We start from the raw sequence: 105720 nt of genomic DNA, 5'->3' as shown, positions 1-105720 counted from the left end.
AAAAAAGCGTATGTGGTAGGAGTAAATGAATAAGTATCAATAAGAAAAAAGGTGCAGTAATATAGTATTTTAGGAAAATACATGATATTAAAAGGAAGCTAATTTTAAAATATTTGAATTGTCATCATTGAAAAAAGTAACAACTGTGGAACAAACTGGAAATAATTTCTTAAGTTAATAAATAATCATTCTTCCTCCCAAGCTGTTGGGCCCAAATGTCCTTATGGAGGTAGCTTGGTGTTGGGAATCAGGGTGCAGAGTATAAACAGCCCAGTCAGTACACTCTGTATTTTCACCCAATTAAATTCTATATAGTGTACAACAGCTATATAAAAGCAAAACATGAAAGAAAGCATATGATTCATTTACATAAACATTTTGAACATTTATATAAAGTTCAAAAATTAGAAAGACTATATCATTTAGAAATGAGTACATAGGCATTTATTGAAATTTATTTGGAGGCTTTACAGTTAATTTTATGAATGTTCAACATTTTTTAAAAAGTATGTGTATTTCTCTTGGTTGAAGGATTTCATATACATATATAAATGTGACATATATATGCAAATATAAATAAACATACATATCTATGCACACAATGCATCAATGTTGCTAATTTGTTTAATCTGGGAGAGATTGCCATTAAGAAAAATTCCCACCATTACAGATTTGTCAGTTTTACCTTTTAATTCTTTATTATTGCTTCAAAATTTTCCAGACCATGCAATTAGTTACATACATGTTTATGATTTAATATTTTCCTAGATTTTCCTTTGGAATGCAGTAAGATGCCCCACACATGTCCCTGTTAATGCTACTCAAAGAATACTTTTGACAATTTGCTACACAAAGTTTTTTGTTGTTTTTTAGTATCTGCCTGGTACGTCTTTTTCTATCCCTTTATTTTCTATATTTTAGTTCTTTCATTTTAACTTTTTTCATTATGCTTGCTTTTAATTGTCTTAGTAATAATGGAGTGGCCAGCAAGTGATAGGTAGCTATGTGCTTGGATTGGCTAATAGGTGCTTAAATTATAATATTATCTAGTAATCAAGTCTGGACCATCAGCAAATTTCATTTTGAGGCTGTTCCCAGGAAATCATCTCTCTGGGTCCCAAAGTATCTTCAATTAAAATCAGGATTTGTTGGTAGAAGGCAAGCTACTTTATTTTTCTATCCTTTTCACTTATCAAAATAGATTAAAGCACCAGCTTTTTATATTAGAAAATTAATCATTTTTAGATAAAAAATAGAACAGATGCTATCATGTATACTACTTTAAGTGTAATTTCTAACTTGTGAGCATTGAGTTTTTTCCCTCCATTTTCTTACGAAAAGCCTCAAGCAAAATGTTCACATTTTGTGGGCTGGTAACTTTGTAATGAAAGGGTTTAGTGGAATTGGAGAAATTAGAAGAGGGAAGTGGATTAAATTAGAGTTGTGACTGGATTCAGGGTGGCACTGGCTGAAATTAGAATTTTGATGGTATGTATAGAGCCTAATAATCGCATGATTTTTTCATTTAGAGAGTCTTACCTGAAAAGAAATCATCTTTCTGTGTCTTGGTATATCTTCACTGCAAATCTGAATTTCAGACTAGCAGAATGTTAATTATTTTTTTCCTTTAAAATATAAAAGAGATTAAGATAACTTTTACATAAAAATGTGACTTTTTCCTGTTAAAACTCATTCATTCATTCACTCATTCACTCATTTGAAAATTGCTATGGGCACCTATTGGTGCCAGGCACTGTCTCAGATGCTTGGCTTACATCACTGAGCAATACAAAGATTCTTGCATTTGTAGAATTTATATTCTGTATGGGACAGAGAAAGAAATAATAAAACAAATTTATATAGGATTGAGTAAGGATCACACTATACAGGATTATGGATGATATGTGCTACACAGAAAAGTAGAACAGGTTAAGGGAGATAAGGAGTGCAGGAGGTTGGGGACCAAGGTGGAGGGTGGCTGAAACTTTAAATAGGACTGTCATGGTTGGTTGACCTGATTTGAACAAAGACTTGAGTAAGACAGGTAAGAGTATTCTTGGCTGAAGAAACGGCTTAGTGCAAAGGCCCTAAGACAGGAGCTATGTTCAAACACCACCAAGAGAGGCACAAGTAACACAGGAAGTCAACTAGACAGGGGAGAGGGTCTTGTAGGTTAGTGTGAGTCCTTTGACTTTCACTGTAAGGGGAATGGGGAGCCAATGCCTCCCCACTGTCTGACTTTATCCCCTTTTCTCCCAATCCCTGTGGGGAGCCGGCCAATAATTAAATCATAAGACTTCTGGGAAAAAGAAACTCTTGTGTGCTTTCCTGTTACCAGCTTGGAACATATGGCGGTTAGAGCTCCTTGCCAAAATAAGCATATCTGTGTGAAAACACCCTGCTTTGATCTATCTGCAGGCTGCATATGCCTCCCTTTTGTTCCTGTGCAGCTGCATGCCCCTCCCTTTTCCTGTTTCTTACCCTATAAAACCCCACGTATCTCAAGAATAAACGAGACCTGATCAGAACACTGTCTTGTCTCCTTTTCTCGTGTCTCTTGTCCCATCCATTCCCACTCCCCTCCTCAGGTCCACGTTGACTTACCCACGGGTCGGGACAAATCCCATTCAATAATATTATTTTAAAAGAATTATTGCCAGGTTGATGCTGTAATATGGTAATTCATTGTTATTTTACTTTCATTTTCATAATAGGGAAGTTGAGTGTCTTATGTTTGTTGTCTATTTGGAATTGCTGTTTCTGGATGGCTTCTTTATATTCTTTGCCTATTTTTTTACTGGGTTGTATTTATTATATGTATTACTATTAGTAGTACTAGTAGTAGTAAAGTTTTATATGTTACAGGCATGACAGCATTTACCTGCTAATTGAATATTTATTTTTTGACTTAATTTGGGGCATCTTCTGCCATAAAATTAAATTTTTATATAGATAAAAATTTTAAGTTATTTCTCTTATGCTCTTAGGTGTCTTACCTTGATCGAAAGGTCTTTACAAACCCTAGGTTGTACAAATAGTCTCTTAAATTTCCTTTTTAAATTTTTATAGTTTTTCTTTTGGATGTTTAATTCAACTGGACATAGTGTTTGTATAAGCGTTGAACCTGCAATTCCTACATCCTGCCATAAGAATAATCAGTTTTGTAATCACAGCTATTATATAATACATCCTTTTTACATTTATTAAAATAGTAATGGTGTCATACTAAAATGAAGGAGCATTTTTTTTGACAGTTGCCTAATGATTTATTCATTCTCTTTTGTGAAGCTTACATTGTAGGCATGTTTAGGCTAAATTTTTTTTTCTTTTTTTCTTTTTGAAGGAGCATTTTTTAAGGCTAAGATATACTACAGCATATCCAAAAGCTGGTAAGAATGATCTGAAGGGGATGGATTCACAGACAATGAAAGACAGGAAATACAGCAGGACGCCAGTTACTAGGAAAGCCAGAGAACTTGGAATCCAGAGAACAGAGGAGAGGGTTTGGGGTCACCACACATGGAAAACTGAGGGTTTGGGCAAACTCAAAGGCAGCTTGGTAGATTTGCCTGGGTGAGATAAGTAGTCCTTGTTGAAGAGCTTCTTTTCCCAGAGAAGTCAGGACATCATCGACTCCCGGGAAAGAGGGTCAGGAGGGAAAAGTGGGTGGAAGAGGGGTGTGGACTTGAGCAAAGGGGAATGTGGGAAATCATGTTGCAGAGTGGGAATAAAAAATTAAGAGTATAAGAGGATTAGCAGGAGAATTAAGGGCTCAAATAGATTTTTGTATTAATGGGTTTAAAATTAGAATTCTTGGGAGGTTATATAAGATTTTTGCCAGCAAAGGCAGCTGATAGGATGAATTTTAAGTTTTTAGTAAACTTAATTTTAGTTTATTTTTTAATACTTTCAAAACATTTAAGCCACAAGCTTTGTAGTTTTCTTATTAGTACTTTAAAATCACTTACATAAACTTTTTACTTAATACTTACTAACACTTTAATATTCTTATTTTTTATTAATACTTTCAGACCATTAAGTCAAAGCTTTAAATTTCATGGACTGATGATATGTTGTTGTTAATGAAATTACAGGCGTGGTTATTTAATCATGGTTGGTTATCAAAAGGTTAGGTGGTGGGCTAGGTGTTAAATGAATCAAGGTCATGAATTCAGAGCTGATAAAGGCCACTGAAACAAAAACCAAGGGTATTTTCTGCAATGGTGTCAGAACCTTGTCATTATTACTTCATTTCTCCACATCTTAGTGCATCAGTCATTCATTCATTCAACAAATACTCAGCACCTATTATGTGCCACGCACTGTTCTATATGCGGAGGATATACACAGATGAACAAGAGACAAGGTTCCTGTTTTCTTGGAACTTATGTTCTAATACAGGAAGACGATAATAAAATAATATTAATAACAGCTAACATTTAGCAAGTATTGTTTGTTGAGACAGTTTTAAGCACATTGTAAGTATTCATTTAATTCTTACAGCATTGTAAGGTAGAGACTAGAATATTCTTCATTCTGTACATGAGGAAACTGAGGGCACAGAAAAGGAAAATAACCTGCCTAAGGTCACAGAGCTAGCAGAGGGTAGAGCTGGAATTTCAAACCGAGAGTCAGACTGTAGAACTTTCTCTTAATGACTCTGCTATGCTTCCTCTCAGACAAGTAAAATGGCAGTAAACAAACAGAGTTAAGTTCAGGATTGTTTAGTACTATAAAAAAGGGTGGTGCGACGGTATTTTTGTGTTGGAGGTGAAAATGTAGATATGAGGGAAAAACTCATGGAGGTGACATCTGAGCTGAGACCTGAAGGATGGTGATCTGTTCTCGTGGGACACAGGCAGCAGAGCAAAGACAGCACAATGGACTCTTTCCTGCTCCTGGCAGTTGGGCCCACCGTTCTGGGTGCTCCATGTCGCGTTAATAAAAGAATCTCCAATACTGACACCTGCCCTCCCACTAGAACTTAGGCTTCTTTAAAAGTAAAACTTTTAACCAACAATACAAATATAACCTTTGCTTTGAAGACTAATATTTTTGCAGGAATGGTACCTTTATAAAGATCGTGGTTGCCCCCGTATATTTGTTCTTTCTTCAAATCCAATTAAATGAAAATACTAGTTATTCCGTAGCCCAACCCTCTAGGCTCGCCAACTCTCTAGGCTCAGCAGAAACGAAGCAGGAGCCGGTGGCTCTCTGTCGCTGGCCGGGATGTGGAGTCGGCTACCCGGAGCTTTCCGTCCACGGAAGTCTAGGAGGGGGTCGGGGAAGGAAAAGACGGAAGAGACATTAGGCAATTGGTCCTCTAAGGTATGAAACCGTGCTTACAGTCTGTCTACTCTGAAGCTCTGGTTTCAAACACCCGCCCAGTCGAACGCCTAGGCTCGGCCCCCGCCGTCGTCATGCCAACGTACAGCTTGGCTTCCGCGGATTGGTGGCTGCCTCCGCTTATGACGTGCGTTCTAAGAGCCCGGGTTTGCTTCCGGGTTTTGGGCTTTGGCGCAGGGGTTTCTGGGAGTCGCGAGTCGCATGCTGTGTGTGGTGCGGTGGTCGCTGCGTGGGCAAACGTGAGCGCAGGAAGCTGGTGGATTGTCTTTTCCACGTGGAGCGGAAAGGCTGGTGGGGTCGGGGTCGGTGGCGAGGGATGCTCGGGAGCTGCGGGCAGCGGCGGAGCTCGACGGCAGCGGCGAAGGATGCTCGGGAGCTGCCGGCAGCGGCGGAGCCCGGCGGTTGTCGGGCGCAGCGCCGCGGGAAGGTAGCTGTGCGCGCGACTAAGCGGGGTTCGCCGGCCTCACCCCACAGCGGATGGGGCCTCGGGGAGGAGTAGGCGACTCCCGTGGACAGCCCGAAGGCACCCTGCCTTTAGGCGGGAGTGATGATTATTCGCCCGTGGGGCGGGGACCTGGGAGGCAGTGGTATCCCCGGGGCAGAAAATCCTGTTTCTCCCCCTCTGAATACATCCCCTTCCCTGTTCTGAAAATCTGGAGAAGTAAACCAATTCTCCCAGCTTCCCCACACACTTGCTTTTGCAACATTTGACGGGTTTGGGGAGCCATATCTGCTGGGCGGTACACTTTTGGCTGCTCAAACCCAGAGGTACCATGAAGAGTTTTGCTTAACAGAATCATTTAGGGTGAGGTTCCTGTCTTTTGGACATTAAGTAAATTATAACCTGCAAAATACAACATTTTTATTACGATGGTTGCTGTAGGAGAAAATTGCATCAACAAAAAGTTGTTGGAGAATTTTGCCTATGTAATTGTTATTGAAATTTAGCACGTTTTTCTCCAAGACAGTAACTTTGTCCAGGGATTTTCAAAGTTTTTTTTTTGTAGCCTATTTTCTGTTGTATGAGGTGCAAACTTTAGAGTCTGGTGGAGTAAGGTTGAGTTGAGAATTTTTAAAACTCAGTCATGGCTGTACTGAATTTTACAAGGCTTTGATATGTCAGGTCTAATAATTCTTACAGTAATCCCATTAGGAATATCCCCATTCCACAGGAACCTACATTGGGTAACTTGCCCAGGGCCACAGAGCCAGAAGGAGAACAAGAAACAACCTCATCCTCACGACAGAATTATTTGCACTAATTAAGAACCGCTTAAGAAGCTGTATTCCTGCATTCCTGAGACTCATTATTTGTTTTCTTGAGAGCTTTTGTTTGAGATGAAAGTAAAATTTGGAGAACGAGTTTTGGAAATGATTTCACAAGTTGGATATTTGTCAATACTTTATATAATGAAAGTTTATCATATTGGGAATAACTTGATACTATTTTCCTTCAAAGTGTAAAAGGTGACGACAGCAGCTAGGCCAACTTTTGAACCTGCAAGATTCGGAAGAGGAAAAGCAGAAGGTGATTTGAGCCACCTCTCAAAGCAGCATTCAAGCAGAGACCTGCCTTCTCATACAAAGATCAAATACAGGTAATGAAGACTTTTTTTCTTGTTCCCAAGGCAAGACCAAAAGTGTTGAATGATGTGATCGTGAAATAGTATGTTTGGGTTATATCACGTATCTGTTTTCATAGGAGTAGAATGCAATAGAGTTGTCAAACACAAAAATTATGCTCTTTGATTGTGGAATGCTACTGATGCTGGGGTTCTTGTTTGCGGAGCCGAAGAATGAGCTTCACAAACAGTCAAAGTAGGAGAGCAAGGTACAGGCTTTTATTTAGAGATACAGTGAAAGGACAGAGCTCCCGGCTCACACCAGGAGGGGACAAGAGAGTCCATGGTGGTGCGTTGTCTAGGGGTTTTATAGGCAGTTGAGGATTTTTTGCGAACATATGCTAAACTCTTTTAGCATAATAAAACATGTGCTACTCTTCTTTATCTGGGGAACATTAACTGATTTCACTGAAGAATGTTTCTAGAGCTCAATGTTTAACGTAGAGTTTTAGCAGGGCGGTTTCCTCGCATGTAGTTACATTGCTCTGACTGCAGATATCCTGCCCTGCCCCCTCCGGAGGCCCTCACCCTACTCTGACTACATCCATGGTCCCTGTCTCACTACCAGACATTCCTTATGTAGAAATTCCTATTAATTGGAAATTTCCCTGTGTGGATTTAATAATAACTAATATATTACCTCAGAGGGACTGTGCACTATTAGCACTAATCAATTAGGGATTAAAAGTATTACAGTAAAAAGCCCTGAGTTGCCATACTAACAAAAAGTAAAAATATTTTAGTCAATCTACAGCATTATTGTAGGAAAATATGTGATTCACTTGGGCTTTTTGAGATACTCGGAACCACACGGATCCTGTTAGTAACCTTCAGATTATCATAGTGATCTTGTCCAGTTCTCTCTTTTATTCTTGAGGAACTTAGGAACCAAACTCCTTTTGTGGATTGTCTTCCACTGCTACAGCCGTGTGTTTTTTTAGTAACATTTTGCCGTGGTTTGTTTGGACGTTAGACAAACCACTCAGGATGCCCCTGAAGAGGTTCGGAACCGTGACTTCAGGAGGGAGCTAGAGGAGAGAGAGCTGCTGCAGGAGAAAAAAATAGGGATCGTCCAACTCGAGGTACTGACACTACCCTAGACACTGGATTTATAAAATCACACAGCCAGTTTTTCTTTCATTTGCTAATTGGAACAGATTGACGTTTATGTTTGTTTGCTTTAAAATACTGACGTAAAACTGAAGATGTTGTTTGCCTTAAAATACTGGTAACACTTTCTTAAATGATTAGATTAGAGATGATGATGAGGTTGATTCCAGTTCTATCCTTTTATGCTTCTCTTTTTGAAGGAACAGGATGATCTGGGGATATTTAGCAGCCATTGTTTCAATTCAGATCGTTTTGACTGTTTACTTTTTAAAGCCCCGTGGTTTCTGTCTGTGAGGTTTCTCCTGCTTTTGTCAGTAGTCATTGGTGGGCTTTGTTATAGTATCTTTTCTATTTTTCCAGGATATGTAAACTATTTTCTACATTTCCTGATGGAGACTGCAGTTCCCATATCAAAATCAGTACTTTAATTCACTCAGCAAACAGTTGCCAGAGGCTTGTTTGCCAGGCATCTGGCTGTGGTCTCTGCTATCACAGTGCTTGTAATCTAAGCTCTTGGTGCCCACAAGTCCCTAAAATGTTACAAGAAATGCAGTATTTGTTTCAGTAAACTGCATAATGTTTGTGTTTTCCCGGAGCGTACAACCTCCTCTTCAGTGTCCAAGAAGCCTCGATTAGACCAGGTCCTGGCCGCCAACCTCCATGCGGATGACCCTCTAACAGATGTGTGTTTCACTTCCTCCATTCATCATCATCTTCTTTTTTTTACCATTTTTATTTTATTTATCATGCTTCCTGAAATACTTTTATTCTTTTGGCTTTAAGAAGTGATGTGTGTGTATTTTTACTTACTGTTGTTCACATGTGGCCCTGTCTTCAATGGTAAACTTTACAGCTGATTTTAAAACAAAAAGTATTATTGTGTGGTTGATGCAACTTCAGTAACAAGTTTGATCTCTGGAGAGCCAAATAGGGAAGTAAGCTCTTCAAGGGTATGTATGCTTTCCTAAAAAGTAATTCCCCATATTAAGCCCTGGAGATTGACTACTATGTTATATGCCTCCAGGGGGCATTCTTCATACTGGACTTTCTATCAACAGCATCCCTTAGAGTTGAATCCAGGGGTCTCTGCACATTAGATACCAAAGGTGTCCCTTCCAGATGTGCAGTCTACTTAATGGCTCCCTCTGTGCTTAGGGAAGGAAGTGATCTGTGTGAAAGGGTTTTTAGGATTAGCATTTCAATTAACATTAAAATTTCAATGGGACTCTATAATTAATTTGCAGTGTTCTACATACAGTGGAGAAATCTGAGTGGCCTTTCATGGGTAACATCCAACTAAGTACATACATCAAAATTAATTCTAAGGTTGACAGATTGAATTAAATACTTAACACTGTAATTAAATAAAGGGAACCCAATTTTAAGTGAAATTTAATTAGATTGTTCATTTGAAATTATTCTGAGAATTTAACACTCTTTTTTGTACTTTCATTGTCCTTACTTCCTACTTAAAATAGTTTTGAGCTACATAAAATGATTTAATTCTCGGGTGATACACTGTGTACATGTGTACTGTGTATCAGTGTGAAGTTTTCCTTTTCTGATTCTAGAAATAGGTCTGAACTGCATGGGTCCACTTCAGTGGAGTTTTATGTGGATTTTTTCAGTAAATGTGTTCGACAGTCTTTTGGACATTTGTGACAATTTGAAAAAACATTTTCCTCGAACTTTATTTTAAGAATACAGTATATAGTACACATAACGTACAAAGTATGTGTTAATCAACTGTTTATGTTACTGGTCAGGTTTCTTGTCAACAGTAAGCTGTTAGTTTTTGGGGAGTCAAAAGTTACACAGATTTTTGACCATGTGAGGGTTGGCACCTCTAATGTCCATGTTGTTTGAAGGTCAAGTGTGTTTTCATATTTAAGAGCCCTTTTGACCATGTGAATTTGAAAGATACTTTGTTATGCTATTTGCTGTTACAATCTCTCAAACACGTCAATGGTGACATTTTAGTAAGTAGTCATAGGCATGTTTGTGGGGTTTTCTTTTTTTGTTGGTTGGTGACTTTAGTCATTTTTAGATACATTTATCTTCCCCAGTGGGAAAATTAATCCTGCTGAAAGATTTGGCAAATGCAATTTTTATGGAAAAAGTGATAGTGTTCATTTCGCTCCAGTCTCCTGGTGCATTCATTGTTCTTTTTTAGGAGGAAGATGAAGATGAAGATTTTGAAGAGGAGAGTGATGATGATGGTACTGCAGCTCTACTTGCAGAACTGGAAAGAATTAAAAAAGAAAGAGCTGAAGAGCAGGCCAGGAAGGTAAAATCACAGTTAAATATTTACATCTTTCTCCATCTTCTACTAAACAAAAAAATGCTTTTTATTTCAATATCTTACATTAGAAATCATCCTTGCCATGTCTAGATACTATATCACTTACAGATCTATAAATGTGATTTTTTTTGTGACATCCTTTAAGTTTCCTGGTTTTGTTAGAAATTCCTTGCAAATACTTCAGCCATGCCTAATAATACTCATCAATTGATCTTCATTCACTTACTTGTTTATTTGCAGATATTTATCAGCAAATCTGTTTATCAGCAGATATTTAGTCAGTGTCTGTTAAGTGTCAAAAGAATCAAAGATGATTCAGGTGTAGTCATGGCCTACAAAGAACCCACTGATACAGTGAGGCCATCTTTATCTCTCCTCGTCTCTTGCTCCCAGACTCCTTTCTAGGTGCTGGGTGATACAGTCTGTCAGTACATTTTATGTAACCTAGGGCAGTTTACCTAAGTTCTGTGAGTCCCCATAGACTAAGACTTCCCTGAGTCTCCATTTATACAGTGGAAGAAAAGGATGTCTAACTCACTGATAGTTCTAAGGATTAAATAGGGTGCATAGTATATACCTTTAAACTTTGAATTTTTTCCCATAATCGTAACAATAAGGTGAAACTGGGGAGGCAAGAACAGGTCAGAGCATTAGTAGAGGTTCATAAACCAGGGCTGCAGGAGTTTGAACTCTTTTCTAAAGGATATGGGGAGCTAGTTGATTTCAGCAGGAGATGGGTAAGACTAGATGTGCATTTTAGAAAGATTTCTCTGGCAGACATGGAGGTTGGATTAGAAAGAACTTATTTTGGAGGCCGTTATATTAATCCTCACACAAAATTGTGAGAATCTTCATAATACTAGTTGGAGTTGAGAGAAGTGAACAGATGCTAATAACGCTATCAAGGAGGTAGAACTGACCAGATAAAGTGACTGATTAGATGTGGCAGCAAAGATGGGCATGTTTAGGTGGAGAGGAGAGAGATGATGAGTTCTGTTTGGAACATGTTGAATCTGACACATGAGACATTCCAGTGGGGGTGTCCGCCTCCACTTTCAGAGGGAACAGCTCAGCCTTTTTTACGGGCTTCTGTGTAAGATTTCATTTGAGCCAAGAATGCACTGTTAAAAAAGAGGGAAAAAGACGTGGGGAAAAGACTTATGTAGGTTAATGCAGGTATTCTAGGAAAGTAGAGGACTGCTAGAATTCAAATTGGAAGAAGAAAAATATTTTAATTATAATTCTCATCAGAGTTTGGCATAAGCTTAATTCCTGTACTGCTTATAATTTTTATACCTAATTTTTAAAAATCAAAGAAGTAAGAATGTTCCTGATACTGCTTTCACACTTATCTCTTCCACCTCCTTCCTCAAACCATCCTCTCTTGCTTAATGTATCTTACTTTTGAAGGTTTTAGAATATTAATACCCTTGGAAAGCATTTTCAGTTCACCAAGACCTGCTAAACTCCCCTGCTAGTTCTTCTCCTTTGATCCTGTATTTCTGTTCTTGTAGCACATGCCACCATTTATTGCATATGCTCAACGTGTGTCATCCTATTTTTCAGTGCCTGACCCCAAGTGAGTACAGCTATAAGACTTCCCACTTTTATAACCTATAAACTGAGAAAATGCCTAGAATACAATGAAGACTAAAAAAAATTGCTTGGTGAATAAATGAATCATTAGGTATTGACATCCTGCCTAGGGCTAAAGAGTCTAGGCTAAACCCTCCTGATTCTTTTGATCTAATAGGAACAGAAAATCCAAAGGGAAGTTTAAAGATAAAATACATATACTCAAACCATCATATTCCTCTTCCTTCAGGGAAGTTCTACTTTCTGATTTATTTTCCTCATACTTTCTGCAGAATTCTCAAAGATGTGATACACATCAAGAAAAGTTAAAATCAGTTTATACTACAACATCAAACAACTAAAACGAATTTGACTGAATGGCACAGATCTTACCTTCCACAAGTAAGTCTCCTGCTATTTTTAATTGTCAGTCTAGAATAATATTACTTTCTGCCAGAACTAAATATTTAGTGTTACTATGGACAGATGTTAGATTTCATAAGACATGTACACAATAAATCAAGCAGGAAAAGACAGGATTAATGGAAAGAAGGGAGTAAAAAATAATTACTGTACTAAGCCAAACATTTTGCTATTCTTTACGTTGCTTTTCAGTTCTGTGGATGAGGTATTATAACTTGTCACTTTTATTAAAATGTAATTGAATAGATAAACTGGCACATGATTACCAAGTGAGAACATATCAGATTTGTCATTTTCATGTTAATGTGGCTTGACTGACTCCAAGGCATGCGCATAATGATGTATTCTTACTGTGTGCCGTGCAGTCCGCCTCTCTAGGACCCACCCAATGTACTTTGTATTCGTTTGCTAGGGCTGTCACAGCAAATTACCATAAACTGGGTGGCTTAAAACAACAAAAATTTATTCTCTGACAATTCAGAAGTTTACAATCAAGGTATTGGTAGAGTTGGTTCCTTCTGGAAGATCCTTTTCTTGAAGGAGCTAGATAAACATATCCAGGGAGAAAATCATTATTGATGATTAACAATTTTGTTATGCTATATACACTATATAAAACTTGTTTCTCAAAGTGCTAATGTAGAAGGAAATATAGTAAACCTCAGTGAAAATGGAAGATAGTCTTAAAGTGCCTGAAGCCACAGATAGCTGGCAATCCTGGGCACCATGCACATCTGGACTTCCAACTTCACATTGCCTTCTCTGCATCTCTATGTGCCCATTCTTCCTCCTAAAATGATATTAATGGATTTAGAGCCCAATCCAGTATGATTGCATCATAATCCTTACCTGAATTAAATCCACAAATAACCTGTGAATTTGGGTGGGACACTATTCAATCCATTACACTCTTTTCAGAAAAGAATTTCTAGACCTCAACCCAAGAGGATTTTATTAGGCTAGCTGGAAGTGGGAGATACAAAATTGCATTCTAAAACAGAATTCCGTGAAATTATAACACACAGTGTAGTTTAAGATCTATTGCATTGTGATGATATACCTCAACTCAGTATCACAAATATTTTACCATGGCCTAGAAGCATTTCCAGACTTCCTCATATATTGTGAAATCAAACCATGAATAATTGAATGGAGAAGATGGGGAGAAGAAACTTCTGTCAACTAGTGATAAAGTTAGCCAAAATAAATGGTTCAAATATTAACAATAAAATTCTCCTACTAAGATGTTTGAAAAAGTCTTAACATCCTTAAAAAGTACTCCTGGGACAGGGGGAGCCAAGATGGCAGCATGAGTAGAGCAGTGGAAATCTCCCAAAACCACATATATTTTTGAAAATACAACAAAGACAACTCTTCCTAAAAAAGTACTCCTGGGAAAGGGATAACAATTGTCTACAGTTAATTATATATACAGTTAACCACTGATTATCAGATTATAGATGCAGTAGTGGCTGAAGGTTTGAAACAATGCAATAATTCTGAATTATAGAACTAATATCTCTATACCTGGTGCCTATGTTGTACTGTAGTGAATAGCGAACACATTTATGAAATTTAGTTATAATTCTGCAGCAGAAAAGATGATTTTGAGTATCAGAAATTTTAGGGTGCTGCTTTGATGAGCTATGTCTTTCAAGATCATGTCTTTCCAATCTAACATGCTAATTTAAACATTGATTTCAAACACCTGTAGATACAGTACACACATATACACAAGTGAAGATATTGCAAAAAATGTTTACATCAATCTATAAAACTGATGAAACTTCCCATTTGATCATTTCCAGACAAAGGATCTGATTCACTGTATTTATTAGTCACCCATGGCCATGTTTCTTTTTTGTTTTGTGCTTTACGATGGATACTTTCCCTTTCTAGTCCAAATTCTTATTTATCAATTTTTCTTTTCATTTCCTACAAGCATATCCCTGTGATTCCCTTTGTGATTCCCAACATGATCAGGTAGATCATCATGTGTGTAGAAGACAGTTTAGCAAGATTTTGAAAAATACCGAAATACCAATATCCTGGTTTGCCTGTTTAAACTTCCACAGTTTGGAAGTTAATTAATAACAAGACTCTAAAGCTAAATTGCCTGGATTTATGTCTTGGCTCTGCCACTTGGGTGATCTTAGTCTTGTTACATAAACATGCTGTGTTTCAGTTTCTGTTCCATTATCTATAGCTTGTCGTGGATACCAGAACCTACTTCATAGGGGGGTTCTGAAAATACATCAATTGATAAATTGAATCATGTGGAAAGTGTCTGGTACATGAATACTCAATAAAAGGATTGTTTCCTTCCTACATCAAGTAAAGTATATTAATGTCAAATAAATCTTTATAGGATCCAACTTAAAAATGATTTCTACTATGAAATCTTCAAGGTAAAATATGCAAGCAGATGTGTCTTAACATGAGCTCTGTGTTCATATTAAAACTTCAGATTTGCCTAGTATTCTATTGCATATTCATTTCTTAATTCCTGTACTTAACAGAGTAAATGCACACCTCCTTTCAGGAATTATAGTACATATTTCATGAGATCTTTTCAAATTGCTTTGATTCTCATCGATGTAATCAAATCTTGATCTTTGAAAATAATTGCCTATATTTACTAATATAAAGGATTCTGATCTTTACTCTGGAAGGAATAAGCTAAACTTTTCCAGGAGAGGATGAATTGCTATTGATGATTAACAACAATTTTATTGTACTGTATCTACAGTAGAACATGTTTACCAAAACATCAATGTATAAAGGAAATATAGGCAACTCCAGTGAAAATGAAAGACAGTCTGAAATAGCCTGAGGTCACAGAGATGATAGCCAGTAGTAAAGACTTGTTACCATCCCAATTCCAAACTTAATATTAAATTTTGAATGATACTTAATATATTCAAAATTTACATTGTTAGAAACTGGGAAAGCTGTATTTTCACTTCTTTACAAGTATATGAAAATACGATGGATTTTTAAAATACAACTGATAAATACAGTCAAATTCAGCATTTAATGGAATGTATTTTCTCTTCTAGCTCAAATTCCAGGGTTTAAAAGTGGTAATAATAAATGCTGCATATAAAACATGGCCAGATAATTGCAAAGTAATGACTAATGTAACTATAAGAAGACAGTATGTTCAGATTAGATAGAATACACCAGAAAGATAAAAAATGAACACCTGAGATTTACCAGTGTTTTGACCTCAATGATGTGAAATATTTTTGTAGCTAAAAATAGATGTTCTTAAACATTAAAATCTATATATTGTCTTTTAACTTTTATTTCATAATAGTAACAGGATTAACACAATAAATTTAGTAGTAACATAGGACAATGCAAAGAAAATAAGGAATCTGAATGAACATCTTTGGGACAGAGTATTCAATAAACCCCTTCATTACTAGTATTAAGTAAATCCAGTTTTAAGATATTCAAATCTTCCTGTACTTTCAAAATAAGTTTTGTCACTATAATTTCATATTCTTGTTTAGGTTTGTATAAAATACCTCTCTGCCTCTTTATGGTCATCTATGAGAGGAATGAAGATAAAATTGCCTGATAAAGTGAATCTCAAAGAAAAATTATTTTTTTTTTTTGTGATAGAAAATAATGGTCTCAAAGTGATAGTAGAGAACCAGGAGATACTAAACTTTGTTAGCCACAGAAGATGCAAAGAGTGTTCAAATGGCTAGTCACCACTGGAGTGGAATAAATGGACAGAATTTCATTTAAAAACAAAGAATTTTTCCTTGTCATTGTCCAGGCAGTGAGCTTTAAGTGGTGGAGTTGTACAAATCAAGCCGCTGTGTCTGTCTTCATGGAGCTTGCAAACTAGAGAGGAGGACAAACATTGATAAGGTGATACATTAATAAGTACACAAGACAAATAAGTTCTTAGAAAGGGGGGAAAAGTTATCAGATTATACAAAGAACTTGATCTGGACTGAAAAGTTAGTGTAGACCTTCCTGATAGAGTAATATTTATGGAGAGATCTGAGAAATTAATAATTTTATTAACAAGAGGGGGAAGGGATTAGGGAGATGAGAGTATTTCACAAAAGAACACAACCAATCAAGCAGCCTGTGGAAAGGTCTTGTGTTGTTGGAAGGAAGTTCAGGGTGGCTGGATCCCAGAGCTGGAGGGGGAAAATGATCTGGTACAATCCAGCGGGGGGAAGAAACTGGAAATATGGAACTCTGAAAACTGAGAAAGACCTTGACTTTTTCAGGATACTCTCAATCCTTAAACTCATCCAAATTGACATAAGGTAAATAGAAGAGAATCCACATCCTTTTATAATCACAAATAGGTTTGCAAAGCTGTCAGACGACATGGGGCCACAGACAAAACATACTAGACAAAACGAGATACCTTAGGAGTATATTTCCTCTTAAAGGAGTTTAGGAAGACAAAATTTCTATTTTATATAGTAAAATTAATAGCACAGATTTAACAAAAATTTTAATAAGCATTGTGAGAAATCCTCAATGAGACAAAGGAGACCTCATTGGTAATATAAAGCAGTGGCTCAATAGATAACATTTCTGCTTCCAGATAAAACATAGTGGTTACAGAAAAGTCAAAACAGGAAAAGAAGGATTTTTTTTAAGTTTTAAAATGCACTTTTAAGGCATCCAAAATTTATGGAGTGATTACTAAATCAGTTTAAATTCTAGGGAGCACATGTCAACAGTCTGCCACTGCCAGTTTTTATTTATTTTACTTTTTAAAATTTTTATTAAGGTATTATTAAGATACACTCTTATGAAGGTTTCACATGAAAAACAATGTGGTTACTACATTCACCCATATTATGGGGTGCCCCCTATACCCCATTGCAGTCACTGTCCATCAGTGTCATAAGATCACTGCCAGTTTTTTGTTTTTGTTTTTGTTTTTATTTGTGGATCAGTGCTTGGTCAAGGCAGAGAAAGAGAAAGACAAAGCTTTTAGTGGTTACATGGACTCGAGTGACAATACAGAGATTTGAAGGTCCTCAAATTGTCATGTTTACCACCAGCCACTTTAGAAATTCTGAGTTAAAACAACTTAGACTATGAAGCACAGTCAAAAAAGTCTGAGAAAAAAAAAAACTCTTAAAATTTTCCGGTTTTTGGCAAACAGACTAGCCAGAAGAAGGGAGTATAAATAAAAAAATGAAAAACAGTATATGAAAGCCGTGGATAGAGTAGCAAACTGACAGTGGAGATCACAGCCCAGTCATACCTGGGGGCTGTGGCTGACTCGGGGAAGAGCTAGAAGCTAAGAAACTGAGTTTGTCCCTTGGCAGAAGGCCAGGCCTTCAGGACAGAAAACTTGTTCACCAAGGGAAAAAAATGACCGAACTGGAGAATGGTGGGATCTTAAATACAGGGCTGGTACTGCCCTCAAGACATTTTCCATACTTTGATGCTGTGTGTAGTAAGATGCAATGAAAGTGGAAATAACTCAGGGAAGAACAGCATTTCTCATATTACAGGGCTGGGGTAACTTAGTGATACCAGAATTATGAATCCATCTAATTCCCTCATTGGACTGATCTCATCTACCCCCAATCCCACTTCAAAAATGACTTAAAGAGGGAACCCTTGCTGCTGGGAGATAACTTCTGTTGGACCTCTATGCTTCCTTTACATTCAATATCTGACATACAATAGAAAAAAATATTACAAGAATTTTAGAAAGGCAAGAAAATATTAATCATCAAGAACAACATGTGCACATACAGAGTTCAGGTACTCAATCTATTTATGGGGTTACCAGACCAGGACTTTCAAGTAACTATGATTCATGTGTTCAATCATCATAGAGAAACATAGACAAGATAAATGTAATTAAGATGTGTATGGGGTAAATGGCAGAATTTGCAGAATCTCCCGCCTGGCCTTAGTCAGTCCATTTGCTTATCAGTAGGTGTCTACCATCGCAGAGCCTCCCACCCATCTGGGGCAAGGGGTGGAGAGAAAACAGCCATTCTCTCCTCCCCTCCATTCCTGGTATGTAATTAGTCTGGCTGGCGTCTGCCAGTCACCAAGGACCCGCCCATGGGGTCCCTACAGGAAGGGGTGGGCAGGAAGTAGAGAGTGTGCCTGGCTTGAGTGGTGGCTGTAGAACAAAGGGTGGGGCAGGCCTGGCTCAAAAATTCAAGCAACTACAAAAGATAAAAGCCTTCCTCCCAACCGACCCTTTCCTTTAACTTATTTCAGTTTCACTGGTTTCATAGGGAACGCACCCTGGACTGGGAACAACCTTTGCCCTGGAGCTACAATGCGTCAAGAATTTCACCAGAAATTTGAGTCTCCAAAGACCACCAAATGGACATTCCAAAACAGAAAAGCTGTAATATCTGAAACTAAGAACTCAATGGGTAGGGTAATTAGGAGGTTGAAACAAAAAAAGGCAGTATTGGTGAATTCCAAGACCAGTCAGTATAAAAATACATGAACAGAAGTACACAAGACAACGCAAAGTAGAAAAATTAAAACAGATAAATGGATGAACAAAATATGTTGCATACCCAACAGGGCAAATTTATGTGGAACTGGAATGGTAGGATGAGGGCAGAGAAAGAATGGGACCACAAAAAGCCCAAACAAAACAAAATGAAAAGTGGGCAACACAGGCCAACATCAACAGAAACAAAACCATACCAAGGGATATCATTGTCAAAATACTGGAAACAAAAGTAAAGAGAAAACAGTAATAGTAGCCAGAGAAAGAGAACAGTAATAAATCAAGCAGTTAGCTTTTTTAACAGAAATAATGGATGGCAGAATTTAATGGTATTTCACTTTGAAAATGACAAGCAAAAATAACTGCCAAAATAATATTGTATGTGCAGTATATATGCAGTTGTATGCATATAGTATACATATACAAGGAGGAAGGTAGAATAAAAGTATTTAAGAAAAATGAAACTTCTGCAGGTCATCAATAGTAGCAGGCCTGATAGTAACAGAGGGAGTAAGAAATGACCATTCTGATACCTATCTATTGTACATGAACATATGCCTATCAGATTTACTGATGTAGTGGATACAGTGTGTAAGAGAAAGACTTTAAGATGATGCCATGGTTTTTGTGTTTTTTTTGGTAATTTTTTTGGTTTTTTATCTTGACATAATTTCTCATTTATAAGAGGCAGTAATAAAAAATTACTGTATATCATAATTGCTATATCCTTCTCTCTCTCCCTCTCAGTAATTATCTTTGTGGTCAAGAAATTTAGAAGGTTATTTCTCAACACTGTAAAAAGCAGCTTGAAGTTGCGTTCCTTTAGAAAGTAGTATAAAAGTCGTTAAAAGGCTGACCATTTTTCACCTTTAACTATTTTAAATAAATTTTTCAATGCAATACTTTTGGACTTCACTGTGAGGCAGGCTTTGGGCTGTACACTAAAATGGGGGCTTATTTGTGGTTATAAATGCTCAGTGGAGATTTTTATTTTCTCTTCATCTCATTAAGGCAAGACTAGAGCAGGGGTCCTTGCTACTATTTCCTGAAGTATAGGTGTTATTTGTTACCTCTAACATGAGACTGTAGACTTTAAGGGTCCCAGTTTTAGAAAGATAACTTGTGTTTAATCGTTTAGGTCAGGTGGCCCATCTTGGGTTTCCAGTGGGGCTCCTTAGCAAAGAAGACAGATTAGCAAGAGCAAAACAGTTTATTGACTCATGCAGTGCATATCACCCAGGGAAATCCTTAAATGAGATGTAACTCAGAGGCAGCTTAGAAGTGCAGCTTATAGAGCATCTTTACAAAGAACAGTACATTTGTAGAGAAGTGACAGCAAGCTTCCAGGGGTGGCAAACTGGGGGAAGGTAAATACATGGGAGGGAAGTAAGGCATAGGGTTTGTTTGCAGGTCCTTCTGATGCGCATCTCTGGGCTGATGGTGTCTCCAGCAAAAGGAGAATCTATATCCTGCCATTAGGCAGAAGGGAAGAGGAGGCTAGAGAGAACTTTTCCCGTGTTTGCTGCAGTTTTTTTTTTAAAGTGGTTTCCCCCCTCCCCTAGTTTTTGGGATATAATTGACATATAACACTATGTAAGTTTAAGGTGTACAATGTGATTTGATACACATATATATTGGGTGTGACATGATTACCACGATAATGTTATTAACACATCCATTACCTCACATAGTTACCAGTTTTTCATTGTGGTGAGAACATTCAGATTTATTCCCTGACCAACTTTCAAGCACCCAGTCCAGTGTGTTAGGTTCCTGAGTCACCATGCAGTACAGGAGATTCCCAAAACTTACTCATTTTATAACTGTAAGTTTGTACCTTGTGACCTCACCCCCATTTTCCCCACCCCTGAGCCCCTGGCAACCACCATTTGATACTATCTGTTTCTATGAATTAAGCTTTTTAAGATTCTACATAAAGTGAGATTGTATAGTATTGGTCTTACTGTGTCCAGTTTTTTTCACTTAACACAATGTCCTCCAGGTTGGTCCATGTTGTCACAAGTGGCAGGATTTCTTTCCTTCTTTTGGCTGAATAATATTTCACTCTATCTATCTATCTATCTATCTATCTATCTATCTATCTATCTATCTATCTATCTATCTATCTATCCATCCATCTATCCATCTATTATCTATCATCTATCTGTCTATTATCTATCTATCTATCTATATCTATCTATCTGTCATCTGTCATCTATCATCTCATCGATCTCTTCCCACTCATCTGCTGATGGACACTTAGGTTGTTTCAGTGTCTTGGGTTTGTGAATAATAGGCAGGGAGCATGAGGTGCAGTTACCTTAAAGATAGTTCTTTCAAGCTGCTTGTTGTCTTTAGCTCAAAGTAATTTTTCTGTCAGAGGCATATTTTGCAGTGCCATATCCTGGTTTGCTTCCCTAGCAGGGTCCTTGCTGCTATTTGCTGAAGTATAGGTTTTATTTGTTACAGCTAACATGAGACTGTGGACTTTAAGGGTCCCAGTTTTAGAAAGATAACTTGTCTTTAATCCTTTAGGTCAGGTGGCCTTCAGGCTTTACCCTTGTGTTTTCGGTGCTCTGTGACAGCAATTCAAACAGAAACCAAGGATCCCATGTTTTCTTTATAAATCCTCAGAATGAAAACCTGTTTCTGTAGTTGTTTTTTCACTTGAGATTCCCATTTCCACTGAATTCTAAGATTCTAGAGTTTTACCATCCTGTCGGTTTAGCAATGTTTTCCCTAAATGTAATATATTATACAGGAATATTAATAGCACTGTTTTTGTGACTTTCAGTGGAAACTAATATCAGACTATTGTCCGTTACTTAATTCTAGAAACAGAAGCATAGGCCAATGAATGTTGCTTTATTCTTTCAAAGCAAATATATGGGCTCTTTTGCATGCTTCTATGCCTTAAATAATTAATAATAAACTCTTATTTAAAGTTATGTGACTAAATGTTAGATTTTGTTAATTCTGGTGTTGCCTCCTACAGCTTCACACAATCATTTAAGAAGTAATTTGGGCCAGTAGATTCCTCAGCCCTTGATTGACTATGTGAAATATAAAAAAAAATTTCCTGATGGCATTTTGGATTAATTTCCCCCTAAAATTCTGTTCAGCCCAGTTCTTCATGCCCTTCATAACACACACAAATGGTGACTGTGCTTAGAATAAAATCCAGAATTATTAGTAGGTTTTGCAAAGCCTTGCATGATTTAGCTTCTGCTTGTCTCTCGGCTTCTTTTGCTGCTTGTCTTCTCTATCATTCTGCTCTGATCAAACTGGCTTTCTTTATTGTCACAGACCCTTCCAACTTCTGCACATTTGCAGGTGTTGTTCCATTTGCTGAAAATTCTGCTCTCCTACTAATTTGCCCAGAAAACTTTGAGCCACTCTACAGGTTTCAACTCAGGTGCTCTTTTTCCCCTTAGAAGCCTTGTAAGTCCTCCCCAAACTTGATTCTTTGCACGAGGACCTCGGACATATTGCAGGTTTGGCTCCAGACCACTGCAGTAGAGTGAGTCTGGCGAATTGTTTGGTTTTCCAGTGCATATGAAAGTTAAGTTTACACCATACTGTAGTCTGTTAAGTGTGGGATAGCACTATGTCTAAAAATGCAAGGTACATACCTTATTCAAAAAATTATTTTATTACTGAAACATGCTAATCACCATCTGAGCTTTCAGCAAATTGTAATCGCTGATCCCAGACCACCACAGCGAATAGAATCATGATGAAAAAGTTTGAAATATTTCTAGAATGACCAAAATGTAACACAGAAACAGTAAGTGAGCAAATGTTGTTGGAAAGACGGCATCAATAGACTCATTCAAAGCACAATTGCCACAAACATTCAATTTGTAAAAAAGCAGTAACCTGTGAAGTACAATCAGGTGAAGCACAGTAAAATCAAGTATGCCTGTATTTTTTGTTTTCTAGCAGTCAGTGCCATATTCTTATTTGAAAGGAGTAATTCAATTCCTGCCAAACCTGTCAGGTGCTATGTTAAACTGATAGTGTCATTTTGAAATTTCAAGGGTGTATTTGCTGATTTTTCAACTTTTATTTTGAAGAGTTTCAAAAATAGCAAGTTTAGTGAACCCTCATAGACCGTTCAGCCAGCCTTAAACTCCCTTAATTTTCTAAAGTTTCAAGTTTGAAAGTTTGAAAAGACTTGTAAATTTAATATTTGTGTATATGTAATAAAATTATGGTTTAAAATTTATTTCAACCCTGGGTAGCATCAGCACAGTTCTTTAAATTTAAAAATGAATCCGTTCACTACTCAAAATTTGGAAAAATTAAACCATTGTTATAAAAGATAAAGTCTCTAATTGTTGGCTTTTATTCCTTGCAAGTGTTTTTTTTTAAAGGCTGTCAATATATATATATTTTTTTGATATCATCAATCTGCAATTACATGAGAAACTTATGGTTACTAGATTCCCCCCATCACCAAGTCCCCCCCACATACCCCATTACAGTCACTGTCCATCAGCGCAGTAAGATGCTGTAGAATCACTACTTGTCTTCTCTGTGTTTTAATACAAATTAAAACAATGAGATCCTACTACATATCTGTTAGAATGGCTAAAATGTAAGAGATGCGCTGTAACAAGTGTTGACCTTCAGGGTGTGGAGCAACTAGAGGGCTCACACATTGCTAGGGGGAATGCAACAGGGTCCAACTACTTTGGATAATACTGTGGCAGGTATTCAGAAAGTTAAACATATACCTATCATTCAATTCAGTCATTCCACTCCTAGGTATTTATGTAAGGGAAAGGAAAGCCTATGTTTGTACAAAGCCTGCTGCACAAATATTCATAGCAAGTAGCTTTATTTTTAATAGTCGACAAGTGGGAACTACCCAAATGAAGATCCAAGAACAGGGGAAAGGAGAAAACAAATTGAGCTATACCCACAAGTGGAATAACTCTCAAAAGTAAAAAAAGAAATTAACTCTTTATACGTGTTAGGAGGTCCCTGAATCTCAAAATAATTGTGCTGAGTGAAAAAATCCATACATGAAAACAGTACCTACTGGAGGGCTCCATTTACATTAAATTCTGGAAATTGCAAACTAGCCTATAGTGACAGAAAGCAGGTTAGTTGCCCGGGAGCAGAAAGAGTAGGTAGGAAGCGGTGTGAAGGGTGGATTACAAAGGTACAAAGGGAAAGTTTTACAGATGACAAATATGTTAAATGTTTTGATGTTATTAGTGCTTTCGTGGCTGTATGTATTTGTCAAAATGTATCCAATTGTATGCTTTAGGAGGAATCCGGAGGAGGCTGGCGGCGAAGGCGGGAGGCGGGAGGCGCGCCTGTGCGGACCTGGGCCTGGACGGCGCCCCTCCCCCGCCGCCGGGCCCGCCGCGCCCCGCAGCCGCCTCGCCGCACCCCCTTGGCGGAGCGGTCCCCAGAGTGTCCTCGGCGACCGAGGACGAGGAACTCCCGGAGGGGCTGTGAGGCCTCCAGCAAACAAGGACCCCTCTTCTTGGCACCCGTGCACCTGCAGTTCTAGGTCCCAAAGACCTTTTTCCATATAAGGAACACAAAGGCAAGTTTGGAAAGTCAAACAAATGGCAAGGATTTAATGCAGGACTGCGGGAAATAGAGAATATCCCGGGAGTACAGTTTCCTGGATCCCAGGCCCCTCGGCACCAGAGCTCTTCAGAAACGGAGGGAGGAGGTGGAGACGGGCCGATGCAGGCGGTGAGGACGGAGGTGACAGACCAGGAGACGGAAACGGCAAGGGAAGGAACGGGGAAGCTGGTTCCGAAGGGACAGAGTCACACTACTCAAACAAGCCCTCTGACCACTCCCGGGAATCGCCCGGAGACGAAGACGACAAGGACCCCACGGAAGAGGGGAATGAGCAGCTCCGGGGGCGGAGACGCCGACACGACGCGGAGCACAGCCCTCGACCCGCGTCGGAGCGTGAAGGGGCCCGACCACCGTGATGAGCGCTGCGCGGCAAGGGGAACCCCGAGAGGGCTGCACGTTTGCTTGTCTGATGTTCTTGGACTCGGTAAGAACCAACATGGCCTTGTCATTGACAGAACCCCGGTTTGTATGTACATTATTCACATTCCTCTCTGTTGTGTTTTGGGGGAAAAAGACATTTTAGCCTTTTTTAAGGTTATTGATTTAGTTTCATGTTACTTGGTTGCATGAAGTTGCCCTTAACCAGTAAGAATTACAAAGATTTTTGCACAGGATCCTTTTATCTAGGCAGTTATGTTCTTCATTCTCCTGCCTTCACTCCACCATCACCAAACACTCAGTTAAATATAAGTTAGCATTTTTTAAGCACCCACTCATAATGCTTAAGGGACAGCCTCTCCATTACAGAACCCAGGAACCAATTCCTAGATATGTAATGTTGGCGTATTGAAGATTAAATTAAAATTGCCCTTCAGTTTGAGGCCATGTGTAGTTTGATCATACTGTAAAATACCTTCCCTATTAGAAATAGCTAGTTGGCAGCATATACTTCTCAAAACTCATGTTGTTACATACATAAACTCGGTTTCCACAGGTGAAGTTAGTGAGTTTATTGTTATTCCAAAATAAAGGCAGTGGTTTATTTTTCCACCCAGTGCCAGTACAATTTGAGCTGATCACACAAGGTGGGTTCTTTACGTTTGAAATCTGGAATCAGCATCCGCCCTATGGAAAACCACAAAAGGCATTGACTTTTAAAGTGAACAGTTGTTTTCGTTTGGAACTAGGACTAGAATAGTTAATATTCATCCACACACTATTATTATGTGTACATTGTTGCTCTTATGATAATAGAGAATTTTATTTATTTTTATGCCAGCTCATATTGTGAGAACACTTTCAGTCAGTTTGGGTTTGACCAATCCTGTTATGCTTGTTCTGGGAACATCATTTTGTGTATTCGAGGTTTGTAGTTGAAAAGTTTACTGTAAAAAAATATCAAAAACAAAAAAGTATATTGTTTTTACATAATAAATTTATTGGAATGTGTACTGGGAATAAGATTTGAGGTTGTAAACAACTAAGTGTAATTTGGCTTCATATATGTAATGTGAGGTATTAATGTAATTCATATATTAAAGCTAAAATTATTAACAAAAAGTTATATGCTTTAAATATGTGCATATCTATTTATTGAATGTTCATTGGATATCCATTATATCTCAGCAAATCTGGTAATAGCTTTTGAAGGGCCCCCACCAGTAAGATGGCAAACTTCCGGCTTCTCTTTGGGCTCCTCAGTTCCCGCCGGCGCCACCTGAAGCCCAATCACCTCTCGCCCCCCTCCCAATCCCAGCACCTAGCCAACAGCCACCAGCCCCGTAGAAGTGACACCTCAATCAATTCATGCCCCTTCCTATATAACCCAGCACCTTTCCCTAATAAAGCGGAATTCTCCGGTGAATTGCTGCTGTGTGTCGCTCCTTTCCGTTCAGCTTTCAAGAAATTATGTAACTTCAAGAAAGATACTTAACTCTTCCGCTTTAGTCTCCTTATCTGTAAAATCGGCCTAGTATCTTGCACAGTACTTAGGACATGACCGTGTTACTCATTAGTATTGGTATAGGCTGCTCAGCTCCACAATCTAATGTATTTAGGCTTTAAGATATTTTTTCTGAATCTATTAGGATGTGGGAACATCCTGGAATTGCATGAAGGAAAGTGTGATACTTGAATAATCATAAGAATGCCTTAAATCTACAAATAGAGACTTATTGGTACAGAGACTTACTGGCTAGGTGAAAGAATGGAGCCATCTTCCCATTGCCAGGTTCCATTTGTTGGAACTTTTACTAGTCCCATCCAATGATATGATTTCACCAATTTAAAGAAATCCTGCTCGAAACCACAAATAAAATCAGTGCTTAGAATTTTAATAAATATAAGACCATACTTATTTAATCATTTTTTTCCATGCTTGGAATGCATTCTCTGTCCTCTAGCATAATTCTGACTTAAACAACACATGCACAATACCTGGAATTTCTGTGCTCTCTTATTTTTAACACAGAAAGATTTGGGGTTAGTGTATCTGAGTTTTGGTGCTTTCTTATACTTTAGGTTCACATTCCAGTGAGTTGCCTCATATGTTAGGACTAAATATAGGAAGGGGACTTAAAACAAATACTCCACCTGGTCCTCTCTACTGTGTATCTTAAGGAGACTGGAATTTTGAGACATACATGAAGCCTGACTCTGGTACCAACTTTTGCTTTCATTAAAAAACTGGTAGCAGTTCTTTCTATAACAGCCAGTTTTGAGGACATGGCCCACAGTAACTTTCTAGAAAGGGAGAGTATGTTATTTATCCTGCACAGCTCTGAAAATTATAGCAGATTTTGTTACGGACAAGCTAAGTACCTTTTTTACTCCAACTCTAAAATCCAGATAATTAAACCTTTATGGTCATGCCTAATGGCCTATCTCTACATACACACACATATATATATATATATGAAGAGAGAGAGATGACAAACTAAGCACCCTCTAATTTTTATAAGTACTCCTTCATTGTTAAAAAATGCAAAATAAAAAAAGCTACAGTGAATTAGGGACAAGACCTAATCATTTTCTTGTACAGCCTCTTGTTAACACCATCGGATACATACTTACACCCAAGTATGTATAGATGCATGCAACTTGTGCTGCAAAATATTAGAAAACCTTCGCTTACTTTTCAAAGAAATTGGAGCTCCTTGGTTGAAAAATGCTATTAAAATAATCATAGTTATTAAAAGAGTTAATATTGTTACAGTCCAAAAGTAGCTGACAAATCTCTAGATTAACAGCAAAGGACACATTCAATATTGCTAGCTTATGTTTCTGTGCTTTTGTATACTAATAAATGCAATGCACTGCAGTCATTCGATCGAGAATATTGCTTTCTACTTCTCTGTTATCACTTACAATTTATGATCGTGGCACTGCATATCATTAGCATTACAATGAAATGGATCCCCAAAGCTATAGCAATGGACCAGGCAAGGAAAAATGCAGATGCTGTCAAAGGAAAAAGAAAAATGAGAGAAGAAGGTTTAGGGTTCCAATATCTTCATGTTTAATAGAAACAGGACACAGGAAGTAATATCAGTGTTTTTTTCAAAACCAGCATCATAAGTACTTTGTAAATGATTAACACAAGAGTACAAAAATGTAATATTCCCTCCTCTCCACTCTAAAAGTTCCCCAGCCCACCTGTAGAAGAAATTATGACTATATATTTTTTAAATTTCTATGCAGGTCCAATAATAAATATGGACAGTTCCTGTGAGCCATCTTTTAAAAAGATGTATTTAAGAACCTATACAAACTATTCTGTGAAGTTTTGCATTTGAGAAACTATCTTAGTGATTATTGCATATCATATTTCATAAAGTCAGATTTTTATAAGTAGCTGCTTGCATTGTGGCTCATGAGTATATAGACAAAATCTAATTATTAACTGACTTAATTTTTCCCAATGCATATTTGTTTCTTAGTTTTTACTATTAAGACATAGTGATATGAATAACATTTCACACACACCTGTGCATATTTTTGAGTACCTTTCTAGGAAAAATTCCTGAAAGGGTAATTGCTGAATTAAAGGGCATTTCATTTAGAATTTTTGTAATGATTGAAAATTTCAATTCAAAGAGGCTATAGTGTTATGTCGCCCCCAAAATATATTTAAAATCATGTTTTTTCATACTTTCCTCCATGCTAAATATTATTCACATTTCTTAAATGTATAAACTGATAGGCAGTATTATTTTTTAATGCTTATTTTTCCTGTTATGAATAAGACTGAGCATCTCTCACTGTGGTTAAATAATGTTTTTATTTTATTTCCCTGAGACTTCTCTTTTTTATATTAAGTAGCTTGTTTGTTTTTCACTAGAGTTGATCCAACTTTTCTTTATGAATTATGCTTTTTCTTGATATGAATGAAAATGCCTTCATTATTCTGAGTTTATAAGATAAATTACACGCATGCTGCATCATGTTACATGGTTTTCTTTTTTTGGTCTATTTGGTATTTGTGTGTGTGTGTGTGTGTGTGTGTGTGTGTGTGTGTGTGTGTGTGTGTGTGTGTGTTTCTGTGTTTATGTTTGTAATAAATAAGGTAGGAACTCAAGAGTTTTAAAATTTCCTTTCCAGATGAGCACTGAATTTTCTAACACTATTCACTGAATTAATCAATGTGTTTTCATTGATACGAAAACCTCCATTCTCATATGATACATTCCTGTATCTGTGTTTATTCCTATATTCTTTAATCTGTCTTTCCCTTCAAACTGTATGTAAAGTTTCCTTAGTTTTATAATATGTGTGAGTATTTGATAGTTGCCATAATTTGTTACATTTTGTTTTCAGAATAATTTGGCAATCATTACACTTCATATGTGCCTTAGGAACTTCAAAATAAGCTTTTCAAGAATCTGCCACTTTAATATATGGTACATTGATCTTTCAATAGAATCATATTAAATAGAGATAATTTACATCTTTAAAATGTCTTTTATCCTTGAATGATGTCTATTTCCTTTATGCATGTCTTAGTTTATGTTCATCAGTGCAACTGTAATACATTTATTTCTAGAGTGTTTTTCTTCCCACAGGTCAAGACTTCTTTTTCCAGGTTTAATTGACATATTGTTGACATATAACATGTGTAAGTTTAAGTATTTCATATACACATATATTGAGAAATTATTACCACAATAGGATTATTGGCCTCCATCTTATCACATAATTTTTGTCCTGTGTGGTGATAACTTCTAAGATTTACTCTTAACAACTTTCAAGTACATAATAAAGTATTGCTAATTATAGGCACCATGGCTGTGCATTATATCCTCAGAACTTAATCATCTTATAGATGGAAGTTTGTGCCCTTTAACCTGCATCTCTCTACTCCCCCACTCTCCAGGCCCTGAAAACTGCCATTCTACTCAATTTCTCTGAGTTTGCCTTTTTGTAGAATCCACATAAAAGAACATACAGTATTTGTCTTTCTCTGAGTTGTTTCACTTCGCATAATGCCCTCAAGGTCCATGCATGTTGTCACAAAGGCAGAACTTCCTTCTTTCTTCATGGCTGAATAATATTCATACACATATATATATACATGTATACTACATTTTCTCGATCTATTTGTTCATCCATTGATGGGCACTTAGATTGTTTCGTGTCTTGGCTATTGTGAATAATGCAGATATCTCTTTGAAACAGTGATTTCATTTACTGCCCAGAAGTTGGATTGCTGAATCATATGGCTGCTCTGTTTTTAATTTTTTGAGGAACCTCCACATAGTTTTCAATTTATATTCCCACCTATGCAAGGGTTCCACGTTCTCACCAACAGTTCTCTCTTATTTCTTTTATGCCAGCCATTCTAATAGGTATGAGGTGATAATTCACTGTGCTTTTGATTTGAATTTCCCTATTGATTAGTGATGTTGAGTATCTTTTCATGTACTTGTTGGCTATTTGTATAATAATTGCAAATATTTCTTCTTCAGAGAAATGTCTATTCAAGTCTTTTGCCCATTTTAAAGTCAGATTTTTTTTTTTTTTTTTTTTGCTATTGAGTTGTATGAGTACCTAATATATTTTGGATATTAACCCCTTATCAGAAAGATGGTTTGCAAATATTTTTTCCCATAGGTTAGCTTTTTATTTTGGTGTGCAGAAGCTTTTTAGTTTGATGTAATTTCGCTTATTTTTGCTTTTGTTCCTTGTTGTTTGGGTGTCATTTCCAAAAACATTGTTACCAACATCAATGTCAATGAGCTTCCCCTCTATATTTTCTTCTAAAAGTTGTATAGTTTCAGGTCTTAATCCATTTCAATTAATTTTTGTTAGTGGTGTAAGATTGGGGTCCAATTTCATTCTTTGCCTGGTTATCCAATTTTCCCATCATCATCTATTGAAGAGACTATCCATTCCTCCACTGAGTCTTCTTGGCTCCCTTGCCAAATATCAGCTGGACGTCTATGAATGGGTTTTCTTCTGGGCTCTTGGTTCCATTCCATTGATCTGTGTGTCTATATTTCACCAATATCCTACCTTTTTTACTACTATAACATTTAAACCAAGTTTGAAATCAGGAATTGCAATGCTTCCAGCTTTGTTCTTTCTCAGGATTGCTTAGGTTATTGGAGATTATTTCTAGAGTTTTTAATTAAAGGTTTATTTCATTTTTTGGTGATTTTTGGTCTTGTAAATATGGCATTTTTCTTCCATCACATTTTTCTTATTTTTGTAGTTAGTAAGACAGACAACTGATTTTATCATCTTATTTTCAGTCAAGTCCGTGTGTAACATTTCTTTATTGTTTGTAATAATTGTGTGTGAAGCTTTTGAGGGCTTGAAGAATATTTAAATCACATCTTTTTTGCAAATAATGTTAATTTACCTATTCTACTTTTTTGTCATTTACTCTTTTCCTTTTTTTTGGTTATACATGTTGGCTAGTACCAGCAAAACAATATTATTCAACAGTAATGACTGTAAAATTTTTGCTTTTTCTAACTATGATAAAATGCTGCTGGCATTTATCAATAAGCATGATAGCTTTTGAATATATATATACACATACATATATTTTATACATATCTACACATATCTAAAAGGCAGTATTTATATTTTAGAGGTTTAAAAATTAAGTTCCTTTTAACTAAGAATTCATATTGGTTATTATCAAACCCTTCTCAACATTATGTCTATGATCAAAACAAACTTTCCCCTGTGATTATTACCAATGGCACATTTTCATTCTTAGAATTAACTCTTATAAAACGGTATTATTTGATAATCACTTCTTTTTTAACATTTAAACAAAATTCGTAATGGAACCAAGAGCCCAGGTGAGAGTAGTCTGTTGTTTTCCTTTTTATGTGAGCTATTGCAAGCTCTCATTTCAGTGATATTCTGGCTTGTTGAAAGACTGAGGGCGTATCTTCTTTACTCCATTCAGGAACAATTCTGTGAATAGCAACTGAGTCACCGGCACCCACACCGCCTAAGGACATGACTCTGGAGGATGGCTTCTGTCTTCTGCATTCCATTTCTATTTACTCCTCCTTACAGTTATTTGTTCAGTGATTACTTAGAAACTGCTCTCCCAATTGTCATTATTATGATAATCTCATCATATTTAGGGCATGAAAAGATCCTAAATTCAGGTTTCTACTAATTGTGTTACATATTCCAATATTGTATTCAAGATCACCTCATTTCTGTTTTCCTCATTGAGCTAAAATAAACGGAATGTTCATCACTGACTTAATCACAGTTTCTGAGCTTCACCTCGGTATACTGAGAGAAGACAATGGAATACAGGACTTATAGTTTTCTCCACATTCTTCTGTAGTTCTCTTGTGCCATCGTGCAGAAGTACCCTGATTTACCAGTTCAAGGTTATATTTGTTGGATTCTGTCATCTCTGGAGGAAAACAATTCAAGCCAATCTGATTATAGACTTCTTTACACTTGGGTCATACATTTTTACAATTAACTTGCCATTTCTATTCCTACCCCTTTTAAAGTATAACATAAATTTCCTTTTGTCTTTTATTACTTCTTTATTAAAAGTTTTATGCTTTGTAACATAAATAGTATAAATATTTATTCTATGGCAAAGTAGCTTTAGCAAGATTCTATATACTATTAAAATAAGTTAATTCTTAATGTATAATGAAATCTAACGTTAAAATGAAGATACTGAAAAGTCAAAAAGTCAGGGGCCTAGTGAGTTAGATATGTGTTTAATTCATAAAGCCACATTTACCAAGTTAATAACTTCACAAATTGCAAAAGAAAGTGAGAAAGACAAATGACATCAATACAACCTGATAATGGGTATTTTAAAATGTAAAATTAATAATATGCCTTTAGTATCAATAATGTCAATCATGTAGTAAACATTTAGTAAACACTAATATATTAATTTTCTTTATAGTGAAGCACATAAAATAATAAAATAGGGTCTAAAATATTTTTTAGGATAAAGACAATCTTGCTTCTGAATGAAACAAGTAAAAATCATTTTTGCTCTCTTCTTGAAGTAGTAATTACTGAAAATTTTAAAACTTTTTACAAATGAAATGTTAATACTAATTAGCTTTTATACCTAAAATTAAACTAAAGCTTTTTTTGTACATACAATATGTAATTTAATTATTGAAAATGTGAGGAGGGTGGGTATTTTTCTATGGATGAAAAAAATTGAATCTTATAGGTGGCCAAAATCACATATTTTATTTAATGTTGCCAGCATTGAGTAATTTATAATATTTGTAGTTTAACAATCACTTTCAAATATATGTCACTAGATTAGAATACCATAGAAATCCACTAAGGTAAATAACAGCATGTTTTTTCTCTCTACTTGACAGAAGAGGATACTCAAGTGCATAGAGACTGTATTATTCCAGATGTCAAAACTAGAGACTGGTGAAAGTGAGACAGGGACAGTGGTGTAGTCAGAGTAGGGTGAGGGCCTCTAGAAAAAGACCTCTACCAAAACTTCATTAAACAATTAAAGACAGAGTCACATTAATTCTCTAAAGTAAAATATCAAACTAGGAATATAAGCATTCTTCAGTGAAGATTAGTTAAAACTAAAAAGCCAGGAATAGCCTGGCCTGGAAGGTTTGAACATCCCCCAGATAAGAAAATACCTCAGCATGGCCCATGCCTTGTTTGTGTCAATTAAATGAGGCTATTGTAAAATTTACTTTAGCCACTAAAAGGCCCAGCTTACCTTTAACTTGACCCAGATGCTGCTTTTCCTCCTCCGGCCCTAATCAAGTCAGTGACTCAGCTCACCTTGAAAGCAAAACAAGCGGCCTTGACTGATATGCTCCCAAACCAAGAAACTGCTGTTCTGAGAAAGGATCAAAGCAGTAAACTTCTTATGTTAACTCCGCAAAATAGTTTGGAAAACAGCTAAGAAACTTAGTGTCTCTTTAAAAATAAACACTTAGAGACCATCTGGTGGATCCACATCCCTAGCTCTTGGTCTCTCAACTGCCTATTAATCCCCTAGACAACGCACCACCACGGACTCTATTGTCCCCTCCTGGTGTGAGCCGGGGGCTCTGTTCTTTCAGGTTCTCTCTAAATAAAAGCCTGCACCTAGCTCTCCTACCTTGACTGTTTGTGAACAAGAACTCCGGCATCAAAAGTTTGATTAAAATTCAATTCTTCTAACTCCAAATTGTGACAGGTTTTATGTGGTTAATGAAATGAAGGGGGCAAAAAGTTTTCAAATTTTTGAAGACTTGATTTACAAACATAACATGAAATGAACAGAAGTGAATCAGGGTAGATTGCTTTCCTATGCTTTATATGTTTATAGCAAATTCTGGGTGTCTTCATACAGTACACAGGCCACACTACACACACCCGTGGAAAGTGCACACCCGTGCTGTGATGAGCCCACTGATCTCGAACCAGTCCCATCATACAACTACGCTGCTCGTCTACCCCAGAGACGAAAAGTCTTCATTTCACAAAAGATTCCTGAAAAAAATTAAATTAGGCATTTACTTTTCTGTTTTCTTTCCTTATGGTGAGATGATATATTTTTATTAGAAAAGTGAGAATACAGAAAAATTTCCCCCATACATATATAAAAAAGGAAAGAATGTAAATAAGAATTCATTTAAAACCAGGCAAATTATTTTTGTATTTCTCTTGGTTATAAAAAATGATATCAAAAAATTTAATGGGTGTTTTTAATTCACCTACATTAAGATAGTCAAAAATATTTTCCATCACTAATATTGAATGACAACACAGTTTTCTATTTACTGTTGTTTTATTTTATTTGGTGAGAATTACTCTCTTTGCAAGGTAAATTTGGGTAAGATATACAAATTTTTTGTTGAATTTTGTCGTAGTACATTTAATCAACTTCTGTCCATATCATTATCATTTACAAGCCTTCATCATCATCATCATTAGGAAAAATAATTTCACATTTGTTTGTATAGTAACATATGTCATCTTACATTTTATATAGTAATATATTACAGTGTCTAGCTGAACTCTCAGGTAAGAAATAGCTATTTAACAAATATACATAGTGCTTAGATTACAAATAATAAAAGCATTCTCATATTTGATCATGATAGAAGTGATGGATAGAATTTATTTTATTTTGCAAGTAAAGTTTATCACAGAAGGTAAGTGCCTTGCACAAGAGGAGAAGACTTGTGAGAAAATTCAAATTGAAATTCAAGTCTCTAATTCCAATGTAAAGATTCAGTCTTCTAGTTTTGTTTAGAGATAACGCTCTATCTTACAACATAACTTCTTATCCTTCACTAAGCATATCTTATTTACCTGTCACTGAACAAAATGGGAGTATAGCCCCAAAGTAATAAGCATCCCTGGCCCTCAGCCATTCTACCCAGACACTAAAGAAGCAATTAGAATTACCTTATAGTGTGAATATTTTTAGGAACTTTCTTAAGATTGAAACTTGATTCAAGGGTTTCTCATTTCTTGAGTAACAGTTGTCAAAAACACACACACACATAGATACACACCTGATCAGAGAAGGAAGGTCCTGATCTTGTGGATAAAAGCCCCCTATAAAACCAGAAAATTTAGACATGTCTTGAGTTCCCAATTTAGGATTGAAACCAGAGATGCCCAGTCAATTTTGATGTCTGAGAAAAATATGATAAATGCTCTAATCTCATCTTCCTGTTGAAGAAACATAACACAAACCACAGTACTTCTGCCTTTTCACTACACAGAAAAATTCATTTTGGTGAAATAAATTAAAATTCCATGATTAAGCATCATATGCCTAGCTTAAATAATTATTGATTTGTGATCAGTATTATTTCATTTATGATATATGTGGGTGTCTCAAATCTATCTCTGCTCCTAAATAGGGTCCTTCACTCCTTTTTCCTTGTGAACATCACTATATTCCTCTCATACATAATTCAATACCTTTTCATAATAAAAACAAACTTTAGCATACATATTAGGATCTATATAAATATCATCCTTAATTTCAAGATAGTAGTCTTTTAGAAAATCATAAGTGGGAAACCATCACTAAAAATCACCTCTTTCCAATATCATTGTGGAGACTCTTCAGGTCTTTTAAGACTACCACAGGAAATTAAAGTGATAAGGCCTTAAAAATGTTTTTCATGATGATCTGTTTATCTGCATAGAAAATAAAAAATAATTGAATAACCAGTTAACAAATAATATTAATATAACAATGTAGCATTGATTTGCAAAATTTGTTATCTTAAAGGCCAATTATAAATAAAAAAGCATTTTTAATATACCATTAGCAACCATAATAGACTGTAAGGCACTTACAGATAAATCTAACAGAAATAGACAAGATCTATATGACTTATTGTATAATTTTCTAGGAATGTTTTTAAAAGAACTAAATTTGGACAAGACTACTGGATCCATAAAGGTGTCAATTCTAAAACATTTTAGAGACTCAATTCCAATTAGTATCCCAGGTTTTGCTGCAAAACTTGTGAAGTACAAACCTAAATATTAATTAAATTGCAAGAGCCAAATAGTCCTATCACTATGGAATAAGAAGAAAAAGTGGGGACTTTGCCCTACTGGATATTAAGACCTTTGCTAAAGCTGTGTTAATTAAAACAAAGTGATGTGAGACCCTAGACAAATCAGACAAATTGAAAGAAAGAAAAGATACAGGTAAGAGAAAGTTACATGCAGAGATGAAACAAAATATATGAAGTGGCATTGAAGATATAGTAGGAAAGGAAATACTTATAAGTAATCAGTGCTGGGAGATTTCTTATATCAATATAAAAACATATAGTTGGATTTCTACTCCATATACATCATATGCAGAAGAGTTAGGAACTTAAATACACCCACCTATGTGCATAAAATAAGTATTATGAGAGTTGACACCAATTAGCAACACCAGTTCAGTATACATGTTATTTATATCCATTTATTCAGATAAAATATAGAATAAGATAATAAGGCCAAATTTTAAGGAATAGTTATCAAACTCAAAATTCATTTTTAAAATTAATTAGTTAATTACTTATATTTTCTTGCTGGAACAAAATTGATTACATTGGTTTCAGATGGACAACACAATGAGTTGATGATTATACACATTACTAGGTGGTCTACAGTAACGTAGGTGCCCCATCACCATACCAAGATGTTACAATATTACTAGTTATATTTCCCATGCTATACTGCCATTCCTATGATTAACTTGTTTTACAATCTGCAGTTTGTGCCTTTTTATCCCCTTCACCAATTTTACCCATTCCCTCACCCACTTCCCTATGGTAATCAACCATCTATTGTCAGTATTTATTGGTCTATTTTTGGTTGTTTTGTTTTTAGATTCCATACATAAATGAAATTGTCTTTCTCTGCTTGGTTTATTTTAAGCCATTTGTCTTTCTCTGCTTGGTTTATTTTACTGAGCATGATAGCTTCTAGGTCCATCCATGTTGTCTGTCACAAGAGGCAAGATTTCCTTCTTTTTTTACGGCTGAGTAATATTTCAATGTGTATATATACCACATCTTCCTCAATCATTCTATCAATGGGCACATGGGTTGCTTCCACACTGTGGCTACTGTAAATTATGCTGCAGTGATCATAAGTGTGCATATATCTTTTTGAATTAGTGATTTTGTGTTCTTTGCTGGGTCATATGGTACTTTTCTTTAGTTTTTGAAGAACTTCCATATTGTTTTCCACAGTGGCTGGACCAATTTACATTCCCACTGTCAGTACAGGAAGGGGTTCCTTTTTCTCCACATCCTCACCAATGATTGTTATTTCTTGTCTTTTGAATAGTAGCCATTTTAACTGTGAGGTGATACCTCATTGTGTTTTTGACTTACATTTCCCTAATGATAAATGATATTGAGCATTTTTTCATGTGTCTATTGGCATCTGTATGTCTTTGGTAAAATGTCTATTCAGGTACTCTGCCCATTTTTTAATTGAATTTTTTGTCTTTTGGTGTTGAGTTACATGAGTTCTTTATATATTTTCGATATTAACCCCATATCAGATATATTATCCTTTAGAAATATATTCTTCCAGAAGGTAGGTTGCCTTTTTGTTTTGTTGAAGGTTTCCTTTGTTGTGCAGAAGCTAAACTCAAAATTCTTAAAGCTAAACTAAGGAAAGAAGAACAGCAAATTATAGAGGGTCCTACGTTTCAAGTGGTCAATCAAGAAGATTACTCGACACACATTTTTTTAGTGCCAACTATTTGCTCAGTGCTTTCCAGGCCTTTAGAATGTTGAAGTAAAAAGTCCAGACAAAACTTCATGCCCTCATGGAGTTTACATTTTAGTATAGGTGTTAGAAAATGAACAAGTAGGTACGAAACAAGTTCAAGACTAAACAAGAAAAGTGACTATAAACAAATTGAAGATTAAAAAAGAATACTGCTACCTTCTGACATTGTTATGCCAATATCCTTTTCAGCTAGTCACCATTTTCCACTGACTATTATACATAGTAAAACTAGACCTATGTACAAGAAATGTGAGCTGATTATTTTCTTACAACCACATTTTCATAAATATTTGGTTTATAAAAGGAAATGAATGGATGCTTAAATGTGGGCTTTTTATGAGGATTTCTAAATCGTACTTGCCTGAAGTGTCATGTTTGTGTTAGTAGCTGTACATTTAATTGAGATTTTGTGTGTCTTAAATTTAACATTAAGAAAAAGAGAAAGAAATAGGGAGAAACAAATCATCTGAATATTCTTCTCATCTCATTTTTTTCAAATATGAACTCACAGATTGTGGGGAAGTCACAAAAACATACGTGCAATACAGTTTCTTGAAATAAATACCATGATAAGCTACGTATGGGAAGAAGTTACGGCGTCATATATAAGGACTGACTCCTAAATAAACCAACGGAGTGAGGAAAAGGTTCTTAAAGAGGCGAATTCTAAGATCAGTCCAGGATAACGAATTAAAAAAGTAAAGGGGGGAGGAGTTAAAAAAATAATAGCTTCTATAAAGAAATAATATGTTCAAGAAATCCCAGTGTCTTTCTCCGCACTGAGCATACCTGTCACTCTGCATCTGTCATGATGGGACATTTATTGCTGATTTGTAACCGCTACTGATGTCCTGGTGATGCGTGAAGTTGCAAAAGGATGTGATAATTTTCAGAAAACATGTTTTTAGTAAATGGAATAAAACCAACAGAAATGAATTTACGCAGAAGTGAAAATTTGACTACAAAAATACATGTATTCATATGGATGTATTTACGTCACCGCTTAAAACTATTGGAGAAAAGAAGTTGCAGTACTTTGCCGACAGCTTGGATTTAAGTTGTCTGAGAACAACCACCACCCCTTCCACACACTATTTAGGAATTACTTCTGTTAAATGAGGGTAACCACCACGGCCCAATCCATTGACTGTCTTGGCCCGTGAGATGCAGGCTGGCTCCCAAGATGTACCAGAGGGGAGGCGGTGGTGGGGCCACAAAGCGACTCTGTGGTGAAAAACAGTCCTCTCGGCAGGATGCTCACTTCAAGCTGTAGCTTCAAAACTGGATGTGGTCAGAGGTGTGTACTGGACAGTTGCCCAGCAATGAAAGCATATGATGTGCAGTTATGATGAAGTGACACTTTGGCAGTCTTGACATTCTATAAAAGACATGTCAAAAAGACAAATGCTAAAATTCACAGAAGAGAGGAAGTAAAAGGAACAGGAGAAACGGGGCTAAGTCTAGACAGGCATGGACATATTGAAGCAGAAGGGAAATGGTGAGCAGTATAAAAGTAAAAACTCCACAAATAGACTTGAAGAAATATTTTTCCAGAACATTCATCCAGGTAGTATGTGTCAAATAGTACACTGGCATCCGATGAACACAAGGAAGATGTTTCATAAACGCACACTTCAGTGGGGACAGGGGGAGCAGCTCCCCATTCTGGCAACTAATACTGCTCAGTACTGTTTCCTAAGCTAATAATGGATAAATGACCTCCATCTCTGTTGAAACTTACTATAATGCTCAAAATAAGCAATTCTTCTGAGATATCATTCCTTTCGCAAAGAGATAGTTTCACTATGTTAACTTAGCCCAAGTCATGAGATTTCATTTTTTTGTTTCTTTATTATCAATCTATATGATATAGTAGAACAGAAAAGTTTTTTTTCCCTTTGGTATTACCCTAGATTTTGGGAAATAAACAGCCATGTAAATAGTAGCCCTTTTCAAAATTGCTCTCAACTAAATCATATGCATGATTTACAAGTCAGATGACTTCGTATTTCTATTAGAATCCTGGTCATTTTTCTTTGCTTATTTCTTTGTCATTCAACTTTACATTTTTCTGCTACAATGGTAATCTCCACATTTATGAGAAAAAGATGCCATTTACAGCTTCTCCATCTTGTATTCAAATGGAGTTTGTGTTTACTTCAATACTTTAAATGTTAAAGAATCCTAGAATTTTATAGATGCCATAAAATTTGGACAGGACTTAACCTGAGTGCCTAGGAAAAGAGATCTAAAGATATGACAGCACTTTTCCTAAGGAAAAAGGCTCATTAGTTGCAGATCTGGATGGAACCAAGGTCTCCCAAATAAATAAAAAACATCTTTTTATTATCATTATCATCATTTTTATGATTATGTACCTTATAGCAAGTGGTCAGATTCTAATTGACTTATAACATCTTCCTTTATCCCCAGTAGATTTACTTGCACACACAGGAATAAAAATGTGTATAGTTTAAACTCTACAATTCTTAGCATTACTCTCTTGGAGAGTATGACAATAACCGCTGACATGTTCCTCTGCTTTTACCCAATCGTCTGGAGCCTTTTTATACTGCATTAATTTTCTCTCCTTTATTTTACTCAAAATTAACCCCAAACCAAAACAAAATATATCAATAAAAGGGCATAATTAAATAAACAGGAAATTACTGATATTTTCAGAAAGACTGTTTTCTGTGGGTTTTTTTTTTTTTTGAGCTAGTATTTATTGAGGATCTTTTTTAGGTGTCCAGCATATTGTTTGGAAATGAATATACATAGTTCAATAAGGTATAAACCAAAACCCCTGTCATCTGATTGTTCACAATCTAAGGCCTAGACATACACATCTGGTTTTACGGTAATACATAATTTGCAATGGTTAACACAATTACTGGTTTTATAGAAGATAGAAACATATGATGTAATTTAAACTACGTTGCTTGAATAGTGCCACATAGTCAATAAAATCCCTTTGAGGAGTGTTAAACAACATAGCATAAATTATGAATCTTTGTCTTCTTACTCATACCCATTACTCGTCATTCCAGAATGTGTCAAGCTCTATCCTCATCTTCAGCTATCAATAGCCCCACCTAAAACCAACAATACTGGACTGCATATAACTCTCTTTATTAGTTTTATTATTCCTTTCTTCTGTCTTTGACATTTCTGTCTTCAGTTCCTGGTGTTTTAAACCCATTCATCATGATATCTAACATGTTTTAAAAAAATATTCTGCCCCTGATTCACCTAATCTAGATCACCTTCCCTAACACCATTTTCTCATCACCAATATAGGCAATCTATTGCAAAATTATCATGTTTCTATCCTCTATAAAACCAGTAATTGTGTTAACCACTGCAAATTATGTATTAATTTAAAAACCAGATGCTTATGTCTAGGTCTTAGGTTGTGAACAATCAGATGACAGGGATTTTGCTTTATAATTCATTCAACTATGTATATTCATTGTCAAACAATATGCTGGCCACAGAAAAGAGACCCTCAATAGATACTACCTCAAAAAAAAAAAACACAGGCCAGATTTCCATGTGTTGGATGGACAATTTAACCTGCTCAGAGGACGATGGATTTTTATATCAGTGGAGATAAAGAACAATCAAGCACCATAGTTACAGACCACAAACAGTCAGCAAATGATGTTTTTACTTAGAACTGTGATGTCAGAATGGTGAAGATCACACTAATTAAGGAGATAAACTGACACAGTTGAAGACATTAATCCAATAGTAGATGAAATGATTCTAATCTATTTAATCTGTTCTAATTCTTATAGGGAGAGGAAAAGTATAAGAATGTTGTACATGTTTCTAGATTTTTCTGAATGAAATGATACTGATACCACTAACCAGAGGATACAAGAGTAAACAGCTTAGGGAAGGGAATGATGGCCTAAAATGTGGGCATTATAGTGTAAATCCAGTAGTGATCAGATAGGAAATAAAAACCACAGACTAGTGCACTGCCTTGGGTGCTAAGTGAAAAAAGGTTTCTCAGAGGAATGCGAAATCCACTGTATCTAATGCTGCTGCTAATTCAAATAAGATGAAATGATTACCGGATTTACAAAATAGGGAATACTCTTGTGTTATTGGGGCAATTATCCTATTTGTGGTAGATTTAAAGATAATGTGATTAGAAAGTTTTACTGTGATGCAGCCAGATGTTTATTAAAATATTTTTTCTGGTAGTGACGAATTGTACTTGATCCTGAGTATCAAAGCATCATTGATCCTGAACACAATCAGCTGTGAGCTCCTATTGTTACACATCCTTATTTTGGCTACTTTTCCCATCTGGAAATTTTAGCCTTCATGTCCTCACATCTTTTATACTTTCAATCTCCTTTTCTCTTTTCTTCTATTAGTTCTTTCAATTCACTTTCTCCTAAATGATTCTAATCTATTTTCTAATCACTCCACTGATTTTGATTTAAATGACTCAAGTGTTTTTGTTTCTATTTTCTATTTATAGCTCATAATTATATTATACTTACAGTTTCATATTTATATTTTGCCCTCAATCATCACAAAATATAATTCTTCCTGATGGTTTCAAGGACATTTCCCATATTCCACACTGTTTCTTATTTTTCTATTTGTTATTTATACTCAATATCTCTGCAGGAGAGAGGAATTCAGAATCAAATACTTCATCATTACCAAGCTAGTTGTTCTAGTTGTTTTTATGCTAGAGTAGTAACAGTTAAGAAGAAGACAGATTTAACCATATACACAAAAGCCACTGTTTTCCAAGATCACCCCAAGAAGTCTGACTACTTTCATTTGGGTATCTTGTCTTTGATCAATTAATTTCCTGTTTAGATTCTCCTAATCACAGAGTTGGTCAATTTTCCTTAAAAAATATGGTGATTCTTATTTGTCTATTCATATAATATTGGTGCTTAAATTCGAGCAATGTTTTTCTATCTTAAAATAGCATTTTCATTAATTTTTTAATTAATTCAGATAACTTGCAAAGTAGCTTATATCTGGCAATATTGAAATTGTGGGAAGAATCAGCCACAGATTCCATGGTTAAGGGCTTTATCCTACAAGGCTGCCCATCACCCCCAACTCCAGATGCCCGTTGCAAACCCCAGGCAGGTACCTGTGCTTCTGACCTACCAGCTACAAATTGGAGGTTCCCATGACCTCCCCATTAGGTTTGATTAATTTGCTAGAGTGGCTCACAGAATTCAGGAAAACTCTTACATTTTCCAGTTTAATAAAAGATACTATAAAGGATACAAAATGAAAAGAGACATAGGGTGGGATCCCAAAATAAAGGAGCTTCTATCCTCGTGGAGCTTGCAGCCTGGCTCCATTGTGGTATGTGGAGACCTTCTGGTTCCCCGGGCATAGAAGCTCTCTCCAACCAAGAAGCAGCCAAGTGAGCAGAATAGGCAAAGAAGAGTGTGAGAGAAAGCAGAGAGCTCTTCTCATGGGTTTTGTGAGGGCTTTATTGAATAGTCATGATTGACTAAACTATTGGCCATTGGTCGATCCAACCTCTAGCCTCTGCTCTTGGGTATGGGCCCAAAAGTCTCTCATTAACATGACAAGACACCCATTTCACCTTTAAGAGTCTCTAGTGTATTCAGGAAGAACTGTGGATGAAGACCAAAAATACCTGGGAAATATGTATTTAGTCATATGAATGATCAAATATGTATTTCTTATAAATCATTGTATCACAACATTACATAATGATAAAGGGGTCAGTCCAACAAGAGGATATAACCATTATAAATATCTATGCACCCAACATAGGAACACCTAAATATGTAAAACAGATACTAACAGAATTAAAGGAAGAATAGATTGCAATATATTCATTTTAGGAGACTTTAACATACCACTCACATAAATAGAGAGATCAACCAGACAGAAAATAAATAAGGAAACAGAACGAAAAGTACATCAGATCAGATGGATTTAATAGATATCTACAATACATTCCACCCTGAAGCAGCAATATCACACTTTTTCAAGTGTACATGGAACATTCTCCAGAATAGACCACATACTAGGCCAGAAAAAGAGTCTCAATAAATTCAGAAAAGATTGAAATTGTATCAAGCAGCTTCTCAGACCACAATGGTATGAAATGAAGTAAATTGCACAAAGAATAAAAGTGTACAAACACATGCAGACTAAACAACATGCTTCTAAATAATCAATGAATTAATAAACAAAACAGAAATCAAGCAATACATGGAGACAAATGAAAATCAAAATTCTGCAGCTCCAAATCTGTGGGACACTGTGAAGGCATTTCTAAGAGGAAAGTACACTGTAATATAGGCCTATCTCAAGAAACAAAGACAACACCAAACAAGCAGTCTAAACTCACAATTAAAGAAACTGAAAAAGAACAAATGAGTTACAAAGTTAGTAGAAGGAGGGACATAATAAAGATCAGAGCAGAAATCAATAAAATTGAGAAGAATAAAACAATACAAAGTATTAATGAAATGAGGAGCTGGTTCTTTGAGAAAATAAACAAAATAGATAAACCCCTACCCAGACTTATCAAGAAAAAAACAGGGAGAACACACATAAAATCAGAAACAAAGAAGGAATAATCACAATGGATACCAGAGAAATACAAATAATTATTAGAGAATATTATGAAAAATTATATGCCAATAAACTGGACAACCTAGAAGAAATGGATAACTTCCTAGAAAAATACAGTCTTCCAAGACAGACCCAGGAAGAAAAAGAAAATCTGAACATACCAATTACCAGCAATGAGGATGAATTAGCAATAAAAAAATTCCCCAGAAGCAAGATGCCAGGCACAGATGGCTTCACAGATGAATTCTACCAAATATGTAAAGAAGAGCTAATATCCATTGTCCTTATAATTTTCCAAAAAGTAGAAGAGGAGGGAATAATTCCAAACTCATTCTATAAGGCCAGCATTACTCTAATACCAAAACCAGACAAAGACACCACAAAAGAAAAAAAATTGCAGACCAATATCCCTGATGAACAAAGATCCAAAATCTTCAACAAAATATTAGCAAACTGAATTAAAAAATACACCAAAAAGATCATCCATCATGACCAAGTGAGGTTTATTCCAGGGATGCAAGAATGGTACAATAATCATAAATGAATCAATATCATACAACACATAACAAAAAGAAGGGTAAAAAACCACATGATCATCTCAATAGATGCTGAAAAGCATTTGACAAAATTCAACATCCACTCCTGATAAAAAATCTCAACATAGGGCAAGTACCTCAACATAATAAGGGCCATATATGAGAAACACATAGCCAACACCATACTTTTTCTCTAAGATCAGGAAAAAGACAAGGATGTCCACTCTCACCACTTTTATTCGACATACTCCTGGAGATTCTAGCCACAGCAATCAGACCAAACAAAGAGATAAAAGGCATCCAAATTGGTAAGGAAGAAGTTAAACTGTCACTATTTGCAGAGAACATGATGTACATAGAAAACCCTAAAGAATACACAAAGAACTATTTGAATTAATGACTGAATTCAGCCAAGTTGCAGAATGCAAAATTAATACACAGAAATCTGTTGCATTCCTATATGCTGACAACAAACTAGCAGGAAGAAAAATCAGGAAAACAATTCCATTTACAATTGCTTAAAAGGGAATACAACACCTAGGAACAAACCTAACCAAGGAAGTGAAAGATCTATACTCTGAAAAGTATAAGACACTCATGAGAGAAATTAAAGAAGACACAAATAAATGAAAATCTATCCCATGCTCATGCATGGGAAGAATTAATATTGTCAAAATGGCATCCTGCATAAAGCAATCTACAGATTCAATGCAATCCCTATCAAAATACTAACAGCATTCTTCAATGAATGAAAACAAATAGTTCTAAAATTCATATGGAACCACAAAAGACTCTGAATAGCCAAAGCAATCCTGAGAAGGACGAATAAAGCTGGGGGGATTATGTGCCCCAACTTCAAGCTCTACTACAACACCACAGTAATCAAAACAATTTGGTACTGGCACAAAAACAGACCCATAGATCAGTGGAACAGAATAGAGAGCCCAGATATAAACCTACACATATACGGCAAATTAATGTATGATAAAGGAGCTATGGATATGAAATGGGGAAAAGACAGCTTCTTCAATAACTGGTGTTGGGAAAATTGGACAGCTACAGGTAGAGAATGAAACTGGATTTTTGTCTAACTCCATATACAAAAGTAGGCTTAAAATGGATCAAGGACCTGAATATACATCATGAAACGATAAAACTCTTAGAAGAAAACATAGGCAAAACTCTCTTGAACATAAGCATAAGCAATTTTTCCTGGACACATCTCTTTGAGCAAGGGAAACAAAACAAAAAATGAACAAGTGGGACTATATCAAACTAAAAACTTCTGTGCAGCAAAGGACACCATCAGCAGAACAAAAAGGCATCCTACAGTGTTGGAGAATATATTAGTAAATGACTCATTGGATAAGGGGTTAACATCCAAAATATATGAAGAACTCATACATTCAACACCCAAAAAACAAATAACCTGATTAAAAACATGGGCAAAGGACACCAAAGAGAAAATATGAATGAACAACAGACACATGAAAAGATTCTCCATGTCACTAATCATCAGGGAAATGCAAATCAAAACCACAATGAGATATCACCTTATACCAGTTAGAATGGCCATTATCCAAAAGAAAAGAAATAACAAATGTTGATGAGGATGTGGAGAAATGGGAACCCTCCTACACTGTTCTTGGGAATGCAAATTGATGCAACCATTGTGGAAAGCAGTATGGAGGTTCCTTAAAAACCTAAAAATAGAGCTACCATTTGATCCAATAATTCCACTTCTAGGAATTAACCCAAAGAAAACAAAATCCCTGATTTGAAATATATGATTATTGCTGCACTATTTACAATAGCTAAGATATGGCAGCAACCTAAATGTCCATCAGTAAATGATTGAATAAAGAAAATTTGGTCCATATACACAGTGGAATATTATTCAGCCATAAACAGGAAATTTGCAACAACATGGATGATCAGTGAAATAAACCAGGTGGAGAAAAACAAATACCATATAATTTCACTTGTTTGTGGAATAGAAAAACAAAGCAAAACAGAATGAACAAAAAAGCAGTAAACTCATAGACACTGAAAAGTGACCAGTGGTTACCATGAGGGAAGAGTTGGGGTGGATTGGTGGAGAGAGTGAGGGAGATAAAGGAGCACACAATAATTCAAAATCACAATATAAGTTGGTCACAGGGATGGTAGTACAGCCTGGAGAATATAGTCAAAGATTCTGTAACATCTTTTTATGTAGACAGTAACTGCACCAGTTAGTAATATGGGTAACTGTTGAACTACTGTGTTATACATTTGAAACCAATATAAGATTGTATATCAATGATACTTCAATAAAAAATAATAAATGAGCTATCTAGCTATGAAAAGACAGGGTGAATCTTAAATGCATATTACTAAGTGAAAGAAACCAATCTGAAAAAAATATCATTGTGTAGGATTCCAATTATATGATATTCGGGAGAGACAAAACAATGGAGACAGTAAAAACATAAAAGGCTTCCAGGAATTTGGAGAGAGGATGGGATGAATAGGCAGAGCATGGGGGGTGGGGGGGTGGTTTTGACAGTAAAACTATTATGAATGATGCTATAATGGTGAAAACATGCCATTATACATTTGTCAAAATCCATAGAATATATAGCACCAAGAGTGAGCTCTAGTGTAAACTATGGACTTTAATAATAATTATGTATCAATGTACATTCATTGTTGAACTCTGGTGTAGGATGTTGATGGGGCGGAGAAAGCTATGCATGTGTAGGGGCAGGGAGGATACAGGAATTCTCTATTCTGTTCAATTTTGCTATGAACCTAAAACGGCTCTAAAAAAATGAAATCAACTTAAATAAATGGATGGAACTCTGGATTTGGCCTGTGGGGTCATAGTTTGGTGATGCCTAATTTAGTCTGACAATCTCTACCTTTTAATTGGTATGTTTAGCCTTTTTATTTTAATGTAATTATATGATTGATATGGTTCAGTTTAAGTCTACTATTTTGCTATTTGTTTCTATTTATCTTATCTGTTTTTTGTTGCTCTGTTGTCCCATTTACTGTCTTTTTTGGTTTGATCAATTTTGTTCTAATTATTCTGCTTTAGTTTGTCTACTGTCTGTTCAGGTATGTTCTATATTATGTCCTATTAGTTGCCCTAGGTATTATAATATGCATCCTTAACTTATCATTGTCTACCTAGAATTAGTATATATAATTTTACACTTATATATTTTTTAAATGTAGACACCTCACATCAGTGTGATTCCATTAGTTTCCCATGCTTTGTGCTATTGTCACATGTTTAACTTCTAAATACACTGCAATGCCACCTTACAATGTCACTAATTCTGCTTAAACAGTCTTTTGTCCTTTAAGGAAATTAAGGGAAGAAAAAATATATAATCTTTTATATTTAGCCCCGTATTTACTATTTAAAAGAGTTCCTCATTTCTTCTTGTTGATCAGAAGTTCCATCTAGTGATATTTCCCTTCACTCTGAGGAATTTCTTTTAGCACTTATTGTAGTACAGGTGCACTGATTCGGTTTTCATTTATCTGAACGTGCATTTATTTTTGAAGAATATTTTTGCTTGAGGTAGGATACTACAGTGATTCTCCTCTAGCCACTTCCTTAAACCGGTCATTCCATTGTTTTCTAGCTTCCATATCTTAATATTGCTCCTATAGTGGCTCTTAAGATTGTTTTTCTGCACTCTACTGCTTCCTGTGCTTGTTCCATGTGTGATAGGGAGAGTCGGAGAGAGAGGGGGGGAGGGAGGGAGGGACCATGCCCCCAATGGAACACTGGATATGACTTTTATACATTAAATAATATTCCATCATAGGGATAGGCCATAATTACTTCACTTACTGTTGGACACTTAGGCTGTTTCCAGGGTGTTGTAATTATAAATAAAGCACTGATGACAAAAAAAAAGACTGTTTTTCACAGTTTGAGTCTGAGGTACCTACATATGTTTTTAAAAAATGCACTCTGCTAAAGAGCCTTTTTTTTTTTGTTCTTGTAGCTTGATGGCTTTCACTAAATTTGACACATTTTCTTCATTGTTCCTCCTGTTTTTCTCTGCCTCATTCTTTTTCTGCTCTCTTTCTGTGACTCCAGTTACAATTAGTTGGGCCACTTGATATTGTCCATATATCACTGAGTCTATTTTTCTTTTAAAACATTTTTTTTCTCCTTTTCTTCTCATTGGATAATTTTTATTGCTATGTCTTGAAATTCATTACCTTTGTCTGAATTTGCTGATCAACTAAGCTTACCTAGTAAATCTTGAATTTCAGACACTGGACATTTCAATTCTATAATTCCCACTTGGTTCTTCTTTAGTTTCTAGTTTTTCCTTGAGATTTCTCCATGTCTTCAATCATTATGCCCATCTTTTCCTTTAAATCCTTGGACATTTTTACAATAGCCATTTTAAAACTCTTTTTTTTAAAAATTACAACATCTGAGTCATCTTGTCAGTTTTTATTGACTACTTTCATTTTTTGATGGTTCATATTTTCCTGCTTCTTCATGTGTCCAGTAATTTGTGATTGTATCCTTGACATTGTGAATAAATCCTTGTGAAGTGTCTGGTTTATGTTGCCTTTCTTTAAAGAGTGTTGAGTTTGTTTGGGTTGTTACCGTACTGGCAGCTTATTTTGATGCTGTTGAGATTTTATTTTAGGCTTTTTTAGACTAGACTTAGAGTGATATTTACCCAAGGACATGATCCTTACACCTAAGCAGTGGTTTACATGGTGCTTAGCAGAATACTCAGGGTGTCCATGGTGTTCAGTAAGATTTCTCCATTGTGACTCTCCAGCCAGAACTCCTGTGTCTCCTAAGATGGTGTGCCCCCTAGTGTCTCTGTTATGCTCTTAACCCTATAGAAGATGATAAGGGTAGACCTTGTGGAGTTTCTCACATGACCCATTCAGTCTATACTTTGGGAATCCAGAGAAAATTCCCAGAAAGCCCCCTCTTTTTCTGTGGCTCCTTTAACTTTGGTACCCCATACTGAAGTTTCAAGATGCTCTAGCGGCTCAGACTCTGCTCTCTAACTCAACTCAGGGGACTGTCATGCTCTGCTTGGGGTTCAACATTCAATACCAAGATTACAAAATTGATTGCCCCCAGGTAAAGAAACAGGTAAGTGGAGAGCTCACCTCATGTTTCCCTTTTTTCAGGGATCAGTCCTTCACTGCCTGTTTTTTTTTTAATAGTTGGCTCATATTATTTCAGCTTTATAGTTGTTTTTCTCAGGAGGGAAAAAATCTGATCCTAGTTACTCCATCATAGCTGGAAGCAAAAGTGATTTCAGAACATTTAAAAAATATGTGGTGCTTTTTCATCAGTTATCAGTTGATTCTTCAGCAAATATAATACAACATAAAAATATCTTTCAACCTATCAAACTGATATTTTCTTGCCTGCTATTTCAAAGTATCTCTTCCTAAGTGCTTCTTCCAATTTTATTTAAAACTGACAGTTTCACCTTGAATTATTTAAAGTCTCACTGGAATGCCTAAATGAAATGGTAACTGAGCTGTGGGCTGGCAGGTGGCAGCTGGTAAGTAAGGTAGGGCTTCAATTCATCAACCATTGGATAAAATTTGGAGAACAGAGTTTAAAGTCTTATAAAAGTGAATTATATGGACAAGTGTGGGCTGTATAAAAATTGTATCTACTCTAGTTCTGATGGTAATGTCCGAGACTTCCACAATAGGTCACTGACGAAACTCACAACCAGGTGTAGTTAAAAAAACAAATCCCATGTTTTGTTTGTGGTCCCAATTCTCCTCTTTTTTGCTGTCATGCTCTGTAATCTACATTTGTCTATTTTCCAGGCTAAATTTTTCCTTGGGCCAATTATGTCCTTTTATAGGAATTTGGGGCTGATGAATTAATTGTGAAAAATTCTGTTATTTTGCCATTTCTCAAAGTTAGGTGTTTATAAGTTGTATCAACTACCCCATTGGTTCTTCCTATTTTGTACTCTCAATTATGTACAAATATATTAGGTTTTATGATGCTCTCTAATTCTGCAGTATGATTCTTTTTCCTCTGTTGCTATAGTGGGAGAGGTCTATCTCAGCCTCTTGATTATTGGTAGGAAAGACCATCTTTACAGTGAATTTTATCTGAAAGTTTTCTTACTCAACAATCTTACTTACATTGTGATTTCTTTCTGGGTCTTACTATTCATATTCCCACTCCTGGCTGAGCAGCTGGAGTGAAAAACTATTGTCTTAGGAAATTTGTGTCTGTGTCATATATAGACTTCAGCACAATGATGAATATCCAGGAGGTCAGGAAGGACACTGAGAAGTGGACACATATGCAAAAGGAAGTAACTAACCTCCGAAACTGTAGCATAAAGAAGTATGATTAAAACAATGAACAGAAAAGAATGCAACCTAATCCAGAGTGAATATTACTCAAGCTTCTTCTGATCCTTAGTTTTCTTACCTGTGAAATGGTGTATAATCCCTGCATCACAGGGCGGTTATGAAGACCAAATGAGAGCCCATGTATAAAATGCCTAACACTGGTGGGCCTGTAGACGATGCTTACAGAATACTTATTTCACTTTTTACCTCCAACACATGCTTACACTCTGCAAATGAACATTTTTCGGCTACTATTACCAACCCTATTCCTTGTCAAATGAATGAGTCTTCTGAAATTATTCAGACATTTGTAACTGATTAAGTAAGGGTACCATTTAATCTCTCAAGAACATATTATCCCCAAATGAGCATAGAATGAGAGGACATTTCAGTGGTAAAATATGAGAAGTGGAGTAGTTTCCTCCCCATAAGTCAGCATTATGATCAACAAAAGCAATCCATTCTGAAATATTTCTGTCTGGCTACAGGTTTTACGTTAAGTGAGAGAAAAGATAGGCATTATGAATGACTGAATCACCATTTTTTCTCCAATAGGATTTAAGACATTATAAAATGAAATTGTCCACACCTAAATGCTCCATTGTTATGTTTAATTCCAATACACTTCTACTGCCCCAAACTTTATTCATTTCCTCTGGGCAAAGTACCCTTGCTATCTCCCAGAGCTTCAGAGCCAAATTCCCATTTTCTCACAGGACATACCTGATATTGCAGAGGCCTTCAAATGAAACATGACTAGTTGACCTAATTATTTCCTCCTATATTTACTCTCTCCCTCTGCAGACTCTACATTATGGGAACCCAAGCACTTAATGTCTAGAAACTTCTTTCACTACTTCCCTCCTCTCAGCCTCCATTTTCAGATGGCTACCATGTCTGGTGATTCTACTTTTAAACTATCATTAAATTAGAGATGTTTTCTATTATGCAGCTGATAGGACCATATTATAGAATAATTAAAAAATAGAGAAAGAAAATGAGCTGCTTATTATACATCTACTACCCGAATACAATCATTCTGATCATTTCAGCATATTTTCTTGCAGTCTTTTTTCTTGTACTTCTCTTTGTTTTTTTTGTTTTAGTTTTCTGCTTTCCTTTTTTTCCTTTTGACCATTTTCTTGGTTTCTGGTATTACAGCTTGCTTCAGGTTTATCTTGTATTTTTCCTGCCCAGTATAAACCATTTCTCTAAAGTACACTGGTTCCTTGTATTGGAGAATCTGGGCATTGGATGTTGATTTTCTTTCAAACATTGCTATAATCATATCAGACTTCGGGCTAGGGACTGGTTCCTACCCAGATTCTAAGCTATGCTCATTGCTTGGATTTAGCCAGCTCTGGGCACATCTGGCAGGGTGGGAGGGTTAGGTAACCAGGAGTCTGTTGAGGACTAGATGTCTTAGATGGGAAAGATGCCTTAGATGGGAAAGAACTATGCTAAGGAAGGAAGTTAGGCAGACAAATGTGGACAAATGCACGGTCCTCATCATCAGAGGGAGAAGTGACTCTGCCTAGCTGTGGTAGGTGACATTTTGGGTTTATCTCTGATTCAACATTCCTCCCATTGCCCATTGGATTTCTATCCTAGGGAGAAAAAAAGCTGTCTATAGGTAAAAATGGAGAGAGTAATGTTCACTACTGAAAATTATAAGGTGATGAAGTACAATACAGATAGGCTTTGATGCTCCCTAACCCTACTCTAGGAAGCATAAAAAGTAGGAATACATTTTCTTCCAGCTTTGACACAGGATGTCTCATAGTTTTCAGCACCTCTAAGATGTCTGTGAGTACATCCTCTGAAGCAGTAGGGGCCTGGGTGTTCCACAGGAGTGGGGTGGGCTGTAAAAGGCTGTCATGTATAGTGGAGAGTACTCACTGGAGCTAAGGAGGAAAAGTGTAAGCAGCTACATGGAGCCTGACCATATGGCTTCAGAGACCCCTCAGGGGACTTTCAGAAATTCTTGAGGAGTCTTTTCCGAGGCCTGGAATCCTGTAACAGCAGGCATGGTAAGCGACAAACAAATTTGGGCTGTTAGTGGCACTGTGACACTATTTAGGATTCTTTTAAGACCTCATTTAGGAAGCTTGGGCTGCCTACATAATCTTCTAGCCTGTTTTTTTCACTTAGAGTTATCTTATAAGCAGTTTTTCATGTTGCAATATGACCTGCAAAACCTTTTTAATAAAAACAACAGCAATGATAACATACAATGTTTATCAAATATACAGTCCCTTTACAAAAGTTATCTTATTTAAACAGCACAACAACTCTGCAAAGGAGAGTGTTATATATCCCTATTTTGCAGATAAGGAAAATGAGTTTGAGAGAAATGAAATAACTTGCCTGAGTTTACCTCACTATTGAGTAACAGAATCATTGTCTTATTTTAACATCAATACTTTCTCCAACAGTCTCTCCTTGCAGCCCATAATACTCTAATAGTCTATGGAGTGTACAAACCATAATTTACTTAGCTATTAATGTATCAGATTATCTAACCATTCCCCTGTGGTTGGACATTTAGGCTAATTCGTTATTTTTTGCTACTATAAACAAAAATGAGGTGAACAGCTTTTATTATTTTAATTTCACTCCCCAGCTCTATATTATGACCACATTGAACTATTTGTCCTGATTAAAATTATTTGTACTTTCTTGTCTCTGTAAACTTCCTTATACTTGTTCCTTCTGCTGGAGGGACTGAAACTTACATACCTTTCCAAATGCCACATACCCAGGGAGAAGAGTCACTTACCTTTTTGTGGCCCTTGTTGCTACCTCTGTCAGGCTTCTAATCACATTGACTCTAACTGTAAATTAGTCCTTCTCCCCCATGGATTTGTGAGCTTTCTGGGGCAGAAATGTGAGCTTATTCATATGAAGCTTTTGTTAAAATGCAGATGCCCAGGTCCCATATAGACCTAAAGAAGTAGAATTTGTAGGGCTGAGACCTGGACTTCTCTTACTAAGCTGCTGCCCAGGTGAAGTGTCGAAGGGCCTGCTAAAGCTGATTTAATTGAGATCCAGGGTCTCATAACTTAATACTCCGATTGTCCAGGATGCAATAAAAAATCACCCATTATACCTAGAACAGGGAAAATATCAATTTGAATGAGAAAAGGCAATCAACAGGTATATCAACACTGATATGACACAGATGTTGGAATTGTCTGAAAAATATTCTTAAGTGGCCATCATAAAAATGCTTTGGTGAGCAGTTAAGAACATGCTTCAAACAAAAGAAAAAATACTAAGTCTCAGCAAGGAAATAGCAGGTTTCAGGAAAGAAACTGAAGGCAAAAGAAGAATCAGATGGAAATTCTAATAGTAAAGAATACAATAAACAAAATCTTTAAGTCGCTGAAAGAGCCTCAACAGTGGGATGAAGAAGATACAGAGAAGGATCAGGGAAATGTATTAAAAGATAGGTAGAACAACAGAAATTATTCAGCCTGAACAACAGACTAAGAAAATAATAACAGAGCCTCAAGAACCTGAGATGTTCGCAAAAAAAAAAAAAAATTTTATATTCCACTGGAATACTAGAAGGAGAGGAGAAAGTGAGAGGCTAGACTCCAGGATATCCTGGCAAAAAGAAAACTCAGGTAACTCAGGTGTTGCTCCTCAGGGCCCAGGGTCTCTAGCTGGTCTGCCCTCTTTTCTCCACCCCGCAGTCTTCTTATGTTTGTTTTATATGTAGTGTCCAGAATTTTTAGTTGCCCTTTGTTAGGAGGAATAGAGATAAATGGGTCTACTCTATCTCATGCCAGAAATGGAAGTGATGCATTTTAAAATTTATTTTTAATCCAATTTGCAGGTGAAAGCCTTTGATGAAAAACAAAAGCACTGATTACTTTTAATTTTGTTCTTCTTCATTCAACCTGCTTTTCCTAAAGCCACATTTTTTTTCTTTTTTTAATTAAGGTATGATTGATATGCACTCTTATTAAGGTTTCACATGCAAAACATGTGGTTACTACATTCACTCATATTATCAAGTTCCCTCCACACCCCACTGCAGTCACTGTCCATCAGTGTAGTAAGATGCCACAGAGTCACTACTTGTCTTCTCTGTGCTACACTGTCTTCTCTATGACCCCCCACTCCATGTGTGCCAATCATAATACCCCTCAATCCCCTTCTCCCTCCCTCCCTCCCAACTGTCCCCCATCCCTCCCCTTTGGTAACCATTAGTTCTTTCTTGGTACTTGTCCTAAAGCCACATTACTTTAATCCACATGTCTGCTTCAGCTCTTGTCTGCATATACTGTTCGGGAACCTAGTAAGGAGTCCAAGGGGCTGGAACAAGGTGGATCCTTGTGGAAAGATCCAAGACTAGATTGAGAACTTTAAACTTTTGGCTTTGGGGCACAATTTTACGTATTTAATCTCCAAGATGATAATTAGGTGATTTGTTAAAAACATATAGTGTGAAGTGTGGAAGCAGAAACTTACTGGACGTTGGGGCACGGTAGAGTCGTGGTGTGTGGAACTGTGCAGATGACAAGCAGAGGGCAGGGCCGTCCCCTGGGGCTCACCGCCAGGGGCCATCTCCAGCTCCCCCACCTGTTTCTGGGCAGGACCAGCAGGAAAGTCTCTCCTCAAGATCGTTGAACCAATGTTTATGGCAAATCTACTGTGTTCAAGACCCTGTAGAGTTAGATTAAAAGACATCTGAGACATGATCCTTACTCTCAAAAAGCATATGGTACAGAAGCTTCCTCCTTTGTGGATTCCTTTCTCAAACTTTATCCCCTCCCATGCTTATAGGACCAGACCTCAAACATCCATTCAGAGTGTCTCCAGGTGATTTTACCAGAGAAAGGAATGTTAAAAACAAAAGCAAAATGAAAAACAAAAGAGAGAGAGAAGTCTCCCACCCTGCAGCCTGAGCCAGTTCCAGGAGCGAGCGCTGACCTGGCTTCCAAGGCGGTGCAAGGCGTGCCCAGGTGAACCGCCCGCCATTGGGTGGCTGCCACGGCCACACTCCGCACAGCCGACACTGCTCACGGAGAAGCCAGGCAGCTTGGGACAGCTTTCCTAGCAGGAGAACATCTGGATGGGCAGGCGGGGCGTCATTTATGCAGCCGGTGGAGACAAGGCTCAGCTGATTCTGATCCTTAGGCTGCCTGAGCGGAGACAAGCTCAGCCCCCCAGGGAGTGGCAATGCACAGGTGGGGGTGATGCTCAGGAGAAATGTCCCCAGAGTCCTCTGCAGGGGGCTGATTTTGGTCAGTGCCATCAATCTGCTTCTGGTATTTCATGCCAATGGGACTTTACAGAAGTGGATTCTGAGCGGTCTCCACAAGGAGCTTCGTTTGCCTCTGTGTGAATGGAGCGGGGCTGGGATAACGAGGCTCTCTCACTTGGTATTTTGCAGCATCTGATTAAGTTCGTAACACTAACTTGGGGGGGGAGGGCGTGTGTGTGTGTGTGTTTAGGGACACTTAGAAAAAAGGGCACGGCATACAACACGAGTAAGAGGTCATGTGCTCGTCTTTCAGCTGCTCAGTTCAAGCATCTGCCATAGACTTCTAACGCCTCCAAAATGGAGGCAGGAACTGAGCAGTAGTGGCAGTCCGCGCAAGCAGTTGAGAAGAGGGGTGCGTGGCATGTGTTTACACTTGTACACACGCGTATCACAGGGACATACATACAGGTAGGGGGGCTGAGGCTCGGAATAAGAAACTTGAGAGGCTCAGGAATACTAGCTACAGTCCTGTCCTTAGGCCTTCACGTGGCGGAGGCTGTCATACAGAGGTGACAATCTCTGGGACAAAGGCCTCACCTCCATTTTTCTGTGAGCTCCTGACAGGATCTCATAGGAGCTTGTTAGAGGGCCTGAGAGCGAATCCTGACATGACCTAAATGGTTGCGTGACTTGAAGCCAGTGCTTATCTCTCTTCGCTTCAGGCTCCTGATCTGTAAATGGAAAAGAGAAGTTACCTTCCTGACCTCACACAGTTGCGAAATACATGCAGAAAGGGCTTTATAAAGTGGTGGGTACCTCACTGTAACATCTCTTTAACAACTGAGATGTAATTGACATGTACCATTATATTAGTTTCAAGTGTATAACATAAGGTTTCAGTATGTGTACACATTGTGAAATGATCACCATGGTAAGTCTAGTTCACACTCGTCACCACAGGTACAGTATTTTTTTCTTGTGATGAGAACTTTAAAAATACACTCTCTTAGTAACTTTCAAATATACAGTACAGTATAATTTACTGTGCTGCAGTCACCGTATTGTATGTTATACCCCATGACTATCTTATCTGGAAGTTTGTACCTTTGATCCCCTTTGTCCATTTTGCCCACCGCCCACCCTGCCTCTGACAACCATCTACCTGTTTTTTCTATATCTGTGAGCTGGGTTTTTCTTTCTTTCTTTTAGATTCCACCTGTAAGTAAGATCATAAGGTATTTATGTATGTCTGACTTGCCCCACTTAGCATAATGCCTTCAAGGTCAGCCAAACTTTCACTTCTTCCTCGGAGTTCTGGAGCTTGTTCTCGGTCTGGCTCGCCAGGAGCCTCTGTGCTCTGGGATTTGGCGTCTTGGCGCCCGACTCCGACTCCACTATGGGAAGCAGCCGTGCTTCCCCTGCTCCCGGCGATGGGGATGGAGGGCTGTGCCCTGAAGGCAGGGCTGGGAGCGTGAGCAGGGGCGACTGCACAGAGGCCTGGACATGGGCGCGTGGGGACTGCACTGGGGAAGTGTCTTTTAAAATGATACCTCAGATCGCCAGGATTCAGGGCAAGGCAAAGGGACAGACAGAAGGACAGACAGGAGGACAGACAGGAGGGGAAAGAAAAGGAAGAGAGGAAATTGGGAAGGTAAAGAGAAAGGGGATGAGAGAAAACAAAGAGACAGAACAGAAAGGGAGCAGGGAAGTGAGAGGCCAGGGCCGTCAACTGAAAAAGTTTATCTGGAAGCAAGAGGGAAAAAGGGAAAATGAGGCGGTGGGGAGAGAAGGAGGCTCCCCACAATCTTGGCCTGTTTATTGTGGCACGATTTCCTACAGGACAAACTTTGTAAAGGCTGGTTTAATGAGCATCTACAGAGCGCCTTCCCACTCTGTCCCTGTGCCTGGCACGTAGAAGCTTTACGGTGACTAGATAATGAGTGCGTATGGGAAGGAGAGAGCAGAGGGCAAGAGAGTTGATGAAAAAGGAAAATTGTCAGTCCCAGAGCCCTGGCTGTGAGGACATCCGGTTGGTGTGGACATTAGCTGTGCAGCTTCCTGGAGAAGGTGCCTGTGGACCTGGGCAGTCACTGTCACTCCTGGGGAGCACCATGCACACCAGGACTCGGTAACCGCCCCCAGCGGGCTCGTCCTACTGGCTCAGCCTCCTTGGGCCCTCAGGTCGTAGGGGTCCTGCGTGCCACCCAGCTACTCTGTCCTTCAGCTGGGACCCGGTATGCCTCGGGAGGCCCTCTGGAGCCAGCGGATGTACTTCCCTTTCCTTCCTGGCAATGTCCAGTTCCTCCTTTTCTTGTTATTCTCAGTGCTCCCCACACGTTATTCACTCTAAGATGATGTGGTGTCGAGGACTCCCTACCACCTGAGGTGAATTTCAAAATGTTTTCTGGATTCTGTTTCCTATCACAAATGCTCCTCTTTCCTGAAAGGTTTCCTGGAATTGAAAGCCTTTTCAATTACTAGTCATCCTGGGTGCTCACTGACTGTAAGATTGAAGAAAATCATGTCAAAAAGGATCCCAAGGCAAACGAGGTAAACTGTCCAGAGCAAGCGCAAACCTGTAGTGGTAATTATACCCCTATTGCGGGAGGAGCTGCTGACTCTAAACCAACCTCAGGAGCTTCCCTAGGGGTAATTAAAGACCCACTAGGGCAATGCCCATGGGCGTGTCCCTTTGGGTTCTGGGAAGTTTCAGTAAGTCATGGGGCTGGTCCAGTGACACTGTATTCATCATGCTGGACTCTGCACTTTCGTCCTCAAATTGACTGTAAGGTGTCCAGATCCAAACGATTTCCCACTGACAGGACTAGATGAAAGAGAAATCAGGTATCTCCCAAGAAGAATGCATTGAAGTTTAGAGGCACACCACCTTGTGATCCCCATATCCTTAGTACCAAAGAGTTTGAATAAAAACACCACTCAAGTTGGAAGAGTGTAAAAATTCTGCTCTCACTTCTATTTCCCACCTGAGCCAATATGCATGACATTCACATGTGCCTTCTTTTGAAAGACCCATGGTTTCTTTTTCTTTCCAAGTTTGCCTTGACCCTCCTCTTTTTGCCTCAAGCCCATCCATAGTTGATTCCCATTCTTGGGCCAATTTTATGCCATTTTGCAAACATGCTCTCCTTCCAGTCACAGGACTTCCCTGTTTCCATTTTAAAAGCTGTGCATGTAGCTGAAATTCAGCCCCTGTTCTGCTCAGTAATGTGCTGCGACATGGGGCTGCATCCGCCCAGAGGCGACTTACGCAGTGAGACTGTCCCCTCACCAAGCTGGGGCCTTGGGCCTGCAGTCATCCACAAAAGGGGGTGCTTTTTTCTAACTTGCATGAAGGTTGCATAGAAGTGATCCTATCAATCTGGTTGGAATTTAGTATGAGTTGAGGGGAGGATTAGTGGGAATGAAGTGGGTCCCCATGGTGGATGCCTTGATTACCACTCTGGGGATTAATACTGAGGAGTGTCATCATTGATGCTGAGTTGGGGAATATCGATCAGCTCCAGGTCTGGTCATATTGAAGAAAGCAGAGAGTCAGAAGGCTATTGCAGTGGCCCTTGACGTGGTATGAAAACCTGGCTGCCCTCTTTCTTCTGCTGTCTTTGCTCCTGCTGGCCTTCTGGACAATGTTTCACCCATTACAGACTTTGTAGTGTCCCCGGTTCACTTCGTCTCTGTCCCCAGTCCTACAACTGCAGGGTCCTATGGATGCCCACTGTGGATAAAGTGAAGGTTCCTGGGGCCAGGATGCTCACCTGGCCCCGGTTGGCTAGCTCACTACACATGTGGGGGGAATGCGTTGTAATTGCCTCTATGTAAAGCATGGAGTTCTGTCATGGACCTTGTCTCTGGAGGTAAGACCACTGGCTTGGATGGTGCTGTGGGAAAACACGTCTAATACCAGAGTCGGGCTCAGCTATGCTGGCTCGTCCCGGGAGAGACTCACAGATTTTCCTGCTTCCTTTGTGCAGGAGATGCTAAGTTCTGCTTTGCCTGGAATAGTCCTGGTTTGTTTACACATGTTGCCCTAGTTATACCCGCTTCAGAAATATTTAAGTGGTGCTCCATTCACTCTGAAAAGTTTTCCAGTGTGACAGACAGATAATTATAGTTCAACCCTAACTGAGAGGCCTTGGGTCTTTGAGCGGGTTGCGGGCTGAAGCACCTGCACTAAGTACTTTTTTTTTCATTCTCTGTGGAGTTCACAGAGTTTAGTTGAGAGAGTAATATGCGGAGACTCTCCAGGCAGAAACTTAACAGGGCTGTCACAAAGGTGAGGTAAGTAATGGATGCAAAAGTGCTCTGAAATTTATAGGTCATTTTCCAAAATTATTCCTAGTGATGTCATGGATCCTGGAAGACCTCCTCTGCCTGGGTCTGTTGCTGTTCATTTTTTGAATTAAAGCAGCATTTCCCAAATGCATGTAACCATTAGATTTATCTGGAGCAATTGTTACAAATGCAGGTTCCTGGGCTGTAACCTAGACTCACTGAATCTGATCTCTGGGGGGAAGCCTGGGATTCTGTATTTTTAACAAACTTTTGAAGGCGTTTTTATGATCAAGCAAGAGGGAGAGTGTGGGATTAGTGTATTTCCAGTTTTAAAGTTCCTGGTAAATTAAGCACATGAGAAGTGAAAGCATCCTGGTGGTGAAGGTCAGAATAGATTCACCTTTGTTAGCTACTTTGATGGTGTAGTAGGATGTTCCTCAAATTTTACTATACAAAAGAATTACTCCTTGATTTTGTTAAAAATGCAGGTTCCAGTAACTTTTCTTACCCTTATCTGTCCTTGAGATTCCTAGTCCGTTGATTTGGGGGATAAATCTGGATATCTGTATTTAAAAAAATCGTAACAGTTGATTCTGATGTAAGTGGTTCTTGGGCCTTATTCTGAAAAGCATTAGCTTATTGTCAATGTATTTCTCAGCTCACAGTTCTCAGAGGAGCTTTGGAGGTGTGAGACTCGGGCTCCACATGTTCTAACAGAGCTGAAGCGAGGGGTGTGTGCTGGTGCCCACCTTGCCGGGACACAGAGCACGGCTCGGTGAGGTGCTGAGGCACGCGGCGTCCTCTGGGACGAGAGCCTGTGAATTTTAGAACTGAGAGAGGGAAACACTTCAAGGAAATGTGGATGGAAAGCAGTACCCAGGTAACTAAGGATTGGCTGAAATGTTTTCTCCCCTGCCCTTCATTTGCAGAAGAACATGTGAAATTGGCTACGAAGCAACAAGAAAACGCAGAGAACACAGTGGAGAGGGTAAAAGATAAAGAACGTCCTGTTGGAGAGGCAGTGGAAGCCAGGATGAGGGACGTGCAGAAGCACAAACCCAAAGAGAAACTCTTCCCAGATTCACCACTTTTCAAGCAGTTGGGGGAGGATCTTTCTGAGGCTCAGCAGAAAAAGGCCCAGGACCTCTTTCAGAAGTTTGGTTACAACTGTTACCTTGGTAACCAGCCCCTCAGTCGTGTCATCCCAGACACGTGGGATGCCAGATAGGATGGACTAAGGTTGGGCTTCCTGGGAACCTCAGTTTAGACTGGTGAGGAGCTTTGGGAGCAGGTGAAAGTCAAGTTGGAAAGAGGGTTGGAGGAGTGGGAAATTAGCAGGAAGGGGGTCAGAACATAGAAAGTTCTGGCAGGCAATCTGAGCAGGGTTCTCGTTTTCAATCCATTTTATAACGGTTGCTCAGGGGAGATAACTGACAGATCTACTGATTCATGGCCCCTTGGTGGTGGACAGAGATGGAGAGAAACGCAGATCCTTGCTAATTCTGATGATGGGTCTGACTCAACTTTACAGATGAAGAAACAAAAGCTGAGAAAGAGAAACCAGTTACTTAAGTTACACGGAAGCTGCTCTTCTTTCTCCCCTGGGGTCCCACTCAGTCTCTGCTTGGATTCCTCTGTGTTTTCACCCTGGTTTAAAGACACTCCTCTCTTTCTCCTCCCTGTGGCCTGTTCTCTCTCTGCCTCACCTGCACTTTTTCATAAGTTTTAAAATTAACAGTTTTGTTGGGATATAATTCACCTGCTATACAGTTTGTCCATTTAACGTGTACAATGTAATAGTTTTTAATGTATCTGGAGTTGTGCACCATCACAATAATCAATTTGAAAACATGTCTATTAAAGATGAGAAAAAAGGGGAGGAGATATGGATTGATAGGGTTTGTTATATTTATCTTATTTACTATGTCTGTGTCTCTGTGTTTAGTCCTGTGGGTTGAATTTACCATCTTAAATTACTATATGTTATAGGCCCAACAATTCAATTATATACATTAAAAAATACAATTGCTTGTAAAATTAGGAGAAGAAATAAGCAATAATACTGTCTTAAGTTTATGCAGTTCCTTTACTGGTGCTCTGTGTGTGTGTGTGTGTGTGTGTGTGTGTGTGTGTGTGTGTATTTGAATTATTGTCTGGGATCACTTGCTTTCAGCTCAAAGAATTTAATATTTCTTATAAGGTCAGTCTGCTACTAACGAATTCTCTTAATATTTATTTGCCAGTATCTTTATTTCACCTTTGCATTTAAAAGATACACGATGAAAGATGCTTGGCTGATAGCTTTTTTTCTTTCTCTTGACACTTTCAATATGTCATCCCACTGCCTTCTGTCTCTATTTTTTCTGATGAGATGTCAACTGTTAACATTATAGGGGTTTCCTTGTATGTGGCGAGTCGTTTTTCTCTTACTTCTTTTAAGATGCTCACTGCGTCATTGGCTTTCACCACTTGGACTATGATGTGTCTGGGTGTACATTGCCTCATTTATCCTACTTGGAATTTGTTGAGTTTCATGGATGTTCTTAGAAGTTTTTGAGTATGAATACTTTGGGGGTTATGAAATACAAGTTGCAGCCTCTGAGTGCTACCAGAATTATCAGACATCAAATGAAGAAGGAATTGTGGCCAGAATTTTTTTCCATAATTTTTCCTTCCATTTATACTTTTAACCAACACAACAAAGGAATCAAAATTCAAAAACTGACCATAATCCATGTAATGCGTGGAACTGGCCCAGTGTATGCTGTGGATGATGAATTGGTACTCCCCATAAAAAGATGATTCTTTACCCTAAAAAGATGATTCTTCAGTCTCCTCTGATTCTCTTGGTCAGAAGGTAGTGGGTATAGCCATAGATGGAGATCCAAGAAGCTACTTCCACACTAAACCCACTCATTTCAGCATATAGATTGCCCCTAAGGCATTTTAAGACAAATATTTTACCTAATAGTTTATGCAAGGGAGGTAACAAAGTTTCATCTTTTCTGTCAATCCCAGATGATCGGTAGTGGTTACTTGGAGTATTGTGGGGGGCACCTTTGGGTCCATGTGCTCAGAGGCAGGAGTTCCACAGTTGGTTAGTGATGCCTGGCATCAGGCAAGGGGCAAGTGGTAACACATGCATCAGTATTTGCCACTTGTGAACCAGGAGACAAATAGGTCCTAATACATTTTCTCTTGGGTTGATTGCATAATTTAGGTTTTTAGGTATGAGGATAATATGCTGGGATCAGTTGGTAACTGAAACTGCTTGTACTTATGTAATTTTGGAGCATCCAGGTTTTATTCCATAGAGATTAACTCATGAAACTGCTTTTCATTTTTTATTCCACAGGGATTAAGTCATGAAACTGCCATTTAGTTTTATCCAGGGTAATACTTGGATTACTGTGGACAAAAAAATATGTATGAATAGTTTCCTTATATACTTGAATAACATCTGAGTCACATCTGATACTTAGAAACCAAATGAGTACCCTTCCTCCTTGCTGTCCATAAAAAATCCACGTGGCTCAGACATACTTGGATTTCAGAGCTAAAGCATTCTGGAAACCATTACGCTTTCAGAACTGTAGGAAGATCACTCCCTTGACTCTCTTTGAGAGAAATAATTTGGTATTTCAGAGATAAGATAATGAAAGAATAGACCTTCTATGGCACTTAGTCCAGCCTCCTGCTAAACAAGATGCCCAAGTGGTTGTGGTCACTGCTTCCTCAGCTTTCTGGATAGCAGCTGGATGCCAGAAGGTGCCAGCCCTGACAGTTCTCATGACTTCATGCCCTCTCTTTATGGTTCTGAGACCAGAGAATGGCTACTCAGGAGAGTATTGTGTGGAACTGGAGAATCAGTCAGTTTACTGAGTTCAGGTAGAGATTAAATACAAATAAACAATTAAACACAGGAAAAGGCATAGCTTTTACAGTGAATCTCAATTAGGGAGTCCACCAAAATGTAGCGGCCAGGACCAGCCATAAAATTTGCAGGCCTTGTGCAAAATGAAAATGTGGGACCCTTGGTTAAAAAATTACTAAGAATTCCAAGATGGTGATGGCAAAATATTAAGCCAAGTTAACTCACTAAGTGTGACGACCCGTGTGACTGCAGAGGTAGGTCACACAACCAAGAAGCTGTCCTGGCTGCTGCCATATTTGCCTTAGGAAATCCTAATGTAAGAATATATTTTGCAATTACTTATATCCTGTTTTCATGTGTACATATCAGCTTATTTGTTCTACACAGCAGTTGTTTCAGGCAAAGTTGTGATAAGCATAAAGTTTATCCCTCTAGCTCTAACACCTAGAACTTACCTAATCTATTTCTCCCATCATGCTCTCCTGTTGCTAGGGACAAGGGGGCGTGGGGCTATAGCTTGGAAGGAGTCACTGCAGATCAGTTCCTCTAGCTGTCATTTGACCAATAAATATTTTTCAGTGTCTTCTGCTGTACGGTCAGTATGGTAGCCACTAGTCTCATATGGCTATTTAAATTTAAATTAATTAAAATTGAATGAAATTACAAAGGTAGTGTTCTGGTTACATAGGCACATTATAAGTGTTCAGTAGCCACATGTGGTTAGTGACTATCATAATGGACAGCACAGACATAGGACATTTCCATCACTGCAGAAAATTCTACTGGACAGAGCTGTTCTACACATTCCAGGTCAGGTGCTAAGAAATAAGGGTGTTCTTTTTGGAACTGCAGGAACCACATTTCTTGTGTCTCTTGATGTAAGGTGGGAAAGAGAATGTGGGGCAATGGATGAGAAGTGTTGTGAAAGTATTTAGAATATAGCCAAAAAATATTCAAAATGATGCATGGGAGATGGGTGGAGAACAGAAAATCTGAAGGTAGTTTATCAAATTGTGTGGATTAGAGAGAAGAGAAGCTGAGCAGAGTTTTAATCAGTTTTCATTTAACATGGTTACTGATTCTTACTTTCAATTAAAGCATATTTATTATATAAACAGTCTGTACTAGACATTAGGAACTGCCACTGAGTTTGAAATTTAAAGTTCCTCTCCCAGGCTCCTCTGCTTCTGCTTTAAATACTGATGATTCTCACACTTTAGCTCAAGGCTCCTTTCTGCATGTAACTTGGATGATTTTATCCAACTCTTATGAATTCCACCACCATTTGGATGGTGATGACTTCCAAATTCACATCTCCAATCCTGATTGCTCAGCTGTGGCCCCAGGACCACATACACAGTTAGAGAATTCCATGGTGTGAGTCAGAAGCACTTTGGACTCAGCATGGCCAAATCTAAATGTTTCAATTTCTTTCCCCCCTCTCATTGGTCCTAGCTCAGTGAATGGTGTCATTTTCCAAGTAATAATTATAACATCAGGAGCAAAAATAATTACCAAAATAGTAATAACAGCAGTTAACATTTATTGAACACTTCATTTTGTATTTCACACTAATACTAATACTATTGGGACATAATAGCTCTCGGCTTCCTAAGTGCTAAGAGCACTAGAAGCATTTTTTGTTCTAGTATTTGTCTTGGACTCTGTCTCTGATACAGGGCTCCTAAAACCCTTGTAAATTCCTAAATGATAAGAGCACTAGGTGCATCTTTTGTTATATTGAGGTGACTCTGGGTGGGCTTCTGGATGGTTCCTGGATGGTTTCTGGTCACCAGAAGGACTCAGCCATGATTAGAAGCTTGGAATTTTCAGCCCCATTCCCCATCCTCCAGAGAGGGGAGAGAGCTGAAAATGGAATTAATATTTGCTTATGCCTATATAAGGAAGCCTCCATAAAATCCCATATTATGGTGTTTGGTGAGCTCCCAGGTTGGTAAACATATCCATGCTGGAAGGGGTGACATACCCCAACTCCACAGGGATAGAAACTCCTGTACTAGGGATCCTCCTAGACCTCACCCTGTATATTCTTCATCTTTGTCCTTTATCATATCCTTTAATAAACCAGTAAGCGTCAGTGTTTCCTTGAGTTCCGCGAGCCACCGTAGCAAATTGATTGAGCCCAAGGAGGTGTCATGGGCACCTCCAGCTTGTACAAAGTCTGACAGAAGCTATGTGTGCCTTGGGGGCCTACTACATGATGGCCGACCACATTGGAAGAGGGATGGGGGCAGTCCTCTGGGACTAAGCACTTAACGTGTGGAATCAGATATTTTTAAAAAATCAGAATTGAGTTGAATCATGGGACACCAAAGTGATGTCACAGAGAATTTCTTGGTGTTGGAAAAACTCCCGCACATTTGGTGACTGGAAGTGTCAGAGCTGAAGCATTCTGTGTGGTAATAATGTGAGTAATAAAGGAGACACACACAGATAGCAAGGAACTGGGTTTTTCCTTACATAGGTGGAAAACTGAGAAAGTCTTTTCTTATACAACTATGATGTGAATATTATTTTTATTAGTACTACTACCATTTTAAAGGTCAGGTAAAGGAGGCACACAAAGGGTAGGTAGCTTTCCCAAGGCAATCCAGACGGAAGGTGACAGACCTGTGACACTAGTACCGGTCTCTCTGGAGGCTTTGCTCTGCTTCATCGGGCCAGCTCTTACAGCATTGGCACCACCTGGGAGCTGGTTAGAAAGGCAGGATTGCAGACCCCACCCAGACCTGCTGAACCACAGTCTGGCTTTTAACAAGATTCCCAGGTGATTTGTGTGCACCTTAGAGCCTGAAAAGCATTGTGATACAGTGTCCTGCCTGCACGTCCCCTACCCACCACATTCACGTGACTAGGAAGTCCAATTGAGACCACTTCTCTTTCACCCCCTTCTTACTTTAGGGTGTGCCTTAGCTGAGGTCTTCAGACCTGCCTACCAGTATTATGGGGGCTGCAGGTGGCTGATCCCTTTTTATCTGTTCTTATAGCAGCCAGAATAATCTTAAAAAAATGTTCATTTGATCATGCTATCCTTTGCTTAAAATCCTTCAGTATCTCCAGGTTAAAATCCATTCTTGTTAGCCTTCCTTGTTTGGTCATGAGGGTCTCCCCAGCCTCGTCTCTGGCCACTGCTGTGCAGGGTATTTCTTCACAGTGTGTGTCCGTTTGCATCCCTGGCATCCCCTGCACTGTGGTCTCCACCAAAAATTCTTCTGAATTCTCAGGGGCTGCAATTCAAATGCCTACATGTATCTTTTGGGTAAGGAGAGGCTTGGGTGAGGCTGTGATGAAGAGGGGAACATATGTTTGAGTAATTTTAGTAACTCTGACTTTGGCCAGAGGAGGTGTTATCGGCAGGGAAAGTGGTTGCAGTAAGACAAATGTTTGGTTTGTCAGAGAGACTGAAATTCTGGACTTTTTTTATATTGGCAAAAGCTTTCAGTTTTTAAAAAATGTGTCAACTGAGTCTTGCTGCCAGAATGGGAGGATGTTGAGTGCAGCATTTCCTCTCCCTAATGAAGTAATGATTTGACTAGAGAAAATCATAAAAAAGAACCATTTAAAGCTTTTAGAGTGGAAATACATGACATAAAAATAGAAAAAAAATATCTTCAAGAGAAGGTTGTTCAGGAAAGAGCAACAAAATTGACAAAAATTTAGTTAGACTGACCAAGAAAAAAAATAGAAAAGACGAAAATCAGGGTTGAAAGAGAGACATCACTACTGACCTTACAGAAATCAGGGAGTATTAGGGAATATCCCAACGAACTGGATGACTCAGATGAAATGAACTAATTCTTAGAAACACACAAACTTCCAAAACTGGCTAAAGAAGAAATAGAAAATCTAAGTAGACCTGTAACAAGAGATTAAATTAGTAACTAAAAACACACTCACAAAGAAAAGATCAGGTCCAGATAGCTTCACTGGGGACTTCTACTGAAGTTTAATTAAGAAGTGGCTTCAGCTCTTCTTAAACTCTTCCTAACAATGTAAGTGAAGGAAACACTCACCAACTCATTAGATGAGGGCAGTATTACCCTGATGCCAAAGCTGGATAAATGCATCACAAGAAAAAGAATAGCAGAGCAACTTCCCTCATAGACATAGATGTGAAAATCCTCAACAAGATTCTAGCAAACTGAACCTAACAGCATCGAAATAGACTTATACACCAGGAATAAGTGGGATTTAAGCCAGAAATATAGTTCAAACTCTGAAAAATCAGTCACTGTAATATATCATCTTAATGGAATAAAGGACAAAAGCACACTACCATCTCAACAGACACAGAGAAAACCATTTGATAACATCCAACACCCTTTCATAATAAAGACACTCAATGAGAGAGGAATACATGAGAACTTCCTCAACATAATAAGGACATCTATGAAACGCCCATAGATAATATCATTCCTAATGTCGAAAGACAGAAAACTTTCCCCATGTGATCTGAAACAAGTATGTCTGATCTTACTGTTCACATTCAATATTTTACTGAAAATTTCTAGCCAGGGAAGAAAAAGAAATAAAAGGCATATAGTTTGGAATGGAAGAAGTAAAACTCACTACCCACAGATGACATAAATTTATAAATAGATCCATAAAAAATAATTAAAACTAATAAATGAATACAGCAAGTTGCAGGATATACAATCAATACACAAAATCCAATTATGTTTCTATAGATTTGCAATAAACAATTCAAATAATAGTATCAGAAAATATTTGGGAGTACATTTAACAAATAAGTGCAAGTTTGTAAATGGAAAACTATAAAACATGGGTTAAGAAATTAAAGATTCAAATAAATGGAAAACATCTGATATTCATGGTTAGAAGATTTAATTTTGTTAAAATGGTAATAGCTACCACATTGATCTACAATCCTTATTAAAATACCAGCTGAATTTTGGGTAAAAATTGGCAAGATGATCCCAAAATTCAATGGAAATGCAAGTTATTGCAAATAGCTAAAACATCTTAAAAAAGAATAAAGTTACAGGACTCACATTTTCCTGATTTCAGAACTTACTATGAAGTCACAGTAATCAAGATAAGATGCTACTGGCTGAGGATAGACATATAGATCATATCCTTTAATCTCCTTTCTAATAAACTGGTAACCTAGTAAGTAACTGGTTTTCTGAGTTCTAGAGTTGCTCTAGCAAATTAATTTAATCTAAGAACAGGTCATGGGAACTTCCAATTTATAGCCAGTGGGTCCAAAGGACAGGTAACACAGGTATTGTAATTGGCCTCTGGAATGGTGATGGTGGGACATTCTTGTGGGCCTGAACCTTTAACTTGTGGAATCTGATGTTAGCTTCAGGTAGATAGCATCAAAAATGAGTTAAACTGAAGGACACCCAACTGGTGTCACAGAATTGTCTGCTGTGGGAAAATCCCCACACATCTGGCTGCCAAAGTTTTCATTGTGAGCAGTGGGTACTGTGAGTAGAAAAAAAGAGACACACAGGAGAGTTTTTCTTCTTTACAGGTGCCAAGACAATTCAAAGTGGGTAAGAACAGTCTCTTCTACAAACAGTCCAGATGACTGGTTATTTGTGTGAAAAAAGATGAGATTGTATCCCTATATCACACCATACATATTAATTCAAAGAGGTCCTGTGTAATGGATAAAACTATAAAAACCTGAGAAGAAAACATAAGAGTAAATTTTGGAAATCATGGGTTTGGAAGTGGTTTTTGTTTTTTTATTTAAAAAAATTTTTTTATTTATATTTTTTTATTGAAGAATAGTTGATATACCATATTATATTGGTTTCAAGTATACAACATAGTGATTCAATCCTATTCAATCCCATTATTAAATCCTCACCCCAACTAGTGTAGTTACTAAATGTCAACATAGAAAGGTGTTACAGAACTATTGACTATATTCTCTATGCTGTACTTTTATTTCTATGACTAATTGATACTATGATTGAGACTTTGTGCCTCAGTCTCCTCCACCTATTTCACCCACCCACCCCAACCCCTACCCCATGGTAACCACCATGGAAATGGCTTTTAGATATGATACCAAAAGGATAAGGGATAAAAGAGAAATGAAAAAGTTGGACTTCATCCAAACTTAAAAAAAATTTGGAGGAGGCGGAGCCAAGATGGCGGCATGAGTAGAGCAGTGGAAATCTCCTCCCAAAAACACATAGAGCTATGAAAATATAACAAACAAAACTCTTCCTAAAATAGAGACCAGAGGACACACGACAACATCCAGACCACATCCACACCTGCAAGAACCCAGCGCCTTGCGAAAGGGGTAAGATACAAGCCCCGGCCCAGTGGGACCCGAGCGCCCCTCCCCCTGGCTCCCGGCGGGTGGAAAGAAACCGGAGCGGTATTTTTTTTTTTTTTTTTTGGCGAGTGCTTTTTGGAAGCCTTAAAGGGACAGGGACCCCGTTGCTAGGGAGGCAGGGCGGCGGGACAGGTGGGCGGTGCCTGGGACCGGCGCCTGAGGACAAAGATTGCGTGTTTCTCCCTACCGGACAGGTGGGCGGGTGCCTGAGACCGGAACCTGAGGACGGAGGAAATCGCTCATTTTTCCCCTTTTTTTTTTTCTCTTTTTGGCGAGTGCTTTTTGGAAGCTTTAAAGAGAAAGGGACCCCATTGCTAGGGAGGTAGGGTGGTGGGACCAGTGAGGGGGTGCCTGGAACCGGCGCCTGAGGACAAAGATTACCGCGTGTTTTTCTCTACGGGACCGGTGGGCGGGTGCCTGAGACCGGCGCCTGAGGATGGAGGAACTTGTGCGCTTTCCCCCTTTTTTTTTCACTTTTTGGTGAGTGCTTTTTGGAAGCCTTAAAGGGACAGGGACCCCGGTGCTAGGGAGGCAGGGCGGTGGGACTGGTGAGTGGGTGCCTGGGACCAGCGCCTGAGGACAAAGACTATCCCGTGTTTTTCCCTGCGGGACTGGAGGGTGGGTGCATGAGACAGGCGCCTGAGGACGGAGGAAATCTTGCATTTTTCCCCTTTTTTTTCTCTTTTTGGCAAGTGCTTTTTGGAAGCCTTAAAGGGACAGGGACCCTGGTGCTAGGGACGCAGAGCAGCAGGACCAGTGAGCAGGTGTCTGGGACCGGCACCTGAAGACAAAGAATATCGCACATTTTTCCCTGCGGGATCAGTGGGCGGGTGCTTTTTGGAAGCCTTGAAGGGACAGGGACCCCGGTGCTAGGGAGGCAGGGCAGCAGGACCAGTGAGCGGGTGCCTGGGACCGGCGCCTGAGGAAAAAAAAAAAATCGCGTGTTTTTTCCTTTTTTTTCTGTTCCCTCTCTCATTGTTGCCGTTGTTGTTTTGGTTTGGAGAGTGTTTTTTGGAAGTCTTAAAGGGGTAGGACAGGACACTTAGACCAGAGGCAGGGAATCTGGGGATCTCTGGGCACTCTAACCCCCTGGGCAATAGGGAGCACAGAGGCCCCTTTCGGAGAAAAATAGCCTCCCGGCCGCTCCCCCTCCAACGGGGCTCCACCACTTTGGAGGAGCAGCCCCAGCCAGGCCACGCCCACAGCAACAGCGGAGATAAACTCCATAGCAAACGGGCAGGTAGCAGAAGCCCTGTCTGCGCACAGCTGACAAGCATAAGCCACTAGAGGTCGCTATTCTCCCAGGAGAGGAAGGCCACAAACCAAAAAGAAGGGAAGCTCTTCCAGCGGTCACTGGTACCAGGACTGCAAACTATCTCTATCACCATGAAAAGGCAAAACTACAGGCAGACAAAGATCACAAAGACAACACCTGAGAAGGAGACAGACCTAAGTAGTCCTCCTGAAAAAGAATTCAAAATAAAAATCATGAACATGCTGACAGAGATGCAGAGAAAAATGCAAGAGCAATGGGATGAGATGCAGAGAAAAATGCAAGAGCAATGGGATGAAGTCCGGAGGGAGATCACAGATGTCAGGAAGAAGATCACAGAAGTGAAACAGTCCCTGGAAGGATTTATAAGCAGAATGGATAAGATGCAAGAGGCCATTGAAGGAATAGAAGCCAGAGAACAGGAACGTATAGAAGCTGACATAGAGAGAGATAAAAGGATCTCCAGGAATGAAGCAACACTAAGAGAACTATGTGACCAAACCAAAAGGAATAATATTCGTATTATAGGGGTACCAGAAGAAGAAGAAAGAGGAAAAGGGATAGAAAGTCTCTTTGAAGAAATAATTGCTGAAAACTTCCCCAAACTCGGGGAGGAAATAATCGAACAGACCATGGAATTACACAGAACCCCCAACAGAAAGGATCCAAGGAGAACAACACCAAGACACATAGTAATTAAAATGACAAGGATCAAGGACAAGGAAAGAGTTTTAAAGGCAGCTAGAGAGAAAAAGGTCACCTATAAAGGAAAACCCATCAGGCTAACATCAGACTTCTCAACACAAACCCTACAGGCCAGAAGAGAATGAATGGCATGATATACTTAATGCAATGAAACAGAAGGGCCTTGAACCAAGGATACTGTATCCAGCATGACTATCATTTAAATATGATGGCGGGATTAAACAATTCCCAGACAAGCAAAAGCTGAGGAATTTTGCTTCCCACAAACCACCTCTACAGGGCATCATACAGGGACTGCTCTAGATGGGAGCACTCCTAAAAAGAGTACAGAACAAAACACACAACATATGAAGAATGGAGGAGGAGGAATAAGAAGGGAGAGAAGAAAAGAATCTCCAGACAGTGTATATAACAGCTCAATAAGCGAGCTAAGTTAGGCAGTAAGATACTAAAGAAGCTAACCTTGAACCTTTGGTAACCACGAATCTAAAGCCTGCAATGGCAATAAGTACATATCTCTCAATAGTCACCCTAAATGTAAATGGACTTAATGCACCAATCAAAAGACACAGAGTAATAGAATGGATAAAAAAGCAAGACCCATCTATATGCTGCTTACAAGAAACTCACCTTAAACCCAAAGACAAGCATAGACTAAAAGCTAAGGGATGGAAAAACATATTTCAGGCAAACAACAGTGAGAAGAAAGCAGGGGTTGCAGTACTAATATCAGACAAAATAGACTTCAAAACAAAGAAAGTAACAAGAGATAAAGAAGGACACTACATAATGATAAAGGGCTCAGTCCAACAAGAGGATATAACCATTCTAAATATATATGCACCCAATACAGGAGCACCAGCATATGTGAATCAAATACTAACAGAACTAAAGAGGGAAATAGACTGCAATGCATTCATTGTAGGAGACTTCAACACACCACTCACCCAGAAGGATAGATCCACCGGGCAGAAAATAAGTAAGGACACAGAGGCACTGAACAACACCCTAGAACAGATGGACCTAATAGACATCTATAGAACTCTACATCCAAAAGCAACAGGATATACATTCTTCTCAAGTGCACATGGAACATTCTCCAGAATAGACCACATACTAGCTCACAAAAAGAGCCTCAGTAAACTCCAAAATATTGAAATTCTACCAACCAATTTTTCAGACCACAAAGGTATAAAAGTAGAAATAAATTCTACAAAGAAAACAAAAAGGCTCACAAACACATGGAGGCTTAACAACATGCTACTAAATAATCAATGGATCAATGAACAAATCAAAATGTAGATCAAGGAATATATAGAAACAAATGACAACAACAACACTAAGCCCCAACTTCTGTGGGACGCAGCGAAAGCAGTCTTAAGAGGAAAGTATATAGCAATCCAGGCACACTTGAAGAAGGAAGAACAATCCCAAATGAATAGTCTAACATCACAATTATCAAAGCTGGAAAAAGAAGAACAAATGAGGCCTAAAGTCAGCAGAAGGAGGGACATAATAAAGATCAGAGAAGAAATAAACAAAATTGAGAAGAATAAAACAATAGCAAAAATCAACGAAACCAAGAGCTGGTTCTTTGAGAAAATAAACAAAATAGATAAGCCTCTAGCCAAACTTATTAAGAGAAAAAGAGAATCAACACAAATCAACATAATCAGAAATGAGAATGGAAAAATCACGACAGACTCCACAGAAATACAAAGAATTATTAAAGACTACTATGAAAATCTATATGCCAACAAGCTGGAAAACCTAGAAGAAATGGACAACTTCCTAGAAAAATACAACCTCCCAAGACTGACCAAGGAAGAAACACAAAAGTTAAACAAACCAACTACAAGCAAAGAAATTGAAACAGTAATCAAAAAACTACCCAAGAACAAAACCCCGGGGCCAAATGGATTTACCTCGGAATTTTATCAGACACACAGAGTAGACATAATACCCATTCTCCTTAAAGTGTTCCAAAAAATAGAAGAAGAGGGAATACTCCCAAACTCATTCTATGAAGCCAACATCACCCTAATACCAAAACCAGGCAAACACCCCACAAAAAAGAAAATTACCGACCAATATCCCTGATGAATATAGATACAAAAATACTCAATAAAATATTAGCAAACAGAATTCAACAGTGTATCAAAAGGATCATACACCACGACCAAGTGGGATTCATCCCAGGGATGCAAGGATGGTACAACATTCGAAAATCCATCAACATCATCCACCACATCAACAAAAAGAAAGACAAAAACCACATGATCATCTCCATAGATGCTGAAAAAGCATTTGACAAAATTCAACATCCATTCATGATAAAAACTCTCAGCAAAATGGGAATAGAGGGCAAGTACCTCAACATAATAAAGGTCATATATGATAAACCCACAGCCAGCATTATACTGAACAGTGAGAAGCTGAAAGCATTTCCTCTGAGATCGGGAACCAGACAGGGATGCCCACTATCCCCACTGTTATTTAACATAGTACTGGAGGTCCTAGCCACGGCAATCAGACAAAACAAAGAAATACAAGGAATCCAGATTGGTAAAGAAGAAGTTAAACTGTCACTATTTGCAGATGATATGATACTGTACATAAAAAACCCTAAAGACTCCACTCCAAAACTACTAGAACTGATATCGGAATACAGCAAAGTTGCAGGATACAAAATTAGCACACAGAAGTCTGTAGCTTTCCTATACACTAACAATGAATCAATAGAAAGAAAAATCAGGAAAACAATTCCATTCACCATTGCATCAAAAAGAATAAAATACCTAGGAATAAACCTAACCAAAGAAGTGAAAGACTTATACTCTGAAAACTACAAGTCACTCTTAGGAGAAATTAAAGGGGACACTAATAAATGGAAACTCATCCCATGCTCATGGCTAGGAAGAATTAATATCGTCAAAATGGCCATCCTGCCCAAAGCAATATACAGATTTGATGCAATCCCTCTCAAATTACCAGCAACATTCTTCAATGAATTGGAACAAATAATTCAAAAATTCATATGGAAACACCAAAGACCCCGAATAGCCAAAGCAATCCTGAGAAAGAAGAATAAAGTAGGGGTGATCTCACTCCCCAACTTCAAGCTCTACTACAAAGCCATAGTAATCAAGACAATTTGGTACTGGCACAAGAACAGAGCCACAGACCAGTGGAACAGATTAGAGACTCCACACATTAACCCAAACAAATATGGTCAATTAATATTTGATAAAGGAGCCATGGACATACAATGGCCAAATGACAGTCTCTTCAACAGATGGTGCTGGCAAAACTGGACAGCTACATGTAGGAGAATGAAACTGGACCATTGTCTAACCCCATATACAAAGGTAAACTCAAAATGGATCAAAGACCTGAATGTAAGTCATGAAACCATTAAACTCTTGGAAAAAAACATAGGCAAAAACCTCTTAGACATAAACATGAGTGACCTCTTCTTGAACATATCTCCCCGGGCAAGGAAAACAACAGCAAAAATGAGCAGGTGGGACTACATTAAGCTGAAAAGTTTCTGTACAGTGAAAGACACCATCAATAGAACAAAAAGGAACCCTACAGTATGGGAGAATATATTTGAAAATGACAGATCCGATAAAGGCCTGACGTCCAGAATATATAAAGAGCTCACATGCCTCAACAAACAAAAAACAAATCACCCAATTAAAAAATGGGCAGAGGAACTGAACAGACAGTTCTCTAAAAAAGAAATACAGATGGCCAAGAGACACATGAAAAGATGATCCACATCGCTAATTATCAGAGAAATGCAAATTAAAACTACAATGAGGTATCACCTCACACCAGTAAGGATGGCTGCCATCCAAAAGACAAACAACAACAAATGTTGGCGAGGCTGTGGAGAAAGGAGAACCCCCCTACACTGCTGGTGGGAATGTAAATTAGTTCAACCATTGTGGAAAGCAGTTTGGAGGTTCATCAAAATGCTCAAAACAGACCTACCATTTGACCCAGGAATTCCACTCCTAGGAATTTACCCTACGAACGCAGCAATCAAGTTTGAGAAAGACAGATGCACCCCTATGTTTATTGCAGCACTATTTACAATAGCCAAGAATTGGAAGCAACCTAAATGTCCATCGGTAGATGAATGGATAAAGAAGATGTGGTACATATACACAATGGAACACTACTCAGCCATAAGAAGTGGAAAAATCCAACCATTTGCAGCAACATGGATGGAGCTGGAGAGTATTATGCTCAGTGAAATAAGCCAAGCGGAGAAAGAGAAATACCAAATGATTTCACTCATCTGAGGAGTATAGGAACAAAGGAAAAACTGAAGGAACAAAACTGCAGCGGAATTACAGAACCCAAAAATGGACTAACAGGTACCAAAGGGAAAGGAACTGGGGAGGATGGGTGGGCAGGGAGGGATAAGGGGGGGGAAGAGGAAGAGGGGTATTAAGATTAGCATGCATGGGGGGGAGGGAAAAAGGGGAGGGTGCGCTGCACAACACAGAGAGGACAAGTAGTGACTCTACAACATTTTGCTAAGCTGATGGACAGTAACCGTAATGTGGTTGTTAGGGGGAACCTGATATAGGGGAGAGCATAGTAAACATAGTATTTGTCATGTAAGTGTAGATTAAAAATTAAAAAAAAAAAGAAAAAAAAAAGAAAGAAAGAAAGAAAGAAAAGAGGGATTACTCCTTGATAGGATAAAACTATTGGTAAATCAAAGATCAACGCATGCTTTAAATATCCTTAATGATGATCACTTAAAGGGTGTCAGATGATCAGCTATGGAGGTACTCTTTTCTGATAATATTCCTTTCTCTTAATAAAAAAAAAAAAAAAAGCCGTCCCTGTGTGCTGACCTCCAATGAGTTCTGCACAGTGGTATAGAGGGCATGTGAAAGTGTGGGCAAAGGGTCTGTTTGTTTCTATGCAGAAGATCAAGGCCTAGCTTGGATACCCAGAAAATGAACTAAGATATGATATGAGGAGGAGCTTCCGGCATCAGCACTCTCTGGAGGACTCGTGCCGGGGGATGATCATCAAAATGCCTCCACAGGGATCCGGGCGATGCTGTGGTCGTGGCTGTGTCCACCCCACCGATTCCTGGACTTGACATTGGAATGAGGAGGAGGGAGATGTCTAGGCTGGCATGTGCATACAGTGAGACAACGAATTTGACCAGATCTGTACTGTTGGAACTCAACCAGGAGTTGGGAGTGGTGGAAGGTGTAGCACTCCAAAATCTTATGACTATAGACTATCTACGGTTAAAAGGACATATGGGAGGTGAACAGAACCCAGAAATGGGCTGCTTTAATTTGTCTGATTTCTCTCAGACTGTTCAAGTACAGTTGGACAATATCCATCATATCATAGACAGATTTTCACAAATGCCTAGGGTGCCTAAATGGTTTTCTTGGCTTCACTGGAGATGGATGGTAATTATAGATTTGCTTTGTTTATGTCACCATATTCCTATTATGTTAATATGTGTGTACAAATTAGTTAGTAGTTTAAAACCTATACATACTTAAGGTACTCTACAAGAAGATATGTCAAAGAAATAATCAATCCTCCCATGTTTTCTTCCATATGCTACCTCTATAGCTTTTCTTCTTCCTTCCTAATTACAACCCTTAGATAGAATTCATGCCTCATATCGAAGTTACCGAGTATCATAATTCCTCCAGGTGGTAAAGATACCTCAAGACAAGTGCTGGCCATAGAAGCCACAGGGCATAAATCTGCAAAGAAGTAAAAAGCTAACCTTTTCAAACAATATGGCTTCTCTGTCACTTACCAACTTTACATTTCCCTGTATGGCCCCGGAAGATGACTGGTTAGCCAGAGACGGGTAAGATTCCTCAAGGGAGGAACAACCTAAGACAGGCACAGTTGCAGGGGGGCCATCAGGTGAGAAATTGGGGATCAACAGAGGTGAGGCTCAGAACCTCATCCCCCCTGCTTTGAGAGAAATCTTCTGCATCCGTGGATGGTTTATTGCCCTTGTCTAGCTTGGATTAACACATAGTCTACAGGCACACACCTGATCATCTACATTTGCCCTCTTACAGCACTAAACTATGTTTTCTACCTTTATCTTGCATCTACCTACCACTTCAGCATTTTATTAAAAATAAAAATAAAAATAAAAATAATAATAATAAAGGGAGAAATGTGGGATCAACATATAAATCAAGTATAAAAATCAAATGAATATTCATATTTGACCTGATTGTTTATACTTCATAATGCGTGATCAAAACCGAAAGTTTCTGTGATGAATGCCCTTGTACTGTTCACCATGTAAGAATTTATTCACTATGTAAGAATTCGTTCACCATGTAAGAACTTGTTCGTTATGCTTCAGAAGATTGGAGACTGACGAGAGTTAGGCTTGAGATGGATTAACGATTGTACATTGATCATTGACCCCCCTATACTGAATTTTATTGTTGTTAACAACCATTTGATCAATAAATATGAGAGATGCCCTCTCAAAAAAAAAATAAATAAATAAAACCAAAAAAAAAAATTTGCTGCAAATAATATCATCAGGAAGTGAAAGACAACTTACAGGGTGGGGTAAAATATTTGTAAGACATATATACAATAAGGTAGTTGAATCTAGAACACATAAAGAACTTTAACAATTCAATAATAAATAGATAACCAAATTAAAAATTAACAAAGGACTCAAACATTGCTGCAAAGAAGATAAACAAATGGCCAACAAATGAGTGAAGAGGTGCTCAACATCGTTAGTTATTAGGGAAATGGAAAGCAAAATCGCAATGAGGTAAAACCCACTGGGATGGCTATCACCAAAACAACAGATAATAACAAGTGTTGTCCAGATTGTGGAGAAATTGAAACCCTCCTTCATTGCTGGTGGTAATGTAAAATGTTGCAGCCACTTTGGAAGACAGTATGGTAGTTCATCAAATTGCTGAACATAGGTTTCTCATATGACTTAGCAATTACACTCTTAGGTGTGTATATAAGTGAAATGAAAACAAATGCCAACACAGAAACTTGTTCAAGAGTGTTCATAAAGGTATTAACAACAGCCATAAAATAGAGAGATACTAAATTTCCAATGATTGATGAGTGAATGAACAGGCAGTATATCCGTATAATGGAATATTATTCAACAATAAGAAAGGATGAAGTGCTGATATGTGCTATACCATTGATGAACCTTGGAAACGTTATGCCAAGTGAAAGAAGACAATCACAAAAGACCACATATTGCATGCTTCCATTTATCTGAAAAGTCTGGAATAAGCAATTCTGCAGAGATAGAAAGTAGATTATTGGTTTCCTATGGCTGGGGGGATGGGGCTGGAATAGGTTGGGGAAGAATGGAGAGCGACTGGTAATGGGTTTCTTTCAAGTGTGATGAAAATCTGAAATTAGTGGTGATAGTTGCTCAACTCTGTGAATATTAAAAATATTGAATTGTGCACTTTTAAATGGGTGAATTTTATCCTAGGTGAAATATATCTCAATAAAGATATATAAAGATGTTAAAAATAAGAGTAAGCTAGTGCCTAGTGTATGGTAAGCATTTAATAAATGTAAACTGTGACATTAAAAAATGTGTCGGGCACCATTCTTTGGACAGTTTGCCACCTCTCTACAGTGGTGACGTAGAAGGTTGTGTCAAAAAATGACTGAAGGTCTGAGAACACGGGGAAGGGTGGCAGCAGTGATGGAAAGAATGTGTCTGAAAAGAAGCTAATTTAGGGGTGGGGGAGGAACAGGAGATCCTTTTAGGCCATGTTGGATGTTCAAATGGAAATGTCCACTGCAGGTTAATCAAAAAGAAATGGATTTTATTCCCATAGCAGGAGAATTTTGGGAAAAACATACAAAATGTTCTTGCTACTGTGATAAGCAACTGAGCATTTCCTTTCCTAATGACTTTGGGGGACATCAGTGAGTTGATTTATACATAATAACACCATATGTAGTGAAGGGGTACACTGATTAGTAGTTTTAAAAGTAATATATTTATAAAGAGTGGTCTTTTATCGGTGTCTTGGGAAGAAATATTCTTTGCAACTCCCATCCCTCAGTGTCATTCTCACACTCATGAATGAAGCTCTGTGTATAATACAGGTGGGCCATCACCAGTATCATCGACCTGAGCCCCTCTCAGGTGTTGAAGGAGATCATCTTGGTGGACGATTTCAGCTCAGATGGTGAGCAGCTTGACTAAGGAATAATGGTAAAAATGACCATTTACCGGCTGTGCTATGCTGGGAAGGGGTTTTAACTTTCAGCTTAGCGCACTGTGCTTCTCAGGTAGGGCAAAGAAAGGGACCACTTATTGAGGGCCTGTTGATGAGCACAACATTTGTGCTGGGCACACTGGTCTTCACAAAGTCAAGACTGGGTCACCATCTCAATCACACAGACGAGTAATTAGTAAACTGGACCCGGAAAGATCGCCTGGTGGTGGAGCTGAGTCAGGTCAGGACTGCGTGACTCTAAAGCCACCTATGCCCTTTTCCATGCAGCATGAAGGAGGCCTGAGGGGGTGAGGTGGGGGTCCAAAGGAGACCTTCAGACGCCATGAAGGGATTTGGAATCATTCCCTACCAGGACAGCACCAAGGAAAGAGGGCTTTGGATGCTGAGGCTCTTCAGAGGACCAGTGACTCTTGCTCACAGTCTGCCCCCTCCCCTAAAGAAAAACAACGGGCTTGGAGTATTCACAGAGGGATCCACCCCTGACTTTGGCAAATACTTTGTGACTTTGAATAAGTCACTTTGCCTTATGTATTTATTTGTAAAATGAAGAGATAATCTTTTGGTAATTCCTAAGGGTTTTCCAGCCCTGAAATTACATGATACAAAGAGAGCTGTGTTCTTTGGAAAATGTGGAGAATCAGAGGGCAAAGAAACATGAAACAGAGAGAATCAAGAGATAATGTAAATTAAGGTAGAATACTGAGGGTTCTGTTCAAAATGCCTTGGGGCTGGCGTATTGATAAACCAATTCTAAAGCTGCTCTTGACATGGATTGCCAGTTCTCCTGAAAGCTACAGAGATTCTCTGGAATATGGAGAGTTCCACTCACCACCCAGCATAGCCTAAACGATGAAGGTGCTCTGTGTCAGGTCAAGGTGCTTGGCACAGTTATGTCTGCTTGCTTGAGCTGCTCACTCTCATATCCAGCCTGGGTTTGTTACACATTATTCAAGGGCAGAGCCCATCTTGGCTCGAATTCAGGAAGACCGCACTGTGATTGTGTCTTCTGTGTTTGATAATGTTCGTTTTGACACCTTTGAACTGGAAAAGTACACATTGGCAGCTGATGGTTTTGACTGGAGACTATGGGGCTGCTACGACCTACTGCCAGAGGCCTGGCTGGATCTGCATGATGTCACCACCCCACTGAAGTAAGTCTGAATGGGCTCGGGAACTTGGTTGGTGCATGGTGAGTCATGAATGGATGGGGTGGGTGCAGTTTATCTTTGGTGGTAGTAATGGGAGTTGGCTGGGTTGTGTGGAGGAGAGAGGGTGAAGGTCAGGGCATAGAAAAGCTGGTCCCACATAAGCTATCACAGACCCTTTGTATTGTTTAGGGGCTTTTGCACAAAACAAAGCAAAGCACTTGATGTTTTAGGAGACATTTGGGTCATTTTAAGCATTTATCAGGCTATGAAATAGGGATATCAAGATGAGAAGGATGTAACTTTGGTGTAATTTGAGCAGGGTTGTGACAGCACAGGGGGGAGGGAAGGCTGCGTGCACTTAGCCCAGCCTGAGTCTTTAGGGTAAGAGGAGGCTTGGGGAGAGCTTTGAGGGCCAGATCACCTTTGGGCTCCTTACCCCTCACCCCCATCCCGACCAGTTGCTCACAGAGGAGGCAGTGACTCTCCTGCTGTGAGCGCTCTAGGAGTCCTTCCAACCTGGGCATCCTGGCTGCCAACAGGCACTTGGTGGGGGAGACTGGGTCTCTGGATGGTGGGATACTCATCTATGGAGGAGAGAACGTGGACCTCAGCCTGAGGGTGGGTACAGTCCCACTCTTATTATAGGGCAAAGCAGAAGTGGAAATAATCAGAGTAGGATCTCTGGAAGCTGGAACAAGGCTGAATGTCTTTGGCTCAAAAGGCGGGCAAATCCTCCTGTTGCCAGGTCAGTAGGGACAGGCCACAGGGCTCTGCAGTGGAATAGGTCCATGCAATCTATAAGGCATGGGAAGGGGTACTGAGGCTGAGCAATGGTGTTCCTGTTTCTTTTAAGGACTCCAAGCATTTTCCGGCCATCTCTTGGAAAAAACCAAATTTGGGGCAGACAGCTTTCTACAAAACCAGTCAAAGAGAAACTGGAGAAAGCAGAGGACCAGGAGACACAGGAGTGTGGGCAGCGAACTTGCTCCTGATTGGACGGCTGGAGCAGCTGGCATGTGACATAAGTCTGTGGTAAGATGTGGTCTAGTCAAGGACTAATAGCCAGTGATGGCTTGTATCTTGTATATCAGTGAAAACCTCTAACCAGTTCTAGTTCGGACCCACTTCCTGTGTGTCTGGAACAACACTGGTTTCACATTTCAACAATTATGTGTCTTCTTCAGCTTCTCATGTCTTCTCAGGTCAGATGAACAATATGAAATTTTGTGCTCTGTAAGGGAATTCAAGGTGCAAACTAAGACAATTGGAGAAATTCCAAGTGCAGGTTCATATTGTATTAGTGTATCTGTTAGCTATTGCTACAGAAATGCTTTGTAACAAACCACCCAAAACTCAGTGACTTAAAAAAAATAATGATTTATTCTCATAGATCTTTAGGCCCAGCCAGCTCTGTTCCACACATGTTTATTCTGAGACCCAGGTTGATGGGACAGCAGCTACCTTCCTAAACTCTCCTTATGTTGCAAGAGAGGGCAAGTGGAACCATGTGATGCCTCTTAAAGCCCAGGTTTGGAACTAGCACATTATTTCTTCTGCCCTTTCACCTGTCAAAGTAAGTCTCATGGTCCAGCCCAAAGTCAGGGACTGGTGGGGTATCTTCTGTCTACAGCAAAGCCATGAAGAGAGGTATGAAGAATTGGGGCCAATAAATTCAACCCATGACAATCAATTAGGGACAGCTTCATGCATAAAATATCCCTTCCATAGTTTCCATTTTGCCTCCTGAGTATGATCTACAGGCCTTGTTTTTGCTCCTTGGTTTTGTGGTTATTCTTGTTAATTTATCCTTCTTGGATCTTCCATTCTAAGGCTGAACTCTTAAATGAGGCAGTATAAGGTAGTGAAAATTACACAGCATTGCAGACAGACAGACTTATGTCCAAATCCTACTCTGTCACCTGAAGTTTGTGTTATCTTGGGCAAATACAAGCTTTCTAACTGGACCTGGCTCTGTCAAGCACCTAGTGTGGTAAGTGACACATGGCTTACACTCCCTAAAGGGTTAATGATAAAAATAACAATAATAATGATTTCAGGTTGGTATTGTAGAAAATGCAAGACCTAGGCTCTAGTCCTGGCTCTGCTAACTCACTGTGGACTGAGCTTGTATAAAATAGCTTTTATCCCTACCCTTCTCAGCTCTGGAATTCTGTGCCTGAGACCAGATGATCTCTGGTCCATTATAGTGTCTGGAAGAACAAGACAATTTTCTGTCTAAAGTTTATTCAGATAGACCCCTCAATTTCTTTCCAATCAAAAGTAATTATCCTATAGCCACATATTACACCCAATTAGTACTTTATGTTAATATGTTAACAAATAAACTTTGAGTCCCTGTCTGGGTTATATTTTAAGCCACAATCATACTCTTTGGCAGAAAAGACTAATTTTTTTGCATGGAGGTCTTGATCAGTTTTCCTATTTGTAAAATGAGAAGTATCCTGTTTCACATCATGAGAATAATGGTGCAGTTAAAATGTAGTACATCATTTCAGATTATTTATAAAGATAATTATAAGAACCCTTGTTAGGCTTCTGTGACAGAGGCAAAAATAGCAGAGGCTTAAACAAGACAGAAATTAATTTCCCTCTCCCACAACAGTTTGAACATCAGCAGTTCAGGACTGAGACGGCAGCTCCACGGCGATGTGGGCAAAGGATCTTCCAGCTTGTGGCTCTGCCATGTCAGCACTGCATCTGTGGCCTGGTCAGTAGGAAGAGAAAAGGGGGAAAAACAGAGCTTGTTCCTTCTTTTTAAGGGTACTTCCTGGAAGTTGTGTATGTAATTTCCCCTAAATTCCACCGGCCGCTATGGGTTACCTGACCACACCTATATGCAAAGGAGCCTGGGAAGTGGAGATTCAGCAGGTTGGTTACAGTTATTCCTTCTGTAACTAAGGATGTACAGGTGAATCAATACTGGGAGTACAATAGTCTCTAGCACAAAAATGTAAATGCAGAAATAATTTAAAACATGGTACTTAGCAAAGTACCCTAGTTACAGTGTGGCTGGGGTTTTCCTACTTACCAGAACTTTCCATGAATTTGGTAGGAACCCCAACCCCCCACCTTAGAACCCCAAGCCCTTCTTATCATTTCTGATCAGGCTGGCTTTTCTCTGCTCTCTCCTCCATCCCCCTCTCGGTTTCCATTCCCCTACTCCACATGTAGAACTCTGCCATTTGACTTTCCACAAGAAATCCTCTTTCTTTTAACATTTTGTATTTTTTAATAGACTTTGCTTGAAATGTAAGCTGGCGAGTGTTGGGAAAGGATCATCCTTTTCCTTTCCTTGGATAAAACAGTTCTCCCCAAGAAAGGGGAACCCTCCTATATTGCTGGTGGGCTTGTAAACTAGTTCAACCATTGTGGAAAGCAGTATGGAGGTTCCTCAAAAAACTCAAAATAGAAATACCATTTGACCCAGGAATTCCACTCCTAGGAATTTACCCTAAGAATGTAGGAGCCTAGTTTGAAAAATCCATATGCAACCCCTATATTTATCGCAGCACTATTTACAATAGCCAAGAAATGGAAGCAACCAAAGTGTCCATCAGTAGATGAATGGATAAAGAAGATGTGGTACACATACACAATGGAATATTATTCAGCCATAAGAAGAAAACCAATCCTACCATTTGCAACAACATGGATGGAGCTAGAGGGTATTATGTCCAGTGAAATAAGCCACGAGGGGGAAAGACAAGTATCAAATGATTTCACTCATCTGTGGAGCATAAGAACAAAGCAAAAACTGAAGGAACAAAACAGCAGCAGATTCACAGAACCCAAGAATGGACTAACAGTTATCAAGGGGAAAGGGACTGGGGAGGGTGGGTGTGAAGGGAGGTATAAGGGGGAAAATGGGGCATTATGATTAGCACACATAATGTGGTGGGGGGGACATGGGAAAGGCTGTATATACAGAGAAGACAAGTAATGATTCTATAGCATTTTACTACGCTGACGGACAGTGACTGTAATGGGGTTTGTGGGTGGGGGGGACTTGATAATGGGGGGAGTCTAATAACCATAATGTTGTTCAAGTAATTGTTTATCAATGATATCAAAATTAAAAAAATTAAAAAAACAAACAAAAAAACCCAGTTCTCTCCAAATCCAGGTCCCTTGGTTTCTGTGTGTGGTTATTTGCCTTTTAAAACCTCTAAGCACAATTTAGATCTGTCTTTCTCAAATAACAAATCTTGGAGAACATCAGCGAGGCATCGAGTGTTTTGTTCTGATGTCTGGGAGCCATGGCTGTGCTGGTGCATGTGGAGGCTTATAAATGGAGGTGGAGAATTTGGGCTGATGGGTGAGAAAGGAGAGCCAGCATCTGCTAAGCACCTTGGGTATTCTGGGACTGTGCCAGAGCTCAACACGTGGGCGTGGACTGTCGGAGTTTCGAATCCAGCTGTTTTTCACTAGCTGGTAAACATGGGCAAGTTATTTAAATGGATATGATAATAATAACTACATGGTGAGGGTTAAATTCATGAAAAATATTAGGATAGTAGGTAGCACAAAGTAAGTGATGTTATAAGCAGAAGCTTCATGTCTCTGTGTGTGTGTCAGGGAGAGAGAGGGGGTGAGAAAGAGAGAGTGAGAACGGGGGGTGTTTGGCTCATGGGAATAAACTGAGAGTAAAATTGGAAGACTTTTGGTCGAGGATAATAGTTAACCTTACTTCATAAATGACAACTCTGATTTTTATCTTTTTACTCAACTTTAATGTTTCTTGTGCCAACAGTTAATTTTTCTCACTAAATTCCTGTGGTTTGGAAACCTCTATCAACAAGGAAAACTGAAGTTACATTTGGATTTTTAAATCTTTGGTTGTAGGAAATAAAATTCAAAAACAAAGTTTAGTTTTAACAGCCCAAAGGGTGGGTGTGCCGTTTTGTGGATGAGCCAGATGAGAATCAGCCTCTTACTGCCAGTCATGTAGTGGTCAAGTCAGGATTTGAACACAGGTCAGTCTGACTCCAAAGCCTGGCTTTGTGTTACTGCTATTGTGAGTTGTGGGAGTAGCAAGGGAGGGGAATCTTTGGGTTCAGAGTGGAGAAAGGGACATAAAAATCTGAAAGTCGAATAGGAAGACTGAGCCCTCAGGTGGTTCACTGGACTAGCAGGACTTAAATTGCTTACCCTTGTCTTAGACTCCCACAGGCGTGGATGCAGTAGATCATTCACTGCTTCCAGATGGACTAACATTCTCCCAGAAACTGCAACTCTCTTGGGCACCTCTTCAGAAGATGCTGGAGACATTATATAAATCTAGTGTCATTAGATAGTTCTGTGATCTATAGGGATGAAGACCACATTTTTAAGGCAAATATTTAGAATGTGTAGTCTGACAAGTATGTTTGTACCCATAAGGATGGCACGGAAGATTATTTAGGATTAGGTCATAAATCATAGTATCTCTTGGTCATGGATCATCTCTATTCATTACTGATTGCCATGTAACAATATTATAACAAGCTTAGTAGCTTAAAGCAAGATGTGTTTTATTGTCTCACAGTTTCTGTGGGTCAGGAGTCCATGCTTGGCTTGGCAGGATCCTCTGCAAGACTGCAGTCAAGGTTTTGGCCAGGGCTGGGTCCTCGTCTAGGATTGGCTGGGGAAGCATCCGCTTCCAGGCTCATGTGATCGTCGGCAGCACTCAGTTCCTGGAGGCCTTCCATTCTGAGGAAGCATGAGCTTTTTTCCCAGCTCTCTGTTGGGAGCTGCCCTTTGTTTTTGGCCCTCTCCACAGGGGGGCTTGCAACATGGTGTCTTGTTTCTGCAAAGCCAGCAAGAGAGCATGCTTCCTGGCAAGAAGGACAACTGCAATCTTACGTCACACACACAGGTGACCATGTATATCCTGTTAACTTTGTCGTATTTTATGGTTAAAAGGAGATTACAAACCCGCATCAAAGGGAGGGGATTAGAGAAGGGTGTAAGACCAGGAAGCAGGGATCACAGGGGCCACCTGGGGGTCTGTCCACCATGTCATCTTACATCTGGCATGCAGGGTGGAGAAGGGTTGTGGGAAACTAAGTCCAGGGAGATTGGCTCATGGCAGGGTGCCTCTTAGGACTTTGCCACTTTCCTTAGGGATAAAGGAGCCTGGGGCAGCCCTTCCTTAGGTCCATTCAGGGGGACTTCCTGAAGGAGGTAGAATTTCTGAAGCTGTCTGAAAGACAGGAGAGGTGCAGGTTGGAAGACTTCTAAGGAAGGTTGTTACAGAGAAGCAGGTGGGGAGTAGAGGTGGGTGTGGGGGGGATGAATTTACATTCTTTAAAAAATGGTTCCAAGATGTGGCGTCTGCAAGTCAACAAGCTGGGTTGCTTATTGGCCATGGGCCCCAGCCTGCCCAGGTGATTCTTTTTCCCCTTCTCTTACAGGTGTGGCAGTGTGGAGGGAGAATCGAGATCTTGCCCTGCTCCCGGGTTGCTCAGCTAGAGAGACACCACAAGCCCTATGCCCCAGATCTGAGTTCCGCCTTGAAGCGCAGTGCTCTGCACGTGGCTGAAATCTGGATGCATGAATGCAAACACACGGTCCACTTGGCCTGGAACATACCTCTCCAGGTTCGTCATGGAACTGAACAGAAGGAAGGAAGAACAAAGGAGGAGGAGATGGTGGGAATGGTAGAAAAGGGAAGGGATGGAGCAGAAGTGCCGTCCCTGCCCTAAAGAATTAGGGTGAGCTCCTCATTAGGGTGTGATGATAATGACATCAACAATTATGTAGAGTTCTATGCTCTGTGCATTCACTAATCATTCCAACATACGTATGGGGGTAGGTTTGTTTATTATTCTAAGTTTACAGATAAGGAATCTGAAGCCCAGAGAACTGAAAGGAATATGTTCCAGGTAACCAGATAGTAAGCAGAGGAGGTACGATTCAAACCAAGGATCTTCATGTACCACTGTCGTCAGGGATTCTCCGTGGGGCAGGTCGGACATCAGGAGCTCACTGTTAAGAGGCCACACCATGGGAGACAGGATGGAGGAAGGCGGGAGGAGGGACTGTAATCCTGTTGGATGCACGTGAATAAGGATGCCTTTCTCGGTGGAGGCCGCCCGTCTGCCCAGCCAGCTGAGCCTGGTGTGATACACTGTCTTCTGTCTCCGAGCTGTGGCTCTGGGCTCAAGCATTCTCTCACTTTGATTCCCGACAGATATCACTTCTAGAAAATCTCTAAGCTCCAAATCTTGCTGCCAGAATGTTTTTCTGAAAGCCTGTCCTGGCCGTCAAGGGGTATTATGTGCCTTATTGATGTAACTATTACCTCAAGCAGGAGCAGTCTGTGTCAGCTTGCTAATGACAAGAAAAAACCTGAGTGACTCAGTCCTCGCAAGAATCCTTGAAAGCAGTATTTCCTAGGGTTCAGGCTTTTCCTGGAAAACTGTAAATTAGAAATTATCAGGATTACCTTACAGGCTACTAGGAAAATACTCTATTCTCTCATGCATCATCCAGACCCTTTGGTGGCGTCAAGGACATTGTGAGGCCCAGGAACAGTCCATGTTTTATTTACAGAACTCTGGCATTGATTTGGGAGACATTTCTTCCAGAAAGGCACTCTGGGAGAAACTGAAATGTAGAAGTTTTGACTGGTATCTGAAAAATGTTTATCCGGTCCTGAAGCCAATCCACAGCACTGTGGGCTTTGGGAGAGTACATGTTATGAAATTGTATTTCAGGTTTTAAATGTTCGACTGTGAAAGACCAGGAGACCTGAATCACATGACTGCCGAGAAAATGGCTTCCCAAACCCCTCCTGACCCATTCCCTTCCTGGCCTCGCTACTTCCTTGGTGTTGTGCCCTGGGACCCTCTGGGCTCCTTCCCTCTCTTGCTCGCCAGCCCCCATCCCTTTTCCTTCTCCTTGCCTCTGCTCCCTTACTTTGCAAACTGCAGCCCTTGCTCCGACCCTCTCAGTTTCTCAGCCAGCCTGGGTGTTTGCCTTGACCCCCGGAATGCAGGCATAGGCACCGCTTCTCTATTTGTGCTGATACGGTCTGGTGGTGGTGTTCCCAGGAAGTGTACATCACAGCAGTGCCTCACATCAGCATGGGTCTAGTGCCTAGAAAATAGCTGCCAGGACCCCAAACTGCTGCCCACTTTGGCTGGTCATTTCTGATTCCCTTGGAATGCCAGGGAAAATGTACACTGGGGAGGTCTGAGGGTCCTCTTTCTCTGCCTCTTTCCAACAGTGTGTTGTTGCGGGCTTTGCTTCTTCAGATGAAAAATTCCCTGGATGAAAGTGTCTGCCTGGACCAGGGACTTACTTCAGGCAACACCCCCAGGATGTGTTACTGTCACAGCCACAGTTGGCAGACTTCTCTAGCCCAACAGGGTGAGTCTGTTGTGCCTCAGCCCCTGGCAGCCTTTGCCAGATTTGGACTCAGTGTTAGATGATGGGGAGGCAGATGCTGAGCATGCTGGGTAATGGGAAGGGTGGAACCAAATCTGTACTTGTAACTAGGAAATGCCGAGTTCATTCAAAAAGTCATGGCAAGCCAGTCCCATTTTAGGTGCAGGGAGGATGGTCAGAAAGGCTATGCTGTCCCATTCCTTCTCCGTGGTGACCTCTGACCCCTTCCTCTCCCCTCCCTCTACTGTCTGTTCCATCCTCCCATGGTTCCTTGAGTGCCCCGGAAGGTGGACAGGTGGTGTTACCTGTGGTTTCTGTAGAGAAGGTAACAGGCAGCTATAGCAGGGAGAGGCTAAGTGGAAGTCTTCCATGGGACAGAAGAAATCTGGCATCAGGTAGAAGGGGCAGCTAGAGGACATTATTTTTTCTTCCTGAGAATATTCACATTTATCGTGCTACTTTGCATGTCACCCTTACAGGAACCTTTTGGACGTCTGCAGGATACATAGCATTTCCACCTGGCAAATGAAAAAACTGAGACACAAAGACAACTTAATTGGCCAAGCTCACTGAGCAAGGCAGAGTCAGACTGAGAATCTGAAAGCCTTCCTGACAAGAAGCCCATAGCTGGGACTTACAAAGGCAGCTTCTGAAGTTCAGTGCTTTTTTTTTTTAAAGATAAGCTCCCTCATCCATGCAAGCCGTGGCTGCTCTGGAGCCCTCACATGGAAGGAAGCAGGTAGTGTCCCCTCCTCATGGCTGGCCTTCCTCCTAGAATCAACTCGGGGTTGGGGAGAGAGAAGCCGAGGTGAATCCATCTTGCTCAGGGAAGTTCAGTGCTCCCGTGGTCAATGAGCATCTATCTAAGGGACCCAAGAACACCTTCATGCCCTCCATAGGGTCAAGGGCATCCCCGAACTATATGCAAGGCAGATCCCTTTGCTCTCTTGTAGGATGTCTGCTACCACCTAACTGGGGATTCTAGGTGGGGCCATGACTGCAGGGACACGTGCTGATGATTGCTGACCCGCAGACCCCGGCAGTGGGGAGCAACCCACTCTAGAGTCATGTCCCAAGGCAGCCAAAACTGGATCGTATATGTACTGGGATTGTAAACCAGTGAGTCACACGTTTTTTAAAGGATAGGCATATTCAAATATCATCTGAGAGGTTCAGATTAGATTCAGTGGTATTTTAGAAAGAATAATTTTGTGGCAGTGTGTAGGGAAAAGACCGCAAACTGGGAACCAGGCATGGAACCCTGAGTCAGTTGACTAGGGTGGGGTGGCTCAAGGAAGAAATACAGAATATGGAATAGCTTAACAGTTAAGAATTTGGGTTCAAATCTGAATTCAGTCACTTGGCAAGTTCCATACCTTCTCTGAGACTCAGCTTCCTCACATTTAAGATGGGGATAATATCTACCCCCATCTGTTGGGAGGATTATTACATGAGATTATGTGTGAAAAGCATTTAGTATAGTTGCTGGCACATAGAAAGTGTTCAATAAATATTAGTCATTGCTATTAGTTTTATTATGAATGATGATCAGAGAGTCTGGATCATGGAATGGAATTTAACAGGGGCTAATGTAAAAGTTTAACTTTAATTTCAACATCAATTGACCAAGAGCAAGGTGGAGGGAATCTGGCAGAATTCACATGGCAATGACATGAGGGATTTGGCTGACCACTGTCTATGTGCGAATTTACTGTGTGATGGGTGCATCCTTAGGCCCCACTGGCAGGGATGTGATGTCATTCACGAGGGAGGTGATGCCTTGTCTGACCCTATCTCTGAGCATGTTGGTACTGTGTTAGGTTCAGGAACCACATTTTAAGAGACATGGACAAACCTAACTCAGGAATTTCTAACAATGCTAATAAACCTTCTGAGAATCTGCTGCTAGTTATGGACTCTGTCTAGGAAACACATATGTACACCTATGTGCACAGTTTTGCTTACAGTTCCAGAGGATTTTTTGGACCCTAGATTAAGTCTGTCTGAACAGGACAATTACCAGTGAGAAAAAGATGGTAAATTTTGTCTTCCTGGTACAAGCTCTGATTACATGGAACTATGTATGATTCTGTGAGAGGCTGTGCTCCCTCTTCTCTTATGCCTTTTGTACGTGTTGTTTCTGCTCCTCCCACCTCTTCATTGGGCCAACTGCAGAGTGTTCCTCCGGCTTAGACGCGGCCTTCCTTGAGAAGCCACCTGTAACTCCATAGATAAGGATGAGCGATGCTTCTGTGTTCTCAGGGCCCCTCGCATAGACCTTGTCTCACGATCTCATTTCATTGCCTCCTCACCTGCTTCTTTTCATCACCAGACTGTGAGCTAGAGGACAGGGCCTGGGTTTTTTTTTTGTTGTTGTTGTTGTTGTTATTGTTGTTGTTCTAGCACATGCCTGGAACATTGCAGGCCCTCAACAAATGGGTGCAAAGCAAATGAGGGCTTGGCAGATCTGCAGAGATGAGCGTGGAGAGGTGAATTTCAAGAAAAGATGATGCTGTCTCCACGAGGAAGAGGGAGCAGACTTGTTCAGTGTCTATGGGAGGACACAACTGGCTTTGATGGTTGGAGATCAAGGAGGCAGAGTTTGATTTAACATAAGGGGCAGGGGACGCCTTTCAAACGACGTAAAGGTTTAAGCTGTCCTACTAAGAATGGGCTGCTTAACAAGGCTGTGAGCTCTCTGTCAATGGTGGTCGCCAAGCAGAGCATGTTTGAGCATTTGACAGCCCTAGCATGTGAAATGTGAGTTTTTGATGTCCCCAGTGATATCTTTTGTGTGCAGAAAACACTATTACAGGTTCATTGTGGTTTAAAGAATTATGAATTTATATAAGATTTAAACTAAAGAACTCTAGTTTTACTTTAAGCTTTATGTTTAGCTTAGAAATATTCTATCTATAAACCTAGCATGTTTTAACAATCACTTTTCTTTTGTTTCCAATTGGTATGACTTTTATTTGTTTCTTACTTTATTACATTAGCTAGAATATCTAGCTAATAGTGGTGAGCATGAATATCCTTGGCTTATTCCCAAATGAAGGGAAAGAGCATCGAGTAACATTTGCCGCATAGTTTTCGTAGATGCTGCCTGTCAGATTGAAGTAATTTCCCTGTATTTCCAATTTGCTAAGAAATTTTTTTATTATCAATGTGAGCTGGATTTTGTCAAATGTTTTTCTGGACTAATTGATAATAGTATATATTTTTCTTGTTTAGCTTGTTGATGTCATTACCCTGATTAATTTTCAAATGGTGAAACAGCCTTGCATACATACCAGGAATAAATCACACTTAGTCATGGTGTATCCTTCTTGTCATAGTTTATTGGATTTGCTTTTGTTGAAGATTTTTGTGTCTAAGTTCATTAGAAATAATGGCCTGCAGAAAAAATTGTTTTTGTTTCAGTCCTGTCTTTGGTTTCAGTATCAGGGTAATACTGGCTTCATAAAGGAAGTTGGGAAATGTTCTCTTGTTGATAAAATTTGTCCTGTTGATAAAAATGACAGAATGGCCCAATTTCTACAAGAGACATTTTTTAGAAGAGACTGTTTTAAGTTGGTGTTAAGCCTTCTTTGAATGTTTGGCTTAATTCTCCAGTGAAACTATATGGGCCTGAGGATTTCTTTTCCAGGAGTTTTAAAATTATGAACTGAAATTTTTTTGACAGTACAGGGCTATTCAGATCGTTTATTTCATGTTGATTGTGTTTTGGTGGTTTACGATTCTTGAGGAATTGGTCCATTTTCCAAGTTTATCAGGATAAAATTATTTGTTGTAAATATTTATTTATTTTTATTGCGATATAATTAACATCATATTAATTTCAGGTGTACAACATAATATACATAATTTATGTAATATTGCAAAATTATCACAATAATGAGTCTAGTAAATATCCATTACCACATATCATCACAAAAATTTTTTTTCTTGTGGTGAGAAGTTCTTAAGATCTACTCTCTTAGCAACTTGAAAGGAGATTTTATAATTTAATGAATTGCCTTAAACATTACAGGAAAACATTATGTGTTTAATGCACTAAATATCCTTTCTTTAGAACTTCAGTTAGCTGACTTTAGGTTGATTGATTCTTAAGTTCCCTTAAATGTTTCAAAAGTGTCATCCAGTAAAATTTTGACATCAAATCACGAACTTAATTATTCAAATACACACTTTTAAATTGGTATCACAAGGTGAATCTCTAAGACAAATTTTCTTAAATATAGCAAATACTTAAAAATAGTGAATATACACAGAATCATTAACAAATACTATGTGTGGATCCCCTTAACATCTCTACTTTCTCCTAAATCTCTTGGAAATTAAAAATACTACTTGTTTTAAATAAACAATTATGACATTCCAAACATTTTGAAGGTTGCCTTTCCAGGAGGGCTTTGGAAGGTCACCTTCCCAGCTAGTGGAACTTGCTGATAGAATACAGATCTAGAGCTGCAGGATACACAGAGGAACACTGCCCACCACCCTGATGTCCAGTCTGGGTCCCTTCCTATGGCCACTATGGCAAGAACTCCAAAAGTTAAAGAAGGAGGTGATCATGTAGTTCATGAGGCATTACCCGATTTTAAGTCAGGTTTGAGTCATTGTGCTCTGTCTAAGCCTTTCACCTCTGTCATACCTCTCGGGATGCAGTTCTTTCAGATACAAAAATAATAATTTGATTGAATGTTGGGTCCCTTTTGGGCTCTATCTACTTTATAGACATAACTTGCACACTCATTCTACTAAAAAAATTACCAACAATATTATCCAGAATTGAGAGGGAGGTAAAACTAGATAATCCCTTTTGTCTTCTTCCAGTTCCATGATTAGTGCTTTGAGTCAACCAGAGGAGGCTGTGCTGCCCAAGACCACGAGACATAGTAGACAGCGCCAGTGACCGGGAAGGGGTCGATTTGCAGAGACAAGGCTCATCGGAGACATTTGAACTTTGAGAAACAGAACACAGAGCTGAGAGTAGAGACACAGCTGAAATAAGGGAGAATTTGAGTGAAGGTCGTCATCTGAAATCTTCAGCCCTGACATGAATCAAAAACAATTTGATTTTTGGAGTCCTTGCTATCGTGGCCATAGAAAGGGACCCAGCCCGGACATCAGAGTGGTGGGCAGAATCCCCCGAGGTACTTGGCAGCTTCAGGTCTGTATTCTAGCAGTTTCTTCCATCAGCTGAGAAATGATCTTCCAAAGCTCTCTTGGAAAGGCAGCCTTCAGAATATTTGGGATGTTGTAATTGTTTCCTTAACACAAAACTAATTATGTCCCCTTTTAAGGTCCTAATTCTCTTTTAAGACAATATCTTAATTTAAGGAATAACATAGAATGTATGTCAAGAAAATATCAATATTTATCATAGGAAAATACTAGGACAAATGAAATGTTCAGAGTAGGGGAGATTTTTGTTCATCCCTTGAACTGCATAGTATATAGCCATTCCAAAAAAAAATGTATTTTCAAAAAATTAAGGAAATTGGAAAATGCACATGATACGATGTTAAATTTAAAAAACAGGATTAAAAAGCTACATATACAATGCTATCCCATTATGGGTGCTTTTAAGTTTTAAAATATGCTTTCCAAATTTAAAAAGTGAGCCATGTATTTCTTTTGTGAAAGTGAAAAATAAACAAAAACAAAAATCCTTAAAACCCTGGCAGGTAGCACCCCCCCCCAATAAAAACCAGATCGAAAATGCATAAGGTACAGAAACGTGTAAGGTGAACACAATGTAAAAGAAGCCAAATGAGAAATACTGACAAAGCAAGTGTCCCATGAAAATGGAAAGAAGACAGAGAAAAGATCATCAACTTGATTTAAAAAGCCACAGTGAATTATAATATCCATGATTTATTGAGTACACATGATGTGCCCGGCACTGGGTTAAACAGTATCTAATTGAGTCCTCATGTAAATCTTATGAGAAGGGTTGTCATTACACCTAGTTTACCTCTGAAGTAACTGAAGCACAAGAAAGTCAAGTAATATTCCCAAGGTCACACAGCAGAGTAAACGCCTAGGATTCAAACAGAATCTTACCTGCTGTTGGTTACTGCCTGCTGTTTGGGAAGGTTTGATTCTGAAAGGGAGAGAAGCAATGAATGTTGGTTGAAAAGGATGGTAGAGTTAGGGGATTTTTTCCCCCCTCTAATATTGGGACATTTGGATATAGTTAAAGTCCTTAGAAAAGGAATCTGCCAAGGGGGAGAAATACAGGAAGCATTTAGCCAGGAAGAGTGTTTCTCCAGCATCAAGGATGGCTGGGCTCAGAGCACACGGGGCTGCTGGCGGCCGAGACAGAGGCAGGAGAGATCCTTTGAGGCCACCCAGGAGCAGTGTCCCAGGATCGATCATGGCATTTAGTGATGGGCTAGACTGACTGGAAGTGTGGTCTTTCTGACAAAGTGAAAAATAAAGGCATTTAGTGAAAATGTGTGTCAGTGAGTGGGCACCAGTGGGTGAAGGGTGCTCAGGAGGCGGGGAAGAGTAACCCTAAGGAGTGAGCTGGGCTGTGAGGCCAGACTGCTGTAGGCGTGTTTGTGGGCCAGGCCCGCTCGGTTCGTGGCCCCCTCCCGGAGCACTCTGCGGTCTGGCAGGGGTGCCAGGAGGAGCAGAGGGAGTGACAGGAGGGGTCAAGAACTGGGAAAGCTGCCCCGAATGACCGGCCACTCTGGATGGTGCACCAGTGGGGGTGGGGACAGGAGGCAGATGGGGTCCCAGAAGCCAGGGCCAGGTAAGTCTGGGGAAGCAGGGTTGTTGGGGCCAGCTTGCAGCTGGATGACATGAGGGGCTTGGGGGCAATTTGAACATAGAGCTGCAGCCCGACTTGGGATTAACACTTGGTGGTGGGTTATCCAAGGTAGAACGGCGAGAAAAGGTTTTCTCACTAGACATCCAAATGGAACCTGTTGCTCTGAGGATGAGAGCAGAGGAATGTTTGGATAAAGGGGAGGTGGCTTCATCCAGGCACTAAAGTAGATTGTGTGAGTGATTTCTGCAGAGAGGTGGAGACAGGTGTGCAGAGTGGGGTTGCGGGGGAGTTGAGCCCAGGACAGCTGGTGGGTGTTGGTGTTGAGCCGTGTACCAAGCTCAGGGGCCTGGACGTGAGGCACAGGAACAAGGGAAGGATGACCCTCGCCCCCTCCTGCCCCTCATGCATGGGGAGAGGTGGAGGTGAATGACATTTGTAGCACATCTTTCATGTCATGCAGAAGATGCTCAATACACATTAATACTAATTTTAACCCTAACATTAGTTCTAAAGCCATTTTTTTTTTTTTTTTTGAGAGGGCATCTCTCATATTTATTGATCAAATGGTTGTTAACAACAATAAAATTCAGTATAGGGGGGTCAATGCTCAATGTACAATCATTAATCCATCTCAAGCCTAATTCTCGTCAGTCTCCAATCTTCTGAAGCATAACGAACAAGTTCTTACATGGTGAACGAATTCTTACAGAGTGAATAAATTCTTACATGGTGAACAGTACAAGGGCATTCATCACAGAAACTTTCGGTTTTGATCATGCAATATGACCTATAAACCATCAGGTCAAATATGAATATTCATTTGATTTTTGTACTTGATTTATATGTTGATCCCACATTTCTCCTATTATTATTATTATTTTTATTTTTAATAAAATGCTGAAGTGGTAGGTAGATGCAAGATAAAGGTAGAAAACATAGTTTAGTGCTGTAAGAAGGCAAATGTAGATGATCAGATGATCAGGTGTGTGCCTATGGACTAAGTATTAATCCAGGCTAGACAAGGGCAGCAAGACATCCACGGATGCAGAAGATTTCTCTCAAAGCAGGGGGGGTGAGGTTCTGAGCCTCACCTCTGTTGATCCCCAAATTCTCACCTGATGGCCCCCCTGCGACTGTGCCTGTCTTAGGTTGTTCCTCCCTTGAGGAATCTTACCCGTCTCTGGCTAACCAGTCATCTTCCGGGGCCATACAGGGAAATGTAAAGTTGGTAAGTGAGAGAGAAGCCATATTGTTTGCAAAGGTTAGCTTTTTACTTCTTTGCAGATTTATGCCCTGTGGCTTCTATGCCCAGCACTTGTCTCGAGGTATCTTTACCACCTGGAGGAATTATGATACTCGGTAAATTCGATATGAGGCACGAATTCTATTTAAGGTTTGTAATTAGGAAGGAAGAAGAAAAGCTATAGATGTAGCATATGAAGGAAACTTGGGAGGATTGATTATTTCTTTGACATATCTTCTTGTATAGTACCTTAAGTATGTATAGGTTTTAAACTACTAACTAATTTGCACACACATATTAACATAATAGGAATACGGTGACATAAACAAAGCAAATCTATAATTACCAGCCATCTCCAGTGAAGCCAAGAAAACCATTTAGGCACCCTAGGCATTTGTGAAAATTTATCTATGATATGATGGATATTTTCCAACTGTACTTGAACCATCAGACAAATTAAAGCAGCCCATTTCTGGGATCTGTTCACATCCCATATGTTCTTTTAACCATAGATAGTCTATAGTCATGAGATTTTGGGGTGCTACAACTTGCACCCCTCCCAACTCCTGGTTGAGTTCCAACAGTACAGATCCAGTCAAATTCGTTGTCTCACTGTATGCACATGCCAGCCTAGACATCTCCCTCCTCCTTCTTATGGCAAGTCCAGGAGATGGTGGGCTGGATGCAGCCACAACCGCAGCATCGTCCGGATCCCTGTGGAGGCTTTTTGATGATCATCCCCCGGCACGAGTCCTCCAGAGAGTGCTGATGCCGGAAGCTCCTCCTCATATCGTATCTTAGTTCATTTTCTGGGTATCCAAGCTAGGCCTTGATCTTCTGCGTAGAAACAAACAGACCCTTTGCCCACACTTTGACATGCCCTCTATACCACTGTGCAGAACTCATTGGAGGTCAGCACACAGGAACTGCTTTTTTTTTTTTTTTTTTTTAATTAAGAGAAAGGAATATTATCAGAAAAGAGTACCTCCATAGCTGATCATCTGACACCCTTTAAGTGATCAACATTAAGGATATTTAAAGCATGCGTTGATCATTGATTTACCAATAGTTTTATCCTGTTAAGGAGTAATCCCCCTTTTCTTTCTTTCTTTCTTTTTTTTTTTTTTAAATTTTTAATCTACACTTACCTGAAGAATACTATGTTTACTATGCTCTCCCCTATATCAGGTCCCCCCTAACAACCACATTATGGTTACTGTCCATCAGCTTAGCAAAATGTGGTAGAGTCACTACTTGTCCTCTCTGTGTTGTGCAGCCCACCCTCCCCTTTCTCCCTCCCCCCCATGCATGCTAATCTTAATACCCCCCTTCTTCTTCCCCCCCCTTATCCCTCCCTGCCCACCCATCCTCCCCAGTTCCTTTCCCTTTGGTACCTGTTAGTCCATTTTTGGGTTCTGTAATTCTGCTGCTGTTTTGTTCCTTCAGTTTTTCCTTTGTTCCTATACTCCTCAGATGAGTGAAATCATTTGGTATTTCTCTTTCTCCGCTTGGCTTATTTCACTGAGCATAATACTCTCCAGCTCCATCCATGTTGCTGCAAATGGTTGGATTTTTCCACTTCTTATGGCTGAGTAGTATTCCATTGTGTATATGTACCACATCTTCTTTATCCATTCATCTACAGATGGACATTTAGGTTGCTTCCAATTCTTGGCTATTGTAAATAGTGCTGCGATAAACATAGGAGTGCATCTGTCTTTCTCAAACTTGATTGCAGCGTTCTTAGGGTAAATTCCTAGGAGTGGAATTCCTGGGTCAAATGGTAGGTCTGTTTTGAGCATTTTGATGCACCTCCATACTGCTTTCCACAATGGTTGAACTAATTTACATTCCCACCAGCAGTGTAGGAGGGTTCCCCTTTCTCCACAGCCTCGCCAACATTTGTTGTTGTTTGTCTTTTGGATGGCAGCTATCCTTACTGGTGTGAGGTGATACCTCATTGTAGTTTTAATTTGCATTTCTCTGATAATTAGCGATGTGGAGCATCTTTTCATGTGTCTCTTGGCCATCTGTATTTCTTTTTTGGAGAACTGTCTGTTCAGTTCCTCTGCCCATTTTTTAATTGGGTTATTTGTTTTTTGTTTGTTGAGGCATGTGAGCTCTTTATATATTCTGGACGTCAAGCCTTTATCAGATCTGTCATTTTCAAATATATTCTCCCATACTGTAGGGTTCCTTTTTGTTCTATTGATGGTGTCTTTCGCTGTACAGAAGCTTTTCAGCTTAATGTAGTCCCACTTGCTCATTTTTGCTGTTGTTTTCCTTGCCCGGGGAGATATGTTCAAGAAGAGATCACTCATGTTTATGTCTAAGAGGTTTTTGCCTATGTTTTTTTCCAAGAGTTTAATGGTTTCGTGACTTACATTCAGGTCTTTGATCCATTTTGAGTTTACCTTTGTATATGGGGTTAGACAATGGTCCAGTTTCATTCTCCTACATGTAGCTGTCCAGTTTTGCCAGCACCATCTGTTGAAGAGACTGTCATTTTGCCATTGTATGTCCATGGCTCCTTTATCAAATATTAATTGACCATATATGTTTGGGTTAATTTCTGGGGTCTCTAATCTGTTCCACTGGTCTGTGGCTCTGTTCTTGTGCCAGTACCAAATTGTCTTGATTACTATGGCTTTGTAGTAGAGCTTGAAGTTGGGGAGTGAGATCCCCCCTACTTTATTCTTCTTTTTCAGGATTGCTTTGGCTATTCGGGGTCTTTGGTGTTTCCATATGAATTTTTGAATTATTTGTTCCAATTCATTGAAGAATGTTGCTGGTAATTTGAGAGGGATTGCATCAAATTTGTATATTGCTTTCGGCAGGATGGCCATTTTGACGATATTAATTCTTCCTAGCCATGAGCATGGGATGAGTTTCCATTTATTAGTGTCCCCTTTAATTTCTCTTAAGAGTGACTTGTAGTTTTCAGAGTATAAGTCTTTCACTTCCTTGGTTAGGTTTATTCCTAGGTATTTTATTCTTTTTGATGCAATGGTGAATGGAATTGTTTTCCTGATTTCTCTTTCTATTGATTCGTTGTTAGTGTATAGGAAAGCTACAGATTTCTGTGTGTTGATTTTGTATCCTGCAACTTTGCTGTATTCCGATATCAGTTCTAGTAGTTTTGGAGTGGAGTCTTTAGGGTTTTTTATGTACAGTATCATATCATCTGCAAATAGTGACAGTTTAACTTCTTCTTTACCAATCTGGATTCCTTGTATTTCTTTGTTTTGTCTGATTGCCGTGGCTAGGACCTCCAGTACTATGTTAAATAACAGTGGGGAGAGTGGGCATCCCTGTCTGGTTCCCGATCTCAGTGGAAATGCTTTCAGCTTCTCGCTGTTCAGTATAATGCTGGCTGTGGGTTTATCATATATGGCCTTTATTATGTTGAGGTACTTGCCCTCTATTCCCATTTTGCTGAGAGTTTTTATCATGAATGGATGTTGAATTTTGTCAAATGCTTTTTCAGCATCTATGGAGATGATCATGTGGTTTTTGTCTTTCTTTTTGTTGATGTGGTGGATGATGTTGATGGATTTTCGAATGTTGTACCATCCTTGCATCCCTGGGATGAACCCCACTTGGTCATGGTGTATGATCCTTTTGATGTACTGTTGAATTCTGTTTGCTAATATTTTATTGAGTATTTTTGCATCTACATTCATCAGGGATATTGGTCTGTAATTTTCTTTTTTGGTGGGGTCTTTGCCTGGTTTTGGTATTAGGGTGATGTTGGCTTCATAGAATGAGTTTGGGAGTATTCCCTCTTCTTCTATTTTGTGGAACACTTTAAGGAGAATGGGTATTATGTCTTCTCTGTGTGTCTGATAAAATTCCGAGGTAAATCCGTCCGGCCCCGGGGTTTTGTTCTTGGGTAGTTTTTTGATTACTGTTTCAATTTCTTTGCTTGTAATTGGTTTGTTTAACTTTTGTGTTTCTTCCTTGGTCAGTCTTGGGAGGTTGTATTTTTCTAGGAAGTTGTCCATTTCTTCTAGGTTTTCCAGCTTGTTGGCATATAGGTTTTCATAGTAGTCTTTAATAATTCTTTGTATTTCTGTGGAGTCTGTCGTGATTTTTCCATTCTCATTTCTGATTATGTTGATTTGTGTTGACTCTCTTTTTCTCTTAATAAGTTGGGCTAGAGGCTTATCTATTTTGTTTATTTTCTCAAAGAACCAGCTCTTGGTTTCGTTGATTTTTGCTATTGTTTTATTCTTCTCAATTTTGTTTATTTCTTCTCTGATCTTTATTATGTCCCTCCTTCTGCTGACTTTAGGCCTCATTTGTTCTTCTTTTTCCAGTTTTAATAATTGTGATGTTAGAGTATTCATTTGGGATTGTTCTTCCTTCTTCAAGTGTGCCTGGATTGCTATATACTTTCCTCTTAAGACTGCTTTCGCTGCATCCCACAGAAGTTGGGGCTTAGTGTTGTTGTTGTCATTTGTTTCTATATATTCCTTGATCTCTATTTTGATTTGTTCATTGATCCATTGATTATTTAGTAGCATGTTGTTAAGCCTCCATGTGTTTGTGAGCCTTTTTGTTTTCTTTGTAGAATTTATTTCTACTTTCATACCTTTGTGGTCTGAAAAATTGGTTGGTAGAATTTCAATATTGTGGAATTTACTGAGGCTCTTTTTGTGAGCTAGTATGTGGTCTATTCTGGAGAATGTTCCATGTGCACTTGAGAAGAATGTATATCCTGTTGCTTTTGGATGTAAAGTTCTATAGATGTCTATTAGGTCCATCTGTTCTAGTGTGTTGTTCAGTGCCTGTGTGTCTTTACTTATTTTCTGCCCGGTGGATCTATCCTTCTGGGTGAGTGGTGTGTTGAAGTCTCCTACAATGAATGCATTGCAGTCTATTTCCCTCTTTAGTTCTGTTAGTATTTGCTTCACATATGCTGGTGCTCCTGTATTGGGTGCATATATATTTAGAATGGTTATATCCTCTTGTTGGACTAAGCCCTTTATCATTATGTAGTGGCCTTCTTTATCTCTTGTTACTTTCTTTGTTTTGAAGTCTATTTTGTCTGATATTAGTACTGCAACCCCTGCTTTCTTCTCACTGTTGTTTGCCTGAAATATGTTTTTCCATCCCTTGACTTTTAGTCTATGCTTATCTTTGGATTTAAGGTGAGTTTCTTGTAAGCAGCATATAGATGGGTCTTGCTTTTTTATCCATTCTATTACTCTATGTCTTTTGATTGGTGCATTAAGTCCATTTACATTTAGGGTGACTATTGAAAGATATGTACTTATTGCCATTGCAGGCTTTAGATTCGTGGTTACCAAAGGTTCGAGGTTAGCTTCTTTAGTATCTTACTGCCTAACTTAGCTCGCTTATTGAGCTGTTATATACACTGTCTGGAGAGTCTTTTCTTCTCTCCCTTCTTATTCCTCCTCCTCCATTCTTCATATGTTGTGTGTTTTGTTCTGTGCTCTTTTTAGGGGTGCTCCCATCTAGAGCAGTCCCTGTAGGATGCCCTGTAGAGGTGGTTTGTGGGAAGCAAATTCCCTCAGCTTTTGCTTGTCTGGGAATTGTTTGATCCCACCATCATATTTAAATGATAGTCGTGCTGGATACAGTATCCTTGGTTCAAGGCCCTTCTGTTTCATTGCATTAAGTATATCATGCCATTCTCTTCTGGCCTGTAGGGTTTCTGTTGAGAAGTCTGATGTTAGCCTGATTGGTTTTCCTTTATAGGTGACCTTTTTCTCTCTAGCTGCCTTTAAAACTCTTTCCTTGTCCTTGATCCTTGCCATTTTAATTATTATGTGTCTTGGTGTTGTCCTCCTTGGATCCTTTCTGTTGGGGGTTCTGTATAATTCCATGGTCTGTTCGATTATTTCCTCCCCCAGTTTGGGGAAGTTTTCAGCAATTATTTCTTCAAAGACACTTTCTATCCCTTTTCCTCTTTCTTCCTCTTCTGGTATCCCTATAATACGAATGTTTTTCCTTTTGTATTGGTCACATATTTCTCTTAGTGTTGTTTCATTCCTGCAGATCCTTTTATCTCTCTCTATGTCAGCTTCTATACGTTCCTGTTCTCTGGCTTCTATTCCTTCAATGACCTCTTGCATCTTATCCATTCTGCTTATAAATCCTTCCAGGGATTGTTTCACTTCTGTGATCTCTTTCCTGACATCTGTGATCTCCTTCCGGACTTCATCCCACTGCTCTTGCATTTTTCTCTGCATCTCATCCCACTGCTCTTGCATTTTTCTCTGCATCTCATCCCATTGCTCTTGCATTTTTCTCTGCATCTCTGTCAGCATGTTCATGATTTTTATTTTGAATTCTTTTTCAGGAAGACTAGTTAGGTCTGTCTCCTTCTCAGGTGTTGTCTCTGTGATCTTTGTCTGCCTGTAGTTTTGCCTTTTCATGGTGATAGAGATAGTTTGCAGAGCTGGTACAAGTGACCGCTGGAAGAGCTTCCCTTCTTGTTGGTTTGTAGCCTTTTCCTGGGAGAATAGCGACCTCTA

The 105720-nt window shown here is 39.1% G+C and overlaps 1 protein-coding gene and 2 pseudogenes across 1 annotated transcript; 2 read left to right on the top strand and 1 right to left on the bottom strand.

Moving 5' to 3' along the window:
- Positions 1-6812: 6812 nt before the first annotated feature.
- On the top strand, positions 6813-26530 carry LOC118970667 (uncharacterized; annotated as a pseudogene).
- On the bottom strand, positions 26483-50456 carry LOC108388386 (NKG2-D type II integral membrane protein-like; annotated as a pseudogene).
- A 6426-nt stretch (positions 50457-56882) lies between these two features.
- Positions 56883-91234, top strand: GALNT8 (polypeptide N-acetylgalactosaminyltransferase 8). The gene is given in 9 exon segments (XM_073222395.1): positions 56883-57090; positions 62110-62398; positions 81427-81517; positions 81519-81600; positions 82610-82802; positions 83303-83417; positions 89213-89398; positions 90354-90491; positions 91058-91234. Coding segments are annotated over 9 exon segments (1479 nt in total).
- Positions 91235-105720: the final 14486 nt, after the last annotated feature.

The sequence above is a fragment of the Manis javanica genome, chromosome 15 (genome assembly GCF_040802235.1).
Source record: "Manis javanica isolate MJ-LG chromosome 15, MJ_LKY, whole genome shotgun sequence".
Lineage (NCBI taxonomy): Eukaryota > Metazoa > Chordata > Mammalia > Pholidota > Manidae > Manis > Manis javanica.
This window is presented reverse-complemented; position numbering and strand designations above follow the sequence as displayed.